The sequence below is a fragment of the Dunckerocampus dactyliophorus genome, chromosome 8 (assembly GCF_027744805.1).
Source record: "Dunckerocampus dactyliophorus isolate RoL2022-P2 chromosome 8, RoL_Ddac_1.1, whole genome shotgun sequence".
Lineage (NCBI taxonomy): Eukaryota > Metazoa > Chordata > Actinopteri > Syngnathiformes > Syngnathidae > Dunckerocampus > Dunckerocampus dactyliophorus.
In genome coordinates, this window is record NC_072826.1 from 28,120,339 (window position 1) to 28,264,517 (window position 144,179).

A 144,179-nucleotide genomic window follows, 5' to 3' on the forward strand; every position below is an offset into this window, starting at 1 on the left:
CTGCTGGAAGTGAAAAGAAAGTGCTGTTGATGTAGATAATCCAGAATATGCAGAAAAGATAGCGGTTTAAGGGTATAATACTGTACAGTATACAGTATGTATAGGAAAATATTGACTTTGGCGTAATGCCAAGTGTGACGATATCAAATACAGTCGCTCACTAGGCAACTTTAGAGTCAACATCTCCTTGTCAGTTAGTTCTCTGGTGAATCAAAACACTGAGATATTTTCTTTGCAGTTTGCAGCTCGAACAAGAAATATGATGGCTGAAATATGATGGCTTCAACGCTGCTCCATGTCAAATGAAGCTAATTTAGTAAAAATGACTTTAGATTTTTTTCCAATAATTCTAACAGAGATTACCATCCTGTACTTTGGTTGGAGTGCTTATGGCGCCCATAAATTTCATTCAAATGTTGTTTTTAACTTCTTATTACGGATGGGCACAGATATTGATGTGGTGTGAAAAAGTGTTTGCCCCCTTCCAGTGGTGGAGCTACGTGGAGACATTTCAGGTATCAACTTATTGCCACCCCTACACGAGTAATGGTCTCACCTTGGTCACCGCGATGAAAAATTTCTGGCTCCGCCCCTGCCTCCTTCCTGATTTCTTATTTTTTTTGCATGCTTGTCACACTTAAATGTTTCAGATCATCAAACAAATTTAAATATTAGTCAATGACAACACAACTGAACACAAAATGTAGTTTTTAAATTAAACTTTTTATTATTAGGGAGAAAAACAATCCAAACCTACATGGCCCTGTGTGAAAAGGTGATTGCCCCCCTGTTAAAACATAACTTAACTTAAATTAATGGAGATCTATCAGTGTGGAAAAGGTTATAAAGTCATTTCTAAAGCTTTGGGACTCCAGCAAACCACAGTGAGAGCCATTATCCACAAGTGGCAAAAACATGGAACAGTGGTGAACCTTCCCAGGAGTGGCCTGCCAACCAAAATTACCCCAAGAGCGCAGCGACGGCTCATCCAAGAAGTCACAAAAGACCCCACAACAACATCCAAAGAACTACAGGCCTCACTTGCCTCAGTTAAGGTCAGTGTTCATGACTCCACCATAAGAAAGACACTGGGAAAGAACAGTCTGCATGGCAGAGTTCCAAGACCAAAACCACTGCTGAACAAAAAGGACATTAAGGCTCGTCTCAATTTTGCCAGAAAACATCTTGATCCCCAAGACCTTTGGGAAAATATTCTGTGGCCTGACCAGACAAATGTTGATTTTGGAAGGTGTGTGTCCCATTACATCTAGCGTAAAAGTAACGCCATAACAGAAAAAGAACATCACACCAACAGTAAAATATGGTGGTGTTAGTGTCATGGTCTGGGGCTGTTTTGCTGCTTTGCGACCGGGAAGACTTGCTGTGATAAATGGAAGCATGAATTCTGCTGTGTTGTCACTTGACAAATAGTTAAATTTGTTTGATGATCTGAAACGTGGAATGTTGTGTGGAATGTTAGAAAAGGCTTGATCAAGTGATATTATTCAAACAGAACAATAATCAGCAGAAGGCGTTTAAGGCACTTCCCACGCTAATTAAGGACACAAAAGGTAAATGGAATTTCCAGAGTTCCTGTACTTAGTCAAGACTATCTGTGCAGCAGAAATTGTGTGCATATTTTGCAAACATCCCATCGATAATGGCTTCCAATGCAAATCATTTTACTGGATGCAATTACAGCTCATATCAGAGCGAAGAAGTTCAATATTCTAAACTGCCGGTTCACGCTCTAACCAGCAAATGAACTGTAAAAGGTTCCCGAGCCTTTTAACTGGTCTCTTAGTCTTAACTGAACTCTTGAAATGAAAAACAGTTTGCATGATATTCTCATTTATTCAGATAATCTCATTTATTGAGATGATCGAAAGTTGTGCTCAGTTTTAGTCCTGTGTGTATAATGTCAACATCAAAATGAAGCCACAAATGTAGTATTAAAGAGTACTGTTACACTTATTTCACGCCATGAGCGCATTTACTACGAAAGGATAGCGACGAAAAAGCCTTGAAGTTGCAAGAATAAAGCTCGTCTATTCCAGTAGGTGAAGAGCACCACTCCTCTCTTGCCATACTTGGCAATGCCTTTCTTGCTCCGTCGCTATTGGCTGGAGCGGAGGCGGCCCGGAGTGACCCGGACATGCTTGCCGAGGCCCGCTGCCTGACTGCAGCCTCTCCTTCCTGTAAGACCGGTTGAGGAAGTGAATTTCGCTGACAGGGCTGGGTTCACTGAGGGAGAGGCGAACAAAACATCTACCACAGGGGGGACTGACAACAAAACAAGAAAAAAAACACAACAAGCGGCGAGAGGAGCGGTTTGACAAACCATTCGAAGTCTATAAGGCGTACAGTCACCTGTGAAATCCATCTCCCCTGCCCCACTGAGATCGCCGCAGACATGGTAAGGGTCGCGCGGTTCGAGCCTGGGCGACTTTTGGTGGGCTAGCTAACGGCTACGGGTGCTAAGCTAAGCTAAGCTAGGCTAGGCTAGGCTAGCACTAGCTGGTAACCTGAGAGGAGCAACTGGAGGTGGTCCAATAGTTGACTGTTCATAAAGTATGCGTTTGTTACCTATAATTTTAACGTATGTTTGATTTTCAACAATTTAACTTAATTAGCGCCGAAGCAAGAAGCCGCTTCCTCCAGCTAGCTAGCCTGCTGTTAGCAAAGCTCGGCGCCTCGGTCGGCGTAAAGTTAGCACAGGATGTTTTGGATTTGACACAAGTTAGTGAGCAGTATGTGCGAGGGGTCCCAATATAACACGCACTTAAATGCAGCCCTCTGGTTGTGTACCGCTCAAGCACACGCAGGTTAAAATAGTCAAACGTGTGGCGTGTTGCTAAATTAAGACGTGACTGCTCCTCCTATTCCCTGCCATGACGAGCTGTCAGTGTCAATTGATCAGCGTCTCTGCCTTTGCACTTGGTGATTGTGACACTGTTTCGGCGCAATGACAAACCACATTTTTGCACGCCACCACGTATTTGTAATTTAATTAACTTGTGTCCATGTAAGCACACATTGGGGATTCAAATATACTATCACAAGGGAGCACCTTCACTGCTTATTGCACTGTTTGGAAATCCCTGCTCATTAATTTTCTATATCACGTGCTCTCTTTAGGGTCACAGGTGAGCTGGAGCCTATCCCAGCTGACTTTTATTGAGAGGCAGGGTACACCCTGGACAGGTCACAAGTCAGTCACAGGGCACCTACAGTATAGACAAACAACCATGTCACGTTTTGTTCCGGTTAAAGCAAACTCTAGTCCGTTTGCTCTGCAAGTACGGTTTGTTTCGACAAGCCAACGAAGCCAAACGAACAAGGCGACTTTAGTGCTCAGCGAGGCGACGCCAACCGCAACAATGCATCAAAACGTCGGACGTGACGTCACCAACTGCGAGCAAAACCAGGTGATGCAAAACCCGACAGAAAGCTGAATGAAAATGAGCAACTAAAATAAGAGTTATATATAAGCCAAATGTAAACATAGGCTTCGACAAAGAGGTGTGTTGTTTGTTAGATTTTGCATTGCTTTCTTTGTACACGTCACATACGCCGCTCAATTGAGGCTCGACTTTATGCGTATGCTTTATTGAGAGCGTTATTTGCTGTGCTGACACCAGTTACAAGTGTGAAAGCTGACTGAACCGCACTAAAGTGACCGTCACATCTTTTTTTTTAGTCTCCAATCAGCTAAACAAGTGTGTTTTTGCGGGGAGCCATTGTACCTGCATGGGGGGGGAGACCGTGCAAACTCCACACAGAGATGTTCCAACGGAGATTCAAGCTCAGATCCCCTGATTGTTCTAACCACTGCGCCACCACGCTGCTGCATGCACTTCCATGTAGCCTAAATTGCGTTATGCCCGATATGGGAAGAGCAGCTGTCCCGTCTCCCCAGTCGCCCGCTCTCCCCGCAGCCTCACCTCATCCATCCTGCTGGCTCAGCTCCCCCTCCAACCCCCCACCCGCCCCCCACGCCTCCCCAACACCAACACCACCAGCACTGACCCCAAAGTTGTTGGTGTGAGCCAGTGTTTACTGGGAGACGGGAGCGCTGCCAAACACAACGTCAAAGGAGCGCAGGTGTCTGCCGGGGCAGCCTGATTCATCGTCTGAGAGTGATTCAAAGACGGGCGAAGAGAAACATTGTAGATATGACATTGCTGTTTTGGTACGGGTCGACTTTGAGGAGTGGTGTTTACAGCCTGTGACATATTTGTCTGAATAAGTATGCTTAGTTTGCGGCACAAGATATTTCATCAACATGGACGCATGAGGTGTGTTTGACGGATTAAGTGCGTCCCTTTTTTTCCCAGGTCACGTGTCTCTATGAACCTTAAAGGAACAGGCACCATCAGATTTGTTAAATTAAATTAATTTGACTATATATAAATTAAATTCACTATATAGAGTATGGGCCCTATGAAATCCATTTTATTTTTTTCCAAAATAATTTTTTTCCCCTTTTAAATTGTGTAAATTCTGTTTTTTTAATCATTTGCACTTATTTTACCAGCGTAGAGTGTGTACGTTGGTGAATGTCTGTTAATTAAAAATGTCTGTTAATTAAATGCAAAAATCCTTACATTTATTGATGCAACAGAGCCAATTTCGCCAATTCACAAACAGATGTTGCTTGGCTAGCTAACTTTTCTAGTGCGATGGTAGCCTCTGCCCACATTGCTGCAAAATCCCCAACAAACTCGTCTTGGTGGTTAAGAAAGGCGCATTCAAATCCAATTGCGTTGTTAATGTAAGATATTTTTATATTAATTTTTTTGTCTATTTTTTGGTCATACAATATGCCACAATTTACTATACAGAGGTCTGCATTTATTTGTTTGACTAGCTGGATTATTTTGGATTCTTTGTATTGATTTATTTTATAAAATGTGACTGTTATCAATAGGGGTGTCCTGATATAGCCGACGCTGCCCTGAATATTGGCTGACACTGATATCAGTATGATATAGGGAATAATTGTCAGCAACAGTCGGTATGAGGAAAAACTGACCCATTTATTTCTTGATTCATCTGATGTATAGTGTTTAGGTGTGTCCCAATCTGATATTGATATCAGATATTGAGTCGATACCAGCAGAAAAACAAATATCGGATTATACTGGCCTGTAGGGGTGTCACAAGATCTTGCGAGATTAAAATGTGACAAGATTTCTCATTCAGAAAAAACTTGTCCTGTGGTCACTAGGCTATGAACTCGATCATTTTGCTGGCCTCAATATATTGCCATGCTCATCTGTCTGTACTTTTCTTAAAAGTAATGTTAAAATCTTGTCTCATGTCGTTCTCGTGTATCTTCTCGTCTCGGCCGTGTGTATTTTTTGTTAGTCGCAAAAGACGTTGCAGCAGAGTGCAAAACTTGTCATGCACAAGTCTCCCGTGGTGGCATAGCGCCAGGGGAAGTTTAGTACGAGTAAACTCCTCGTGCATATGAAGCTGCATCACACGGGAAACTCCCACCGGACGACATGAAGTCATTAGCGAGAACAAAAAAGATGAGCAGCTCCCTGTCGGTGGTGAGTAGAGTCATGTTTAAATGCTTCATTAAGCACCTCCAACTTGGCTATATTATGCCTAGCCATTGTGGATAAAACTACTGTATACCCCACATGCATAAACAAGTAAATGGGTCAGTTTTTCTCATAACTACTATACCTGCTGATTATTGTTCTGTTTGAATAATATCACTTGATCAAGCCTTTTCTAACATTCCACACAACATTCCACGTTTCAGATCATCAAACAAATTTAACTATCTGTCAAGTGACAACACAGCAGAATTCATGCTTCCATTTATCACAGCAAGTCTTCCCGGTCGCGAAGCAGCAAAACAGCCCCAGACCGTCACACTACCGCCACCATATTTTACTGTTGGTATGATGTTCTTTTTCTGAAATGCGTTACTTTTATGCCAGATCTAATGGGATACACACCTTTCAAAAAGTTCAACTTTTGTCTTGTCAGACTGCAGAGTATTTTCCCAAAGGTCTTGGGGATCATCAAGACATTTTTTGGCAAAATTGGTTTTCGTCTTGTTTTTGCCCAGTGTCTTTCTTATGGTGGAGTCATGAACACTGACCTTAACTGAGACAAGTGAGGCCTGCAGTTCTTTCGATGTAGTTGTGGGGTCTTTTGTGACCTCTTGGATGAGTCATCGCTGCGCTCTTGGGGTCATTTTGGTTGGACGGCCACTCCTGGGAAGGTTCACCACTGTTCCATGTTTTGGCCATTTGTGGATAATGGCTCTCACTGTGGTTTGCTGGATTCCCAAAGCTTTAGAAAAGACTTTATAACTTTTATAACTTTTCCAGATGGATAGATTTCAATTAATCTCAGTTAAGTTCTGTTTTAGCGAGGGGGGCGCGCAGTGACGTTTTCACACAGGGCCTTGTACGATTGGATTTTTTTTCTCCCTTAATAACAAAAACTTTAATTTAAAAATTTAAAAATTTAGTGTTCGGTTGTGTTGTCATTGACTAATATTTAAATTTGTTTGGTGATCTGAAACATTGAAGTGTGACAAACATGCAAAAAACAATAAGAACTCACGAAGGGGGCAAACACTTTTTCACACCACGAAGTCAAAAGTATGATTTGTGCTGGTATCAGATTGATATCTTTATCGGATTGGAAGTGAAAAAGTTGTATCGGGACACCCCTAGTGCTAGCAGATGCTGATGTTGTGATCATGTGGTTACTGCACTGAATAAAGGCGCTGCCGCTGGATAGAAGTGCTGGTTCAGAGTCTGAATGGGCTGCTTGTATCGCAGTGCCATTATCGGAGATTTTAAACGCAGGTCGATGTAAACCGATGGCTGATATTGGACCGATATCAATATCACATTGGGACACGCCTAGTTATCAGTTCAGTCGCATGCAAGTTATTTTATGACTCGTGTATGTTTTTGTCAAAATTGCCTCAAAGCTGTCACCCTAAGGGACACACTACATACACACTAGTTGTCAGCGTATCGGTTATTGTATATGGAACGCTTATTGTTGGCTGCTGGCCATCTTGTTTTTTGTTTTGTTTACTCCCGACTACAACACTTGAGAGCAGCTCTTTGGAAGCTCCAAGTGGAATATTTCCAGCAGTCTACAACGTTGCGTAATGTCTCAGTGTAGTCATTGACGTCATTGCAACACAGCACGGTGGCCCCTGGGGTTTGTTCTCTTTAAATATTACAAAAATCGAAAGATTATGTAGCTGAATGACAGAAATATCAAAATGATGACTTTATAATTCTAAAACATTGCAAAGTTGGGATGAGCATTTGATTACTAGTAAAATGAACCATCAACTGTAATTTTTTAAATTTATTAATGGGATAGATCGAAAAGCGCTTTCTGACTGTTCTGAACTCCTGTTTCCATCCTTGTGTGGTTTTAATGATTTGATTAGTAGGAGTGGAGGTCTGCAAGCGAGTGTGTTCCTCCTCGTTTCCGTGAGTTTCATGTTGTGGCTGGTCTCTCCCTGTTTTTCATTGCATGTTTAAGGGAGAAAACCCCTCAGGGGGAGGCTCTGCTCTGTGCTCCCCTCTACTTTCTCACTCTTAAGTCCCAGGAGACCTTTAAAAACCGGTCACACCACTTTGCTACTCCTCTGTCTGGTCACGCAGTTGGGCGTTAAGTTGGGCTGAGCAGTATTTGCCTACTAATACTAAAAAACAGTTAGCAAATATGGCTAACGCAAGGTTAAAGGCGTCACGTGAAGGGTGTATTGGATTGCCGTTGAAATGCGTTCATTTGAACACTTGAAAGGAGGGCGCTGGAAACCTGACTAGACCGTATAAACAGGAAAGATGACCTTTGGTTTATAAGAAGTCAACCACTTTATTCAGCATGTCCCCAAGTAACCAAACGCGTACAAAAACAAACCTCTACAAACAATTTGCAATGTGACCAAAAAAGGAATGAGATTTTGTATTCATTAAAATGGACTTGCCAAGTTTAATCAGTTCAGCTTTGCATCCTCAATTTAAAAACAAAAACCAAAAAAACAGCTAAAACCGCTCATTCCTCCATTATTTTTAAGTAACAACTTGCCATTTCATTTATTTACTTGGAAAATACTCACATGACACACTCACATGAGTGTAATGCAACACAAACACAACTTTGCCTGCAAGACTGTCAACACACAGTCTGATCTAATCCAAAATGATGATGAGGTTTTGCAGTTCCTTGCGCTCAAGGGGGAGGGATGGGCCTAATTGATGAATTTATCAGTAAGAATTGGGTCGATTGTGTGCAGTAGGCACGGGCTGGTCACCGGTTTCAAGGTACACCGCAGTATGAAAAAGTCACGGTTTCAAAACCGCTCAAATTTTGCATCATACTGCTTCTACGATATGAGAGAAAGTGGACGTCCAGCGCAGACACTACACTGGAAATACTTTGTCACGTCCTGTGTTACAAACGGGGCTTCGATGTGTTGAAACCACAGGCGTGTGCTGTGGTGCCATTCGTCGGGCGTAGATAGCAGTGGCGTTATGCATTGAGCAGCTTACTCTCCACTGAAGAACAAGCAACAACCACTTAACAACGTCTCAGTTGCTAACAGCAATCACATGACCCACAAACAGAAGTTTGTGAAAAAGTGTGACCTGCCACTATGAAATAACGTAACATTATGAGTTAAAATAAAAAATAAAATGTTGTGACCTTCTGGGCCCACGTGATTGCATTTATTTGCGTTTTGCTTAAAAAAAAAATTGTTAATAAAATATTTGTGTTTTAGGATTAGCTACAGTAGACTACAACGGAATATTAGGGCCATATTGGAGAAAAAAAAAGGAAAATAAAGAATAAAGTCAATCTAATTTTGACATTTTTATGTATTTTATTTTGTTTTCAGGTTTTCTTATTGTTTTTAAGTTTTAATTGCTCTTCTACTTTTTCTTATTTTTTGTTCTCTTTTAATACTTGTCACATGTTGTCTATTTTATTTAAAAAAAATAGCATTTTTTTTTATTTGTACAGCACTTCGGGGCAGCATGATTTGTTTTCAAATGTGCTTTATAAATAAACCGTGACCTTGTAAATTTACGGGAATAAAGTCGTAAATTTCAGATTTTTTTTTTTTATGTGGCACTAATACTCTGTCGTAGAAGACCAGATTGAGAACTGCATTTTATTTTATTTTTTTTATTTATTTGGAAAGAATTTAGTTATTTTTATATATAATAAGTGTTCCACTTTCATCATGTTATTTTGTATGGTTTAAAAATGACTGTTTTGACTTGATTTTTTTCTCTTTTCAATAAAGATGTTTAAAATGAACACATTTTAGAGTAGTTATCATAGTCACATCATAGTCATCATACTGTCAGAATCTCATACCAGCCTATGCCTGGTGTGCAGTTTGCGTGTCTTGAAGCAGTCCAGGCAAAATGGAGTGCACTACTTGGCTGCAGCCAGTAGAGGCGCTGCTGCTTCAGTCTCAACTACACAGTTTTTTTTTAAATGGCCTGAATTTTGACTGGACAAGTCTGTCACATATGTATATATATATATGTGTGTGTGTGTGTGTATTTCAGAGTGAACAGCAGTTGGACTGTGCCCTGGACCTGATGAGGCGTCTGCCTCCTCAGCAGATCGAGAAGAACCTCAGTGACCTCATTGACCTGGTGAGTTACAGTCCGTTTGTGGTCGTCTCGTCAGATGTCACGCTTGTGCAGTTTGCTGATCTCATTGCTTCCACGACGTTTCGGAACAAGTAATTCCCAACAGTCCCATGGTGGAGTCATTTGCATTGGTGACAGGTCATCACGGGAACTGGGGGCTCCGTATCCGCGAAACTTGGCCTCTATTATTTCCGCGTTAACGGAACTGCGGAATTGGCCAATAAAAATGGGAATTGTGGAAATTGACATAGTGTGAATGAAATGCTGTCAGCACGAGGAGAAGGAAGGTTTGTGTGGGGAAATATTTCCCCAGCGGACCTAAACAAACACTACCACCACATGAATGTGCCTTGCAGAATACCCCTAGTATCGTATCGCAATGGTGGGTGTGTGTGATCCAAGATGGCTGAGTAAACAAGCAATGCTGGGAGTAGTGAATTTCTCTTGGAGATGAATAAAGTATCTATCTAGTCCACACACATTTTTAATAAAACCACAAGATTCAACGTGCCTAAAGGTATAGTACAGTTTGTTACGCGCAATATTTTACGATAACCGAGGCAGTTTACGTTTCTGTTTTTAGGACTCTACATGTTCTAATAGAATGAGCGAAAAGAATGAAAAATTGTGTACCTTATGCAGTGATGAAAGAAAGAAAGAAGGAGCAAAGCAGTGTTCCAAGTTAAAAAAAAACAAAAAACTAAGGATAAATACGGATAAATGAATAATAAGAGTGAATAAAACCAAAATAAAAATGAAAAATACAAATTTAATATATGTTGAATATAAAAAATAAATGAATGTAAAATAAGGCATAACAATAAATGAGATTAAAGATTTTTTTTTTTCCCCACACGCCTTAAAACCTGTGGCTTAAATAATGATGCAGCTAATTGATGGATTAAAGAACTACAGTTCCCATGAGTGCAGATTCAGGAAGTAGCGAAGTGGATGCTAATGTCACGTTTTGAAGTCTTATGCAGTGTTTTTTTTCTCTCTCTTAAGTTTGGTAGGTGAGCTCAATAATCTGAAATTTACAGTAATTAGAAAATAAAATAAATTTAAGAGATTAAAAAAATCGAACCCAATGTCTTCCACCGCTGACAAAGGCTGGTCATCTCGTCCGATGAATTCATAAATTTTTCGGGTTATTTGCTTGGCCTTCTGACTGTCACACACATACGGGCGAGTTTTGTCTCTTGAAATGTTAAAGCTTTTTATCGTGCCACCCCCGCGAGATATTTTTCCTGGCATGTGTTGGCAGGTAAGTTCCACACGGCAGACATGTTTGTTTTGTTTTGGCACACCTGCGCAGTGTGAAGGACAGTGGGACACTACGCTGCACGCCGGGTCTTTGCAGGCTGCAATAGTACGAGCCACAGGTGATCAGCTTTTGTAATCGCCGTTGAAAGGCATTTATCGGCTTACGCCAATCACGCGCTTTCTCAATGAAATTGTCTGATACTGATCGTTGGCCGATCGATCAGAGCATCCCTAATAACTGCGGTAGTAAAGCACTGAATGAAACATTGTATGATGCATTAATACATGCAGGGTTTGGATTAAAGATAGTTTATGGCATTGAATTCCTTAATTTGTTTTCTCTAAATTGACTTAGAAACAAACTTTTATTTATTTACTGTGGCTAAAAGACAAAAAAACCCCCAAATCTACAGTTTTACCATTATTTATTGAAAGTGCTTGGTGCATTTAACCAGAGCACTTCACAAACAAATGTAAATGAAGCACTCGTACTTGTGTGTGGTTCCACCCATGCCCCACCTGCTCACCTTCCACCTCTCTCCCCCTGGGCATCAGCATTTCCTCGCCCATTTCCTGTGTGTACGATAGTTAGTGGTTATTACCGTTGCTGTCAATCACTTGTGTGTGCCAACATAGCTGCCTGGCACCATCCTGGCTCCATCTCTTCATATCACCTGAAATCACCTTGCCTTTCTGTGCACCCTCTCTTTTCACTCCCCTTTTCTAGTCCCACTCAGACTGCTGCCAGGTGTGTGTGTGTGCGCGTGCACAGTGAGGGAATGTGGGATCCTTTTTAAGGAAAACAGGGCCTCTTTTGTGTTTGTGCAACGATGCAGTGAACATAGCGGGCCCATGTCAGTCTGTGAGAAGTCATTTGTACCCCCTTATCCTCAACATATAAAGTTTCCTACTGGTATTTTATTCCTCCTTTGCTTATTAAGGCATGCTGGAATGTCAGCCTTAAATGGAGGCATTCTTTTCTGCGCTCTGTGTAATCTTGTTGCTGTTGCTTGAGTTTGTTTTCATAACCATCAGTTTGTCTTTGTGACAAACAAAAACACTGCTGAGGGTTTCCCTCCCTGTCTCTGCGTCCAGGTTCCCAGTCTGTGTGAGGACCTTCTCTCCTCTGTGGACCAGCCCCTGAAGATTGCCCGGGACAAGGCAGTGGGGAAAGACTATCTGCTCTGTGATTACAATCGGGATGGTGACTCCTACAGGTATGGTGTAGAACTGCGACCCGGGTCATGAGTCAAACAAGACCACCCAGAGTGCAAAAGAACATTAAAATGTTTGACGTCTAAAATCTTGGTTTCTTAGAGATGTAATTTAATTTCTCATCAATCAAAATTGAATCTGGATCGGATCTGAATGTGTACCATGTGACATTGCAGCTTTCCCTGCATACACATAATAAATCTAGTGCATATCACATTTACAGTAAATAATAGGGGTGCACGATAATTACCGTGATGATATGAGGGAATTATGATGTCATACCGATAAAGCCAATAACATTAAAAATAGCTCTGATAACTGATAATTTAGAAAAACACTCCAATGAGGCAAGATTACCCATACTGTGCGGGTCCTTTCTTCTCCTGCCTGTGATGTTAATGGCCTGTCGTAACTAACATTTGAGCTCACTTGTAAACAAACATTCACTTTCCGAGGAGGACATTTTGTGTGCTAAAAAACAGACCACACAAAAAACCTTATCAGCCACTTGAAACGCCAGCGCCGCTGTGTTTCAAAAGTGCAAAAGCATTGCCAGAGACCCCCATGGCAGCACATCGGCTGCTCGGAGCATATGTCTGAATATAGTGCATTTTGCTGGGCCACAGCAGGTGGCTCCCTCCCCTTTAGTCTGGCTCTCCTGATAGTAGTGATGTGGTGGTAGTAATGTCATGACACTTAATGAAGGACAAATCAACAGGTACAAGTGGTCAAATCCAACTTTGTTTGAGTCCTTCATACCTCCAGGTATGCACAAACTAAATCAAAATTTTTAAAAAGCGGATAAAAAAAGTTAAGTTTGTACCATATCAGTCCTGAGAAGCAGAAAGTAATCGGTATCTGTTTGGGGAAATACAACAAGATATAGTGTATCTCTAATATTAAAAAAATATATATACATACAGGGTATATGAAATAACATCCCTATAGTCACCCTTTCTTCTAAACTTAAGCCAAAAACGTACCACTTCCACATGGGATTGGAGGAGAGCTTCATGAGTTCATGCAATGTTAAAGTAATGTAATGTAAACTAATGTTGTGTCATTACTGCCACCTAGTGACCAGATTAATACATATTACTTGTATTTCAATATGTTTTGATGCTACAGTCTACCACAAAACAGCCATCATTTATTAATTAATTTCTGAAAACCCTTGATATTTAATGAGGGAGTGATAATCGAACCAATTTCAATTGTTTTGAATCAATATACCCTATGTTCTTTCAGTCGACTTAATGTACATGTGTGGTACCAAGCAAGTGGCATGTTGAGTTATTGTAAAATAAGGAGTACATTTATACAATGTAAAATATATCTAACATCACTCATCGTTGACATGCACTAGTAGCAGTTTAGAAGAAAAAACATCATGCATGTGTTCCTCTTGGTCACCCTCTGGGTTTGGGTTTATATGGGAATATAATGGCAAATGAACATGAACATTTTGTCACAAGCAACCAAGCTCGTAAAAAAAAGCAACAATTTTTGATTCGCACATTTTGTAAATAGAGCTTTGATCAGCTTCTTCCATTGAACAAACCAGAACAAAAACAAAGAGATTGACTTTGGTGCCACCTGCCAGTTTTAACTGCATCTCAGTTCCCTTCCATAGGCTAATCTGCACTTCTGCAAATTTCCATTTTATTCCATCCATCTATTCATCTTCTATGCTGCTTATCCTCACTAGGTCCGCGGGTATGCTGGAGACTATCCCAGCTGACTTCGAGCGAGAGGCGGGGTACATCATGGACTGGTCGCCAATCAATTGCGGGCACATATAGACAAACATTCACTCTCACATTCATTCCTATGGACATTTTAGAGTCGCAGATTTAACCTTATATGCATGTTTTTGGAATGTGGGATGAAACCGGAGTACCCGGAGAAAATCCACGCACGCACGGGGAGAACATGCAAACTCCACACAGAGATGCCCAATGGAGATTCGGACCCAGATTTTCCCGATCTCCTGACTGTGTGGCCAACATGCCAGCCACGCAGCCTTCCATTTTATTCCTGCCTCTAAATTCCCAATAATTCCCACAGAACATCCAAAAGTAACCAAAATTAACAAAACAAAAGTTGCTAGAGATCGCATAAGAAGTGGCCATTTTTTTTAAAGTACAGAACAGTTGTCGTGTTTTCATGTTTGTAATATTTAACTGCCAAATATGGGAGCTATATAAATATGTTTGTAACAGCGCTTTACACATGTTGCACTTCCTGACACTTCAGATCCCCATGGAGCAATAAGTACGACCCGCCCATTGATGACGGCGCCATGCCTTCAGTTCGCTTGAGGAAACTGGAGATCGAAGCCAATAACGCCTTCGACCAGTACAGAGACCTGTGAGTGCCCCTGAAGCAGTCTCACACACACACAGACACTCACACACACACACACACACACACACACACACACACACACAGGAACACGCCCTCAGTGTGACTCCTGATTTGTTGTTTTTAGGTACTTTGAGGGTGGCGTGTCGTCAGTGTACCTCTGGGATTTGGACCATGGCTTTGCTGGAGTCATTCTAATCAAAAAGGCCGGGGATGGATCTAAAAAGATCAAAGGGTGCTGGGACTCCATCCACGTGGTGGAGGTGCAGGTGGGTCCACTAAAAATGCTTTGCTCTCTTTTGAATTTTCCCCAAAACACCCAGAACAACCCGATTGAAGAGCAATCATACATCTGTCAGAGATGCATCCTTTATCGCATTCATGCCTGCAGGAGAAGTCCAGCGGACGAACTGCTCACTACAAACTCACCTCCACCGTCATGTTGTGGCTGCAGACAACCAAGAGCGACTCTGGCACCATGAACCTGGGGGGCAGCCTCACAAGACAAGTAAGTACAGCGTCAAACTTCAGCCGGTCGATCTGCTTGGTCTGATGCCGCCACGCATCAACTGGCTTTGCTTCTTTCCCCTTCACAGACGGAGAAAGATGAGACAGTTGGAGAGTCCTCGCCCCACATCGCCAACATCGGCCGCCTTGTAGAGGTCAGTCGAGCTTTTCTAGCAAGGCCGACGAGTTGGCTTTTCTTTTAAAACTCCTGCTAAGTGTTGGATGGTCTTGTTGCAGGATATGGAGAACAAGATTCGCTCCACGCTGAATGAAATCTACTTTGGGAAGACCAAGGACATTGTCAACGGACTTAGGTAAGGAGCCATAAGGGCATGTGTGTGCTCTTGTTTGCATTTAAGAGCTTCAATAGCATTTCCTATCGAGTATCCTGCTTATACTTGCATTTATTTATTATCTTTTCACTTATTTATTTTGTGTGTACACAGCATATCTCCTGTCCCATTCTCCTCCACCCTTCCTGTCTTATTTTCTATATAAATTGCTTTTCAACCTTCATCACCTGTCCATGCTGTCACCCCACCTCCTCTTTTTTGTGCTCTAGATCTATTGAGTCTTTGCCTGATAACCAAAAGTACCGGCAGCTCCAGAAGGAGCTGTCGCAGGTCCTCACCCAGCGTCAGATCTTCATTGACTAGGGTCGCAGGTACAGCCTGTGGCATGGGCAGTGTTGCACGCGTGTGGAAAAATGTACAAACAGGAGTAACTTGCGCAGACGGATATTGTTCCTGTTCAAAATCTCACTCAAGTGGAAATCACTGATGGCGCCTGTGAGGAAGCAAATGTCACTAACCATGTCTGATTATTCAAAGCAGACCAGCCTGATGTTTATTAGCAGTTTTTTTGTCTGTGTTTGTGTATGTGTTAAGCACTTTACTAACTTCTTATTTGAGCAAAATGGTTCAAAAGTTGCACAACATGTTGAGCTCCGGAAAACAGAAGGCAAGCTTTTTTTCATTAATGAGTGTTTGTTCGCAGTAAAAAAAAAAAAAATTAAAAAAAAAATCATTTGTAGACTGATTTAGTGCAACTGCGCTGCAAAGACCTGGATCAAATAAAGAAACAGCAGGCTCATATCCAGTGGGTTATGTTGGAAGGGATACTTACGTTCATATAAGTGCATTATATATCTCATTTTTCAATGTAAATAATAATTAGGGGTGCATGAGAAAGTGGAAAGGAAAACGTAGCTTTTACCACATGGTCATTCATGAACAAATATGTTGCACACACTGCAGCAACATGTTACAAGAGCGTAAAGGAGCAAACTGCTCACACCAACGGGTGAGTGGTGTAATGGACCTTGTAACGCGCATGCAGAGGCAGACATGTTTACGAATGCTTAAAGGAAAACTGCACTTTTTGGGGGGGAAAAGGTCATTCCGCCTGAATCATTTTTTTATGAACTTTTGAAAAACTGCGAGGGCGCGATGTTCAAACCACGACGTAGCGAAGGACTGCTGTATTCTTCCACAGATTGCCGTCTTCTTCCCTCGTCTTGTTTTGGCACACACTGACTGTTTGTCCTGTTTGTCTCTGTCGCCCTCACAGGAGTGTTCAAGGTCTGGCCGACATGTCAAAGCAGGAGGCTTTGCAAAAAGAACTGTTCAAGGCGCTCAAACAGAAAAACCAAAGCTAGAGATGCTACTGTCGTGTCCGTTTCTCATCCGCCACTTCCTCTTCTTGTTTCTTTCCGTCTCTCCCCTCTCCCTCCATGCCTCCTCGGTGCGGCCCGCACTCTTGTTTCTTCGTGGGGGGGGAAAAAACAACAACAAAAAGGAGAAGATGCTTAGCTTTTCTCTCTCTTTCTCTGCTGTCAACTTTAGTTGTTTTCATGTATCTCACATGTTCTGAAGCCATTCGCTCACACTCCCTTTCCCCTTCCTCTCCATTTCATGAATTTAACGACGGTTAACAGTCACCTTGCAGCGTGAGGGTCGGTGTCGTACTTATCCTAGCCCCTCCCCCTGCCTCTCTCAGTCGGATGCGAGCGATCTGTATTTCCTGTCCTGCTCTCTCCTCTCTGACGAGGACAGGTGACGTCGCCCCTCCCTCACCTTAGGTTTATTTGTCCCTTTTATTTCTTGCCAACACGCGGGCGGCTTTTTGGCTTGCGCGGGAACACTTGTACTCGTCATCTCTCCGCATGCATGCGAGCCTGCGCGGGAGCCGCTGTCAAGTCCATGGAATTCAAGAATGACCCCGCCTCCTAATCACACTGTGTATAACATAACAGTTTACCCCCCCCCAAGCCTCTGTTTTACCTCCATCTCTTGTCTCTTGCTCACCTTCTACGTCTTTGTTGGGGGTCACAGTTTTGTCTTTGTGTCAGTGGAAACCTTTGACCGTTTCCATTTTGGAGGGGAATCTTTGTATTTTGTTTTTGTTTTTATTTTGTAATGCTTATGATTCATATTGTATTAGAGCCTCCAGCAACAATAAAAATGGGAAAAAGCTATTGTTGTTCTGCTTGTTTTTGGGACTTTGTCCAGTAGCGGTGGGTGTTGTGTGGATTATTGGTTGATTGAGGCAAAATGAGGCGCACTGCAACCAGGAGGTGCTGTTGTCTTTCAGGCTATGTGCGCACCAATACGGATGTTCTTCAAAGCTGTATTTCTCTGTGTGTTTAGCCAGTTGCAGGTTTAGGCCTTTTTGGAAAACTCGGGCCAGGGGAAAGACTGGGGAAAAAAAAAGACTCCGGCCTGAGCATCTGTATAAAACACAACTTTTTGGCTTGTGTCTTATGTGCAATATTATGTAGTGTTATTGAAACATAACAGAACGCGAAGCACTTGTACAACTTGTAATAAAACAAATGTTTCCAGGCATCTCCTTTTAAAAATATACATATTATTGTACATTTTGTATATCACTATATTAATGAACAAGATTCATTATAATGCATGACAGCCAGTGAAAGCGTGTTTTCTGTGGACGCTTTTTTTTTTTAATGGCCACGTGCAGTTTTGTGATTGGCAAAACAAATGGCATTTACGTACAGCTTAATTTGACTTCCTATATGATTGAAACATTCAATGCACATATTTAAGCATGTCTTATGTGTGTTGGGTGATGAAAACATGCTGCGTTAGGCCCTTTTCAAGTTTTTAGAACCACAGCAATCGATTTTAGTGGCATCAAAAACTGTAAATATTTGTTGAATGTGCTCTTAACCAATCATATTTCTCATATAGCCTATGTTTTGACATTTATTCTGCACTTGTTTGGTAAGTAATAATGCTGTTATGTTGTATGGAACCGGTTATGTACGAATGTAAGCTAACTCTTCATTTGCAGATTTGTTGATGCACACTACATCTGGTAAGTAACTCATTCCTTGTGGCGTTTCTGGAGATTTGTGTACTTCCATTCAGTCATGCAACAATCGTTTGCATTTTTATACTTTAAAATAAGAAATGCACACACAGTAAAGCCGTGGAACATGGAGGAGCAGCCTGGCTGTGTAAGTGCAGGGTGTCCGCTAGATGGCAGTGACACACCGATAGAATACAGTTTCGTGTGTTTTCCACCTCGTTTAGATACTACACAAAAAAGAAAATACTTAAAAATTCTAATTATAATTAGAAAGATATTATTTTTCAAAATGTAATTGCATAAAAATAAAACTAAAATCGAAAAAATATTTTATTAAAAATGTTTTAGTACAGCAAATACTAATATATACTTAAAAAAATAAAGTCTTAAGAATATTCAAATTAATGCAACAGAAAAAAAAATATATATATATATATAGAAAAAATACTACAATGAAAATATTTGTACATTTAATAGAAACTAAACAATACTTGAATAAAAGGAAAATTGAAATGAATACAAAAAACTAAAATGTTATAGTAAAAAAAATAAAATAAATAGATACTTAAAAACAATAATACTTTATCGAACAGAAAAAAATACTTTATACAAAGCAATCTAATAGACAAACAAAATACTAATACAGTATCAACAAATGAATAAATATGTATTGTAAATCAATCTAACATAACGCTGAGAAAAATGCTATAAAAACATACTTCAGAGTAAGTAAGTAATAAGTAAATGCTATTATATACTTAATAATAACGAAAATACGTCTAATATAAAAACATTTTAAAAAATAATTGTAATAATTACAAAAAAATTGAATAGAAAATAAACATTAAATTAAAAAAATATATATGTAAAAAAATTTAGCGGAAAAACCCTTCAAAATATACTTCAAAATAAAAAATCGAATCAATCTAATAAAAAGATACTCCATAATTACAAGAAAATGATACGTACATCTCATAGTAAAATGGCAACAATGATTTGATGTAAAATAGTGAAGTGAAATGACCTTGCCATGCTATGTCAAGCGAATCGCTGCGAAGCCAAACTTCGAGGAATGTTTTTTTCTGTTCTATTAATGAGTAAACCCCTGTAGGGGTGTCAGTCACACAAGTTGGTCACTTATTTCTTCTTTTTTGGCAGCGCTGGGCTTCCATCTGAAACAAAAAGAAAAGAAGCCTGCAAAGTTGGTCGTTATTAGTCAAAGTTACATAAGAGAATGAGTGAAAGTGATGACACTTTCCAGTGTTGTCGTTTAATAAATGAAGCTCCGGTGGAAGTCTTCATTTATTTCCACTGGCAGCCTGCGTTTGTGGAGCTCTTCATACACACACACACACTTGCATACACACACGCACGCTCACGCAGGCAGGGTTTATGTTAATGAGCCGCTGTGCGCTCGGAGCCATTTTCACCATTCAAGCAGAGTTCGGCGGACAGAGAGGATGTGTGGTTGTGCTTGTCTACGTGTGTGCATGTGTTAGTGTGTGTTCGCGTGTGTGTGTTTGTGTGACAAAGCTCGCTGCGGATATACCTTCCTTGCAAACACAAAAACTAGCTCAGAGAAGTGCGTCCGCCGGGAGAGAGCATGGCTCCTCTGCAACAAAGAGAAAGTCTCCGGTGGAAAGTTTAAGGAGCTCCTCTCTTCTCTTCAAACTTTGGACGCACATCGAAGAGCCATGCACTTCCTTCAACTGGATTACCTTTTTCTTTTCCTGTGGTGGGAAGTGGCCGCGCCGGTGTCCAGCTACGCGGTTCACCTCAGCGAGGACGCCCGGCCGAGGACGGTGTTGGCCGGCGTGGAGCAGCGCGCGCGGTGCGCTCTGGATCAGGTGCTCGCTCCGAGACCCGCTGAGCGCTTCTTGGACTCGGACCCCGCAGCGGGAACGGTGTTTCTGTCACACTGGATAAAGTGCGGCTCTCTACGCTCCAACCCGTTCACACTGTACACCGTGTCCGACTGTGTGGACTCCGTGGGTTCCGGCTACCGACACCTCATCACCAGCCGCTATGACGTGCACATCCACGGGGGGAACTGCTCCAAAAAGCGCGCACTGAAAGCAGAATGGGACATGGAGGTGCTTAGTTTGTTGAGCCCACGCAGCCATAAGCCGGCACAGTGCCACAGAGCAGGCTCTGCTTTATTTCCAGTAGGGGGGCTGCTACCTGGAAAGCCCACACGCTGCAGAGTCACCCCTGGAGGTCACTTCTACTTCTCAGAGGGGAACTTGTTTGTGTCTGAGACTCTATGCTGGACCCAGGACACCCTCCTGGAGCTGGACTTGCTCTGCGACGTCCTGGTAGGAGATGGCTCTACCAGAGTGAACCCCGTCTTTGTCCACTGGCGTGTTGGACGGGGTCCTTTTACTCAGAAACACATCAGCAAGCTGTTAGAAAAGGCAGCTCTGTCCAACACTGGGATGGTGGGCAGAAGGAGGAGAAGCATAAACAGCAGCCCCCAGTTTCAGCCCCCGATGTACCAGGTGTCTGTTGCGGAAAACAAGCCAGCTGGGACGTCTGTTGTTGCTTTGAAAGCGGTGGACATGGACGAGGGTGAAGCAGGCCGGCTGGAGTATTTCATCGAGGCTCTCTTTGACAGCCGCTCAAACAACCTTTTTGCAGTGGATCCAGCCAGCGGCCTCGTCTCCACGGTGGAGGTTTTGGACCGTGAGACCAAACAGACTCACGTGTTTCGCGTGACGGCGGTGGACCATGGCGCGCCTCGCCGCACGGCTATGGCGACCCTCACTGTCACGGTCAGCGACGCTAACGACCACGACCCCGTTTTCGAGCAGCAAGACTATAAGGAGAGCATTCGGGAGAATCTAGAGATTGGATACGAGGTGTTAACGGTGAGGGCTACGGATGGTGACGCACCAGTTAACGGTAACATCCTTTACCACATCCTGAACAGTAACGGCTCCAGTGACGTGTTTGAGATTGATTCAAGGTCTGGCGTCATTCGCACCAAAGGTCTCGTAGACAGGGAGGCGGTAGAGGCATATATGTTGTTAGTCGAGGCAAACGACCAGGGTCGTGATCCTGGGCCTCGTAGCGCAACAGCTACCGTTTACATTGTGGTGGAGGATGACAACGATAACGCCCCGCAGTTTAGTGAGAAGCGCTACGTGGTCCAAGTACCAGAGGACTTGGCCCCTAATACTGAGATCCTGCAGGTGACTGCCACAGACCAGGACAGGGGGAGCAACGCCATGGTCCACTTCAGCATCATGAGTGGCAACTCCAGGGGACAGTTTTACATCGACGCTCAGACGGGTAAAATGGACCTGGTAAGTCACTTGGATTACGAGGCAAACAAAGAATACACCCTAAGAATCCGAGCTCAGGACGGTGGGCGCCCCCCTCTGTCCAACATCAGCGGCCTGGTGACGGTGCAGGTGCTGGATGTTAATGACAACGCCCCCATTTTTGTCAGCACCCCCTTCCAAGCCACGGTGTTGGAGAACGTGCCACTCGGCTATTCCATCATCCACATCCAAGCCGTGGATGCAGACTCCGGGGACAACTCCAGGCTGGATTATCGTCTCACTGAAACTATGCCGAACTTCCCCTTCAGCATCAACAACAGCACAGGGTGGATTGTGGTGGCTGCCGAGTTGGACAGAGAGAGTGTGGACTTTTACAACTTTGGAGTGGAGGCCCGAGATCACGGCTACCCCGTCATGTCCTCCTCGGCTAGCATTAGCATGACCATCCTCGACGTCAACGACAACAACCCGGAGTTCACCCAGAAGGCGTACTACATGCGACTGAATGAGGATGCCGCCGTGGGGACGAGCGTGGTGACTGTATCCGCCGTAGACCAGGACATAAACAGTGTGGTGACTTATCAGATATCTAGCGGAAACACTCGCAACCGGTTCTCCATCACGAGTCAGAGTGGAGGGGGACTCATCACTCTGGCGCTGCCCCTGGACTACAAACTGGAACGGCAGTACGTCCTGACCGTGACGGCGAGTGACGGGACGCTCTTTGACACAGCGAAGGTGTTTGTAAACGTCACTGACGCCAACACGCACCGGCCCGTGTTCCAGAGCTCACACTACACGGTGAACATTAACGAGGACCGACCTGTCGGCACCACCGTTGTCGTCATAAGCGCCACAGATGAAGACACAGGGGAGAACGCCCGCATCACGTACTTTATGGACGACAGCATCCCTCAGTTCGACATTGATCCGGACACAGGTGCCGTCACCACGCATATGGAGCTGGACTACGAGGACCAGGTGTCCTACACGCTGGCCATCACCGCCCGCGACAACGGGATCCCGCAGAAGTCGGACACCACCTACCTGGAGATACTGGTGAACGACGTCAACGACAACTCGCCGCGCTTCCTCAGGGACCACTACGTGGGCTCTGTGATGGAGGATGTGCCCGTGTTCACCAGCGTGGTCCAGGTGTCCGCCACCGATCGAGACTCTGGCCTCAACGGGAGGGTCTTCTACACCTTCCAAGGCGGGGAGGATGGCGATGGAGACTTTATAATAGAATCCACCTCTGGTATTGTCCGTACGCTGCGTAGGTTAGACAGAGAGAACGTGCCTGTTTACAGCCTGCAGGCTTTTGCTGTGGATAAAGGCGTTCCCGCTTTGAAAACTCCCATCAACATCCAAGTGACCATCCTGGACGTGAACGACAATCCTCCAGTGTTTGAGAAAGATGAGTTTGACATCATGGTGGAAGAAAACAGTCCCATTGGTGTGGTGGTAGCACTTATATTAGCGACAGACCCGGACGAAGGCAGCAATGCACAGATCATGTACCAAATCGTGGAGGGAAACATACCTGAGATGTTCCAGCTGGATATCTTCTCCGGAGAATTGACGTCGCTCATAGACCTGGACTACGAGAGCACTTCTGAGTACGTCATCGTGGTCCAAGCCACCTCTGCCCCTCTGGTCAGCAGGGCCACAGTCCACATCAGACTGGTGGACAAGAACGATAACGTACCCCTTCTCAAGAACTTCCAGATTATCTTCAACAACTACGTGACAGACAAATCCAGCAGCTTCCCGGCGGGAGTGATCGGCCGCATCCCCGCGCACGACCCGGACGTCTCTGACCAGCTGCACTACAAGTTTGAGGTGGGAAACGAGCTGAATCTGGTGCTCCTCAACCAAACGACAGGGGAGATTCAGTTGAGCCAGGCTCTGGATAACAACCGGCCCCTGGAGGCCTCCATGAGGATCTCGGTGTCAGGTAAGACTGTCTATGCAGATAACACCTTAAGTATGGCTTCCTGTGCTTACAGAGTGATTTCCAATGCTGTAGAAATATTCATGAGGGGGATTAACATTCTCTGCAGGACACCGTAGAAATCTCAACAAGCATTCAGATTCAGTGTTGGATTGAAATTGTTTATTTGATGAGTATGTGGGGGGATTCTGTAATTACACGGACCGTCATTAAGGAACTGGCTTTATTTATATGAGCTTGATTTGCAGACGTCCATTGTGGAGATTTAAATAGCTGCCAGACAGAGCTTGTCTGTATCCTGTGGGATTCACACTCCAGCGGGCACACTGATCTTGCACCATAATAGCCCATTACAAGCCCCCCCCCTTCGCCTAAAATACAGCGAAAGACCTAATTGAATTATGGCAGCTTGTTTACACTGGGAGCTGTTGGTGTGTTTGGTTAAAAAAAAAAGCAATTGTGGTCTCACGTTGGCAGACGGTGCTTCCCTTTTAGGTTATCACTGCAGAAGAAATTGATCTACAACATTCCACGTTTAACAGTAGATTCCGATTTTTATCGGCCAATTCCGTGATTGTGTCTGCAATTTCTGTTGGAAATCATAGGCTCGAGTAAATAGAAGTTCCTTATTGGCTGAAGTGCTGCGTTAATAGGTCCAGCTTGTAACCCATTCCACATCTCTACTGAACAATGGCGGCCCATTGCTTTTGTCTTATCCACTTGTCTTTGTCCGTTTACGCATTTCACCGGGAAGGCCAAGTGTTCCCAAACAGGAGACTTTGAGGCTATCCACACGTAAACTTTTTCATGTCAAAACAGCAAAGTATTTGATCATTTCAGCCTTTCATCCACACGGAAACGGCGTTCTGGGTGAGCTGAAGCTGTGTTTTTTGAAAACTGCTTCCAGAGTGGGAAAATCTGAAAATGCCAGCTTGTCGTTCTCGTACAGGCGGCCGATCCGCTGTTTTACAGAAACGTCACGTGACCACAAATGAGCTTTGACGATAAGCCAACATAAAATGTGATTATTTTGACAGACATGACTCACCCCAGTCGACATTCTCCTGATATTTTGTTGTCTTATTCTCTGAAGTGAATCGTAGAAGTAATTCCACTTCGTCGTACGTCTAGATGAGCCTTGGAAAGCGGAAGAAGACACACTTATGCGCATGCATTCTTTCTTTGATGTGTCACGTGGATCTGTCTGCGTGTCTGTTTACAGCGCCACATGGAGGTGTGCCTTGTGTATTACATCCTTTTCACCCAGTGATCCGTTCCCGTCCGGATGCAACTATTTACTTATGGTGTGGACGTGAATTTTTTTGAACGCGGCCAAAAAAAAGCCAGAGAACGTTGCTGTGTGGACCGGGCCTTTAACGACAAAGAGGGTTTTCAAGCGCTATCGTGAGGCTGCTACACTTCCTGTCCCTCACCCAAAGTGTTTTGTGCGGGAACTCGGTACACCTCTGTACCGTGTTGAATGTTCTGTAGCAAAACAATACATGTACAATTACAGTGTTCCCTCGTTTATCGTGGGGTAGAGGTTCCCACAATATTTTTACAATTATTATATATGTTTTAAAGCTGTAAAGCCCCTCACCATACACTTTATACACTTTTCTCAGACAGGCAATAACATTCTCTCACATTTCCTTCTTGTTTAAACACTCCTCAAAAGAGTTCAAACCTTTTTTTTATTTTAATGATGAACCTTAATGATCAAAACAAGAAATTATGAATTCACTCACGCATATTTCACTCCTGTGAGCGCGCCTTTTTGTCCTGGCGCCGTTGCGCTGTACTGTAGCGTTTTTGTATCCTTGCTAAAACATAATCCTGCGGACGAACGGAAGATTCATTTACAAGCTAGCAAGCAAGCGAGCTAGTGATGACACAGGAGACACGGCAGGATGGCATGAAGGAGATTGATTGACAGTGGTCTACAGCCAATCAGGACGCAGGAAACAATGGCCCGTGCAGACAGACGAGAGAGGGAAGAGATAGACACTCAACTTCCCACAATGCAATGTGCCAGGCCAGGCTCGGCCTGTAACGTCGTTCATATGCTGTAATTTAAAAAAAAAAACACCAAAAAAATCTGCGAAACAGCGAATCCGTGAAAGGTGAACCACGATAGAGCGAGGGAACACAGAACAACCCCAACTATGACACGTTCTTTATTCTATAACCTTCTTAAAAATGTGAAGAAACTAACTGCATTCTTCCTACGTCTTTTCAGACATGTTGAATTGTGTCAAGTGTTCCTCGATGTGTGCTGTTGTCTTGTGTGTCCAGTACGGACAAGGTGATGGATGCGTGTCTTTACTACTAGTGATAAATTTTGCATGTCAGCACAAATTGCAGAGTTTTCCTCTTTCGGAAAACGCGAGGGAGCATGAATTACACCCACAGCGAGTGCTGCAGTGGGCGCTGCTGTAAATCTGCCTTCTCTTTGACCTTGGCACATGCTGAGAGAAAACACTCAATTAAGAGATTGGACATGAAGGTTAGATATAAACAGGAACAGCGTGGATTAAAGATGATGAGCACCTTGGGATTTGATTGACAGCAACGTGACGCTCTCCTATTGGCTCACGTCTTGACAGTGTATGGTGAGCACGACTCGTCGATAGCATTGATTGGAGCCTGTTTTGTCTCTCCGGACATACAATAGTCAGTTGTCGATTCACAGGCAGGCACTAGAAGTCATACCGGGCTGCGACAGCTGTGACTCCACCGCCAGCCAATTAGAGTGCCTGTCTCCCCGCGGGTCCCGCACCTGCTGGAGTATATATATGTCAAAAAGGGTGGGGATTAAGTGGTGGAAGCTGATGGTAATGGTTCCGTTTATTTCCAGCATGCTTAACAGAGTTAGAATATAGAACATTATTTGGATGTATAGCGTGCACACAATAGGGTTGGGTATTGTTTTCGTATTATCTGATACCGGTGCCACATTGGTACTTTTGAAACGATGCCGATGCTGAAACGGTAAACCTTTGTGACAGAAGTTGAACAGAATGATAATTTAGAATACTTTAATAACATAAATAAAATGATAACTAAGTAAGGGTGCACCCATTTTTTCACTTCCCACCCGAACAAAACAACAAAACAAAACAGATTACTGTCGGCCACAACGGCGCCAAAAGAATATCAGCAAACGTCACCGTCTCCACACATGCACTGCAGGCGCCCTCCTCTCTCCGCACACACACACACACACACACACACACACACACACACACACACAAGCGCTCAGCCTGACGTGTTCACGGTTTCACAGACATCATTGGACAACACAGAGCTTTTAACATCACACGTTAACTTCCGGGTCGCTACATTATTTTGTGTGGCGTTCAGGGTTTGTGGTGTCTGACTGTTTGTGTGGCACGACAAACACTTGTTGCAGGTGGCTGAGTCTCCATTCATTTAGCATCGAAATGAGGCACCGCTAGCTACTTTTTTCGCGGTTCGGTTGCAACCGTACGTCGGCGCCGGTGCTATTACGATGCCAAGTTTTGGTCTGCATCCCGAGTAAACAAGCAGCAAGGAAAATATGTCAGTGTGCTAGGAAGATGAGCTCCTCCTTTAGATGAAGTTGACCCCAATTTTCAAAGCCTCCGCACACCCGCCCCCCCTTCAGGGACCTCCCAAGCTTCCGCCATTGTCTTCCTCTTCATGCTGCTGTTGAAGAGGCCCCTTATGATAGACGATGTGCGATGGACTCTTTTGTTTGTAGTTGGACTGTGATTAACAGTCTGCTCTCCAGCAGGGAAATGGTTTGAATGAAACTTCACTCGGCTAATAAGCCTCTTAAAGTCAACTTTGCCGTTTTGTCATTTTCACCTTGTGATTAAAGCCCGTGAATGATTTAAAATGGAACATCTCATTTACATACAATTGTGAATGATGGTGATTTTAATTTTTCCATTCAGCAAATGGATATACAGTGGAACCTTGGTTAGCGTCCGCCCCGGTTAGCATGTTTTTCAGTTAACGTCAAAAATGTACACCACATTTTGATCACGAAAAAAAATCTAAGAAAAATCTATCATCATCTCCCTCGCCTATGGCCGAACCGATTACTCCATTAACTGAAACAACAAGCTTTCAGATTAATCGACTAAGAAAATGATCATGATTGTATTTTTGTGTACATTTCTTGTTTTGCTGAAGCTATTTGACAAACATTTAGATTTTTTGTATTATTTAACATTATTTTAACACAACTTTCAAGCGGCAACCTGGTGTTCGTGCACTCATTTGCTCTGTCAGTTCAAATCTTCTATTTCTGAATAAAGAGGCGGAAATTAAAAATGTGTTTTAAAAAAAAAAAAATTCGATTCATCGAATAATCAAAAAAAATAATTGACTGATGAATCGGTTATTAAAATAATCGGTAGTGCAGCCCTAGCTGAGATGCAATTTTTTCCTAAGAAATCTATTTATCTTCTTAGCATGGCTACATGTGCTGCTTTACAAAATATCAAAGTGGCAAAGTTGCATCCTTTCATTTTTCACTATGTGGCCCTGGCTGGAAAAAGTTTGGACACCCCTGGCCTAGAGTGAGTGTTGTAACGTTTGAATGATGTCTTGAACGGCCCCACCCCCTCAAGTAATGTAGCATAAATTAGCCAGAAGAGAGGATTTATTGAGTTTATTTGGACTTGTGATTATGTTTCATATCCAAAAAACAATGATGCGGTGCTCGTTATGTGAACAAGCAGAGGAAAAACGACAAACAAGATGAGTAGAAAGCCGTAATGGGATCACCGTCTTTGTCATCAACACAATTTGTGCTGCTTTAGCGCTGTGAGGCGTCATAAATTAGTGATCAGCGTATAATTAAGTCAGGCTGCGGCGGTGTGTGTGTGTGTGTGTGTGTGTGTGCGTGTGTGTGTGTGTGTTTGTGTGTGAGTTGTCATGTGGAATGGAAGTCAAAGTCTATCAAATAAATCCGCTCATTTCTTCTTTTGTGTTTGACAGCAAGAGAATTCCGGTCACACCGCCACAGGCCGAGAGGCGGGTTGTCATCCGCCGGATTAAATTTGCCGCATCTCTTTTGCCGGGATGTGTTGGATCAGCGTCGGGGTACTCCGGGCTCAGCTGCCGTTCCCGAGCCCGCGTGCGGCTGCATTAATAAGTGTTTGCATTAGACGCCAGAGAATGTCCTCCCCTTGCAGCCTTTATTATCCCTGCTCATTTCCCTATCTTAGCGTTATCATTCTTGGGTCGCACGTAGCGACACATAAATAATTTATACATTAGCTCGAATGTGCAACAAGGACACTTTGTCCTCTGTTTTAATCCTATTCAGAGGACATATTGTTGAAAATGCCACTGCAGATATTTGGCAAAAACGCCTCATCACTTCCAGTAGCGGCAGGGATTGTTTTGCACACTTGAAAGTGGATGCAGACTCAAATGCTTCCTTTTCCAGGCAAGGTTAGGCACACCTTGTACAGGCGGGCCTCAGTTTACGACGTGCTGTGCCTCCTGGTTACGAACGTGCTCCCCTAAATTGATTAAAAAAAAACGCAATTTTGGTCCATAAACTTACATAAATGAGTTAACGTTTTTCACTCCCAGTGGCTGTGCGCCAAAGAAAAGGAAAGCCATCACCGTGGAAGTGAAAGTGAACATCATAGGAGGCGCGCCCACCAATATTGGCAGCTCTTCTCCTCCCAAAAACTAGACCAGTGGTGTCCAAAGTGTGGCCCGAGGGCCATTTGCGGCCCGCAGCTGTGTTTTTATTGGCCCCGTGGCACATAGAATTTCACAGGAAAAGTGAAAAAAAAAAACACAACAGCAAAAACTGACAAATCTGTATGAGGGGACGATATCGGGGAATTATGACGTCATACCGATAAATCCGATAACATTAAAAAGAGCTCTGATAACCAAGAATTAAAAAAAAAGACTCCGATGAGGCGATACTACCCATACTGTGCGGGTGAGCAAATCAAGCGCTCCTTATTTCTCCAGCCTGTCGTCGACTTCCCCTGACTTCCCTAACTTCACTTGTAAACAAACATTCACTTTAAGAGGAAAGCCTTATGCCGCGGCCTTTGAAAATTGCAAAAGGTCTGCCAGAGACCTCCGTGACACCGGCTGCTTGGAGCGTGTGGCCGAATACAGTGCACCTTGCTGGGCCACGACAGGTGGCTCCTTTCGCCCATTACTCTGGTTCTCCTGATACTGTAGTAGGGACGTGGTAGTAGTCATGTCGTGATATTTGATTAGGACGAATCGACAGGTACAGCTGGTCAAATCCTAATTTGTTCCTCCAGATGTGCACAAACTGCAGTTAAATTTAGATTTAGAAAGTAGATCTAAAAAAGTTATCGGTTATCGGTACCATATCGGTCTTCAGAAGCAGAAAGTTACCTGTATCGGTATCTGTTTGCAAAGTAAGTTTTACGAGAATATCATCGTGGAATTGTGAGGAAATTATGAGGGAAGATATTAGTAGCATTAGTAGTCATTTTAGTAGCAGAAAGCTGAAATATTCAAGAAAAGTCAGAATTTTATGAGGGAAAAAAAACAAACAAATAAAGTTGTCATTATTGGAAAAAAAAGGCATAATATTATGGGAATAAAGAAATTATATTAAAAGAAGTAAATTTGCAAAGATTATTTAAAAAGAAAGCCGAAATATGTTTTAAAATAAAATTTAAAAAAAAATCATTGTTTTTTTCTTGTAACATTTTGACTTCATTCACATATGATAACTTTACCCCCAACCTAATCTAAAAAATGACAATTTATTTAGTTGTGTTTATTTCTCATAATATTCCAAACGTTTTTCTTTAATATTTCAACTCTATGCTACTTAAATGACATCATTTTTTCTCATAATATTACAAGTTTCCTCTCTTAAAATTGCTACTTCTTTCTCGTTAGAATATAAATATTTTGACTTTATTCTCATACAATTATAGCTGGGGTTTTTTTTACATTTCTGCTGTTGTATTTTGTTTATTTTATGACTTTATTCCCACAATATTATATCCCATAATAACTTAACTAACTTACATAATAACTTTTCCCCAACCTAATTTTCCAAAAGTTACAACTTTATTTTGTTTTCTCAGTTTTTTATAATATTATGACTTTAAAAAATAACTTTTTTCATTAATATTTCAACTCTATCATACTAAAATGAATTTTTTTTTCTCATAATTGCGCTCATAAAATTGCAACTTTTTTCTTGATAGAATACGACTTTTTTTCTCTTAATATTTTGACTTTATTCTCGTAGAAATTACAGCTGTTTCTTCCATTCCCACTGTTTTTTACAAGTTTATTTTATGACTTTATTCCCAGAATATTTTGACTTTATTCTCAGAATATTAGAACTTTTTTCCCAAACAAATTTTTCAAAAATGACAACTTTAATATGTTTGATGTGTTTTTTATATAATATTCTGATAATATTTTTGATATTATATATATATATTTTATTATAATATTATTATTATAATATTACGACGTAAAAACATAACTTTTTTGTTTAATATTTCAACCGTATGCTACTAAAATGATATTAATTTTTTCTCATAATACCTAGCAAAACTACCATAATACCAAAGTTTGCTCTTAATATTTTTTCTTTTTAAAATACAACTTTTTTTCTCTTAATATTGTGACTTTATTCTCGTAAAAATATAACTGTTTTTATCCATATCTGCTGTGTTTTTATTTTATGACTTAGAATATTTTGACCTTATTCCCATACGATTCTAACTTATTCCCCAACCTTTCAAAATGTTCAAAAAATTGTTTTGTTGTTGTTTTTGTTTTGTTTGTTTCTTATAATATTCCGGCTTAAAAAAACCCATCTTTTTTCTTTACTATTTCTATTTTATGCTACTGAAATGATTTCTTCAGAATATTACAACGTTATTCTTGTAAAATTACGACTTTTTCTCTGTTAGATTACAGCATTTTTCTCTTAATATTTTGACTTTATCATTGTAAAATCACCGCTGATTTTTTCATTTTGCTGTAGTTTTTTAAATTTCTTTATTTCTTTTTTTTTCTTGTGAAATGACTGTATATATTTTTAGAATATTTTTGACACCCCCGACCTCACATGACAACATCCCGAGCAGTCGTCGTCTTAACACAGCCACACATGTATTATTTCTAATATTTCAGCTTTATTCCCTCAGTACTTGCATTTTGTTCCCATTCGACTCCTGTGTATCATCCCCATACTGCATATACAGAATACTCCTTTCCGTACGTACTTAATGCTTTTGCTTGTTGTACAGCCAAGATGCACCTGGCAGGTGTTTTGTTCAGCAAAAAGAGACTTGTGTTACTTTAAATATTCAGATGCTGTTTTCTCCCCACCTTGTCGTAGGAACGAGATGTTGTTATCCTCATGTAAGACAGTGCAGCGTGGCTGGAATTCCAATGGGAACACGCTGTGCACAGCATGAGTGTCATTTCATTACGATCCATCCAAACTTTTGAAGCTGCCTGTGACGGGACTTTCTTTCTCCTGGTGTGACTCCTCGCCGTCATATAATGACGCCATATAATGGAGTCGTGCACTGATTGATTTACTCTATTCTCCAGTGTGAATGTGATCGTTCATTCCCTGCCAGTAGTCACTGTCATGAGCCCGTTTATGTTGATGTTTACTGCAGATATTCACATTATGTAATACAAGGGGTGTCACGCCAGTCTGGGGTGTACCCCGCCGAGGCAAGCTTTTAACAAACATTTTTAGAAAACGAAAAAATATGACCGGATAAAGAAACTTTTTTATTGAACTGCATCACAAAGCAAATGTTTGTTGGAAATGTTTATTGTCCCACAAACTGAGGCTAAACTATGTTATTTTTTTGGCGTAATTTTAGTGCTTTTTTGTTTTCTTTCAGCGTATGAACGCTGTTACAAGAAAAATTGCATTGTGAGAAGTTGAGTGTTGCTGTTCTACATGGATGCTTTAGCACGAGGAGGCGGTGTCTCGCTCTCTCTTCTGTCTGCACCGCCCATGGTGTTCTGCGTCCTGATTGGCTGCAGAGCATTCGTGCCGTCTCCTGTTGTGGCCATCGCTGGCAAACTAGCTAACCGTATGAGCAGCTTGCTAACCGCCAATGAACAATAGAAGAAGACTCTGAACGCTGTATGGTTGCACGTTTTTTCCCCCACCGACAAAACCCACAATGTCGATGAAACGTTCTGCACCCAAGAGGCAGAGGGAACCAGCTATTGCACAAAAAGTTGGCCTTCTGGACATGCTGAAGGAAGGTAGAAGTTGTGACTGTAGGGCAGCATTTTGGAATAAATGAATCTTTGGTTCATGGAGTCGGATGAGGAGGAGGAAAATACGACGGCAGGAGCAATATGTTTTGTCTCACACTTTACAATAAGTTACACAAAAATACAGTTGTTACTGAGGAACTAATGTGAACTAATGAGGAACTAATAACTAAGGCACATAAATTTAGACTAGTTATTGAGGAACTAATGAGTAGAGTAGTTACTGAGGAACCAAGGTACATAAATTTAGAGTCGATACTGAGGAACTAATGAAGAACTAATGAGGAACTAATGACTAAGGCACATAAATTTAGACTAGTTATTGAGGAACTAATGATTAGAGTAGTTACTGAGTAACCAAGGCACATACATTTGGAGTACTTACTGAGGAACTAATGCGGAACTAATGAACTAATGAGGAACTAATGACTAAGGCACATAAATTTAGACTAGTTATTGAGGAACTAATGAGTAGAGTAGTTACTGAGGAACCAAGGCACATAAATTTGGAGTAGTTACTGAGGAACTAATGCTGAACTAATGGACTAATGAGGAACTAATGACTAAGGCACATCAATTTAGAATAGTTATTGAGGAACTAATGAAGAACTAATGAAGAACTAATGAGTAGAGTAGTTACTGAGGAACTAAGGCACATACATTTAGAGTAGTTACTGAGGAACTAATGAGTAGTGGTTGGGGTTAGGTGGGTTCATTCCTCATTAACTACTGTAATTTTTTCTGTTTACCGTTTTTTTCTACTGAATTAAGGGTGTGATACACAATGTGAACTATGAACGCTAAAACATTGACTATTAAAAAATATGTGAACGTCCCTCCTTTTTTACTTTCCGGACGGTGCAGTGGGGACGTTAAGTTGTGTGTCACATATTTGTTGACTGGTGTTTGTTTGGCACCGTGAGTGAGGTCGTTGTTGGGATCGCTGCATGTGAAAAGCTATTTAAATCATCCAAAAGTTGTCTCAGCTTGACTGACTCTGACTACCTGCAAGTCATGTCGCCAGCTTGTATGTTTAAGGTTTAAATACTTTGGAAGCAACTGGCGGGCCGGATTCAAACGCTTGGCGGGCCGCATGTGGCCCCCGGGCCGTAGTTTGCCCATCTCCTGGTCTAGGTGCTGAACCGGTGCACAGAGTGAACTCTCTTCCTTACTGAAGGTGAGAGGTGAGCAAAACAGACACCCAAGCGCACGGCGATATATGGAGGCTGGCAAAATGATCATTTCATTTTCATTTGATTACCGGATTTATTTATTATTGCGAAACGGGTTTTTTCTGAACGAGAAATGTTGTCAGGTTTTAATCACCCCTATATAATATGCGTGTTAAAGTTCCCAAATGATAATATTTTGTGAGAGGTCCCACAATAGTGTGTTGCAAATGTGTGGTCCAAAATGTAGCCCGGATGCCAGAACACTCGGTTTTGTGTGTCTGTAGCTTTAATGCTGATGAGCTGTGTTGGGCCACGCCTGCCTCCAAGAAGCGATGTTGTGCACTTTATCCACTTTTTACATTACACGGATATTTTGCAGAGCTGCAGGCTGCATTTTAAGATGCATAGTGAAGCCTGAAGCCGTATACGGTGGCATTAAGGAGCGATTACATTTACGTCACAATTTAACAGCGACATCGTTTATTTGAAGATGTGTAGCGAAGCCTGTATTTGGACAAAGCTTTCTTCTGTAAAGTGGTGGGCGTGTCCATGGGGGCGTGACCAATTGAGGCCCTTTTCTCTCAAAAGTGGAGCAAACAAGTGACGGAGATGATATACTAAATATACAGTATATTACTTTTCATGTTTGGTGCTATAGACATCACGTTACATTCTTTGAGTCAAAATATTGATATCACGGTATCGATACCGCTGGAGATCAGTACTGAGTGATGACCATTTAATGGCATGTGCAGCACATGATGTATGACAGGGGTGTCCAAACTTTTTCCAGCGAGGGCCACATCGTGAAAAACGAAAGGATGCAACTTTGCCACTTTGATATTTTGTAAAGATACCATGAGAAGTTGAAAAAGTCTATTATTCGTATCAACTTTGCTCTTTGTACCATTTTTGCTGTTGCTGTTTTTTTTTTAGGATTTTCCAGTCTTTCATTTTCTTTTTGTAATATTTTGACTTGAATTTTTTCCATAATATTATACCCTTTTTCCCTAACATGATTTTTCAAAAATTACAACTTTATTTTGTTTGTTTCTTATAATATTACGACCTTTAAAGACAACATCTTTTTTCTTTAATATGTCAACTCTATGCTATTAAAATTACATTATTTTCCCCCATAATGTAACAAATTTGTTCCCAGGAAATTTAGTTTTTTTCTCATTAGAGTACAACTTTTTTTCCTCTTAATATTTAGTTTTCTTTGCTTCTCATAATGTTCCGATTAAAAAGACCTTTTTCTTTAACCTTATTGCAACTTTATGTTACTAAAATGTTATTTTTCCTCTCAATATTTCAATGTTTTTTTTTGTAATATTTTGACTTTATTCTTCTAAAATCACGACTGAGTTTTCCATTTTCTTTTCATAATATTATGACTTTATTCCCATAATATTATAACTTTTTCCCTAACCATATTTTACAAAAAAATTACGACTTTGTTGTTATAATATTATGACTTTTAAAAAACAACACATTTTTCCTTTTAATATTTCAACTCTTTTTTTGTGTTAAAATTTTGAACATTTCCGCTGTTTTTTTTTTAAACTTTCCAACTATTGCAACTTTCTTCTTCTCGTAATTATGATTTATGAATCACAACATTTTCCGTAATCTAATAAAAAAAATGATAGCTTAATTTGTTGTATGTTGGCTTCTCATAATATTATGACTTTTACAAAACAACCAATTTTTCCTTGAATATTTCAAGTCTCTGCTACTAAAATGACATTATTTTCCTCATATTATTAAAAATTTATTCTCATGAATTCTCATTTTTTATTCTAATTTTTCTGTTAATATTTTGAAAATTACAGCTCTTTTAAAAAAAAAATCCAACTATTTAAACTTTCTTCTTCTTGTAATTCTTACTTATGAATTATTACACATTTTCCGCAACCTATTTCTCCAAAAGTTATAACTTTATTTGTTGTTATGTTTGTCTCTCATAATATTCCGATTGAATTATTTTTTTTCTTTAACCTTATTTGAACTTTATGCTACTAAAATGATGTTGTTTTTCCTCGTAATATTTCTACGTTATTCTCGTAAAATATGAACTTTTTTTCGTAAAATTTTGACTTTATTCTTGTAAAATTACCACAGATTTTTTCCATTTTTGCTGCTGGTGATGTTAGTTACTGAGGAACCAAGGTTCATAAGTTTGGAGTCGATACTGAGGAACTAATGCTGAACTAATGAAGAACTAATGAGGAACTAATGACTAAGGCACATAAATTTCGACTAGTTATTGAGGAACTAATGATTAGAGTAGTTACTGAGTAACCAAGGCACATACATTTGGAGTACTTACTGAGGAACTAATGCGGAACTACAGTAATGAACTAGTTAGTTTTTAGTTACTTTTTTTTTTTTTGTTAAATTATATTTTTGCAATGTGCTGCAGGCCAATGAAAACACAGCCGCAAGCCACAAATGGCCCCCGGGCCACACTTTGGACACCCCTGATGTGTGCTCCCCCCCCGTGTATTGATATGACATAATGTCTGAATGATGATATTATGCTTCTGTATAGTCATTTAACTTCTGTGTTGCTATCTGGCTGCATAAAATGACTCTCACCCTTGCAACCTCCACTGTTCCCTCCCATCATTTCCCAGCGTCCCTCCCGCCCTTGTCTCCTCTGCGTCTTTTTTGACTGTTGTCCCCCCGCCCTGCCCCGGACCCTCCATCTCCACCCTCCCTGTCCTGTGAAAGGACGAATGCCTAAGAGAAATGCTTTGTTAAGCGCCTAGTTGTCATGGTGAAGCCAGCAATGCCTGAGAAATTCCTGGTGGGTGGGGATGAGGGTTAGGGTACCCCCCCTGCCCCCCACCCTTTTGTGGAGCCAAGATGCGGGGGGAGGGGAGGCACATAAAGTTCTAAAGAGCAACTGTCCCCATCTCGTTCATTGGCAGTCAAGCATGTCAGGTTTCCTTTCGGACCCGCGCTGCTCCGGGACACGACTTTTTTATTAGGGCGTGCGGCGAGGCGGGCGTCACCTGACTGCCGGGTATAAACCATCTCCAGCGGTAACAGTTTAGACTTCAGAGGCCTCTGTAAAGCACCTCTGACCTTCAAGCTCCTGTGCTGCGGCCTTTTGAAGCACTCGCGGGGTATCCCCTTTCTTGCCCCCGGCTTGTTTCTCACTAGCGGGACATCCGCTCGCTTCTCTGCGCTTGGCTGCCTCACGCGGGTCCTGAGGGAGGTGGCGGTTATGACATCACCTATATAGGCCGTGTGCGTTGTCCCGCATAGGCCTCATCCTCCTAGCAGACAAAGGGAGTGGCCTCCGTGACTGTCTGGGGCGGCACCCTGGCACCCTCCTGTCTTTGTGTCCACTTGTTGCACCACTGCTATTGACTGGACAGTCTAATGGCTGCACTGTGCTGTGTTTTTACAACATTTAAATAGTCCACGTTGTCGCCCTCAGTCTCCTCTTGGACTCCTTAGAGCAGGGGTGTCCAAACTTTTTCCAGCGAGGGCCACGTAGTGAAAAATGAAAGGATGCAACACATTTAGATATGCCAAGACGTTCTATATATTTCCAGAATAAACTGCATCACTTTGCTCTTTTGCCCTTTTTCCCCCCCATTTTTGCAGTGTTTTTTTTTTTTTCCCAAATATTGCAACTTTCTTCTTAATCTTATAAATTGTACAGTAATTGTAATTGTAAATTGAATTCTCATAATGTTATGACTTTATTCCCATAATATTTTCACAGTAGTTCCATAATATTATAACTTTTTCCCCAAGCTAATTTTTCAAAAATGACAACATTATTTAGTTTTGGTTGTTTCTCATAATAGTACGACTTAAAAATATAGCATTTTTTCCCAATAGTTCAACTCTATGCTACTGAAGTGACATTATTTTTCCTCTTTCTTGTTAGAATACACCTTTTTTCTTTTAATAGTTAGACTTTATACTCATATAATTACAGCTGTTTTTCTCTTTTCTGCTGTTTTTTTTTTAATTTTCTGATCATTTTATTCCCATAATATTTTGTCTACATTCTCCTAACATTACAACTTTTTCTGCAACATAATTTTCCAAAAATTGCAACTTTATTTGTTGTAAAAAAAAAAAACGTCTTTAATATTTCAACTGTATGTGACTAAAATGCCTCATAACATTATGACGTTATTCTCCTGAACTTTCTTCTGAACTTTCTTCAACTTTTTTTCTTTTAAAATTTGGATTTAACTCTTTAAATTATTGCAGATTTTTTTTTTTTCCATTTTTGCTTCTTTTTTTCTTCTAAATTACATTTTTAGAATGTGCCTCGGGCCAATAAAAAAACTGCCGCGGGCCGCACTTTGGACACCGCCGCCTCAGATGCAAGGGCCACTTTGATATTTTGTGTATATTTTGCTGAGAAGTTGTTTATATTTCAAGACAAAAAATGCATCTCAGCTTTGTGGAAATAGGTTTAAAAAAGATGCTTATTATTATTATTATTATTATTATTGATTATTTATTTTCCAAATATTTCAACAATATTTTCAAATAATGTTTGTAAACTTTCTTCTCATAATATTATGACTTCATTCCCATAATATTATAACTTTTTCCCCAGCGTCATTTTCCAAAAATGTACTTATATATATAATTTATTATATATTTATTATTAATATTTAATCTCCTAATATAACGACTTAGAAAAAACAGAAATCTTTTTTATAGCGCAGTCAAAAATAGCACCTTAAAGGCGTTAACTCATTTATTTCATGAATTACGTCACATTTTTTAGCGTAATTAACGCACACGAGTCACAGCAAGCCACGGCTCTCTGTCACGACGACAGACGGCGGTGCAGTGAAGCTCCGCACAGACTCACACAGACTCTGACGCTCTTTTCTAACTTTATTCTGACCTGAACGCATCAACAGCAGTGCAATTGCCACACCATAAATGTAACTCCAACTCACAAACAAACACGTCTCGTCCATTCGTCATTGCAACAACACTTCCTCGTTGTCACTAGACAGACAGCGAGATGCATTCATGGACACTCCGAATATCACAGATACATCTTTATTATGTGTGTATGTGTGGTCTGAATAAACAGAAACACAAAGAAGATCAATCAGTGGGTATTCTGATCGCTCACTTTCTAATGCGGAAGTGAAATCTGCTGCATTCAAGTAAGCTCGGAATTCTCAGGAAATTCACTCAAAACATGTGAATTCAACTTAAATGACGTGGTGTCTTTGAACGCAACTCCTCATTGCTCATAACAACACAGTTATTCAAATGTTCTGCTACGAAAGAAACCAGCTGGGTAAATCGATTTTCAGACATGTTTGCCTTGTCTTCACTTGATTAAAATTATCAGTTAATTTGGCGCTGTTACATACAAATGTGTATATTCCCGCCCTGTTATTTACCTTTCTTTCCATAAAATACAGTAAAAAGTGGCATATTTCAGACATGGTGATTAATCACGATTAAGTAATTTGCAAACCGCGATTAATCGGACAAAAAATTGTAATCATTTAACAGTCCTAATTTTTTTATATTTCATCTATATGCAACTAAAATGACGTTTTTTTCCCTCATAATATTAAGGTTTTTTTCTTGTTAGAATATGACTTTTTCCTCTTCATATCCTGGCTTTGTTCTCGTAAAATTACAGCTGTTCTTTTCCATTTCTGCTGTTGTTCTTCTTCTTCCTGTGATTCTTTTTCTCGTAATGTTATCACTTTATTCCCATAATGTTTTCGCCTTATTCCCATAATACTGTAACTTTTCCCCCAAGCTAACTTTCCAAAATTGCAGCTTTGTTTTGTTTTGTTCGGTTCTCATAATATTACAACTGAAAAAAACTCTGTTTTTTTTCCTTTAATATTTCAACTTGAATGATATTATTTTCCCTCATAATATTACAACGTTATTCTCATAAAATTACGACTTCTTCTCTTTTTTATCTTAATATTTTGACTTAATTCTTGTAAAATTACTGCAGATTTTTCTTTTTCTTTCTTTTAGAATGTGCTGCAGGCCCCAGCTGCAGGCCATAAATGGCTCCCTGGCACCCCTGGCATGTAGTCAACGATACGTTTTTAAATAAGTTGAATTTGGATTTTCTCCTCAATTTATCCAGAGCGAAAATGATAGAGCCAAATGGTGACTGCTGCCCTCTTTAGTGCGACATCAGTGCGTAGAAAAAACAAAAATAAACACAACTGTTTTGTGTATTTGGACAGGACAGTGACAAAATGGTACAAACAGGCTGAAATATGAACACACCGTCATGTAATAACTGCTCCCGAAAGGACCGGAATGTCTTTTTTTCCTGGCAAGGCCAAGCCCTGTTGACTTTTCGTGACTGCAGCCGGTAGTTTCTGTTTGGCAGCATCCGAAAATTTGTTTCTGTACCTTGTAATCAATCAGTTAATTAGCATTTGGGCTAGACTAGACTAGATTTACTTCCTCTTGAGTGTTAATTTTGGATCATTCCAAGCTTGTAATTATATGGGAACAGTCTGAGGATGGAAGAAGACCCTCAAAGACATTTGGGATGAACTAGAAGAGAAGAATGGCGTCTTGTAGAGTGGAGCTGCAAAGGAACGTACCGAGTCCACATTTTCTTCAATTCCTCACTTGTGTGTTGTCCCAAAACTTTTGTCCACACGGTGTTATTTCCCCGCAGTCCCCAGCTGAACTCAGGCAGTCACCGTGGCAAGTAAACGCATCCCAACACCCTGAACGTGACAGCGTCTGATTATTTAACGGACGGTTAGCTTCACGCTGCATTGCTCCCATTTAGCGTGGAACCAGATTGAGATTTCACAGTGACCTGGTTCCGTGTGCTCGCAGCTCTGCGGTGTGAGCTGTCAACTTGTTAGACGGCGTGAGGTGTGAGCGCACGCTAGCCGCGGCGATCTCTTGACCTGGACGGAGGGAGGGCCTCGCATTGATGGTGACGGGAGGACGTCACAGTCGTCCAAACAGATGGTCGCTTGGGGTTTCACAGTTTGCCGTCTCCACTTCTGTGTGTGGATGCAGGTTGTACTTTTCACTTGTAGTACATTTGGCAGAGACAATGAAAGAAAACTACACTACAAGTACATGCTGGCTCAGTACAAGTATCACTACTACTTCTATCATGCTGTATCAAAATGCCACAACGAAGGTCTCTGGCAAACCTTTACAGTACAGTCATCCCTTGTGTATCGCGGGTAAATTGGTTCCAGACCTGACAGTGATAAGTGAATTTCTTCAAAGTAGGAGTCCTTTTTAAAAATTTAATATTTTTGTAGTTAGAGCAAAAAAAAACAGTTTACGACCTTCTAAATATGGGTTTTAACATGATTAGAGCCCTCTAGACGTGAAATAACACCCCTATAGTCACCTTTACACTCCATTACCCATTATAGTAGACAAAATTAGAGAAAAAAAGACAGAAATAAGAGTTGTGCTTATGTGTATTGCTGTAAATGTGTTCCGGTGCTAGGGGAGCTGAGTAAAGGGGGCAGACAGGAAGTGACATCAAGGGTGCAGAGTTGAGTTTTATCTTGGCGTGGGTTGCGTAGCCCGTGGGTTGCGTAACAGTAGCCCCTGTTAGAGATTATTACGCCTGTTGTGAGATCATTCAAGCCTGCAGTTAAAAGCCTGTTGTTCTGTCGATCAAGTCTGGTGCTTGTGTGTCTCACTCGTGATCACAGTAACATTACTGACACCTAGTGACCAGTATCGAATACCACATATTAAGGGTGTCACAAGATCTTTCGATGTGTCTGCAATAATAATTAACAAATTAATCGCACAATAAATGAAAATGAACCTAATCATTTTGCCGGCCTCCATATATTTGCACGTGCATGCGCGTCTTGTTTTCCTCGTCTCTCGCCTCCAAACAGTCAGGAAGAGAGTTCACTCATTGCATTGGTTCAGCACCGAGACGCTTCATAGAACAATAGCGTTCCATAGACCAGCGGAGTGAGACCTCTCGTGACTCATACACTTCCTTTGTCTCTGTGGGGGGAGGCGGGGCCGCTAGCATACACACATACACAGTGCAGCAAGGGAGCCTCCCGAGGAGCAACGCAAGATAGTCTACTAGAAAGAAGGGGGAAAAAAGATGATTGCAAAGCCGCACGCCGCAGCCCCCGTATGGGAATAATGATACTGAGCAAAGTGAGCACTCAGCTTTTTCTGAAAAGTACCCAACTTCCGATGGCTACAAGGGAGCGATTTCGGAACTATACGGAAGGTTGAGTAGAGCAAACATACTTTCAAGTTGATGAAGGCTGAACTACAAACTGAACGACAGCTGCTAGCGTCGTAGATAACTCGCTGCACTGGACAGCGAAAGGAGGAAGCCGTTCTCAGGTGGGGATTACATGAAAGAGTCGTTCATACAAATATCACAGCATCTATACAGCATCTAGGGAGCGTTCGGGTTTAAAAAAACGAAAAAAAAACGTCTTTGGTATTGAACGAGTAATAATAAGCCATATTAATTTTAAAAAAGCATATTTAAGCACGTATCTTTTTTTAAAAATACTAATAATAGGTCGTATTGGTGGACTCTATGTTGGTCCGTTGTGCTGAAGAGGGTACTGAGCCTCTAGGCAAAGCTCCCACCTATGGTCATCAGCTTTGGGTAGTGACCGAAAGGACAAGATGGCCGGTACAGGCGGCCGAAATGAGTTTTCTCCGTAGGGTGACTGGGGTCTCCCTTAGAGATAAGGTGAGAAGCATCATCATCCGGGAGAAACTCGGCGTAGAACCGCTGCTCCTCCGCATTGAGAGGAGCCAGACGAGGTGGCTCGGGCATCTGGTCAGGAGGTCCCTGGGGAGGCAGACAGACAGTCCCACTATAATGTGTTTAAGAGCAACGGCAAACAAATGTATGATAAGAGCGAATGGAAACACTGCAGATGGCCATCGGTTTGAACCTCATGCTCGGCCACGTCCCCTGCATTCTAATAGTGTCTCTTCGCTATTGCGCTGCCAGCGGTTTTGTTTGATATGCAAATGTTTCGATTGCGAGAGTCCACATGGCTTTCTGGGGTGGGGGTGCACAGCAAAAAAAAAAATTAAAAAAAATCTGTGGAATCTGTGTTATTTTCCCCGACTCTGCAGGAAAGCGTCACCGGGGGATGGCGAGGACGGCTCAGCAAATGAGTACGAATGGCCAAGAAAGTCAGCTGGGGGGGGAGCAGTGGGGGAGTGGATGGGAATCCTTGACGTGACATTGAGCTGCGACTGTCAGCATTGACTCTGCTTTAGGCTTTATTTGTCTGCAGAGGCAGATAAAAGCCACCAAACAAGGTTGGACACAAATGGATGTTATTTGAACCACATTGCAGCACAAACAAGTGCGTGTGCGTATGTGTGTGTGTGTGTGTGTGTGTGTGTGTGTGTGTGTGTTGATGGCACATCCAGGCTCAGATGGAGACAACAGCAAATGTTCTGTGTAGGAGTTGGAACATGCCGTCTGCTTCCCCTCCTGAGGATAAGAGTGTTTTTGTTTCACCTGAGCTGTCGGCGTGAGCGTGAACTCGGTGGATGTCGGCCAACAGCGAGTAGCAAATGTTGTTGCCGCATCTTTTCAACATTTCCAACCCGCTAAGTGGCGGTTTTAGATGTCAAAGCACGTGCCTCAGCACCAAACCCTCCCGTGTTCCTGTGAATAACCAAAGTGAGTCGTTGGAAAATGAATACAGAGTCGGATTGACTGACTCACAACAACGTGAGCGCTTGTCGACGTGGTTTTCCTCCATTTGTACATATTTTTATTCTGATTCTTGTGTTTTTATATGATTATTTTGTACGCTCATCTGACAGGTACTGCGTTCATTTCATTCTTAAAGTTTTGTACACGCGCAAATCTTTCTTGCGGCGGTTAGCAATCGAAAAAAATCAAATGAAACGGGTGCATTTTGCTAGTGGTTGCGGTAGAACCCAGGTCAATCCTGCCGTGCTTTTTAGCTCGATGCTTGCTTTGCACTGAACAGGAAGTCACTGTGTGCACATTGTAAAGCTGTGGAACGATACTCATGAGCAGGGACCAGTTGAAAAATTTCAAGAAGGTTCTTAACTCATTCAAACCAAAGACGTGTTTGTCCGCTTTTATAAACCCGGACGCCATACATACGTGGCAGCAAGGAGGAAGTGGAAGAGCGTGGAGGAGTGTAGCGTGCAGAAGGTTACGCATTTTGGTTTGGTTTGGTTTGGTTTGGTTTCGTTTATTTGAACATGAAGGTTACAATGGAATACATCTCGTGAATCATTCTTTGACAGTTCCACATGTCCAAAAGGAGTAGGAAGAAGCAAAGCTTATTTAATCCTACCCCCCCATCCATTCTACATCTAGTACAGTACATGTAGTTCACTTCCTGGATTCCATGTCATGTTTTCAGTGATAGTCAGGATAACACATAATAGATAACGGTGAGATAGCCCTCCCCCCCCCCAAAAAAAGAGAGAACATTCATAATAATGATAATAATGATGACAATACTAAATAAATAAATAAATAAATAAGAACAAAGCTTTTTTTTTTTTTTTTTTTAAACACAACAAGGAAAATTATATATTTAAAAAAAATAAATAAATAAATGAAAATAAATAAATAAAAATAAAATTTAAATAAACAAAAAATAAAATAAAATAAAATAAAATAGAAAATAAAAAAAATAAATAAAATAAAATAACAAACCTGACAGAACAATCAGGACTCTTCTGCCTTGTATTTAGCAAACATCAACTGCTTGTATTGTTTTTTGAATTTGCTCATCTCTGTACATTGTTTGAGTTCTTTACTCAATCCGTTCCATAATTTAATTCCACACACGGAAATGCTGTGGGTTTTCAGCGTTGTTCTCGCATATAAATGTTTTAGGTTTAATTTTCCTCTAAGATCATATTTCTCCTCTCTGATTGAGAAATACTTGATTAGATTTTTGGGTAACGAGTTATTATTAACTTTATACATTATTCTAGCGGTTTGAAAGTGTACTAAATCTGCGAATTTTAATATCTGTGATTTTAAAAATAAAGGGTTTGTATGTTCTCTATACTTGGCATTATGAATTATCCTCACCAATCTTTTTTGCAATACAGTGAGTGAGTGAAGATTGCTTTTGTAATTATTTCCCCATACCTCCACACAATACGTTAGATATGGTAATACTAAGGAACAGTACAGAGTGTGGAGTGATTTTTGATCAAGAAGATATTTTGCTTTATTCAATATAGAGATATTTCTCGCCACCTTTTGTTGTATATATTTAATATGAGATTTCCAACTCATTTTTTCATCTATTATAACCCCAAGGAATTTATATTCTTCCACTTTTTCAATATCCGTTCCATTAATTTGTATTTGGTCGTACGTGTCCTTTCTACTATTACCAAATAACATTATTTTAGTTTTACTTAAATTCAGAGATAATCTATTCTTGTCAAACCATGACTTTAATATGACCATTTCATCCTTGACCTTTTTAATGAGTTCTTGTGTGCTTTCACCAGAACAGAAAGCAGTGGTATCATTGGCGAATAAGACCAATTTTAAGTTGTTAGTTACTTTGCAAATGTCGTTAATGTACAAGTTAAACAGTTTTGGTCCCAGTATGGACCCCTGTGGTACTCCACACGTATTGTGTAGACTCCCAGATGTATATTCTCCTAGCTTTACAAATTGTTTCCTGTTTTAGGGACATTTGAACGCATGCACACAGTTCAGTTCCAAATGTGAAAATTGTAAATAGTTCATGGTGTTACGTTTGTAAATAAATTGTTATTTTGATATCAAACAACCCCTTTTTGTGTTGTTTATGTTGGTATAGTTGTTTAGATATTTGAGCTGTCACAACAGCAAAAAAGTGTTTGTGTCAAAGTGAAAGTTATGCTTGAAGTGTATCTTTTCATAAAAAGCTGTTTTTCTCCCTTTTTTTAGTCGGGAACTGATATTTTCCTGAAACTTACCTATGTTCTCCTGTTGATTACTAAAGAACGGAAAAAGGGAGAAACAAACTTATTTTTCTGATGAAAGACGAGAGTCTAATCCTTCTTTTGGTAGGTTCCATGTTTATATAGCCATACAACACAATATTCTGTGTGCCTTGAAAGATCAGTCAAAATCATGACCGGTACTGAAGGGGTTGTCTTTTGAAAAATGTCTGGGATTGAATGAGTTAAGAACGTTCTAAGTAGAGCTTCAAAATGCAAAAAGAAGAAATGGGAGTGAGACAAAACATTTTTTGAGGAAGCAATTTATTACAAACAAGCATTAAAGTGAAGTAGGCTGTTCATCAACTGATCAAACGTTTAAGACCATAGCTAAAAAAAAAAAGTCCTGAACCCCTCCAAAACAGAAATAAAATGTATAAAAAAGGAGTGAGTAATGAGTAGCTGTGCCATTCTTTTTAATCAGATGAAAAATGGTTTTGGACATGCTTGAGGCCAGTGTTTCCAGGAGGCTAGTGGGAATGTTGCTCCAGGTGGGGAACATGGCTTCATGGAGTGCATCCACTGTCTGGAACTTATGTCTATTTTTGTAAACTTCCCTTGTCATCCATCCCCAAATGTTCTCCATTGGATTTAGATGAGGGGAACACGCAGGATGGTCCAAAAGAGTGAGCTTATTCCTCTGGAAGAAGTCCTTTTTGAAGTGCAGCGTTGTCCTGTTGAAAAGCCAGTCATTACCACACAGACGAGGGTCTTCAGTCATGAGAGATGCCTCCTGCAACATCTCCACATAGCCGGCTGCCGTTTGACGCCCCTGCACAACCTGAAGCTCCATCGTCCCATTGAAGGATCATTATGGCGCCCCCTCCATGGCGCCGAGGATGGTCCCATGTCTTGACGGACAGCCAATGGGATCCTCCAGCTGAGGGCCGGTGACATTTTTTTGGGTCTACCGCTTGACTTTTTTGTTCCATGAGCCTCAGGATGTTTGAAGACGTTTCAAATGACTGTCTTGCTGCGTCCAACCTCAGCAGCAAAGGCGCGCTGCCAGAGGCCTTGCTTATGCAGCTCAACAATCCCACCACGTTCAAAGAGAGAAAGCTTTTTTGCTTTTGCCATCAACAGATCATGACAGTGTGAACACCTGACATTAAATCACATTTACTCCACATTTTTGCCAACATTTTGCCTTTTAAAGGCTGTGCTCTTAAACGTTTGATCAAATGATGAACAGCCTATTTCACTTTTATGCTTGTTTGCAATAAATTGCTTACTCTAAACATTTTTTTCTGTCTCACTCCCATTTCTTCTTTTTGCATTTTGAAGCTCTACTTAGAACCTACTTAAGATCCAACAGAGCAAAATGTACATTCTTGCAACATAATGGAGTCGGACTTTCTGGAATGAATTCATGTCGCTAACGAAGGTTCCAATGTATTTTTAATCGTAGGGTCTTTTGACACTTTCATTTCGGGCTTAGTTGTACATATTTTATGGCAGTGATACAAAAAAGGTCTCAACTTTTGCACTTCTTGTCCACCTGCGCTCAATGCGATGAAATGAAATATGATTTAGGCATCTAACCAATGAATCCTGACCAGTATAACAGGATTTAACAAACAACTACACTTGACTGGAAACCTGTGAGTCATTTCATTAGGCTAAAACGCTCCCAAAAGAGTACTACTGATACTAATACTTGTACTTTCTGTGCACAGCAGTTGTATGGTGGGTGGTGGTGGTGGGCTGCCAGCCGTTGCTGTTCGAGTCAGGGGGTCAGGAAGAGGGTTGCAGAGGGGGGCGGGGTACAAGTAGTGTAATGAGATGAAAAAAACTAAAAACCTGCCTCCACCCACGTTTATGGCCCCCCCTCCCCGGCAGCCCTTCATTCACCTTTCAGCACGGTTCATTCACGCAGCAACATTTCTTTTCACAGCACAGATTCAGCTGCTAAAGTTAGGTGTCATTTTGAACTAAACGCGGATAAAAGAATGTGCAGAGCTTTGAAAAACGGTGTCAAAGTGCAGCTTTTTAAACGCAAGCACCTCCACCACAGAGGCAGTTCCAACCGGAAACGGGATATTGAAGAACCGGTGAAAGTTTGCGGATGATCCGGACCACCATCTGGATTCTTCATTAAATTCTTGATCTGCATATTACCTGTGGTTTTATTTTCATAGCCTGTACATATGCCTTCAATTCCTGGCCGTCTGCAGTTACGGTAGGCTTGTTGCATCGCACAGTAGAATAAACACTAGGTTTGATTGGGATCGGGACTTTGCTCTGTCTTCTCCACCTCTCGTGGTTCACCTTGCACTTTTTCCCACCATATTTCTTTCATATTGAAGAACTTTTCTGCAGCTTTGACAATCATTTTTTATTTTTTCAGTCTTATTTTTTGCTTGTTGTTGTGCAATTGATAACATATGCAAGGAAAACTGTGTGTATACATATATATATATATATATACATATATATACATATGTATATGTATATATATGTGTATATATATATATATATGTATATACACATAGGACTTTATGTGTATATATATATATATATATATATATATGTATATATATATATATATATATATATATATTTACGACTTTATTCTCGTAATATTCTGTTTTTTTTTCTTGTAAATATCACAAGGTTTTTTTTGTACATTTACAACTTTATTCTCGTAATATATTCGATGTTTTCTCTCATAAATTTAGGACTTTATTCTTGTAATATTGAGAGTTTTTTTCCCGTCAATTTACAACTTTTTCTTGTAAGTTTTGACGTTTTTCCTCAATATGCGTTTTTTCAAATACATTTACGACTTTATACTCGTTAATTTATGACTTTATTCTTATAATACTACGACTTTATTCTCAAAATATTAAGATTTTTTTTCTCGTAATTTTATGACTTTATTTTCATAATGTTCAGAGTTTTTTCTCGTAAATTTAGGACTATTCTCATAATACGTTTTTCTTGTAAATTTACGACTTTATTCTCATTTATTTTCTCGTACATGTACATCTTTTTTGTGAATTTACGACTTTATTCTCGTAATATTACGAGTTTTTTATTATTTTGGTGTGAATCACAATATGGGAGGAGCTATGGCGCTTGGCGGAGGTCTGCATTCTCCGAGTGCTTCCGTAGTTTACTCTTATTATTTACGTAACCATTTTTCATTTTGATCTTGATTTTTTTTCAGCACTTTTTATTATTCTGTTTAAAATGGTCACTTGGCAAAATAGCATTTTATTCAATTCAAGCCATTTGTCAAGTCTTGTTCACTTGTTAAAATAAGCACATTGGTCTAAAATAGTAAGAAAAAAAACACTTTGTTAGCACCGTTCTGCAAAGAATGCAAATCCCCATTTTCACACACACACACTTTTAAAGAAATAACACTTTTTCTCATTATTGTAATGATTTTTAATAGACTCCTCATTGTCTTATTCTGCTTTCAAGAATCCTTCTATGATCCTTCTGTCCTTCTTCATGGGAGGTCCCAGTTGACATTCATGCACGTCATAATTAATAACAATTAGGGTCGGGCGATAATTTTAATGTACCGGTACAAATTCTTCCAATGATAAGAAAATGACTTATACGGGTAGAAATGGTCATTTAAAACGGAAAAAAGTAGAGTTGATGACTGAGAACTGATGAACTAAACATGTTGAAATGGCGATAAACACCGGCGAAAGTCTCACGGAGCATGACTGGAAGCTGGACGGGTTAGCTTAGGTACGTCGGTAATATGGACGTGGTTTGGTTTTGATAGAGCAGAGGTGGAGCAAGAGACCATAACATGCAAAGTTTGCAAAGCAACGGTGACGGCAAAATGTGGGAACACGACAAATTTGTTCTACCGTCTACAGAGATGAGTACGAAGAGCGTGTCGTGGAGCGTCTACACTTACCCAGTCAAAAATACAAAACCTTTATTTTGATAGACACTAACTGCACTTGCTGTATTGCACAGTTTGTTACCAATAAATCAAAAAACGTGCTTTACAATTCGACACAAGTGTATTTAATTACATGGGTTAAGGTTTGTGGCTTTTTACACAAGACACCGCTGAATTTAATTATCCCAAAAATATCGTGATACATGCTAAGGTCCATATCGGCAAACCCTAATAATAATAATAATAAATAATAATAAATGATTTAAGTTAATACAAATAAAATAATAATAATAAATAAATAAATACATAATAATAAAATAATACTGATAATTAATAATAATAATAAATAATAATACATGATTAAGTTAATACAAATAAAATAATAATAATGATAAATAAATAAATACATAATAATAAAAATAATACTGATAATTAATAATAATATGAAATAATAATAAATGATTCAGTTAATACAAATAAAATAATGATAAATAAATAAATACATAATAATAAAAATAATACTGATAATTAATAATAATATTAAATAATAATAAATGATTCAGTTAATACAAATAAAATAATAATAATAAAATAAATACATAGTGATAAAAAATAATTGTGATAATTAATAATAATAATAAATAAAAAAGGCAAGTCCTGTGAGCTGATGAATGATAGCCACCGAGCCGAGCCGAGCCAGGGCGAGTCGACCCTGCTGCTCTGGTCGGCGGGGCTCATGGGGGGGACTGGGAGGGCGAGGGGGAAGTGTCAGCCGAGTCGTTTCTGACCTCGCGCTTCGCCGTCACTGTCTTGACTGTAATGCACGGCCTCGTTATTATCTAGAGCGGAACAGCAACACAATCATTTTCCAAAGTTCTGAGCTCCAGAAACACGGTTGTGGTGAAAGCGAGCCGCCAAAGCCAAGTGTGGTTTTGTGTGGTTGTGTGTGGTTGCGGGTTTTCAGGTAAAAGCAACAGAAACATCGCGCTGGTCTTGGACAGGTTCCGTCTTGAACCCGCATCTGCACCCATTAGTGACGGTTCACAGCGGAAATGTTCTCTCCTCCACTGTCTGGTTTTTAATTGAACATCCGCTTGCCGGCTGCGTGTGAAGGTGAGGATTAGCGCGGCCGTGCTTCTGCTGCAGGCTGGATCCATAATTGACTTCATTCCCGTGAAATCAGCCATCATGATTTCAAGGCACACTAGCGAGAGCGGAATTCTTTCTTTTATTTTTTTGATAGCGTGCCCCAAGGATTTGCTTATGATAGGCATGTCGGCCATTTTCTGATGATAAAAACATGTTTGAGCAGCCCTCTTTTCAGTTCAGCTTCTCCCTTCATTTTCTTATTGAATATATAATGTCCTATCTTACAACCAAGTGTAGTCACCTACTGCAAAAGCGCCAGTCAAAGATCCTCTACATGACAGGAGCACTTTGCTATTTTATAGGACCCCATGCAAAGTGCCAGTCAAAGATTCTCTCTGTAACAGGAGCACACTGCTGCTTTTAAGAAGCAACTGCACAAACACCAGTCAAAGATCCTAGTCACGACAGGAGTGCTCTGCTCTTTTTAAGGACCTACAGCAAAAATGGCTGTCAAGGAGCCTCTATATCATGTCAGCGCTTTGCTGAAATCAGAGATCCTCTAGATGACAGGAGCGCTGCTGTTTCATCCTTTATAGAACAGGAACCCTGTGCTGTTTTTAAGAACCTACTGCAGAAATGCTAGTCAAAGATTCCATTTATAACAGGAGCACTCTGCTGTTTTTAAGCACCTACTGGTGAAATGCTACAGTGAAAGATTGTGTATATGACAGGAGTGCTATGCTGTTTTTAAGATCTACTGCAAAATCGCCAGTCAAAGACCCTTTATATGGTGCGTTTTGCTGTTTTTAAGCACCTACTGCAGAAACGCTAGTCAAAGATTGTGTATATGACAGGAATGTGCTGCTATTTTTAAGCGCATACTGCAAAAACAGAAGTCAAAGATCCTCTATATAACAGGAGCACTTCGCTGTTTTTTAGCACCTACTGCAGAAACGCTTGTCAATGGTTCTGTATACGACAGGAATGTGCTGCTATTTTTAAGGACCAAATGCAAAAATTCCAAGCAAAGACCCTGTATATGGTGCATTTTGCTGTTTTTAAGCACCTACTGCAGAAATAGTAGTTAAAAATTCTGTATATGACAAGAGCGCTCTGCTATTTTTAAGGACCTCCTGCAAAAAAATAGTCAAAGATCCTCTATATGACTAGAGTTCTCTGCTGTTTTTAGGAATCTTCTGTAAAAACGGTAGTTTCTGGTGGTGGACACCAACGCGCCGCCAGTTGACATACAACCATTGCTCCCAGTAAAAGGGCAGCGTTGAGAGTTTCCCAGCGTAGTGGGCTCCAGCGCCTGCAAGGTTTAGTCTCTGAGCAGCCATAAACGTGTCACGACGGTGCTGTCCATCAAGAGAGCAGACATGGAAGCCACGCAGTCAGTCATAAAATGTGATTAGAGGCTCCAAGGGCAGACTACTGACTTGTCGTCCAATGGAAAAGCCCACAGGGAGCGTCCTGGCTGCTCAGCTTGATTGCGTGTTTGATTGGCGTGTGTGTGCCACAGATGTGCTTTCTAAGCATCAGCGTCATGCTAACATTAGCGGTAGTTCGCTCCTTTGCTGTGATCAAACTCAGACGTCATCGTTGCTGTCACCGTGCCGCGTTCGTACAACACAAGCCTCATTGGCGTCTCACCTGGAGGTTTCCTCAGCGTGTGAGACGGAGCGCATGCTGCTGTCTTCAGTCACGTTCCAAGTCACATCTTCACCATCAGCCGTATGCGCCACGCTCACTTTAGAGAGCTGCGTTCGCACTTGTAGTTTGTTGCAGTGAGCTTCGTGTCTGGTGAGGATGTACATGTACGCCCCCTTCAGGTGCGGCAAAGTACCCTCTGCAGTTTACTCTTCATTCGCATGAAAGACGTTACAGAAGCTGTAGAAAGAACAAATCTTTCCGCACGCGTTATTTTGACGACATGCTGACAAATGCCACCCATCCATTTTCTATACCGCTTCTCCTCATTAGGGTCGCGGGGGCATGCTGGAGCCTATCCCAGCTGACTTCGGGCGACAGACGGGGTACACCCTGGACTGGTATGCTGACAAATGTTACGATGTTTTGTGATTCTGTGTTTTGTGCTACATTTCAAGTTACGCCGTTTCGTGTCGCTGCTTTTTGTGTTACGGCGTTTCACATTGCGACGTTTTGTGTTACAACATTCCGTGTTACGAAGTTTAGTGTTGCAATTTGTTGTGTTGCAACAAGTCGTGAAAAACAATGTTTTTTGGGATAAGTTTTCAGGTTATGACATTTCGTGTTACACCGTTGTGTGTTACGACGTTTTGTGTTGCAGCGTTTTGTGTTATGCCGTTTTGTGTTACGTTTCCTGTTATGTGTCGGTTTGCGACGTTTTGTATAGCGACGTTTCGTGTTGCAACATTTTGTGTTACGGCATTTCAGGTTACAACTGTTGGGGTTACAACATTTCATGATACGTTTCATGTTATGACGTTTTGTGTTGCAACATTTCGTGGTACGACATTTCAGATTACAACCGCTTGGGTTACAACGTTTCGAGTTACATTTAGTGATACGTTTTGTGATACAATGTTTCACGTTACGTTTCATGTTAAGACATTCTGTGTTGCGATGTTTCTTGTTGCAACATTTTGTGTTACAATATTTAGTGTTTTCGGGTTACAACCGCTCAGGTTACAACATTTTGTGGTATGTTTCATGTTAGAATTTTTATGTTATAACGTTCTGTGTTCCAACATTTCAGGTTACAACCACTGAGGTTACAAAATTTTGGGTTTTGGGTTCATGTTACGACGTTTCGTGTCACAACGTTCTGTTTCAACATTTCAGGTTCCAATGTTTCATGATACAACATTTCGTGATGCACCATTTTGTGATGCAACGTTTTGCGTTACGTTTCATGTTATGACATTTTGTGTTGCGTGTTGCAATGTTTCGTGCTACGGATCTTTGCGTTACGTTTCATGTTACAACCTTGCTGCGATTTGTCGCGTTGCATCGTTTTGTGTTGCAAGGTTTGGTGTTACGTCATTTAGTGTCTCAACATTTTGTGGATGTTTTTATTATTTATTATTTTACGAGTGGTGGATTCAATAAATGACATCAGTGGATTTAGTCTGATCCCGTCATGTGACTGCTTTGTTCCATTACCTGCCTGCGTTACACGTCGAGCATTTTGCTAGCCTTCACAACCATGAAAAACTGTCAAGTTGAGCAAATGATGGACATGATATCGGAATGTTTGAGTGGAAAAAGGGAAGCTCTAAAAGAAGGCTGCTGATGTCCGTGTCCTCGGCAATTTGCTTCGCTCTTTCTCCAACCGTGACTTCGCTGACATTTTCTGGGAATCCACAGGGAGATTGGACGGTGACTTTGTGGTCTAATTAGGCCGCTTTTCCCGATTTGTTGTCTCTCTGTCTCTCTCCCTGCCCGTCCCTCGGCAGACAATTATCACAACCATTAAGAGCTGCAGACTGTATAATGTATGGATTAATAAGACACTGTGCAAAGGTTACACTGCAACGTGAAATATCAGCAGCACATGTATTTATTTCATCAGTTCCGGCAGCACTCATGCAGCCCCCACCACCACGCTTGACTGTGGGCAAGGAACAATGGTTTTGGTACTCACTTGTGTTCCCAGCTACATTTTGCTGATATTGGCCGTGTGATGACTGTAACTTTCATAGCCAATAGCGAGCAACTTGACGCACACACTGGGTTCTGTGTGCCGCCGCCGCCCAACCTGGAATCGCAGCGTGTTTCATCTCTTCCCTGGCGCCACTTCCTAGCCGAGAGGCTCCCAGAGGCCCACAAGGGTCCAAAGTGAAAGCGGCGTCACACTCCAGGTCTGGGACCTAAATGTCCTGCTTTTAGGTCCATAATGCCCTTGTCCCCCCCACCCACCCGCTCCCTTTTCCTGAGCGGAGAATCCTTTCCATGGAGAATGACCCATTTGAAGGATGGTCTGGTGCCTTTCAGAAGAGATTCTCCTCGTGCTCACTTTCCCAGCGCTGCATCCATGCCTTGGAGCGCTGCCCTAGCCCACGTCCAAGAATGCCAGTTGGCAGAGGACCTCATTAAGGCCACGTCTGTGCTCGTACTCGGGCGACCCTTTAAGAGCGCCTCTTTGCTGAGAGCTGTTTATCTGGCGACTGTTGCTGCAGAGCCTCGGCTAGAATGGACGTGAATGGACGAGGGGAACGCCGGCGCCGGCGGTTAAGCTGCTCTTGTTGCTTTGCTTCGTGTCCATGACTGATGTTACGTGGGACTCACAACACTGTGGCTCTGCGATAACCACAGTAAGCATCACGGGTTCGGCACCGAACATTTGGTGCAACACAAAGACGCACTGGTTGCACACATACAACACATTGTTTGAGGGTTTGGGAAGTGGAACGGCCTACTCGGTAAACAGATACGGTTGTCCCTCGTTGATCGCGGATAATCGGTGCCTGTCACGGTAATCAATAAGTCAATTAATCGCACGATAAATAAAAATGAAGTCGATAATTTTGCCGGCCTTGATAAATTCACGCGGAATCTCAAAATGCGTTATGGCCCCAACCCAACCCATGTTATTATTAATGACCATGTTCAGGTGAAATGTTGTTGTTATTGTCTTACTGAACAACGACACCTAGTGGCCAATGGAGAATAGTACATTCACAATTAGAATGCTTCTTCTGCCTTGTCTTTGTATTTTAGCTCATTTGGTTAGTTCGTTTAGCCATTTTTATGCTTGAAAATGCATAATTTAGGCCAAAAATAAGTACTATTTGCATTTTTTTAAACTAAGTATAGGCCATATTCAAACACGAAACAGAGATAATTTATTCATTAATAACTTTTTAAAAAACTGTGATAGAGTGAGTGCGCGATGTTCAAACTGCGATGTAGCGAGGGCCGACCGTACAGTTTTTTTGTACTTCCCTGTTTTCGTTTGACTTGTTTTTTGTCAAATGTTTTTGCTAAAATTTTCCCTCGGTTTTTGCACAGTTGTGTTGCACTTAACAAACTAGTCCGTTTGCCTTGCGCTGTTTCGTTTTGTGCATTTTTCATTGCGTACGACTGCTGGATAACCTGCCATGGGGCCAAAAAAAGTTGCCAGCGCCAGCAATTTGCTAAAAAGGTGGAAAACACTAATGAATTCAACCAGGCTGGATGTGTGGGAAGTATGCATTTGTCATTTATCATTATTTTTATTGTTTTCTGCATATAAAACTATTATTATTCTTTATAAAATGTATGTTAGCTTAATTGGTGACTCAAAATTGTCCATAGGTATGAGTGTGAACGGTTGTTTGTCTATGTGTGCCCTGCGATTGGCTGCCGAGCAGGTAACGATGAAATCAGCTGGGATAGGCTCCAGCATAAAGTCTGGAATGGATGAATTGGATTTACATTGTTTCCTATCACAAACATTTGCCTTGGTTTTTGTACGTGTGGGTTTTTGTTGGACCTTCTGGAACAAACTAATGACGAAAACCAAAGTTTTTGGCCTGCGATATAGCGCCAAAGAGAAGCCGCAGCTTGAAAACCCTCTTCCGTTGTTAATCCCGTACGCAAACGGACAAAGACAAGTGGAGAAGACGACAGCAGCGTGCCGCCGTTGTTCAGTAGAGTTGGGGGACGGGGCTCCAAGCTGGAACTATCAATGCTGCACTTGGCAGATTTAACAATCAATTGATTAGACAGGTCGCTAAAATTGCTCGTTTATTCAGTATTGTGTTGTTGTATCAGCTTCTCTCGTGCACACAGGTGTGTGTGTGTGTGTGTGTGTGTGTGTGTGTGTGTGTGTGTTGATAGTACAGTGTGAATTAGACCCGCTTGCTTCTGTACTTCCTTCCACTCGGGTCATGTATTATCACCGTGTCCGAGTCGCTTGACTGACAACAGAGGGATTAGAACCGTGTCAAACATGCTTGTGTCTCGCTTCCTCTATGACCCCCACCCCCACCCCGTTCCTCCTCTTCTTCCTCCGCACTCCCCCCCCCATCCTTGGCACCCTGCGTTTAAACTCGCCCTGTGCCAAACGGTGATCTGGTAACTTTTTGTTGTTTGTTCAGTTCTGCGCACAGGTTCTGCCCTCTGGCCGGCGTCCAGACCACGCAAACAAAGCGTCCCATTGATTATTTTGGAGGTGGGGAGGCGGCGGGTCGGTTTTCACCACACGTTTGAGCTGATTGAGTTGGTTTTGTGCATTTGACGCTATAATTAGACATTTAAGACATCTTTAATTTAAATCTTTCTGCAAACATTATTTTGGTGACAAACAGAAACGGGCACCCTGTGTTTCAATGTGCAAATCCAATCGTTAAAAATGTTAAAAATGATTGGAATCGTACAGAAAATGCATTGATTGTGCAGACCAGTGGGTAAATATGAGTACAGCCGGGCCTCATGGTACAACGTTTTATGTTCCGATGTTTCATGTTTCAAAGTTTTGTGCTGCATTTGAAGTTACGGCGTGTAGTGTTGCGAAGTTTTGTGTTGCAACATTCCGTGTTACAACATTTCGTGTTAAGTTTCATGTTCCGCTGCTTTTTGTTGCGATGTTTCGTGTTCGTGTAGCGGCCTCTTGTGTTGCACTCTTATGTGTTCCGGCGTTTTAGTGCTGCAACGTTTTGTGTTACAACATTTTGGGTTACAACCGTTCGGGTTGCAACGTTTTGTGATTTACCGTTTCACTTTACGATGTTTTGTGTTGCGACGTTTCGTGTTGCAGTGTTTTGTGGTATGGCTTTTTGTGTTACATTTCCTGTTACAAAGTGTTGTGTTGCACTGTTTTGTGTCACGACGGTTTGTGTAGTGGCGTTTTGTGTTACGCTGTTATGTTGTCCGGCGTTTCGTGTTAGGATGCTTGGTGCTGCAGCGTTTTATGTTACAGCAATTTGTGGCCCAATGTTTCGTGATACGTTTCATGTTACCACGTTTCACGTTGCAACGTTTTGTTACAGCATTTTGGGTTACAACCGTTTGGGTTACAACGTTTTGTAATATACAGTTCTGTGTTACAACGTTTTGTGTTACGACGTTTTGTGTTACAACGTTTTGTGTTGCGACGTTTTGTATTGGAACATTTTCTATTGCGACATTTCGTGTTGCAATGATTTGTGTGAAAACATTTTGGGTTGCAACTGTTCAGGTTACAACGTTTTGTGATAGACCGTTTTGTGTTTTGTGGTACGGCTTTTTGTGTTACATTTCCTGTTACAACATGTTGTGTAGCGACGTTTTGTATTGGGACATTTCATGTTGCAACATTTCATAATACAACATTCTGTTACAACGTTTCGTGTAAAGTTTTATGTTTCGCTGTTTTGTGTAGCAGCATCTTGTGTTACACTGTTATGTGTTTTGGCGTTTTGCGTTGCGACGTTTTGTGTTGCAATGTTTCGGGTTGCAACTGTTCAGGCTACAAAGTTTTGTGATACACCGTTTTGTGTTGTAACGTTTCGTGTCGCTGTTTTTAGTGTTTTGTGGTATGGCTTTTTGTGTTACTTTTCCGGTTACGTGTTGTGTTGCAACGTTTTGTGTTGTGATGTTTTGTATTGTGACATTTTGTATTGCGACATTTCGTGTTGCGACATTTTGTGTTACAACATTCCGTGTTACAACATTTTGTGTAAAGTTTTTTGTTTCACTGTTTTGTGTAGCGGCGTTTTGTGTTACAACAATTTGTGGTACCATTTTTCGTCATGCGTTTCATGCTATGACGTTTTGCGTTGCAACGTTTTGTGTAACAACATTTCAGGTCGCAACTGTTCAGGTTACATTTTGTGATACACCGTTTTGTGTTACGATGTTTCGTGTTGCAGCGTTTTGTGGTACGGCTTTTTGTGTTACATTTCCTGTTACAACATGTTGTGTAGCGACGTTTTGTATTGGGACATTTCATGTTGCAACATTTCATAATACAACATTCTGTTACAACGTTTCGTGTAAAGTTTTATGTTTCGCTGTTTTGTGTAGCAGCATCTTGTGTTACACTGTTATGTGTTTTGGCGTTTTGCGTTGCGACGTTTTGTGTTGCAATGTTTCGGGTTGCAACTGTTCAGGCTACAAAGTTTTGTGATACACCGTTTTGTGTTGTAACGTTTCGTGTCGCTGTTTTTAGTGTTTTGTGGTATGGCTTTTTGTGTTACTTTTCCGGTTACGTGTTGTGTTGCAACGTTTTGTGTTGTGATGTTTTGTATTGTGACATTTTGTATTGCGACATTTCGTGTTGCGACATTTTGTGTTACAACATTCCGTGTTACAACATTTTGTGTAAAGTTTTTTGTTTCACTGTTTTGTGTAGCGGCGTTTTGTGTTACAACAATTTGTGGTACCATTTTTCGTCATGCGTTTCATGCTATGACGTTTTGCGTTGCAACGTTTTGTGTAACAACATTTCAGGTCGCAACTGTTCAGGTTACATTTTGTGATACACCGTTTTGTGTTACGATGTTTCGTGTTGCAGCGTTTTGTGGTACGGCTTTTTGTGTTACATTTCCTGTTACAACATGTTGTGTAGCGACGTTTTGTATTGGGACATTTCATGTTGCAACATTTCATAATACAACATTCTGTTACAACGTTTCGTGTAAAGTTTTATGTTTCGCTGTTTTGTGTAGCAGCATCTTGTGTTACACTGTTATGTGTTTTGGCGTTTTGCGTTGCGACATTTTGTGTTGCAATGTTTCGGGTTGCAACTGTTCAGGCTACAAAGTTTTGTGATACACCGTTTTGTGTTGTAACGTTTCGTGTCGCTGTTTTTAGTGTTTTGTGGTATGGCTTTTTGTGTTACTTTTCCGGTTACGTGTTGTGTTGCAACGTTTTGTGTTGTGATGTTTTGTATTGTGACATTTTGTATTGCGACATTTCGTGTTGCGACATTTTGTGTTACAACATTCCGTGTTACAACATTTTGTGTAAAGTTTTTTGTTTCACTGTTTTGTGTAGCGGCGTTTTGTGTTACAACAATTTGTGGTACCATTTTTCGTCATGCGTTTCATGCTATGACGTTTTGCGTTGCAACGTTTTGTGTAACAACATTTCAGGTCGCAACTGTTCAGGTTACATTTTGTGATACACCGTTTTGTGTTACGATGTTTCGTGTTGCAGCGTTTTGTGGTACGGCTTTTTGTGTTACATTTCCTGTTACAACATGTTGTGTAGCGACGTTTTGTATTGGGACATTTCATGTTGCAACATTTCATAATACAACATTCTGTTACAACGTTTCGTGTAAAGTTTTATGTTTCGCTGTTTTGTGTAGCAGCATCTTGTGTTACACTGTTATGTGTTTTGGCGTTTTGCGTTGCGACGTTTTGTGTTGCAATGTTTCGGGTTGCAACTGTTCAGGCTACAAAGTTTTGTGATACACCGTTTTGTGTTGTAACGTTTCGTGTCGCTGTTTTTAGTGTTTTGTGGTATGGCTTTTTGTGTTACTTTTCCGGTTACGTGTTGTGTTGCAACGTTTTGTGTTGTGATGTTTTGTATTGTGACATTTTGTATTGCGACATTTCGTGTTGCGACATTTTGTGTTACAACATTCCGTGTTACAACATTTTGTGTAAAGTTTTTTGTTTCACTGTTTTGTGTAGCGGCGTTTTGTGTTACAACAATTTGTGGTACCATTTTTCGTCATGCGTTTCATGCTATGACGTTTTGCGTTGCAACGTTTTGTGTAACAACATTTCAGGTCGCAACTGTTCAGGTTACATTTTGTGATACACCGTTTTGTGTTACGATGTTTCGTGTTGCAGCGTTTTGTGGTACGGCTTTTTGTGTTACATTTCCTGTTACAACGTATTGTGTAGCGATGTTTTGTATTGAGACTTTTTGTGTAACACCATTCCATGTTACAAAATGTAGTGTTAAGTTTGTGTTGCGATGTTTTGTGTTACAACGTTATGTGTAGCGGCGTATTGTGCCGCACTGTTATGTGTTCCGGCGTTTTGCGTTACGATGTTTGGTGCTGCAACGTTTTGTGCTACAACAATTCGTGGTGGAATGTTTCGTGATACGTTTCATGTTTCAGGTTTCGTGTTGCGCCGTTTTGTCTTACAACATTTTGGGTTACAATCGTTTGGGTTACAACGTGTTCGGGTTACAATCGTTTGGGTTACAACGGGTTCGGGTTACAATCGTTTGGGTTACAACGTGTTCGGGTTACAATCGTTTGGGTTACAACGGGTTCGGGTTACAATCGTTTGGGTTACAACGGGCTCGGGTTACAATCGTTTGGGTTACAACGGGTTCGGGTTACGCCTATTTCACTTTAATGCGTGTTTGCCATAAATTGCTTACTCAAAACTGTTTTTGTCTCACTCCAATTTCTTCTTTTTACATTTTGAAGCTCTGCTTAGAATCTCCTGAAGATCCAACAGCGCAAAATGCACATTCTTGCAATTTTTCAACTGGTCTTAAAATTTTGATCAGGCGTGTATGCCAACTATTTCCAACATTGAAAAAAAATCAATCATTTTTCAACAAGACATAAGAAAGAAATGATCCAGTAATGAGTCGTGATGTTGTGCAGCATTTCAATCAAATCAAATAAAACAAATAAAAATAACATACTGCACATCATTTCACTCTTCCCGTCCAAGACTTTTTAACTGTATGAGCAAAAGGGGTGGCGAGTGGCTGTGGAGTCTTGAAGCAAACAATTGAAGGTATTGAAGGTGAGCGTTTACACGACCTGCTATGGGAACGAGAGCCCGCAATGCAAGTGATTATCTGCACTGAGAAAAAGTTCAACTGTTGAACCACAGACTTGGCGTGTAAGAAATAAAGAACCATTTCTGCTTCCGGGCACCAAGAAAGAAGAAGTTTACAGTGAATGCAGGCGTAGAAATTCCTGATTAGGATCTTGGAAGGTATTGAAAGGAAACATGAGCGTTCATTCTTTCTTTGGCCTGGCCTGGCGTACATCTGTTATCTTTTGTACAACAAATAGCCTTCTGATGAGGAAAGTGTTTCATATAAGCGTCCTCCTATTTAGGCAGCTTGGCAGGTTTGCTTTACTCGAATGGTGCAGCTCCTTTGGTCATGTGTGCTCCAGTGTGAACGCTGCATGAACCAGCAGCAGGAAGGGAAAGCACACGTTTTAGAACAAGAAAGATAAGCGCCTCTCTGTGGGCAATGTGCATTTCAATGACGTTACTGCAAGTACAGTGGTACCTCGGTACCCTGGTTTTTGCAGGATTCTTTTTTCGACGAAAAATATTGCCGTAAATATGTCTTGCGTTCTTTTCTGCATATGTGTTTTGTGTTCATATTGGAATGGATTGGATGTGCATTATTTCTTATGGAAAAAAATGGTTTTCCTTAGGATGCTATAACACAGGCCCGCCAAAGCACGCTTGTTTGTTTTTTTTATTGGCCCGAGGCACATTCTAAGAATAGAATTTTTTTTTTAACTACAAAAAAAAAAAACACAACTACAACAGGAAAAAAATTAAAATCAGCAGTAATTTTATAGGAATAAAATCCAAATTTTAAAGAGAAAAAAAGTTGTAATTTTATGAGGAAATGTTGCAGTACTATAAATTTGAAATAATAAAGACAAAAGGCCTGATTTTTTAAAAAGTTGTAATATTTTGAAAAACAAACAAAACAACAAATAATTTTGTAATTTTGAAGTCAAAATACTATGAGAATAAAGTCATAATATTATGGGAATAAAGTCATAATATTATAGGAATAAAGTCATAATATTATAGGAATAAAGTCATAATTAGTGAAGAAAATTACCAAGAAACTTGAAATAGTCGACCAAAAAAAAACCCAGCAAAAATGAAAAAAACCCAGTCATTTTACCAGAATAAAGTCATAATATTGTGGGAATAAATCCATAATTGTGAGAAAAAAAATACAACAAAGGTGAAATAGTTGACCAAAGTAAACCAAGCAAAAATGGAAAAAATCATTTTACAAGAATAAAATCAAAATATTATGGTAATAAAGTCATGATATTGTGGGAATAAAGTTGGAATTGTGAGAAAAAAAATTACCAATAAAAATGTACATAGTTGGTGAAAAAAAACAGCAAAAGTGAAAAAAACAGCAGTAATTTTACAAGAGTCAAAAGTCACAATATTAAGTGAAAAAAAGTTGTACCTTAACAACAAAAAGTTGAAATTTTATGAGAATCATAATATTATGAGGAAAAATGACATCATTTTAAATAGCATAAAGTTGAAATATTAAATAAAAAATATGTTATTGTTTAAAAGTCATAATTTTATGAGAAACAAACAAAACAAAATAAAGTTGTAATTTTTGGAAAATTTGGTTGGGGAAAAAGTTTAAATATTATGGGAATAAAGTCAAAATATTGAAAGAAGAACATTTATGAAGATTATTTAAGAAGAAAGTTGAAATATTTGGGGGGAAAAACAGCAAAAATGGGGGAAAAAAAGAGCAAAGTTGATACTAATAATATACTTTTTGACCTGTATCACAAGCTGAGATGCATTTTTGTCTTGAAATATATATAACTTCTTAACATATCTACATATGTTGCTTTAGAAAATATCAAAGCGGCCCTGATATCCTATCATTTTTCAGTATGTGGCTCGCAGTAGAAAAGGTTTGGACACCCCTGCTATAAGATAACAAGAAAACAGAACTAAAGTACCCGTGCAGCCCGGTAAGATTTGATCAAGTTCCAACCAGCTAGTGAGGCGCTGCTCATCTCCGGCTGCAGCCAGTCTGTCCTGGGAGGGGCGGTCGAGCGTGAAGAGTGAATACATCAGTAGTTACCCAATGAGGATGTTCCTTCAGCACGAGTACGGATAATGACGAGCTGTACTCGTTTCATGCTCGTACTCTGCAAAAATGCATTATCTGTAATGGATGGTCTAAAATGAGTATCTGGGTGAGCCCTAGTCTTAAGTATGGTCTGAGTGACTAATAACTATGTATAACTAATTGCTTTTTTACAGTAATTTACCCAACACTGATCATGACTGGTCATGACATTTGTGCGCCCCCATTTGTTAAAAAATGCATTGGAAGACATGCTAGCAGACAAGTAGTACAGATATCCTCAAAACGTTATAATCGTTTGACACATGGTCAATGATTTATGGACAATTAGTTGCGAAGTCTCACCCGTGCGCAGACGTTTTGCTTCATGGCAGCCATGTTTTTTAACCAATCTTGCTCGAATTTTGCACACATGTGCTTGTCAGTCCCCTAAAAGTGTGTACCAAATTTGTTGGTGTTTGGACTAAACACCCTAGAGTTATTTGTTTGTATGAATCATTTCAAGTCAATCCGACTTATGGGGTCAAATTTTGGGGGTTTAATAACAGCTCCGCCATGTGGTGTATTTGTCAGAAAAGTAATAGCACAGGCAACACAGAAGGGGTGCGCACGTTGCCAAATTTTCACGGTTTTGTGTGCAGCGGCTCAGGAGTAGAAGGGTGGTGTGTGCGTGAATGCTCACTAAAGCAGGACATTGAACATTGTCGCTGACAAACATGTGTTCCTCTCTGTGTGTGCAGATGGCATCCACTCGGTGTCGGCCCAGTGCCTCCTTCAGGTCACCATCATCACAGATGAGATGTTGTCCAACAGCATCACGCTGAGGCTGGCCAACACCTCCCAGGAGCACTTCCTCTCCCTGCTGCTCACCCAGTTCCTGGACGGCGTGGCCCGCGTCCTCTCGGCGGCGCCCGAAGACGTTGTCATCTTCAACATCCAGGACGACACCGACGTGAGCGCCCGCATCCTCAACGTCAGCCTCTCCGTGGCCGTGCCGGGTGACGCCCCCCAGCGACCGCCGGGCCTGGGTGATCCGGGAGAGGACGGCGCCAGGAGAGGCGCGGAAGGCGGCGGTGCGGAGTTTTTCGGGTCTGAGGAGCTCCAGGAGAGGCTGTACCTGAACCGCAGCCTGCTGGCTCAGATCTCCTCCCAGGAAGTCCTGCCGTTCGACGACAACATCTGCCTGCGCGAGCCCTGTGAGAACTACATGAAGTGCGTGTCCGTGCTCAAGTTTGACAGTTTGGCGCCCTTTGTGGCGTCCGACACCATCCTGTTTCGGCCCATCCACCCCATCGCCGGCCTGCGCTGCCGCTGTCCTGCCGGCTTCACGGGAGACTACTGCGAGACCGAGATCGACCTGTGCTACTCCAAGCCCTGCGGAGCTCATGGCGTGTGTCGCAGCAGAGAGGGAGGCTTCACCTGCGAGTGCATGGAGGACTACACAGGTGAGGATTGCCAACCCAGTAAATCACGGAGTGTCTCACGAAAGTGCAACCCTCACACTTCAGCAACCATTTATCGTACTACAGTGGTACCTCAGTTGTTGCAATGAATTCATTCCAATCGGTCCATCTTCATTCCGCTTATCCGAGGTCGGGTCTCGGGGGCAGCAGCCTAAGCAGGGAAGCCCAGATTTCCCTCTCCCCAGCTACTTTGTCCAGCTCCTCCCGGCGGATCCCAGGCCAGTTGAGAGACATGGTCTCTCCAATGTGTCCTGGGTCTTCCCCGAGGCCTCCTACCGTTCGGACATGCCCGGAACACCTCGCCAGGCAGGCGTCCGGGAGGCACCCTGCCTGACCAGATGCCCGAGCCACCTCACCTGGCTCCTCTCAATGCGGAGGACATTGCTTCTGACCTTATCTGTAAGAAAGAGCCAAGCCACGTTACGGAGAAAACTCATTTCGGCCGCTTGTACCCGCAATCTTGTCCTTCCGGTCACTACCCAAAGCTCATGACCATAGGTTCATTCCAAAAGGTTCCTCGACAACAATTTTTCATATTCAATATTAACAAAAAATACATATTATAGAGAATAATTATAGTTTTACATGCAGAAAACTGTGAAATAATGATAAATGACGAATGAATGAGAGTTATCGTTGGTGTGGAGACCCCCCCCCCCGTACATCCTGCTCAAATTGAATTCAGTGGTGTTTCTCACCTTTAGCAAATTGCTGGCACTGCAGTCACACGCAATAAAAAAAAATGCACGGCTGGTGAGTCAGCAACGTGCAGGGTGCTCTGTTCGGGTACTGGATTTGGCTGAGCGATACAGTACGATACAGAACAGATACAGAACTGATACAGAACGATACAGTACAGGGCAAACGTGTTAATTTGCTACCCGCAATATTGTACAAAAAACAAGGCAAAATTTAGGCAACCATTTTAGAGGAAAACCAATTCATATGAAAATTGGGGCGTACAAAAACCGAGGATTGACTGGGTTTGGCAAAATGTATATACAGCCATCCATTATCGATCCCTCGCGATATCGAGTTTTTCCAGAAATTAATGAATTTTTAAATGATGGCTGTTTCGTGGTAGACTATGCTCTATTATTAGTCAAAACATTTGGAAATACAAATGATATATAGTCTCCTGGCCACTAGGTGGCAGTAATGACACAAAACATTGAGACATTAGCTTACGTTACATTACATTACCTTAACACTGCATGAAGTCATGAAGTCAGCCATGGCATGTCCGACACGATAGAGTGAAAAAAATCTCTCCTCCCATTCTGTGTGGAAGTGGTATGTTTTTGGCTTCTTAAGTTTAGAAGAAATAATTTCAAGGCTAACTGGTTAGCTCGCGTGCTAGCTTGTTAACTTGCTAGCTGGCTAGCGGTTTGCCTCGAGTCCCTGCAACATAAGAATTGCGCAATGTAGTGTAAACAATGAATAATAGGAGTGTGAAAGTGTCTATGGGGCTCTAATAATGTTAAAAACCTTATTTAGAAAGTCATGAACAGGTTTTCTATGCTCAAATTACAAAAATATTCTATTTATTATCAATCATATGCAGTGGAAATTCATTGATCACGGTTGGGTCTGGAACCAACTCACCGCAATGAACGAGGGACGACTGTAGAGTAGTCATTGTGCAGCTTGCATGGCAGTACGGTGGATCACTGCATATTCTCAATTCAACGTTCATGTACTCGCAAATTCAGTTTTTTGGTTTTAAAAAAGTTACTTGTGGGAAAATCTGCCCAATCGTGTCTTTTGCTGTCCAAAATGATGCACTTTTTTTGCGGAAAACACATCTCATTCACCTTTAAAGGAAAGCTGCATTTTTGGAGGGAATTTTGCCCATCAACTACAATCCTGATGTGAGACATGAACACACGTCTTTGTCTTTTCCCGTGCGTTTTAAAGACATAAAAACTGCTGAAAAGAGGCAGTTCATGATGCACGTAATGGGGCACATCTATTCTGCCTACAAAACACAGCAGCATTGGCGGCAGCTGCAACATGTGGCGTTACCTTTCGCTAGTGGCCTGAGGCGCTGTGAGCGAGTGTGTGGTGAAGCTAGTTACAAGTAGTGGTGTGGCGAGGTGTCACTACGCCAGAACAGTAGTTCTTCGGCATGAGCGCCTACAATAACTACAGTATGTAGCTTGGTTAATATGCAGGTCACATTATGTAAATGGAGCGTTGTTGGAGCGTTTTGGACGTTTTTTCACAAGGTTTTATAGGCAGAATTGGTGCGTCCCATTATGTGTTGTTAGCTGCCTCTTTTTAGCTGTTTTTATATCTTTAGAATGCCCAGAAAGACGAAAGACGAGTGTGTTCATGTCTCACATAAGGTTTGTGAATGACGGGCAAATTCCAAAAAAAGGGCAGTTTTCCTTTCAGGTTTATGGCAGAATTATGCTTCTATGCATTTAGCATGTTACCTTCTTTTGCCACGAGTGAACAACGGCAATTAAAGAGAGACAGAGCTGAATCTCAGTCACTTTTATGGCAAATCAGAGGAGAACGTCAACGTTAAGCCAGCAGGAAGGTTTGAAGGGGGAAGAGTGAGCCGGCGTAGCAGCACAATCCAGGCTTTATTAAAGCAGTGGTGTTCAAACTGCGGCCCAAGGGCCATCTGCGGCCCACAGCTTGTTTTATATTAGCTCTCGTTACATAGCAGAAATACAATTTTGCCCCAAAAAATTCAGAAAAGAACAATGTGAAGTCATCACACAGCCGTTATTAAATACCAAAATAATTGTGTCTTGCCTACAGTCGTGGGGGGCTGCATGAGTGCCGCCTCGATGGAGCGGCTGGGGTTCATTGAGGGAACCGACTGCGCATCATGATTTTCTGCACTTCTTCCTCAAAAAAACCTCAAAACAAAACACGTTTAAAATGGAATTGGATCTGAATCCGAGCATTTTCCGTCGGCAGCAAACAAGTCTGCTTGCTTCCTGCAGCTGTGTTGCCCACTTGCGTGCCAGCACGTCTATAAATAAGTTGCGCAGGCTTCACCTGCAAAGGTGTTCACTCCCACACTTGAGCGTCTATCCTGAGCCGCGGCAGAAACGCGCTCCTGTGAGGTCCTGGCTGTTAAATGCGCGGCGTATAAACCGTATGCCGAGACGGCAGCTTCCGTTAGGAGTGCGATAATGTGGGAATAATTTATTACTCTTGGCAGCAGCACTGCTGAACAGCTGCAGGAATATGCAGTCCAACCTTTTCAGGGTTAAAGACGTACATATTAAGAGAAGCCCAAAGAGTTTTAGCAGGAAGAGACGCAATATATGCTAATCAGGACATTATGCACATCAAGGGAGTCCGCCTCTTCCTGTTTACTGGAAGGTTAAGTTGGTCAAAACCTGACTTGTACCCTTTGAAGCACGGTGCTAATTGCTTTATTACATATGAGCTATGTTTATTTACCCCGTTTGAATTTACATAATGATACATATACATCGTCTAAGAACTCCGATGCGAGAGATGCATGAAAGCGTCTGTCTTCACTGTTAAGATAATTGAATCCATTTTCTCCACTGCAATGGATGCCATATGTCAATTAATTGGCAGGCGAGTGTGTTAATGTAATCCATCCAGTCCGACAAATCCAACCACTGTTCACGGCCACGTGTCCCGCGTTTTGGCTAGTTAACCTGCCCCCCAAATGCCACACCAAACTATAGGAAGAGTTAGCAGCTGTGGAATGGGCAGATTACGCCTTTCCCAGCATGCTTTGCTGTAGTCGAAGTGATCATTTTTGACTGGCTTATGCCTCTTTAAGGTGTTATTTTGTGCAGACAAGGTGTAAAAGTTAAAGTGATGCCGTTTTTAGTCATGTACAGTTAAATTATTTTGACTTTTGGTCTGAATCTGGCACCCTTTTTAAGAATGGTTGTGATTTTTGTGCTATATACAATATTGTTTCCACTTTTAAATGAAACTGCCAGAGGAGTAGTTTGCACCGGAGGAATGGTTTAATAACGCAGGTCACTATAAGGACTTTGTTTGATAAGGTCCAACTCAGGGCTAGTTTGCGGGCTGGATGAAATTGCAGCGTGGGCCGGATTTGGCCCCCAGGCCTGAGTTTGACACGTACTACAGTGAATGACTTTAATTTCAATACTGTTGGTAACCAAAACAGCAGCACCCACCTAGCCTACAGTAAGGGTAGCTTAGGTTGCCTTCACACTTGGTGTTCTGACCAAAAATGTTTAAAAGAAAGGTACTTGATGTGCATTTGATTGTGGTTTGCTTAGCAAGCTGGTATTTTTCTCATGAGAGCAAAGGCGGTGCAGTAAAGAACATTTGCATGAAATAAGGACTGGATTAGGCAGTTTTCCTGACATATTACGTGATGTTATTCAATTACAGTATTACAGTCATTGCAGATTGCATATTTACAATCTAAAGGCAAAACCTGGAAATAATTCCAGACTGTGGACACACACTTATTCCTTGTTTATTGCTCCGGACGCAACCATAATATGTCCTGATATATAAATGGAATATTTTTGTAATTTAAGCATAGAGAACCTTCTAAATACGTTTTTTAACATTATCAGAGCCCTCTAGACATGAAATAACACCCCTGTAGTCACATTTACACTCCTAATACCCAATATAGTAGACATAATAAGAGAAAATAAGTCATCTAGGACATAAATAAGATTTGTGCTCATGTGTGTTGCTGTAAATGTGTTCCGGTGCTATGGAAGCTGAGTGGGGGGCGGACAGGAAGTGATGTTGGGAGGCCATGGTTGAGATTTAGCTTGGCGTGGATTATGGTCGTACGGAGCCCTGTGGGGACGTGGGAGAAAATCATTTTGGGTTAAAAAAAAAAAGAGATTTCACAAAAGTATTGCGACTTATTACGACATACAGTACATCACTGCAGGACGTCGTGCTCCAAGTTGTTACACCAGCGACATCATTTCTCAGATTCAGCTGTTAAACCTCAAAGGTGACACTTTGATCGGGAATTAGCTGAGAAGCTATGACATTTAGGAGGCACAAAGTCCAAACTGTGATTGAAATGCTGCTGTGTCAACGTCAGCTAGTAGCGGATGTTTGCGTTGAATCTTCAAATTAGGAGCAGCACATTCTTTGAGTTTCCGACATGCACACAAGCAGTGCACGCAAGTGGAAATGTTATGGCAAATGTTGAACCGAAATCGGAGGAGAACGTCAACGTCAAGCTAGCAGGAGGGTTTACAAGTTACGGTATTACCGTATACCTCTACAATTGTGCAGTAAGGGTTGCGCAAAAGCTGACGATGGAAATTAAGTGATGCATTTGCAACCGATTTTCGCTGTGTGAAGGCAAGCTGTAGTGCAGCTTCACATACTTTAGAAAGTCTTGCGAGATAACTCAAAGTTTTGCGAGAGCTTGCCAAAAGTTGTCTTCCACCATGTCCCCTAGTGGGCTCCGTGTGGCTGCAACAGTAGCCCGTGTTGGGGATTATTGTGCCTGTTGTCAGATAATTCAAACCTGCAATAAAAGCTTGCTGTTCTGGCGATCAAGTCTGGTGCTTGTGTGTCTCACCCAACATTACAGCAACGTTACTGACACCTACAGTAGTGACCAGTGTAGAATACTACATTATTCATCCTCTGAATGCCTTATATGTGTATTTTAGTTCATTTAGCCATTTTTATGCTTGAAAAGGCTTCATTTAGGCAAAAAATACGTACAGTTTATATGCATTTGTTTGGACTAAAGCACAAAACAACATGATGTATTCATTCATATATTTTAGAAAAACCATGGTAGAGCGAAGCCGTGAATTTGAAGCTCAGCCTTGCTGTGTGGAGGACGGTGCAGTTTAATGAGGTGTCACTCACACCCCGATATCATTATGGGCAGAAAAAACAATATAGTCATGATCTGAAATCTCATTTTCATGCCATTGTTGGCCGATAATATTGGTGGGCTCATATTATGGGACTTCCTTGATGAAATAAATGATTACTGCTGCTCTGATTCCTCCTCAAACAGATTTAGTTTCACCTGCTGCAGGTTTCCATCACCTGAAATAGCGTCCGAGTGTGTGTGGGAGGGGCCCTGTCACCAGGTTGAGTGGCACTTACATGTTCGCGTGCACGGCTGTGGGTGCCGGAGCTGAACTGTGGGTGCTTTCAACAGGAGGGAGGAGGGGAAAAGCGTGAAATGTGTGAGTGGGTGAAAGTGGGCGGATTTTTTTTCCCCAGTGAAAGCAGCAGTGTTGCAGGCTATATTCACCCATTAGTGGGGTGTGGAAGCTGTCATCCTGCCACGCTCGCTCATGCGGCTTTATTCCTCGTATTATTTCAGCTTGTGTTGGATTCCATCAAAGCGCTCACCTTGCGTCTTTCGGCGAGATAAGTGCAGCAGTTAAAGTTGGACAAACAATCAGAGGAATAATTCTGCAGTAATGGTGCTTGGATGTGTAAGTGTGTAGGCGTTGCCAGATGGTACCAGGCAGAAAAAAACGGCACAAGAAGAAATTGTCATGTTCACCACTTTTTCAGAAGCACAGAGTGAAATATTTTTGCTGGGCTGAGTCATTCTGTAGCTGCTGAACAACATGGGGAATCCTGCTTTTTATTACTTCTTTGTGGTTCTTTTATATTTACTGTATACATCCATCCTTCCATTTTCTATGCCCCTCATCCTCATTAGGGTCGCGGGTATGCTGGAGCCTATCCCAGCTGACTTCGGGCGAGAGGCGGGGTACACCCTGGACTGGCCACCAGCCAATCGCAAGGCACATATAGACAAACAACCATTCACACTCACATTCATACCTATGGACAATTTAGAGTCTCCAATTAACCTAACATGCACGTTTTTGGAATGTGGGAGGAAACCAGAGTACCGGAAACCGGTGTGAAAAATGTTTTTCCTCCTTCCTGATTTCTTATTTTTTTGCATGTTTGTCACACTTACATGTTTCAGATCATCAAACAAATGTAAATATTAGTCAATGACAACACAACTGAACACAAAATGCAGTTTTTAAATGAAACTTTTTATTATTAAGAGAGAAAAAAAATCCATCCCTACATGGTCCTGTGTGAAAAAGTGATTGCCCCCTAAACCTAATAAGTGGTTGGGCCCCCCTTAGCAGCAACAACTGCAATCAAGCGTTTGTGATAACTTGCAATGAGTCTCTTACAGCGCTGTGGAGGAATTTTGGCCCACTCATCTTTGCAGAATTGTTATCATTCAGCCACATTGGAGGCTTTTCCAGCATGAAGCGCCCTTTTAAGGTCATGCCACAGCATCTCAATAGGATTCAGGTCAGGACTTGGACTAGGCCACTCCAAAGTCTTCATTTTGTTGTTCTTCAGCCATTCAGAGGTGGACTTGCTGGTGTGTTTTGGATCATTGTCCTGCTGCACAACCCAAGTTGCTTTCAGCTTGAGGTCTCCAACAGATGGCCGGACATTCTCCTTCAGCAGAATTTATGGTTCCATTTATTACAGCAAGTCTTCCAGGTCCTGAAGCAGCAAAACAGCCCCAAACCATCACACTACCACCACCGTATTTTACTGTTGCTATGATGTTCTTTTTCTGAAATGTGGCGCTCCTTTTACCCCAGATGTAATTGGACACAACCCTTCCAAAAAGTTCAACTTTTCAACTCTGTCAGACCACAGAGTATTTTCCCAAAGGTCTTGGGGATCATCAAGATGTTTTCTGGCAAAATTGAGACAAGTCTTAATGTTGTTTTTGTTCAGCAGTGGGTTTGGTCTTGGAACTCTGCCATGCAGGCCGTTTTTGCCCAGTGTCTTTCTTATGGTGGAGTCATGAACACTGAACTTAACTGAGGCAAGTGAGGCCTGTAGTTCTTTGGATGTTGTTTTGGGGTCTTTTGTGACATCTTGGATGAGTTGTCGCTGCGCTCTTGGGGTCATTTTGGTTGGCCAACCACTCCTGGGAAGGTTCACCACTGTTCCATGTTTTGGCCATTTGTGGATAATGGCTCTCACTGTGGTTTGCTGAAGTCCCAAAGCTTTAGAAATGGCTTTATAACCTTTTTACTTTTCCACACAGGGCCATGTTGATTTGTATTTTTTTTTCTCCCTTAATAGTAAAAATTTTCATTTAAAAATTGCATTTTGTGTTCAGTTGTGTTGTCATTGACTAATATTTAAATTTGTCTGATGATCTGAAACATGTAAGTGTGACAAACATGCACAAAAAAAAGAAATCAGGAAGGGAGCAAACACTTTTTCACACTACTGTAATTAGACAACAATGTCTGTGTTGACTCGTTTTCAGCGGATAGTAAATCTAAACTGCTATACAAGCTGTACACTGACTACTCTAAAGTATATCCATACCCCTTAAGGGGATATAATAAAATGCTTGCTGAAATGTGAGGGCTATACCAACATGAAGTACCTCATTAATGTGGTTGTAGTTTGCAGTGTTGTCCAACTGCACTAAGCTGTTTCTAATGTTTCAGGAAAATGCAAAATCCTCCACCTAAACAGTTCTAAGCTGCATTGGCTCAAGCTCTATAAGCACACTGACCACATCCTTTCATGATGACAGCCTGTGTTTGAACTGCTGTAATTAAAGTTCAGCTTCTTGTGAGTCCAAAGGGGATGAGCTCCTGCGTTACCTAGCAGCCCGACAGCGCCCTTGTAGGTTGTGGTTTTCCCGGAGGAAATGTCGATTTCTGCAACGCATCGACTGTTTTACTTCCTGCTGCACTGTGAGGCTTTAATTTATGATGCATAAATCCTGACTCTCAATGTTTCATGAGGTTGTTTCCCGTCTTTAATATTCTCGCGTTTGTGAAGCTTTGAGCGAGTAACAAAACGGCATTTGACTGACGTCTTTTTAAATCCATAATTTAATGCATTTGCATTGATCACGCATGCATGCATGCATCAAACAAACATCCACCAGCCCAGCGCAACTTCTGCACAATTTGCCGCCTTGATGATTCACGCCCGGCAGCAAACATCCCCGGCGTATGTTGACTCGTTTGAATTATTGATCAGGAGATGTGTGTGCGCATTTGTCACACCGTTGCCACACTCACCTGGCAACAGCAGCTTAGCGGCCCACGGGGCGGAGACGTCCCACAGGTGGGACGTAAAATCTATTTTAGCAGTATCCTTTCCAGGAATTCCTTCACAATATCACAGTAGATGTGTGCAGCCCCGGCCGATGACGGAGTTTCATGTGGATTCACGTCCACTAACTGGATGCGCAGTCCAGCAGCTCTGAAACAAACATTCAGTGGTTAAAAGTGCCCCCTAAAGCAGGGGCGTCCAACTGTGGGCCACATCGCAGTTATGGTTACCCTCGGAGGGCCATTTGATTTATTTTCATGTTAAATTATATTTTTACAATGTGCCGTGGGCCAATGAAAAAACAGCCACGGGGTCGCAAATGGTCCTCCGGGCCGCACTTTGGACACCCCTGCCATATATAACGCTCCCTTCCTCCATCTGTGTCCTAGGAGAGCGCTGCGATCTGTCGTCCCGCTCGGGCCGCTGTGCTCCAGGCGTCTGCAAGAACGCCGGCGTGTGCGTGAACCTCCTGGTCGGCGGCTTCAAATGCGAGTGTCCAGCCGGTGGCTATGAGAGACCTTACTGCGAGATGACCACACGCAACTTCCCCCCGCACTCCTTCCTCACCTTCAAGGGCCTCCGTCAACGCTTCCACTTCACCGTCTCGCTCACGTAAGCTCGTCCATATCACCTGTATCGTCTGTGTGGCCTATATCACATACATGCACATCATCTAGATGAATTGTTCAGATGGGGTGCATCACTTCCATCAGCTACATTTCCTGTACCACCTGTATATCATCACCTGTATCGCTATCACGTACGTATATCACAAACTACACATCACCTGTATCTCTAGCATGTTGTGCATCATCACCTGTATCACGACATTGACATCACTCGCATCAACCGTATCGTTTTCAGTAAATCAGCTGTAAATTCACCTACATCACGCGTGCCACCTGTATCACCTGCCTGTTTCCGCGGCTCTTTGCAGAGTGATTCATCCACCTCCACACGCCTCTCAGTATCGCTTCTTCTGTAGGGCCGCTTCTATGTCACATTCTAGAACCCGGCCTGAAAATAGCAGCAGAACCCGCGCTAAGCTACAGTAAGGAGTGCAGTAGAGTTGAAGTGCCGCGTGTTGGCTGCATTGCCGCGTCCTCGGAAGAAGAAGATGAGGTTTTCCTGCTTGAAAAGTTGCCAGATGCTGAGCGGAAGAGCCATCTTTCATGTGAAGCCATGTAGTGGCTGATAAAAGCTCAACAGGCGTCATCAAGCGTGTCAGATGGCATCACTGGGAACATGACAACTACGATCTACGAACTATGATCTCCTCACCTGTCAGGCAGTAGTTGACCCCGGCATCGTCTGCAGGTGGATCTAATGTCCCCCTCGTGAGCTCTAGGGACTCGGCCTTCCTTTAGGCCTGGCTCGGATGACCGTCGTTTTTGTTTTTTTTGATGAACAACTGCTCCGACCAGTTTTGAAAGTGCTCTACATTTCAGCGGCGGGTCAGGGAAGCAGCAAAGCAAAAGGTGCCGATACCGAGAGCCCCGAGGCGGTAGCCGTGTCACTTGAACCGCTGCCGATCAGGTTTCGCCTGGGAACACGCTCGTGTTATGATGGACAGATGAGAATGCGCACGCTGTTTACACGCAGACACAGTTTGCCGTGCGTTTTGTTTGGTCAAGGCTGAGTTTTGACTGCATGCATCACAGCGTAGCATAGCATTAGGCGTGCACCATTCCGCAAAACAACGTCAATCAAGATTTTTAATATAACTATATACAGTGTATAAATCTTCTTCCAGATCTCCTGACGGTGTGGCCAACATGCTAACTAGGCCAGAACAGGAAGTAAAAAAAAAACAACAACAAGGAACTCACCCCATGCTAACATGAGATATTATGTCTTATTTATGTCTAATATGTCTTATTTTCTCGTATTATGTCTACTATATTGGGTAATGGGAGTGTAACGGTAAATATAGGGGTGTTACTTCATGTCTGGAGGGCTCTAATTATGTTACATATTATATTTAGGAGGTCATAAACAGGTTTTCTATGCTCTCACTACGAAAATATCTCATTTGGGAATCCTACCTTACCACGGTCGGGTCTGGTACCAATCAAATGCTTGGAGACACCTTCTCATTTAAGAACATGAGCAAGTCTAAGCTTTTGAGTGTTCTGTTTTTTATAATAAAAAATAAAGAAAATGGCAGAAATAACGCAGCTAATGTCATCGTAACATCCGATCCACTTTTTTTTAAGCACATTTTAAAAACAATTTATGTTTCACAAAATGCTACATAGTAGCTAAAATACAAATAAAAACACAAGATCAACCTAAACACAATTCAAATCAAAATTCAAATAAAATAAATAAAAATAAAAACAGAGACCACACGACGCTCATGCTGGGTTAAAAGCCAAAGCATAAAAAATATTAAAAGTAACAAAAACAACAATAATAATAATATTACAAGGTATACCCTATACAGCACAAACGCATGAAGGTCGCGTCTTCTTTCCCCCCCGCTGCACACGTCTTCCTGCGTGTTAGCATAGCGTGACACGGTTCCCCACATACGGGCAGACTGGTTGTTTTTTTTACTGATGGCAGCCTAATGCGACGCACAGCCATGCCAGATGAGTGCGTGGTTACTTTCAGCTGATTACCCCCATAGTTCCCAGGGCCTGGAGGGGGGCAAGGTATAGTGCTGCCTTTTAAATGGACATGTCAAAGACTGGATAGGATGCCGCAGAGGAGGAAGGATCGTTATTTTAGCATTGTGCATTTTCTTTTCTGACTGCAGAGGTCATTTGAGAGCATTTTTAACCTTCCACGGCATCTCCTCCGAGGTGCCGATTTGGGCTTTTCTGAGTAAGCAGTCCATCAGTGGAGCGCCCCGCGGCTCCTCCCCGCTTTAAGAATGCTGCACCCATAGCATCGCGTACTTGTACAGTACATGGATATAGACGGTGCAGCATCACACCCCCTGGGGACTTCAAGAGGGGGCAGGCAGCTGCTCATGTTGTCTGGGAGCTTGCATTGAAACTTGCTAATGCTAATGGATTTATTTGTTTCACACATGCTAAAAGAAAGAGAAAAAAGTCAGTAAATAACAAATAAATCACATTTTAATACAAATGTATTTTTTTTAAAAAGAAAAAAATCTATAAAAAATAATAATATTTAATATGAGTGATAAACAGTAGTAAAGAACTTTAGAATAATAAATAAAAATGTAATAATAAATGAAATGATGTCATAATAAATGGGTACTACTAAAAAATGCATGTCAAATAAATAAATAAATATAAATGAAAATATCATTAAAGTAAATAAATAGAGGATGTGTAGCAATAGATAGATAGCTCATTCAGTGATGAAAGGAAAAACAGAGTGGTGAATAATAAATGAATAATATATGAATAAAAATAAATAAGTAACAAGTGCAAAATAGAATCAAGTAAATACAAATATTTATAATACTAATAATATTTATAAATCTTTATAAAACATGTAATAATAAATATATATATATATATATATATATATATATATATATATATATATATATATATACACACAGTATATATATATATTAAATAAATAAATATATCAAATAAATACGTACCAAATCAATTAAATGAAGGTAAATACAAATATTTTAGATGAATGAATACACAAATTTTAATGTCACCATTTTCTAATTGGGAGAGAAAAAGTAGAGGATGTGTGACAATAGATCGCTAGCTTAGTCAGCGATGAAAAGAAGGGGAGGGAGAAAAAAATTATTCAAATGAATAAATAATTTAAAAAAAAAGATAACTAAATAAATACTTGGAAAATAAAATGAATAAAGAGATGAAAGATAAATGAATCATAAGTTGTGAATGAGTGCAGCTGTACAAAGCGTGTTTGTTACCGTGGTTTGAGTGTTTCAGATGTATGGGTTCCCTTACATAGCGATATGAGACCATGTGAGAATGAGTATGATAAGAAATATCAGCATTATTCATTGCTTCACACATCCCAGATAGACAGCGATGCAGTGAAGCTGCACGCTCGTTTCCTCCCCTTGTGCACTAGTACACCCCCCCACACACACACACACACACTTATTCACCATCACCTCCCACCCACTCTGCAACGTTGACGTCGTCCTAGTTTCTCATCTGTGTGTTGTTTAACGTGCCAATCATTATTCATGGCAGACAGATGTCTTCATCTTCATCCCGTCTTGTCCTGCACATCTCTCTCTCTCTCTCTCTGTTTTAAACTTGTCCTCCAGCTGCCTGCGGGATCTTCATTTGTGCTGTCATCTGTTATCATCTCTGTTAAAGCTGACGGGGCTTTCATCTTGAGCGTCATCATCGCGCTCTAAGCCAGGGTTGTCCACAATACGACCCACAGCTTGGTTTTTCTTTTGATGTATTGTGTACGAGGTATAAGGTGAATTGTGCCTTTAGCAACATAATAATGATCATTTTGGACTGACGTGATATGTTTATTATTGCGGCTGGAGCGTCCATCCTTGTTTCTTCAGTTTATTGATCCATTTTAATGCCCGATACGACTAAAGGTACATTTGTTTGAACAAATAATAATAGTGTAATGATGATAACAAATATGGCTGATGTCTTGATAACAACCAAAATCACTGAAGTTTAGCACTGTACTGACAAAACATGTAACTCTTAAGAGGTATTTTTGTTGTCATTGTTCTATTTGTCCAAACAAAAGGTACGTTTAGTTGCATCAGGCATTCAAATGAACAAGACAGTGAAGAAACAAGGGTGCTGTAATCATTGTTTCCATGATGGACATCCAGTGCAGAGAGCTCTTGCTAATATTTTGGAGCCCACAAGATTGTGCAGGTGGAACCAATGTTGCGCCCAACGGGTGTTTAGTCTTTAGAAACCCGCCGGGAAAAGGTGTTGCAGTACATGAGTGGAACTCGAACTAACTTGGCAAACACACAAGATACCAAATATCTTTTTTTTTTAATTATGTTGTATGTTTTATTTTATTGTATAATTTTTAGGGCTGTCGATTGATTAAAATATTTTTGCCCATAGTTAACGCATAGTTAATTGCACTTAATGGCAGATAGAAGTAAGTTTTTGTCCCCACTAAGTATGGATGTAAATGTTTGTGGTAAACGATAACTACATGAAATTTGATGTAAAGGGGATATCAATGTTGGAAATATGGGCCATTATTTTATTCTAAAAAATTATAAACATTTAAAAATCCCCCAGTTTTTGCATGTTTAACACCACCGGCGTTTTGTCCCACTTTGCTTGATGGTCCTTTAACGCACCTTCTAACTTTGTCCCACACTGCACAGATAGACTACTATACTGTATTTTTACCCTTTTTCTTTCACCTCATATTTGCTCCCAAATGCTAATACCATGTGGGAATTCATAAAAGTAAGATTCGATGACCTTATTGAGAGCTAATGTGCATATTTGTATGGTGCAAATATTATTATACTTTATTAATCTATTTAATATATTAATTGAGTAATATATAAAACTCAACAATTGTTAGCAAATAATTACAAATTAATCAAATGTATCAAAAATTATAAACAAAAATTATTAAATATTTTTTTTTAATTCTAAATAATTGTATTTTTTTATTTGATTAAAATAATTATTTTCAAAAATATGGCCAACATGCTAACCACTAGGCTACCGTGTGGCCCTATATATGTATATATATTATAATAAATAAAATAATTATACTATATTATATTTTAAATATTAGAGTAAAATAATAAATACAATAAATACATATATTATATATACATATTATATATTTAGATATTATATAAATATTATATTTATGTATATATACAAATATATACAAATGCATAGCAAAAAGAAATTAACAAAATGTACCACACAGCAAAAATAATAAATACAAAAATTAAAATACTAAACAGTATTTTTTTAAATAATTGTATCTGTTTAATTTTGTTGTAGAATGTAAATGTAATTTTTTAGGGTATTTTTCCCCCCGTGCAGATTCGCCACGAAAGAGCCCAACGGTTTATTGCTGTACAACGGCCGCTTCAATGAGAAACACGACTTCATCGCCATGGAGATCATCAGTGAGCAGATTCAGGTGACCTTCTCTGCAGGTAAAAAAACACAAACACTCCCAATGCTGTAGTTTATTATTTCTTTGGTCTTTTCAAATCTCTTCTTTTTTTAACCTTCTTGTTTCCACAGGCGAGACCAAGACCACCGTATCACCCTTCGTTGTGGGCGGAGTCAGCGACGGCCAGTGGCACGCGGTGGAGATCCACTACTACAACAAGGTAGGTTTGATTTAGTTGGGGATGGGGAGAGGGGCGAGAGAGGGGGGGCAGGCATTACTTTTGCAGACAGATTGGACTGAAGACGTTGCGACTCATCCATTTTTCTCCATACCAACGACTCAACATCTCAATCAGTAAGGAATGTGCGCTATCTGTTGTCTCCTTGCATTCCCAGTCACTTTGAGGAAGCCACTTTGCATCATAATGACCCCCCCAACACCCCGTCCTCGTGCACATTCTCTATTCAGCGTCTATGATAGCATGACTGTGGCCGCAGCAGTGATGAAAGGGGGCGTTTAAGCGTTGTCTTTTGGACAACTAGCTATTAAAGACTCTGTAGTCAACCTGTTACAAAAGCTAAAAATGGCTACTCTGGAAAGAGGAAGAACATTTTTAGTGCACATCGACACTGCCGTGCATTTTATTAAAATGTAACTCGATTATCATCAAGCATCGCGTTAGAATTCACTTCTGAGGAAGACTCCAGGCGATATCAACACACGTCAATGTAAAATACCATCTACTGTATGACAGTCATTTTACTGCAAGTTAAAAATAGAACACAGAAAAACATGTGCATGCAGCAATAGAAGCATCTAATAATAGCTCTGGGTCCATATAGAATCACACCTGGGTCCACATCCAGACTGCGGTCCACCTATTGACAACCTTGGCTGTGTATGTTACGTCATCCCTTCTTTATCGTGGTTAGTTGGTTCCGGACCCGACCGTGATAAGTGAATTTCCACAAAGTAGGATTCCATACTCAGAAATCAAATCTTTTTGCAGTTAGAGCATAGAAAATCTGTTGATGACCTTCTGAATGCCATCCATCCATCCATTTCCATCCACTTATCCGGGTCCGGGTGGCGGGGGCAGCAGTCTCAGTCGGGAGGTCCAGACTTCCTGGTCTATTCTATTCCGTGTGCCTTGAAAGATCAGTCAAAATGGTCTAAAATGGCCGCTCCTGAAGGGGTTGTCTTTTGAGAAATGGCTGGGATTGAATGAGTGAATATTTGGATCCATCCGTCGCCCGCACCTACTAAGAAACATGGTATCCTTTTTCATTTGGAATCAGATTTTTCCTTGGGTGCTCTTATATTTGTGTCAGTACAGTAATTCATGAAGATGTGTGCACCAAGACTTTTGAAAAACAAAACATCGCTCCACCTCTGCCTCGTCCTGCTGCTGCCAGAGGTAGAAAGTCCTCCCACTGGAGGTATCCCACGGTGACCCGTCCCTATCTGCAGGGGGTGGGGCAGCGTGTCGGGGAGGGGTTTTAGATTGAAATGTGGCTTTCATGCTAAGCGGGGGCTGTGGAGAATGGCAATGACCGCCGCCTTTGTGCGTGGCTCCGCTTCCTTTGGGACCGCGGGGCAGTGAATGATGCGGCCCCGGGGAAGGTGCCCCGCTCTGTGTTGAGGAGAGCAGCAGAAGAAAAGCCGGGAGAAGTATTGACTCGGGCTTTGAACGGCGGCGCTTCAGGGCCCCGCGCTCTTGTTGCTATGGCGTTTCCAGTCAATCTTTGATCGCATATTTCCCTGCGTGTCCACCTTTTGTGTCACGGAACTCATATTCCCATAATGCTCCCGTTGTGGACTTGAGCAAATATGTACATTCCAATCAGCGCTGACAGGACGGGGCTTTGTGTGGCCCGATGTCGTCCTGACAGTCAGTCCTCATTGGCCAGTCAACAGCCGTGACGGATGACAGCAGAGGTCAGCGGAGGAGCGTCCAATCTGGAGCGCTGCCTGTTCCGGACCTTTCAGCAGAAGAACCAAAAGAACATGTGGGATGATTTCACCGTTGGCTGATTCAAACGCCGTGTTTGCCTTGTTCATCATCAACAAATTTGTAACACGGTGGAAAAATAAAAGAAGCCGTCGACTGAACAAGCTCACCACGAACCAAGTGGATCCCTGCAGAAAAAACGCTGTATTAAGCATATTCATTCATTTTTTTCACTTTCAAATCTTAAACATTTTAATCAGTCCCACCCCGAATCAGACGTAAACAGGTTTTTATTCGTTTTTCTTTTTTGGGGCGGCAATTTTTGTCATAATAGTGCCTTTTATTTAAAACAAAAAAAAACACAAAATATAAATTAGGTTGATAAGTTGATAAATTATGAAAATATATGTAAATATTATTGGGAAAAAATAGGTTTACCCAAAAATAAGGAAAAATGAATAAAAATAAATAAAAAATTGGGGAAAAAAGAGCTATATATATATATAGTTTTTAGCAGCATAAGTTCCTAAATTATCAAAAAATATATATTGTTTTAAAAAATCATAAAAAAACAACTCTTGGGACTAAAATAGGTTCCTGTAAAAAAGGGTTATACGTATCCTATACATTTTCTAAAACTTTTAAACTTAAATTTTCTGTCAGCTCCACCCCCTAATCAAAAGTATATCAATTTTATAAAAAAAAATTACATTTTGAATTTATATAGTAATGATTTTTTTGATCATTTATATTAGTATAAAACTACTAATAACTGATTGGATTATGTCGCACCTTCTGAGATGTCCTAAGCACTTTACAGTGAAAAGCCTTTCACGCCACACTGGTGGAGGTACTCTACATCTGTAGACACAGCTGCCCTGGGGGTGGACTGACAGAAACGTGGCTGCCAATTCACGCCAACGGCCTCTCCGACCACCACCAAACATTCATTCACATTCATACACCGGTCTGGGCGGGGGGCACTGCAGGCAAGGTGGGTCGATAAGACAGCAACAAGTTTGGAGATGACAGCTGGCATTACAAAGTAAAGGCGCTGGGTTGAAGTATAGTAGATCTATTTTGCTTTGCTAATTCCTACTAAATCCTGTCTGACCAGTCTGATCTCCTGCTGCGTGAGTGGGGGTCGGGAGGCGGGAGATGTTGGTGGAGGTTGTTGGGGAGGCAGCACCAGCTTGAACCTGTGTTTGGGGTTAATGGGAGCTACACGTGACCTCGGAGAAACTGCCCGGTTTGAAAAGAGGTCGCGACCTTTATTGATGGGATCATCATCCTCCACCCCCGCAGACCTTCCCGCACACCCCCGTCACACCCGCTTTTGTTGCAACCCTCTCAGACAATGAAGACGACCCTTTGTTGACAGAGATGATGTCCTGCCGAGAGCCAACCCTCGCTGCTTCTTCTTCTGTGTGTGTGTGTGTGTGTGTGTGTGTGTGTGTGTGTGTGTGTGTGTGTGTTATCTGGCCATCCGCTGCCGTTAGCTCTGGCTGTTATTGTATGAATTATTGAACGACACAACAGCAGCAGAAATAAGCAGGCTTTTGGAGCAAAAGATCTTTCTGGCTGATCTTTGCCAGTTTCAAAGCTGCAGCGTTTAATCAGGCTCAGCTTTGCAGCAACAATGCGCATTATTTGCCGACTAATCCTTTCCTCCATGCAGCACAACAATGCAATGTTTTATTAGCCACCCCGTATACCTCGCTGCTATTTGTGAACGCAGAGCAGCCAAAAATAATCACGTGTCTTAAAAATAGCCGTGTGGTTTTCCATTAACACTTTTAATGTGTCAATCTGAACGGAGCCGGGGAGATATTTTACACTGTGGCCAAATGAACTGATATCATCTGTTTTCTGCAAGATCACATCTTTGAAATGAACCCAAAAAATATCATTCAACTTAGTTTTTATCTTTATAAAGTACATAGTGTACCCTCATTTATCGTGGGGGATAGGTTCCCAGATAAGTGATATCCGCGAAGAAGCCAACTCCATTTTTGTACAATGATTATACATGTTTTAAGGCTGTAGGACCCCTCCCCATACACTTCATACACTTTTCTCACATTTGTCTCTTGTGTAAACACTCAAAGTTCAAATTTCGTTTGAATTTTAATGATCAACCTACTAAGTTGGACCCAAGAAATTATCCTCGCGCGTATTTCACGCCTCTGACCGTGCGTCTTTCTCCTGGCGCCGTTCCACCGTAGCGCTTTTGTGTCCTTGTTAAAACATGTTGCTCCTGTCGTCGTATTTTCCTCCTCCCCGTCTTCCTCCTTGAACAGAAGATTCATTAATTCCGTAATGGCGCCCTTCCGCATGTACAGAAGTTTAACTTTATGTGTGATGATGGTCGGCTTCCTCTGCCGTTTGGTCGACATTGTGGGTTTTGTCGGGGAGAAAACCTGCAAGCACACAGCGCTCAGAGTCACACGGTTAGCTTCTTCTTCTTTGTTGGCGGCCAGCAAGCAGCTCACTCGGTTAGCTAGTTTGCTCGCAATGACCACAACAGGAGACGGCACAAAAGAGATTGATTGACAATAGTCTACAGCCAATGAGGATGCAGAAGACAATGGGCGGCGCAGACAGAAGAGAGAGTAGAGAGAGAGACACAGCTACGTCGTGGTAAAACACAGAACTACAACACTCAACTTCCCACAATGCAGTTCTTCTTAAAAGGCCAGGCTCGGCCTGTAACAGCATTCATACGCTGTAAAAAATAAAAGCACTAAAATTGCACCAAAAAAAATCTGCAAAAGGCCACAGAAGGTGAACGGCGATGGAGCGAGGGAGCACTGCATACAGTGCATTGATACAGGTGACTCTCCTAAAAAGGGCTACCAGGAAAGGTGCCGTCACGTCGACTACAGTGATTTGAAGCTAGAGCAACATCAAAATATACTGCAAACACATTGAATAAACAGGGGAAACAGTGTCAAATATTTTCTTTGTGTCTGTTGTGCATAAAACACCATCTGACGTCAATTTCAACCTGTTTGCGCGTCGCTGTTTTGTGATATGCGCTCAATACAATTAAATCAAATCAAATCAAATCAAATCAGAGTTTAGTTGTATAGCACCTTACAACACCCCGATGGTGCCCAGTGTGCTTCACAAGAGTAAAAACAGGATATCGCAAATAAGAACAGGGTAAGATCGAATAAGACAGAATAAAAACAACTAAAGCAAAATGAAAATACAGGCACAGAATCCCAACTAAAATACATACTGTATTATCATCATGTGTCATCAGCCAGTCTGAATAAATGAGTTTTTAAAAGAGATTTAAAAACGGACAACTCTGTAGTAGATGGTAGCGCAGGTGGAAGGGAGTTCCAAAGTGTGGGGGCAAACGCAGCATTTCACTGTATTTCATCCTCGGGACTTCTAATGCTGTGTGTTGAGAAGAGCGCAGGGCCCTTGAGTGGTGACGGACAGTTAAAAGTGCAGCCAAGTATGATGGAGCAAGGCCATTAATGGCCTTGAGCGCAAATGAAAGGACTGTAAAATTGGTTCTAGACTGTACCGAGAGCCAGTGGAGAGAACGGAGAGCTGCAGTGATATGGGCGTATTTTGGAGCATTAGTAAGGAGGCGAGCTGCTGCGTTTTGTACCAACTGGAGCCTGCGGAGGAGGGACTGATTTACTCCAGTGTAGAGGGCATTACAGTAATCAAGCCTCGAGCTGATGAAAGCATGAATCGCTTTTTCAAGATCTGTACTTGCTAAAAAGGGCTTCACCTTTGCCAGGAGGTGGAAGAAACTTGCTCTGACCACAGAACTCATTTGCTTATCGAACTTTAGACTGTTGTCAAAAAACACACCAAGGTTTTCAACAGCAGGAGCAAAAAGAGGGGTGGGGGCATTAAAATTGGGTTCACTGTGCGGTGAATCGGGGGTAAAAACAATGTACTCTGTTTTTCCTTCATTTAAATGAGGGAAATTCTGAGACAGCCGTCATTTGACGTCATGAAGGCAGCTATGGAGGGGATCTAGTGCCTCCTTGTCACTGAGCATTACTGGGAGGTAGAGCTGTACGACGTCGGCATACAAATGTAAATGGATATTGTGTCTGGAGATGATTGGACCCAATGGTAGCATGTATAGTGAAAATAAGGTTGGAACCCTGGGGCACGCCAGAAGAGAGGGGAGCGGTTGTAGAGGAGAAGTCATTAATCATTACTGAAAAAGTCCTGTTGGTGGTTGGTGAGATATGGTATGAACCATTTAAGCACAGAGCCGCGTAGGCCAACACAGTGTTCTAGGTGGGATGTATGTATGTACATTGATAAAGCCTTTTTTTTTTAGCATTTGCTTAGTTTCCCCAATGTATGTACAGTATGTACATTGGGGAAACTAAGCAAATGCTCCAAAAAAGGCTTCATCAACATCGCAGGGACAATTCTAGTGGTCCTCAATCAGCAGTACATGTACACCTTAAAGCAACCAATCACTCTTTTGAGGACAGCGACGTAAAGATTTTGGCCAAAGAAAACAGATGGTTTGAAAGAGGAGTAAAGGAAGCTATTTTTGTCAAACAACAGAACCCATCATTGAATCGGAATGGTGGTTTGAGGTTTAATTTGGACCCTGTGTTCAGCAGGTTACTGAGACCGAAACCCACAGCTCTTAGTCTTGCAAATGAGGTGGAGCCAGGGCCGAGCCAGAACAATAGATGCTAACGAGCCGGTATAAGAGTCGTTCATACCCAACTCAGGGAGCGACACTTCCCTTTTATCGGAGGTGCTAATAGCAGGAGAGGATTATACCACTACTCCGCCCAGGCTTAGTGTAAGGAACCAATAGAAGGAGGGTGTTGGCACATCAATTCCGCCCACTCTTACTGTATTTAAGGCCTAAGCTACCAGCACTTATTAGTTTGCTGACGAAGCTCTTTGGATGAGGAGCAAAACGTCCGACACCTTCTTCACAGAAGTACAGATGACGTCTCAAGAAGCCTTTCCCTCGTTGTGAGTCAGACTGTTATATTGAGAAATGATCTCCTGCAGTTTCCGATGGGGTGACAAGCTCGTCGTGAGTTTTTTCGTAGCTCATGATTGGCTCCTGCCAAAGAGTTGTCTGGTCCTCACGGACTTGTGCGCACCACAGTATGCCATCTTATGACATGGACACGTGTGGCTTAGACTCTGGTGCCTCATATGTACATGTCAAAATCTGGGTGTTTGTCTTAATTTTGTGGGTGCGGCTTATACACCGAAATTTACGGTAATTTCTCTTATTTATTATGTGTTGTGTGAAAACTACGACAGGACCAAATATGTGGTGAAAGAAAAAGGGGGAAAATACAGTATCTGTACAGCGTCGGACAAAGTTAGAAGGTGCGTTCAAGGACCATCAAACAAAGTGGGACAAAACACTGCATTAAACATGCAAAAACTGGGATTATTTTTTGAATAAAATAATGGACCGTATTTCCAAAATTGATATCCCTTTACATAAAATTTGATGTAGTTTTTGTTGTAGTTACGTATCAAATCGTTTACAAAAAAGAGATTTACATCCCTACTACTGTGATTAATTATGAGTTAACTACAGACAAAATGCAATTAATCGCAATTAAATATTTTACGCGATTGACAGCCCTAATAAATACAATTATGTTTATTCTATGACTTTTTATGTATTATTTTTTATATTTATATGCTTATTATTATTATTATTATTATTATACTGTATTGTTCAAAAGATTCATTTTAAATACACCCACCTAACACCATTTTGGGGCTATGTAGCTGAAAAAGGTTCACTTTTAAACCTGTCTTGGCTCTCATTCAATTGTACAGGTGTACCTAATATTGTGACCTGCGAGTGCGTATCATCACATGTCCATCAAAGCTTCTGTAGCTCACGTTTAGGAATGAAGCTGCTGTGATTTGTGTTTGTGTGTTTGTGTGTGTGTGTGTCTCCACAGCCCATCTTAAACCAGGCCGGTCTGCCTCAGGGTCCCTCAGACCAGAAGGTCGTGGTGGTGACGGTGGACAACTGCGACCACCCCGTGGCTCTGCGGTTTGGTCATGTGATCGGAAACTATACCTGCTCTGCACAGGGAAGCCAATCTGGAAGCAAAAAGTAAGTCGCTGAATAAACTTTGTTGTTGACTTCCATAATTTAGCACATGGCGTTCTTTGCAGCGTGCTCGTTAAGAGCAAACTTGTTAGGAAGTTCCACATCTCCGAGGTTTTACTCTTCCCCTCCCCCACATGTTTACCATTTTTCTGTTTTTATCTGCAGGCGCTAATAGTAACACAACACACGACTTCTGCCATGAATCTTTCATGCACTTCCCCCTTAATGAGGCTTTTAGTGAAAAAGTGTGCATGTATTAAAGGGATCCTACTCTTTTCAGAGGCTTTTAAAATGCGATTGCATCCCAGTGGGGCTCTATAGTATGTTCCTTTTAATAAAATACTTCACACAGCCTAAATCTGCTTTCTTCTCCTATTGACCGACATACAGCAGTCATCCCTCGGCACTTCGCACTTCAAATTTCGCTGTTTTGTGTCTGAATATGACCTATTACTTGCGAAAAAATACGCAAATTATCCGTATTTTTTGCCCAAATGAAACATTTTCGAGCGTAGAAATGGCTAGATGAACTAAAATGCAAATATAAGGCATTCAGAAGACATTGTGATGATATGTTGTATTCTACACTTGTCACTCGGTGCCAGTAATGTTACACTGATGAGACAGGAGCCACTGCAGTTTCAGTACTGTACAGAAACCAGAAGGACAAAGAACTCTCCCAATGCTAACGTGTGAACGTATATCTGTACTATTCTATATTTCTACTATTATGTCTATTATAATAGGAGCGTAAAGGGGTGTTATTTCATGTCTAGAAGGCTCTAATGATAATTAAAAGGTCCTAAACAGGGTTTCTCTGCTCTAACTACAAAAAAGAAGACAAAAATATTAAATTTATAATCAAGGAATCACTTATCACGGTCGAACCAATTAACAGAGAAAACGGCACTCGAATTGCAGCCCGATCACGCCGACTCTGGCCAGGGGTTTGAGGATCCAACCTCCCCACCGCCTGCCATTACTCGGAGCTGCATAGAGACACACAGTAAGAATTGCGGATATAATTGGATGAATATTGGAAAAACGAAACAGGTGAAGCAGTAACTGTGTTGAAGGTCTTTAGCTCCACAAAATATCCCCAAATCCTCCCATTACTGCCTCAGTCTGGATAGATACACTCGAAAAAAACGCTTTCTGGCTCCCATTTTCAAGAGAAAGAGACCACCTGTACTGAGCAGCGGTCGGTGGTTACCGCTGGACCCCCGACAAGTTGCCATACGTGGACTTCCTAAAGTTGTGACGTGAGAAATTCAGAAGAGCTTGCGGAAATCTCGTGAAGTTCCGGTACCCGACCGTTAAAAATGACAGCTAACTTCATAAACACACCAACCCCATGATATGGCACTTCCACATCATGCAGAACTACATATAAAACATATACAGTACATGTGTTTGAAAAGCAGCAAATGTAGGACAGATGTCCTTTAAATGTCCTTGTGTTCTGTCAGATCATTGGACCTGACCGGCCCGCTGCTGCTGGGGGGTGTCCCCAAGCTCCCGGAGGACTTCCCTGTCCGCAACCACCAGTTTGTGGGCTGCATGAAGAACCTGCGTGTCGACAACCAGCGCGTAGACATGGCCGGCTTCATCGCTAACAACGGCACGCTGCCCGGTACAGGCCTCCAAAGCGCTCAGCGGCTTTGCTTCTGTTTCAAAGCTGCCACTTCATCTACTACCTCCCTTCTTCTTTTCTCTCCGCAGGATGCTCCGCCAAGAGACACTTCTGCAACAGCAACTCGTGTCTGAATGGAGGAACCTGCGTCAACCTGTGGGGCTCCTTCAGCTGCGACTGCCCGCTTGGCTTCGGAGGAAGGAACTGCGAAAGAGGTGAGGCGAGGAGAGCGTAAGAAATGTGTGGGAATGTTTGGAGCAGAGAGCAGGCCCGACACGCATTGTCTGCATTATTTAAGTGACCTCTAATTGAACTTGTACATGGGTGTGAAACATGAATCCATTAGCTGCAAGAAGCATACTGAAACAAAACAACATAAACATGCAAAACCTGGGATTTTGAACTGTATGTTATTTTTTTAATAACATAATGGTCCATGTTTTCAAAATGTTCCTAAAATTCAATGTACTTATTTACATGAACTTTTTTTATCATTGCACCTGAAAGTTTCCCGCAGCCCGGTTCAGGCTCGCCGAAGGTTGGGCACCCCTGTGATGTACGGCATCTGTTATTACGTCGGACAAGTGCAGAGTTACAGTATATATATGTAAAGAGTGGCTAAAGGGCGCTTTAAAAAAAAAAACCAAAAAGGCTTCACTACACATCTTAAAATGCATCATTACTTCTGCTAACTATTTATCGGTCAGCTAGAGAGGTGGGAGAGTGTAGTGTTACAGTGTATATGTACAAAAGTGCACAACAGGGCTACTTGGAGACACACACTCTGTGGGAAACAGGGGTGCACAAACACAGCTCATTAGCATTAAAGCTACAGACACACAAAACGGCATGTTCCCAGCAGGGCTTACTAAAGGTCTGCATATGGGCTAGATTGTGGACAACACACTTCCAATACACTATTGTGGCACCTCTGAGACTTATTTAAAACAGTTAAAAAAGTAGTACATAAAAAGAGACCGCCTCCATGGTATGTAAAGCACTATGTGGTGTTCAAGTGTTGCAGGAAATGCTGCATTTTTGGACATTTTGGCCATTATCATTTAAATTTTATGGCCAATTACTCTCACAGTCAGCATCAGTCAAACAGGTTTCATTTGACGCAAACATGGCTGAGCCAGGACTAATCGCCCTTTGCGTCCCGCGGACACGCACGGTTTAGCTTATGTTTCCCCTCCCGCGTTCTCCAGTGTCTCGTTTTCTTTCACCCGATACACCGCGGCCCTCTTTTTGCTGCTGATTTATGGTTTAGAGCAATGTGAGGAACACAGAAATGTGAGCTCGCGACACACGTTTTGTTGTCGGCTTCCGGCGGAGACCAGGGAGGAAGATGACGGGAGCCGTGTCGTTTGTTTTCCTGGTGATCGGGCAGGAAGGAAAGGTGTGAGGGACTGCAGGGTTGGCACAGTTGCAGAAGTTATACTGTAAATATTTCATGAAAAAACTACATGTCAGCTGTGTGGGATAGGCAAAAAAGCAGATGATTAGTATCAATTTGAAACTTAAAATGAAGGCTTTATTTATTTATCTATTTCCAAATATTTCAACTTTCTTCTTAAATATACTTTGTCAATTTTCTTTTTGTAATATTATGACTTTCTTTTCATAACATTTTGACTTTATTCCCATATTGTAACTTTTTTAAATAACTTTTTCCCAACCTAATTTTCCAAAAATGACAATTTTATTTTGTTTTGTTTGTTTCCCTTTTTTTAATGTTTCATCTCTATGCTACTAAAATACATTATTCTTCCTCATAATATTAAGTGTGTTATCTTAAAATTATGATTATTATTAAAATTATTATTATTATTTTCTTCTACATCTTTTTTCTCTTAATATTTTTATTTTTTATTTTAATATTTCTTCTGTTGTTGTTTTTTTTCCAACTATTTCAACTTCTTTTTGCAAATTTACTTCTTCTTACAACGATTTTACTCCCATCATATTTTCACTATATTCTTGTAAATTATAACCAAATTTTCCAAAAATGGCATTGCTTTTTATTTCTCATAATATTACAACTTCAAAAAGCTAAACAGCTTTATGCCACTAAAATGGCATTATTTTTCCTCATAATATTCCGATGTGATTCTCGTAAAATAACAAGTTTTTCTCGTTAGATTACACCTTTTTTCCCTTCTTATTTGGACTTTATTCTTGTAAAATCACTGCTGTTTTTTTGCATCTCTACAGTTGTTGTTTTTTAATTTTCTAACTATTTCAACTTATTCTTGTACATTTTCTTCTCGTTATTATGACTTTATTGCTATAATATTTTGACTTTATTCTCATAACATTCTAACTTTTTCCTAGAGGTGCACATTATTGGGGGGGTTTTCAAACCGATACCTATAACTTTCTGCTTCTTAAGACCGATATGATACCGATAATCGATAACTTCTTCAATTTTTTAAAATGTTGATTTTAGTGTAGATTGTGCACACGTGGAGCTAAGAAGGACTGGAACAAATTAGGATTTGACCAAGCATACCTGTTGATTTGTCCTAATCAAACATCATGACATCACTACGACCACATCACTACTATCAGGAGAACCAGAGCATAGAGGGGAGGGAGCCACCTGCTGTGGCCCAGCTAAGTGCACTATATTCGGACACATGCTCCGAGCAGCCGGTGTGACGCCACGGAGGTCTCTGGCAAACCTTTTGCACTTTTCAAACGCTGCAGCGCTGGCGTTTCAGGTGGCTGGTAAGGTTTTTTGTGTGCTGGATGTTTTTTTTTTCCCCTCATCGCGGAGCACTTGGTACAACTAGCACGCAAAATGTCTCTGAAACAGTGAATGTTTGTTTACAAGTGAGCTCAGGGGAAGTTGCGACAGACCGTTAACCTCACAGGCACAAGAAAAGAGGAGCCTAATTGGAGCCTTTTTGTAAATAGTCAGTTATCAGAGCTATTTTTAATGTTATTGGAGTTATCTGTATCAAATATCCGATAATTATCAGCCCGATAAGTATTAAAAAATTATGTCTTTAATATTTCACATTGATGCTACTGGAATGATCATTTCCCTCACATTAAGATGTTATTCTCGTAAAAATTATGTATTTTTCTCGTTAGATTTTTCTGTTAATAATTTGCCTTTGTTCTTGTAAAATCACTGCAGATGTTTCCATTTTTGTTTTTTGTTTTAGTTTTCTTGCCGCAGGCCGATAAAAAAAACATCCCCGGACCGCAAATTGCCCCTGGGCCGCACTTTAAACACCCCTGCAATGCTTTCCATTTTGTTTTGCTTTTTTTGGGGCGCACGTCACAGTACGTAGGGTTTGGAGGGGGAGGAGCGAGCCTCAACCCGGGAGCATAACCCAGGCACAAGTCACTGACCCTTTCTGTATTACATATACCAGGGGTCACCAACCCGTCGATCGCGAGCCTCTTGGGGACTTTGCCGGTCCATTGCGAGAATATTAGAAAATAAATGTATTCATACATCAGTGCCCACCCTGTAGTAGTTATCGCACGTTAATATGGTTCAAAAGCTGCCTCTTACCGTCTCTATGTCAACATGATTTATTCCCCCCATCCTGCAGTAATGGCCAACCCGCAACGCTTCCTGGGCGACAGCCTGCTGCAGTGGAACAACCTGGCGACGGCGGCCTCCGTCCCCTGGCATGTGGAGCTCATGTTGCGCACGCGGCAGGCGGGCGCCATGCTGCTGCACATCTCCTCCGGCCTGCAGCACAACCTCACACTGCAGGTGAGGAGGGAAGGGGGACGGGGGTGGAATTGCATCATTTTTCTGCACACACAGGAATGTTGCAATATGCAGAAATATCTGATTATCCCCAAGGGGGAGGGAATTGTACTTTACAGCCAGGAGGCTTTAATTAGGACAGAAACAAAAAAGACGTTAAGAAGACAAATTTGATGTAAATGAAATGCAAAAGACACGACATAAGCACAGATATGACATTGGCATGTTGAATAACATCTTCTGTGCAAGAAATGTAAATATTTCATGGGCAGATTTCATGGTTTCATGACATTTATATCGACTTAATGGCATTTGAATTTATTTGGTTACATTTTGTATTATTTAGTGACAATTTTAATGATTTATTAGTTTTTTTAAAGGACTTTTACTTCATGAACATTTATCCCCTGAATTGACAAGGGAAATTATTTGCTAAGAAACAAAAGTAATTAAATTAAATATAAATATAATAATATGACATTTAAAAAAATATATATATATTGTTTCTATTAGCAAAAAACACCAAACAATTATTTACACCAAATTATTTCCTTTTTTATATATTTAACCTACTTTTGTTGTTGTTGCTGTTGCAATAGGTGGCTAATCATAATAATAATAATAGGTGGCTAATAATAATAATAATATTAATAATAGGTGGCTAATAATAATAATAATAATAATAATAGGTGGCTAACAATTCTAATTGTTTGGCGTTTTTTTCACCAAGAAAAACATACAATTTTACAGATAAAATTTAAAACGAGTAATGCAGTCAATAAAATAATCAAAAGGTATACACATCAAAAATGATCCAGCAAGACAAAAAAGCCACCTGTTGTAAAAATGAAAAAAAAGGAGGTTAAATATATAAAAAACGAAAATAATTTGGTGTTAAAAGAAAGTGATGACTGTCATGAAGTTATTGGTTCAGTAGTATGGCTGCCAGCTTCAAGGCGCCCCCTGCTGGCTGAGTGTTGTCCAGCACATGACTGAATGACGCTATAGTAAATAAAGTGAAATAATCATCTAATTTATACGACCGAATATTACCACCACATTGGGAAAAAATAATAATCCGAGATTTTGAGAATAAAGTTGTAAATTTACAAGAAAAAAAGTTGTAATATTATGAGAATAGTCGTGAATTTATGCCTTTTTCTCGTAAATTTACAACATTTTTGTAAATTTACAATGTTTTCCTCGTAAATTATGACTTTATTCACATAAGTTTACAACATTATTCTCGTAAATGTACGACGTTTTCTCATAAATTTACGACTTTATTCTCATAATATTGAGACTTTTTCTCGTAAATTTACGTCTTTATTTTAGTAATATTACAACTTTTGTCTCTTAAATTTACAATCTTTTTCTCAAAATCTAGGTTAGTAGGTTAAATATATAAAAAAGCAAATTATTTGATGTAAAAAAAAGTGCTGATTGTCATGAAGTTGTTACCGGTTCAGTATTATGGCTGCCAGCTTCCAGGCGCCCCCTGCTGGCTGAGTGTTGTGCAGCACATGACTGAATGACGCTGTAGCGCAGTAAATAAAGTGAAATAATAATCTAAGGGCCACATTGAAAAAAGGTAATCATCTGAGATTTTGAGAATAAAGGCGTAAATGTATTTATTCTTGTCGACTATTTTCATAATATTGCGACTTTCTCCTAAATGGATGCTTTTACTTTTGTAATATTGCAACTTTTTTCTCGTAAACTTACGAGAAAAAAGTCGGAAATTTGTCGTACATTATTCTTGCCAATTTATGGCTTTTTTTCTCGTAAATGTACGACTTTATTCTCGAAATCTCAGATACATTTTTTTTCCAATGTGGCCCTAATACCTTGTCGTAAAAATGTACAATCAATAGAAGTTAAATAAAAACGCATATACGCCAACGATTTTCCAGTAATACAAAAAAGCTCTTCTTTGTTAAAAAAAAATAAAAGTAGGTTAAATATATAAAAAAGCTAATTATTTGATGTAAAAAAAAGTGCTGATTGTCATGAAGTTGCTATTGGTTCATTGGTATGGCTGCCAGCTTCCAGGCGCCCCCTGCTGGCTGAGTGTTGTCCAACACATGACTGAATGATGCTACTTTTTTGCATGTTTAAGCATGTCTGAGTCTTTTCGACTCTGCAAACGCGAATGTTGTTATTCCCCCCTCTGGTAATACCTCACTCTTCTCCCCGCTGCCTCTGTCGTTTTTTGTTTTTTTTGGTCTTTTTGACCGTCCTAGCTGCGCGGGGGGAGTGTGTTGATGGGCCTTCACCGCGGGGAAGATTCCACTCTTTCCCGCGTGGAGGAGGTGCTGGTGAATGACGGTGACTGGCATCATCTGCAACTGGACATCAGCAGTCTGAGCGGGCCAGCGGGCCAGCATAAAGCTGTTCTGTCAGTCGACCACGGCCTCTACCTGGTGAGAAATCATGCGAGTCTTTCTTCATGGCAATCTTCTTGATCTGCAGCGCGCCACTCGCAGGGTCTTGTGTGTGTTTTAGGCCAGCATGCAGGTCGATGCAGAGCTGCAGGAGTCCATGCTGAAGGCTGTCAGCGTTGGAGGTTTAGCGGCGCATGATGGGAAAATCCAGCACGGGTTCCGAGGCTGCATACAAGTATGAATATACTTACATCTGTACCCCACACATACGTTATTCTCTAGTCTCCATTCTTTATTATTATCCTATGGGCAGCGGCATCATATGGGAGGAAAAGTTAGGACAATTGCAATGGCCCCTGACTGACAGGGGCCCCTCAAAATACTGTAGGTAGTAGGAGCACTTTATACGTAGATAAATTATTTTTTGTGTGTGTGAAAATTATTGAAGTAAATGAAATAAAAATAGAGCCAAATAAATAGATCATTTGAATATATAAAAATCTGTTCAAATGTGTAATAACTTATTTTTACTTCATTTAATTGTGAAATATAATATTAAACAGGAAACAATTGATTTATTTAATTATTCATTTCATGACCAATTTATGTATTTCACGGCCATTTTAATCATTTCATTGCATGTATGTTTATTAAATGCCATTTTATTTGCATGATGGATTTGTATTATTTAATGATTTTTTTTATTTAATGCCATTGTCAATTTAATAAAATTATTTATTTTTTAATGAGATTTGAATTTATTTAAAGACATTTTCATTTGTTTTGATGGATTTTCTTTTCATTGACAATTTTAATGATTTAATGGCATTTATATTTATTTAATCATTTCTTTATTTAATGGCATATTTACTTATTTACTTGATGGAATTTTAACCATGTTCATGATTTAATTATTTGTTTAATAGCATGTTTATTTTTTTAAGAGAATTTAGTATTTTATAAAGACAATTATAAGGATTTAACGACATGTACAGTATGGCACTGCTATTTATTTGTGAGTTATGTATTATTTAATGACAATTTGAAGCATTTATTGATTTGTTTAATGGACTTTTTATTTATCTACCTGCGCCTGTAAGTGGGTCTGCAAAATGAACCCGCCACTTTTCCCTATGAGGATTTTATATTTAGAAGTAATTCAGAATAACACGCAAAATCAAAGAAAATGCAAAACAACAAATTGTTTTAATTCTATTTCAAATATGTAATTTGTTTACCTATTAATCACAATTCTAATAAATACAAATCTATCATTTAAATTGTATTACAATGATTTTGTTTTTTGAATATTTAAATTAAATTAAATATTGTCTTTATCTAAAGGACTCTCATTGAAATATTTTTTAAACATCCAATTTTAACCCCAGAAAAAAGTTGTACATTAAAAAAATGTAATATTTATACGTTTTTAATAATGATTTTTTTCTTTCATTATCTTAATATTTTTCATTTATATTAATAATAGGGCTGTCAGTCGATTAAAATTTTTTATCGTGATTAATCGCACATAATCGCAGCTAGAAATACGTTTTTATCTATAATACGTAGGGACGTAAATCTCTTTGTGGTAAACAAATTGATACGCAACTACGATAACTACATCAAATTTGACGTAAAGGGATATCAATGTTGGAAATATTCAATAAATAATATACATTTAGAAATACCTACATTTTTGCATGTTTAATGCGTTTTGTCCCACTCTGTTTGACGCTCCTTGGACGCACCTTCTAACTTTGTCCCACGCTGCACAGATAGACTACTATACTGTATTTTTACCTTTTTCTTTCACCTCATATTTGCTCCCAAATGCTGATACTATGTGGGAATGCCTAAAGGTAAGATTTGCTGACCTTATTGAGTGCTAATGTGCATATTTGTTTGGTACACAACCTCTCTGAAAAACAGAATGGTGGGTCTGTATTCATTTCATGCTTTTAATTTGATGTTGTTCCTGTCTTAGTTGTACACAATACATAATCACTATAATGTACATACGTTTTACTGATGTGTTGAAAATCTTTCCCGGTGACTAGCTAATAATATGCTGCTAACGCCAGCACTGCTAGCTCTCCAGTCACAGGCCCCCAAATAGCTGTCCTCGGCTATGCCTGCCGCTAACGAGCAGCTTGTAACCCAAATTTTAGCTTGCAGTTCAAAGCAAAAAATCAGCTGATAGACGGCTCGCGTCCCAAAAAAATCGTTAATGACAATGAAAACAATTCCGGCAGTGCTTCAGTACCTTCTCGCTTCTCTATGGCAAGTCGACGTACTTCGTGACAGTAGATACAAATAACTTTGGCTATGAAGCTAAATTTACCAATCAAAATAGCCTTTTCTTTGTCCATTTCTGCTCAGTATTTGCTGCCTCTTGTAGCTCCACCGTCACCGCTGCGCTTTCTCAAACTACTAATCACGCGTCAGAAAAAGTAGTGCCGTTAAAGGGAACTTCTGTTCAACTTTGACAGCCTAATTAGTACTTTTTTTTACTGATTGGCAGCGAGTCATCGCATGGTTTTCCATTTGAATTCATGCTGAAGTTACCAAATATGGTTCCATTGTGTGCAGGGTCTTCGTGTCGGGGGTGCTCTCAGTCTGTCTCAGGCCAGGAAGGTGAACGTGGAGGTGGGCTGCAACGTGCCCGACCCGTGTAGCTCCGCCCCGTGTCCTTCCAACAGCTACTGCAGCGACGACTGGGACAGCTACTCCTGCACGTGCCACTCCGGTCAGCTTCACATCCTCAAAGCACTCTGAAATGTCCACGTGTTGTTTATTATTACGGCGTTGACAGGTTACTATGGCACCAACTGCACCGACGCCTGCACGCTCAACCTCTGCGAGCACGAGTCTACGTGCACCAGGAAGAGCGGTTCCTCCCGCGGTTACGCATGTGAATGTCCACACAGCTACTTTGGCCATTACTGCGAGAAAAAGTAAAGAACGGCACGTTCACATCCTCTCATGATGGATACGCTGTTTTTAAAAACAAATGTGCGTCCCTGCAGGACCGACCTGCCCTGTCCTCGAGGTTGGTGGGGTCACAAGACCTGCGGCCCCTGCAACTGTCCCACAGAGCGCGGATTTGACTCGGACTGCAACAAGACCAGTGGAGAGTGTCGCTGTAAGGTGAGTGTGTTGTTATTGCTATGAATAGCAGGTAAATGCATTCAATTCAAATATTATTGGGGAAATTTCAGCAGAACGTTTAGCTGAGAAAATGTGGAAATATTCTCATTTGGACACTTAAACACTTTAGAAATGCAGTTCATCAGAATCACCTGGAAAGGTGTACAAACTGTATTGTATAGAAAATATATATAAGAAGAAGAATGGAATGTTTATTTTATTTTAATTTGTATGAGATTAAGTCAAAATTATACAATAAAAATAATCAGTTTAGAAAAATAAAAAACTTAAAATCATGATTTTTTTATTATTATTTATTAACCTTCTAGCATTGAATCCACTCCAAATATTACAATTGGTGGATTACAAACCCAATTATTTTTAACCTCAGAATTGTCATTTTATTTAATTTTTTATACTGTTATTATTTAAAATAAAATAGTACAACAAAAGTATTAATATAATAAAAACACTTTTTGGTCACTTTAATTTGTGTAATTTATTTACTATAAATGTACTAAAGTGTATCCTATTCAAGCATAATAATTAACATTATTCTAATAACATGCATGCAAAATAATATCATTAATCCCACTAGTTAATCTATATTTTTTATGTGTATTGTATTTTATTATTGTTTATTATGTTTTTTAAATTTTATCCATAATGAAATGTGCACATGTACTGTGTGTGAATGTAAGCTAGCCATAGCTGTTATCAGGACTATTTTTGCATTATGCACTGTAACTTTCAGCAGATATGTGTCCCAATACTTTAGTCCACACAATGTATTTCTAACACGAAAAGGTGTGCACTTTGCAGGACAATCACTACCGTCGTGAAGACAGCGACACGTGTCTGCTGTGCGACTGCTACCCGGTGGGCTCCTTCTCCAGAACGTGTGAGCGTGAGAGCGGCCAGTGTCAGTGTAAGGCAGGCGTGATCGGGCGCCAGTGTGACCGCTGTGACAACCCCTTTGCCGAGGTTTCCGCTAACGGCTGCGAAGGTCAGACCGCGTCACTGCCGGCTTCATCTCCATCCTTCACGGGACGCATCCTGTGCTAAATATTTTTCCGTTTTCATGCGGTTCCTGACAGTCATCTATGACAGCTGCCCCCAGGCCATCGAGGCAGGAATCTGGTGGCCCAGGACTAAGTTTGGTCTCCCTGCAGCAGTCCCTTGCCCCAAGGGGACTGTGGGTAAGGAGGAGCGTGGAATTAGCATAAAATAATGACAATGCATGGACGTTGCCTCAAGGCTTTTTGTGAGCTGCAGTCTATTTCTCAGCTCATGTAATGCAAATACTCCTCCTCCTCCTCCATGCAGGCACTGCCATCCGCCACTGTGACGAGCACAAGGGATGGCTTCCTCCTAATCTCTTCAACTGTACCTCGGTCACCTTCAGCCAGCTGAGAGCTCTGGTGGGTAGTTTCTCTTTGTCTTTGCACTTGATCTCACCCCAAAACAGCCCAAAGATTTCTTATTTGAGCGACACGAGGCGAGTCTTGTTCACCAATCTTCTCAAGGCGTATTCCTTTAAATGACACTCGTTCAGAAACACAGAAACTGTGAAATTAAAAGATAATTGCATGGTTTCCTTGAGCGACTCTGTTTTTTTATTTAGATTTTTTTCAAGTCACTAACAGTTTTAGTAGGAGTGTACAGTGGTGTGAAAAAGTGTTCGCCCCCTTCCTGATTTCTTTTTTTTTTTACGTTTGTCAAACTTAAATGTTTCAGATCATCAAACAAATGTAAATATTAGTCAATGACAACACAACTCCACACAAAATGCAGTTTTTAAATGAAACCTTTTATTTTTAAGAGAGATAAAAATCCAAAGCTACATGGTCCTGTGTGGAAAAGTGTTTGCCTCCTAAAGCTAATAACTGGTTGGGTCCCCTTAGCAGCAACAACTGCAATCAAGCGGTTGTGATAACTTGCAATGAGTCTCTTACAGCGCTGTGGAGGAATTTTGCAGAATTGTTGTCATTCAGCCACATTGGAGGGTTTTCCAGCATGACGTGCCTTTTTAAGGTCATGCCACAGCATCTCAATCGGATTCAGGTCAGGACTTGGACTAGGCCACTCCAAAGTCTTCAGTCATTCAGAGGTGGACTTGCTGGTGTGTTTTGGATCATTGTCCTGCTGCACAACCCAAGTTGCTTTCAGCTTGAGGTCACCAACAGATGGCCGGACATTCTCCTTCAGCAGAATTCATGTTTCCATTTATCACAGCAAGTCTTGCAGGTCCTGAAGCAGCAAAACAGCCCCAGACCATCACACTACCACCACCACATTTTACTGTTGATATGATGTTCTTTTTCTGAAACCGGTGTTACTTTTATGCCAGATGTATCTTTTTCAAACAGGGCCATGTAGGTTTGGATTTTTTTTCTCCCTCAAAAAAAAAGTTTAATTTAAAAACTGCATTTTGTGTTCAGTTGTGTTGTCATTGACTAATATTTACATTTGTTTGATGATCTGAAACATTTAAGTTTGACAAACATGCAAAAAAATGAGAACTCAGGGATACATAGACTTTTTCACACCGCTGTACGTAGCTGTCATACATGTATTTTTTAAATGTGTTACTGAATAAGTTATCTAGTCATTCTATCACCTTTGCTATTACACATTTTTTATTCTTTTCTTGTTAGCAAATGGTGGCATGTTGAGGACAGGAAGTGAACAAACTATCAATAATTGCTAAGACACAAAGAAGGCGTAGGATTAAATCAACTCTGCTTTTTCCTGCTCCTTTTCAGATGTTGAATTGCGCAAGTGTAAACATGTGATGTACTTTTGTACAGGATGTTGGAAATGTAGTTTTCTTGTGCCTTTTCCTCTTACAGTCTGACAGGTTTTCCCAGAATGCATCACTGCTAGACTCGGGACACGTTCAGCAGACAGCAGCCATGTTGGCCAACGCCACCTTGCACACGGAGAAGTACTACGGCAGCGATGTGAAAGTAGCCTACGGCCTCACTCGGAGGATTCTGCAGCACGAGAGCAAGCAGCGGGGATTCAACCTCACGGCCACGCAGGACGTGCACTTCACTGAGGTGGACCCACGCCCGGTTCAGACCGGCTGGATGACGCTTCACCAGCGCGGGTGTCTGAGCTCCTCTGTTCTGTCTTTCAGAACCTGGTCCGTGTGGGCAGCGCCATCCTGTCCCCAGACACGCGTGCACACTGGGAGCTGATCCAGCACACGGAGGGCGGTACGGCCGTCCTGCTGCGCCACTACGAGGAATACGCCAGCACTCTGGCTCAGAACATGAGGAAGACCTACCTCAGCCCCTTCACCATCGTCACGCCACACATTGGTCAGCCTTTTCAAAGAACTTCACCATGTTCTACATGCACATGCACACCACGAGACCATTCCACTCATAACTATATGATTTGAGATTTTTTATCATTTTTTTCATAGTTTAAAAATATAAAAAATATATAGCATTGGCTCAGGAGAGCAGGTCGTCCAGAAACCGGAAGGTTTGAGGTTCCATCCTCGCTCCCTCCACCCAATCACTGTCGTCGTGTCCCTGGGCAGGACACTTCACCCACCATGCTTCTAGTGCTGCCCACACTGGCGTATGAATATGAATGAATGTCGTGTGGTACCCGGAGAGGCCGGAGAGGCCGTAGGCGCAAGTTGGCAGCCACGTTTCCATCAGACTACCCCAGGGCAGCTGTGGGTACAGATATAGTTTACCACCACCAATGTCTGACAGAAGAGTGAATGAATGGGTTCACTTCATTGTGAAGCGCTATAGAAAATCAAATCCATTATTATTATTAATGTTTTAAATTATGATTATGCTGTTGTGATATAATTGGGATTCTTGTCATGCAATTTAGGCAGATTACTAAGAATAATGCATGTTTCATTGTCTTCTATTCATTAATACTAAAAAATGATGACTAAAATAAAAATTAATAATAGCAAGCTTAGAACTACTAATCATTTTAATAATAATAATAATATGTACTCTAAGCAATTTGTTGTTGTTTATTGATAGTTATGTTTGTTTTCATAAGTCAAATCTTTTTTTAACTTATTCTATCACATAGAATATTAATAGTATATATGCTTATGTTTTATGCGCGGCGTAATTTATATATATTATTACTACTATTATAATTAATAATAACATTTTTAATTGGTAATTGATCACTCTTTATTTATTTGCCCTTTATAATTATTTTAACATGATTTATAATAAATGTTGATACTTTGATTTGAATTTTAATTTTTTAACTTATATCTTGCTATTTATAATAATGATACCAATAATAACAAAAGTTATACAAGTGTTTTTAGTAACTAAATATTTATTTTCCCTTGTTTTATAAGCTATTTTAATATGTTTTGAACTATTTTATGCACTGTGTAATTTATATTTGTATTTAATCTATATAGTATCACTACTACTACTACTAGTAATAATAATAATAATGACAACAATATAAGAAATATTAATTGTTAATAGTCATTTATTTGCCTGTGTTGTTTTGTTGGTAACAAAATGTTTTTTTAAATTTTTTTTCATTTGTAATAATATTTTGATATTTTTGTAATATCTTATGCACTGTGTACTGTAGTGTATTATATTTATACAATAACAATAATAATAATAATACAAGTATTTGTTTTTTGTAGTGAAATTATATTGATTTATTTATACCAATACATAATTTAAAAATATATTCTAATATTTTTCTAATATTTTATGCACAATAATAAGAAGACGAAGAAGAGAAAAAATGTTTTCCACTCCCTCCGTCAATAACACAGTAGCTAAGTAAGTAATGTAAAACATCAAATGGTTTATAGAAATTAAACAACATAGATCCATCCATCCATTTTCTATGCCGCTTCGCCTCATGAGGGTCGTGGGGGCATGCTGGAGCCTATCCCAGCTGACTTCAGGCAACAGGCGGGGTACACCCTGGACTGGTCGCCAGCCAATCGCAGAAATTAAACAACAAATGCTAAATAAATGAGTGAAACGACATTTGCAGTAAAGAACGGTGTAAAGTCTAAACACATTGTTATTTGTTTCCCGTGCAGTCGTCTCCGTGGACCGTCTGAAAAAGATGAATTTTGCCGGAGCCAAGCTCCCGCGCTACCAGTCCTTGAGGGGCCCCCGTCCTGCGGACCTGGAGACCACGGTCACCCTGCCTGACTCCGTCTTCCAAGCGCCCGTGGACACCAAGGGGCACAGACACCTGGATGTTTTCCCAGACGCGTCTCTGGGGAACCGCTCCTCCGCAAACAGGAAGCGACGCCATCCCGATGACGGCCAAGAGGACGCCGTCGCCAGCGTGATCATCTTCCACAGTCTGGCTTCTCTGCTGCCTGAGAGCTACGACGCTGACAAGAGAAGTCTCCGGTAAGAAAGACGCAAGGCTTTGGATCCACTTCTAGCGTTGGTCTCTATCCTGGACTGTCTTCTTTTTGTCAGCGTTCCAAAGCGCCCCGTCATCAACACCCCCGTGGTGAGCATCACCGTGCACGATAACGACGAGCTGCTGCGGCACGCTCTGGACAAACCTATCACGGTGCAGTTCCGCCTGGTCGCCACCGAGGAGCGCTCCAAACCCATCTGCGTCTTCTGGAACCACACCATACTGTCAGCGCGCACGCGTAAAAACCGGCGATTGGGTTAAGTCGATCGTCTTATTGTTTTTTTTTTGTTTTTTTCATGTATCAGAGCTGGAAAGGGCGGCTGGTCTGCAAAGGGCTGTGAGGTGGTCTTTAGGAACAACACTCACATCAGCTGTCAGTGCTATCACATGACCAGCTTCGCCGTGCTCATGGACATCTCCAGGAGAGAGGTATGACGCGCTCTTCCCCACCTGCTGATATTTGTGACTGAGGGTGTTGTTCGTGTCAGAATGGCGAGATCTTACCGGTCAAAGTCCTGACCTGGAGCACTGTCGGTGTCACGCTGGGCTTCCTCTTCCTCACCGCCGTCTTCCTGCTGTGCCTGCGAGCCATGCGGAGCAACAAGACCAGCATCATGAACAACGGAGCCATCGCCCTCCTCCTCTCCGAGCTGGTCTTCATCCTGGGAATCAACCAGGCCGACAACCCGGTAATCATCTTGTTTGTGTCGCTTTGAAAGCTCGTCTTTGTCTTCCAACGTCTGCGGTCTCCCGCTGCAGTTCTTGTGCACGGTCATCGCCATCCTGCTGCACTTCTTCTACCTGTGCACCTTCTCGTGGCTCTTCCTGGAGAGCCTGCACGCGTACCGCATGATCAGCGAAGTGCGAGACATCAACTACGGCCCCATGAGGTTCTACTATCTGATAGGATGGGGGGTGCCTGCCTTCGTTACAGGTCCGAAACCGACGACGATCATAGACGACGTCTCCAATAACTCCTCGCTTCTAACTCCTGCTTGGTGTCCGCAGGTCTGGCAGTGGGACTGGATCCCGAAGGCTACGGAAACCCAGACTTCTGCTGGCTGTCCATGTACGACACGCTCATCTGGAGCTTTGCCGGGCCCATCGCCATGGTGGTGTCGGTGAGTAGCGGCGCAGTCTTCTGATTCTTCTCCACTGTCCAGACGGAGAAGCAGTATTGATGCATTTGAGATGTTTGTGTGTGCAGATGAACATCTTCCTCAACATCCTGTCGTCCAAAGCGTCCTGCTCACTGAGACGCCACAGCTTGGACAAGAAGGAGCCTCGTGTGTGAGTTCCAACTCTAATTTAATTCCACTTGGATCCACAAGTGTTTGGAGATGATCGGGGTTTTTATGTTGGACACTCGGCCAATCCTATTTTTATTTTCAAGCCGTTTTCGCTGTGTTTAATGAACATGGGAGCTTAAAATGGCAAAGCTAGCAAAAAAGCCGACACGTTTGTTCCTCGTGACCAAAAATGTCCCATTGAAAACCATTGAAAATGTCATTTTTGTTTCCACATTTATCTTAACATCAACTAACTTGTGTTTTGCGTTGTTATTTTTCAGCATTGTTTTTAAAACAGTGGCGCTACAATATTTACTGTAAACATACCAGCCTTTCAAGGGTTATAATCCTCAAAAGAGAATTCATATTTGATATGAACTTTAGGTTCAAGTCGTTTTAAAAGACTGACTCATAATGTGGAAAAAAGCATCCTGTATAAAATATTTTTGCAGCAGTTTTTGGGAACCTGACATTTTTTTATATCAGTATTACTATTATATACTGTTCATATAAGGGGTGTCCAAAGTGTGGCCCTGGGGCCATTTTTATTGGCCTTTGTCACATTTTAAAAAGATAATATCAGTAGAAAACAACAGCAAAAATGGAAAATTCAGTCTTAATTTTACAAGAATAAAGTCAAAATATTAAGAGAAAAAAGTTTTACGAGAGCAATTTAGGAGCATAAAGTTGAAATGAGGTTAAAGAAAAAGATGTTGTTTTTTTTAATCGGAATATGAGAAACAAACAAAACACCAAATACATTCTTGGCAAATTAGTTTACCGAAAAAGTTCAAATTTGTAAGTCATGATCACAAGAAGAAGAAAGTTGAAATGGTTGGAAAATGTAATTGAAAAAACAACAGCAGAAATTGGAAAAAAAAAAATCTGTAATTTTATGAGAATAAAGTCAAAATAATAACAGAAAAAAGTTGAGAAAAAAGTTGCAATTTTATGAGAATAAATGTTTAATAGTATGACAAAAAAAATGTCATTTTAGTAGCATAAAGATGAAATATTAAAGAAAAATACTTTTTTTAAAAAGTCATACTTTTTTTAAACAAACAAAAAGTTGTACATTTTTGAAAATGTTTTTTTAAAAAGTTCTAATATTATGGCAAGAAAGTCATAATACTACAAAAACAAAATGAAGAAAGTTAAAATATGTGGAAAAGCATTTTTTATTGAAATATATGTAAATTGTTAGCATATCTTCACGTTGCTTTATAAAATATCAAAGTGGCAAAATTGCATCCATTTTTCACTATGTGGCCCTCGCTGGAACACGTTTGGACACCCCTGGTCTTTGTGATTAGATATTATATTACTAATATTATAAAAAAATATTTTACATTTAGTAAATATGATAAAATGATTGATGTTATTATTAATATTATTTATATTACGATTATATAGGCAGAGAGAGATATCATTGGAATATTAATCTATGATCTGTTGATAGCTTTTTTTGGGAATCTGACGTTTTTTGTCCTGAGGACCTTGCGTTTGAAGTGTTTTTTAAAAATGTGACACTGTAGAAAAAAATAGCAACACATGAAAATCAATGTTGCTGCTAGTCAAAAACACAGCTCACATCCTTGATATTATTTTATGGAATTTTTTGTTGTTGTTTGTCAATTTAAATAAATAAATAAATAAAAAATACCAGAGTTATGTAATCACGTAACCCCCGGCATATAATTCCTATTTGAAAGTAACCTTCAAGCTGAAGAACATTAAAAATGTTCCTATATGACGTTTCTATGGTGTTTTTTGGGGGCGAAGCTGACGTTTTTTGTCATTTAGGATGTCAAGAGTGAGGTTCCTTGTTGTTTGTTGTGTATCTGATGGATTGTTAATGAGGTAACTTGACGATAACCACGCAAGTGTACTGTAAAAACGCAGATGCAGACATGAATAATTACATAGATAAATAGCTACATAGATAAATAGTGACGTGGCTGATCTTGTGCAGGTCTGGCCTGAAGACAGCAGGGGGCGTCCTCTTCCTGGTTTCAGTCACATGCTTCCTGGCTTTGCTGTCAGTCAACAGTGACATGATCATCTTCCATTACTTGTTTGCTGGATTCAACTGTGTGCAGGTGAGCCCCGCAGCTACACTGACTGTGTTATCATGATATTATTATTATTATTATTATAATTATTGTTATTATTATTATTATTATGCCGACGTCATTATTCGTGTGTGGTTGGACTTTTTAAACTTGCTTCGTCATCATCCAGGGTCCCTTCATCTTCTTCTTCCGCATCGTCTTCAGTAAGGAGGCCAGGAAGGCCATGAAGTACTGCTGTGGACGCAAGCACCCTGATCACATGATCAAGTCCAAATCCTCTGTGAGTCCCTCTCCGCTCGCTCGCTCGCTCGCTCACATGCTCCCTTGGGTCTCCATGGAAACACACACACACACACACACACACACACACGGAATGAAAACTTGTTTAGCCAGATACTTGATTGATGCTGAAGGAAACAGCTCACATTTTTGCGGAAGATTCCTCAAAGTAACACTTTTCACATATAGACGATCTTTGATTAGCTTTTTTTTTTTTGCATTAGGTCCTCAAAAAGAGCAGAGTGCTTCTGTCATATAGAGGATCTTTGACTAGAGTTTTTGCAGTCAGTATTTAAAATCCAGCAGACTGCTCCCGTAACATAGAGGATCTTTGACGAGCATTTTTAGGGTCGTTATTTAACAACAGCAGAGCGCTCCTTTGATTATATCAGATCTTTGACTGGTGTTTTTGCAGTCGGTCTTTAAAAACAGCAAAACACCCCTACTGAATAGAAGATCTTTGACTAGGACTTGCTCTTGTCATGAAGAGGATCTTTGGGTTGAGTTTCTGCAGTAGTTATATAACATCAACAGACGGCTTCTGTGCCATAGAGGATCTTTGACCAGCATTTTTGCAGCAGGTCTTCAAAACAGCAAAGCACTCCTGTCATATAAAGGATCTTTGACCAGAGTTTTTGCAGTATGTGTGTAAAATCAGCAGTGCCCCTGTAATAGAGGACCTTTGACTAGAGTTTTTGCTCTTGGCCCATAAAGACAGCAAGCGCTCCTGTCATATAAAGGATCTTTGACTGGCATTTTCACAGTACAGCCTTAAAACCAGCAACGCGCTCCTGTTTTAGAGAAGATCTTTGACTGGACTCTGGCCGCAGAGCAGAGAGCTCCTGTCTCATAGAGGATCTTTGACTAGTGTTTTTACATTGCAGCCTTAAAGACAGCAAAGCACTCTGTCATATAAAGGATCTTTGACTAGCGTTTTTGCAGTAGAGCCTTAAAATCAGCAGAGCGGACCTGTTAGAGGATCTTTGACTCGTGTTTTTGCAGTAGGTCTTTAAAGCAGCAAAGCACTCCTGTCATATTGAAGATCTTTGACTAGCATTTTTACAGTAGAGCCTTAATGTCAGCAACGTGCTCCTGTTTTATAGAAGATCTTTGACTAGAGTCTTTGTAACAGGTATTTCAAATCAGCAGATGACTCCTGTGACATAGAGGATCTTTGACTAGTGTGTTTGCAGTCATTTATAAACAGCAAAGTGCTCCTGTGATATAGAAGATCTTTGACTGGTGTTTTTGCAGTAGGTCTTTCAAGACAGCAGTGCAGAGCACCGCTGTCTAGTAGAGGATCTTTGACTAGTGTTTTTGCAGTAGGCATTAAAGAACAGCAGAGCTCCTGTCACATGCAGGATCTTTGACCAGACTTTTGCAGGAGGTGCTTAAGGACAGCAGAGCACCTCTGTCACATAGAGGATCTTTGACTTGTGTTTTTGGAGTAGGTCCGTAAAAACCAGCAGAGTGCTCCTGTCACCTAGAGGATCTTTGACTAGCTTTCTGACTTTATTGAAACTGGAGACGTTATTTCCATGGTGAAGAATAAAGTGTTTTTTGGAAGTGACGTTTGAGCATTTGTGACGGTCGTACAAGTGTAAGAAGAAGTCAACCTCCGTGTAGTAAAACCGCAATCAAGTCAAGGTGTTGACCCGTACAAGTTTAGCAGGCATATTTCTCCTAGCTTTGAGCGCTAAAAGGCGTCCTCGTGTGTGCCAGCAGAGCTACAAATGCAACAGCAACTACACGGACGGCAAGTTGTACCACCTTCCCTTCGGCGAGTCCAGCGTGTCTCTGAACGGCACCATGCACAGCGCCAAGAGTCAGCACAGCTACGTGCCCTTCATGCTGAGGTCAGGAAGCCATGAAGAGGCGTCTCTCCGCCCGCGTCAGCAGCACCGTTAAAAGCTTTCCCGTCTTCTTTTTAGGGACGACGGCCTGAGCACCAGCCAGGCGCACATCGCCCTCAACGACCACACGTCGCTTTTCCATGAAAACAACCAGCAGGTGGACGACGGTACGTCGGCGCCTCCGGGCCTCGGGCTTCTTCACTCGTCATCCTTTCACTGCATCGCTGTCGTCTGCGCACAGATCACGACAGCGACTCGGACAGCGACCTGTCCCTGGAGGACGACCAGAGCGGCTCCTACGCCTCCACGCACTCCTCTGACAGCGAGGACGAGGAGGGTCCCCTCCCTCCGCACGAATGCTGGGAAAACCTGGCGTCCAATGGCGCCAAGAGGCCGCAGGCATACGGTACGTCACTACGTTGGGTGCGCTCGCAGTACCGCAGCTGCAACAAAAACAAAGATAAGAATGTAAGTATGATGGAGTATGTTTAGCATTGGCTAAAAATCCTTGAACATTTTTTAAAAGGGCTGGAAAGTGACATTTTACTGAATATACTTGTTGTTTTGTAAATGTTCTTTTTTTAAGCAGAAGCCACAAAACTCTCTGCGCCAAATTGTGTAGATCACGGGTGTCCAAAGTGTGGCCCGGGAGCCATTTGCGGCCCGCAGCCGTGATTTTATCGGCCCGCAGCACAGTCTAAAAATGTAATTTAACGAGGAAACTTAAAAAGAAAAAACAACAGCAGCAAAAATCCATCAAAAGTCCAAATATTAAGAAAAGAGTTGCAATCTAGCAAGGAAAAAAAGCCATAATTTCACAAGAATAATAGAATGAGGAAAATGTCATTTTAGTAGCATGAAGTTGAAATATGAAAGAAAAAAGTTTTTTTTTTACTTTAAAAAAACAATGAATAAAGTTGTCATTTTTGGAAACTTATGTTGAAGGAAAATGTATAACATGGAAATAAAATCCAAATATTAGGAGAGGAAAATATATAAAATATTGGGAAAATTATACAAAATAAATCAACAGCAGAAATGTCAAAATATTAAGAGAAAAAAATCGTTTTCTAATTAGACAAAAGTTGTAAAATGAGGAAAAATATCATTTTAGTAACAATGTTGAAGTAAAAAAAAAATACATTGTTGTTTTAAAAGATATAAAGTTATAATTACGAGGAGAAAATTTACAAGAGGAAAGCTGAAATGAAATAGTTGGAAAAACAAACAAAAACAGCCGAGATGGAAAAAAAACAGCTGTAATTTTACGGGAGTTAAGTTAAAATATAAAAAAAAAAGAACAAAAGTAGCAATTTTACAAGAATAAACTTGTATTATTATGGAAAAAACATTTTTAGTAGCATTTCACCCATCTTCCAAAGTGAAATGCAGTTTTTTTAAGCCACATATGCTGAAGATTCTGAGCACAGCTCCATGTGTTGCTTGACGTTGCTCTTCCAAAACATGCAAGTTACACGAGATCACGTCTCCTCCGAGCATCTTCCTGCTGGAAGATGTTGAGTAAACTGACGTGGAAGACTGCGCCCCCCGCTGGATTCATAGCCGCCGCTCACTTTTTCCCCTGCAGAGAGCGCCATCACACCACTTTTTATTTAAAAAGAGATTATTTTCATTTAAAATTCCAAACCACAAATAGTGTCATGTTTAACACCGTTTTTATTCATATTGTCTCCATTATTTATTCTTTTTATGATGAATTAAACTCAGCCATAACCTTGAAAAGGAAGAGCAGTAAAAAGGAAATACTTTTGGATGTATTTTATGAATGATTACCCCATAAGATGTCCTGTTGTGATGGTAATGTGGTGTTCAGAGGGTCGAATGTGCTGGCCTGCACATCCCACAGAGCCGACCGACGCAGACAGACCGAAGGTGACTCTTGAGCAGGGCCTCCCCAGCACGCCTTCGGATGAGCGGATGCAGGATGCCGTCACGGTGCTGCTGCCCAACCTCAACGCCCACCCTCACAAAGGTGGGGAACGCTCCCAGCCGCCGCCGCGTGCCGCAGCTGCTCTCGAGCGTCACCTTTAACCTCCACGTCACGTTGCTCCCGGCAGGGATCCTAAAGAGAAAGCAGCTCTCTCCCATCATCGAGAGGAACGGCTTCAACCGCACCCACGACGAACTGTGTGACGGCGCCCGGGGCCCGGCGTCCCCTCAGGGCTCGTCCTGTAGCGAGCGGCGGGTTAAAGGCGGCCTGAACGGCGTGGCCATGAGCATCAAGGCGGGGACGGTGGACGGCGACTCGTCGGGATCGGAGTGAGTATTCAGCGTCCTGTCCAGGTGTCCGCTCTTGTCTTAATGGTGTGTCTCTGTCCTCACTGGTTACTGTCTTCCCTCTCATTGGACGCATTGTAGCGCACTAGCTGGACAAAAGTATTGAGACGCACCGCCACATTTAATCCCCTCAGTTCTGTTTTTATGTGTTTATTTAAGTTTTTTTTTTAATTTTTATTATTATTTTGTTTTGTTTCTTCATTTCTTTCTTCATTTCCAAAATTAATGGATTAAAAAAAAAAAGTGTTTTACTTTTAAAAATAAAATAAAAATTGATCTATATATTTTAAATGTTATTACATTTTTCAAAAATAGTATTATGTAGTAATACTATATATATATATATATATATATATATATATATATATATAATTTATTTATTTATTTAAAACTTGTTTTATTATGAATTTTTATTTATGAATATAAAAATATATTTTTTATTCTGTTTTATTTTTCAAAAATAAAATTAGAAAATGTAAAAAATTAAATAACATTATTATTTTATTTACTTCTGTTTTTAGATATATTTAAAGATATATAATAGCTATACATATAACTATATAAAATATACATATATATACATATATATACATATATATATATACTAATGATGCACTATTGGTGTAAAAAGATGATTGATGAATTGTTTGTGCTCATAAAACTAATCTGCCTTTTTCTGTCTCCTCTGCTTTTACAAAATATCACATGAAGGTTTTTATTCTTTAATTTCATCCCATGAAGCGCTCATCATCTGGAGTCTTCTCGTGTGTGTGTGCGTGTGTGTGTGTGTGTGCGTGTGTGGTTCATCGTTCCTTGTTTGGTTTTTCTTTGTGTTGCTGCTCGTCCATCACCATCTTGTGTTTTTTTTTCCCAGCAGCCACTGCAACACCTCCATGTGAGCCCCCTTCCTCGCCCCGGGAGTTTCCCTGTGAAAGACTTTTTTATAAAAATAAAAAATAAAAAAAAGTAATGTGCGCGTGTGTGTGCGTGTGTGTGTGCGTGTGCCAAACGTCAGCAGTCTCCCTTTACAGACATTGTTTTGTTTACATACTTGAATTTTGTTTTGTTTTTTAAATGCACTTTTTGTTTCATTTGCTGCCCTAATTTCATTATTTGTTTCCTTATTTTAGTGTATTTGTGTTCCAGTGTTTATATTTTGTGGAACAATAAAGTTGTCATTCAGGGAAGGTTGAGCTAAAACTACTTTGTAACGTGTCTGGACTGCGCTCAGTGTGTGCGTGTGTGTGTGTGTGTGTGTGTGTGCGTGTCAGAGCCAACAATCAAGTGAAGGTTATTATGTGTGACACAAAAAAATGTACATTTCTATGGACTTTCAGCTCTCTATCGCTCTTTTTTGTTGTTTTTGTATTGACGTGAGAGGAGAGGACGCGTTTCCGTCCAAGAATTAACAGCCGTGTTTTTATAGGTTAGCCGTGGCGCGTTTGTACAATAATACAGTACACGATGAATACTTGCTGTGTAATCTATTTCTACTGTACAGTGTGGCCTGTAAAAATGGAAGTAAATATGTAAACTTGTTTGTAGGGACGGATCACTCGCTTTGTTTCATGAATTTTCATGTCTTTTCATTGCAACGCCAACAGAAAAGCTGAAAAGAATTTACATCTGTGCCACGTGTCTTCTTTTCAACCTTCTGCACATTCTCCAGTCTTCTGCCCCCCCACCGCTGCACACAAAGCGGTGACATTTTGTCCCAACACGCACCCCGACTGTGTTGTCTGTGCTATTAGTTTTCTGACAAGTACGCCACGTGGTGGCGCCGTTATTAACTCCCAAAGTGTGAAAAAAAGCATAACAGCCACTGTCGTTTTAGGGTGTTCACACGCACACATTTGACCTTAAAGCACAAAAACTTCATACATACAAAATGTTTCATTTAAAAACTGCATTTTGTGTTGAGTTGACTGTTGTCATTGACTGATATTTACTTTTGTTTGATGATCTGAAACACTGAAGTGTGACAAACATGCAACCAAAAAGAAATCAGGAAGGGGGCCAACACTGCATGTTAGTGTTTTTATACCTTTAAGGGGTCCGTTTTTTAAAACTACTTGAGCCTGAAATGTAACGTTTTAGTGGTTTTAGCAGTTTAAAGATGAAAAATCCCCAAAATACACGTCAGGGAGTATTTACTATTCTTATTACTCATTTATTCATCATGCTTTATTTTGTTTTGTAGTGTCAAATTTAAAAAAAAAAAAACACTTGATGTCCTCAGGCCAAAAAATGTCCACTTCTCAAAAACTGCAGTAAAAATATATATGTTCATATTTTTTCCACTTTTAACAGGTTCTGTTTTTTTTTTTTTTTAACTTCTTCAGCCTGAAATGTAACGCTTTGCGGGTTTTAGCCCTTTTAAGGTTAGTATGTTTACTCTGCTGTTTTTTATTGGGGAAAAAAAATCCACAAAATACATTTCAAGGAGGATTTACTATTAGTATTACTTATTTTCCATGCATTATTATTTTTCTCTAATGTCAGATTAAAAACAAAAAATTCACATGACGTCCTCAGGCCTTAAAATCTCTACTTCCTAAAAACTGCTGTAAAAATATCTCATTTGAATATTTTTTTTTACTTGAAAAAAGTTTAATCTTAAAACGTAGTGTCATGTAAAATGCAATGTTTTGGGGGTTTTAGCTCCTTAAAGGCTAAGATGTTTACGCCACTGTTTTTGTTCATAAAAAAATACATAAAGTACATTTCAAGATGAATTTTTTATTATAATTTATATTTTATGCATTTTTTGGTGTCAGATTAAAAGCAAAACAAAAAAAAACAGCTCAGGCCCAAAAAATTCCACTTCCTGAAAACTGTCCTAAAAAATATAAAATTTGAAATGTTTTTGAAAGAGTTTTTTTTTTTAATAGTCCAGCCTGAAATGTAATGTTTTTGGGGGTTTTAGGTCTTCAAAGATGTTTACTCTGCTGTTTATTTTTCTATTTTAAAAGTATTTAAGTATTTGCGATACTTATTTATGTTTTATGCATTCTTAAAAAAAAAAAATTAAACCTGACGCCCCCAGGCCAAAAATGTCCGCTTCTCAAAAACTGCAGGAAAAAAAGTTTTTTTTGCAAGGGAGGGGGGTTACGTTAAACGGGCCAGTCTTTTAAAACTACTTTAGCCTGAAATGTCATGTTTGGGGGTTTTAGACCTTTTTAAGTATGTTTACTCCAATGTTTATTGTTTTTATTCAAACAAAATACATAAAATACATTTCAAGGAATATTTACCAGTCCTTATTTTTTATGCATTATTTTTCCGTAATGTCAAATTTAAAAAACACCTCAGATGACGTCCTCAGGCCAAAAAATGTGTGCTTCCTAAAAACTGCCTTAAAAATATAGATTTTTTTTTTTTTTACTTAAAAAAAAAAAAGTCTTTTAAAACAACTTTAGCCTGAAATGTAATGTTTTGGGGGTTTTAGCTCTTTAAAAATGAGTATGTTTACTCCACTGTTTATTATTTGTTATTTTTCATGCGTTGTTATTTTTTTCCAAGGTCAGATACAAAAAAGTCAGTCTTTTAAAACGACTTCAACCTGAAGTATTCATCGTATTTTTAACCCTTTAGAGAACGATAATGTTCCATACCTCTGCTGTTAAATTAAAAACACACATACCTCCAAAAATGGCACATGTTCAGTTTTAGTAGCCAGGCATTCTTGCAGAAAACAGCGACAACTGTGAAATTTTGCTGCATGCTTTGAATAGGAAAAAGTAACGCCATCTGGTGGCCAAATATAAAAATGAGCAACTGAAAAGCAGTGATTGAACTCGTACGGGTCCCGTATATGTGTACATCTACTTATATAAGTATGCACAGTATATCTCCATGCAAGTCGGCACAGAGGTCACCTCCAGCTGACACCCTGAGGAGCATGTCGGGTCAGGACGTGAAAGCGCGACACAGCGATTTACCACATGACGTGATGCGATTATGCTCCTCATCATCTTTTATGAGCGTCCATTCGCTTTCTTTCCTCTGCTTTCACAGGCGGCCTTTTGTGCTCATCAAAGCATATCTACAAATTAACATGGCGGGCGTTCCACTGCACACGCTCGTGACCTTGGCAACCAGACACAAGACGTCTTACGTCGTTTCATTGACAGGGAATATTGGTTTTAAACTTCATCTTATAGGAAAAAAAGTACTTTCCTGATGGCAAAGAGGTATCATTTGTTCATTACGAATATTTTAGTGACCTCATTTGCATGAAAGAAGACCAAACTGAACGATTAGCAAACATTCCAGCTACAAGGGCGCTGATGCGTGCCTCTTTGGGAATTTCCATCATCAATTTTCATTCAGTGTTTAAGAGGAAAAAAAAGATAATATTGAAAATAAATCAGATTGTCTCATTTTTATTGGGCCGTGCGGTTCCCAATCCAAGTGCTGAATTCATTTCAGTCGCTTGTTTTTCACTGAGCGTTCCGCGCAAGTTCATTTCCAACGTCAAAACGAAAACCAATAAATATATTGAGTTTTATCCATAAGACTTGGCACTTTTTTTTAAAGGAAAAAACATCTTTAAAGCCATTTTGGTGCTTTGGTGCCTCGTCGAGTGTTCTGACAAATATCTCATAATATCTAATTATACTACATAATTAGTCATAATTACATTTCTCAATTCATTTAATTGATTCGCTTTTCACGAAGCTTCATGTGCAAGTTGATTTCAAACGTAAAAATGTGTTAAATTGCTTATTGGATAAATATATTGATATATATCAATAACACGTGATTTATTTGAACTTTTTATTTTTAATCACAAAAAACAACTTTAAAGCCATTTTGGGTCTCTGGTGCTTCGCCGAAGGACATCCATCCATCCATCCATCCATCCATCCATCCATCCATCCATCTTCTACCACTTATCCGAGGCCCGCTCGCGAGGACCGCAGCCTAACCTGAGAAGCCCAGACTTCCTTGTCCCCGGCTACTTCGTCCAGCTCTTCCCGGCGGATCCCGAGGTGTTCCTAGGCCAGTTGGGAGACATAGCCTCTCCGACGTGTCCTGGGTCTTCCCTGAGGCCCCCTACCGGTCGGACGTGCCCTGAACACCTCCCCAGGGAGGCGTCCAGGAGGCATCCAGACCAGATGCCCGAGATACCTCATCTGGATGCTCTCAATGCGAAGGAGCAGCGGTTCTACTCTGAGTTTCTTCCAGCTGACATATCTCGAAGGGAGAGCCTACTCATTTCGGCCGCTTGTACCCGCTTTCGGTCACTACCCAAAGCTCATGACCGTGGTGAGGGTAGGAACGTAGATCGACTGGTAAATTGAGAGCTTTGCCTTTCGGCTCAGCTCTCTCTTCACCACAACGGGCCGATGCGGAGTCCGCATCACCGCAGACGCCGCACCAATCCGCCTGTCCATCTTGCGTTCCATCCGTCCCTCACTCGTGAACAAGACCCTGAGGTACTTAAACTCCTCCACTTGGAGCAGGATCTCATCCCCGACCCGGAAGTGGCACTCCACTCTTTTCCGAGCAAGAACCGTAGACTTGGACTTGGAGGTGCTGATTCTCATCCCGGCCGCGGACCAAACTGACACCGGTCATACAGGGAAGAAACAGCTCAAATGAGGTGGTCCGGTACCCCATATTCCCAGAGTACTCCCCGCAGAATTACATGAGGAACACGGTCGAATGCCTTCTCCAAATCCACAAAACAAATGTAGACTGGTTGGGCAAACCCCCATGCACCCTCAAGGACCCGAGAGACCGAGAGCGTAGAGCTGGCCCACAGTTCCACAGAAAACCACACTGCTCCTCCCGAATCCAAGATTCAACTATCCGGCGGATCCTCCCCTCCAGAACCCTGGAATAGACTTACCAGGGAGGTTGAGAAGTGTGATCCCAAGATACAGTAGTTGGAACACACCCTCCGGTCCCCCTTCTTAAAAAGGGGGACCACCGCCCCCGATGTCCATGTGATGCTGCAGTCTCGTGTCAACCAAGACACCCACAGCATCCATGGCCTTCAGGAACGCCGGGTGGCTCTCATCCACCCTCGGGGCCTTTTGACAACTTCACCCCCAGATATGGGGGAGCCCACCGTGGAGTCCCCAGGCACTGCTTCCTCGTTGGAAGGCGTGTCGGTGGGATTGAGGTCTTCAAAGTATTCTTTACACTGGTCCTCAACATCTCAAGTCAAGGTCAGCAGCACACCATCCCCACCATCCATGGTGTTGATTGTGCACTCCTTCGCCCCCCTGAGACGGCGGCCCGTGGTTCAGAATCTCTTTCAAGACGTCTGGAAGTCGTTCTTCTCCATACTCCTCCCATGTTTGCCTCAGCGACCGCCAGAGGCGCAGACCTGCCGGTACCTGTCAGCTGCCTCCGGAGTCCCATGGGCCAAAAAGGCCCGACAGGACTCCTTCAGCGTGACAGCATCCCTCACCACTGGTGTCCGCCAACGGGTTCTGGGATCACCGCCACGACTGGCACTGACTGTTGCTGCCAACGTGAGCGTTTAAGTCCCCCAGCAGGACAAGGGAATCCCCCGAAGGAACACTCCAAAAAGGGCGGGTACTCTGAACTGCTGCTTGGCGCAGAAGCGCAAACAACAGTCGTTGTTCCTTTTTTTTTTTTTTTAATAAATAGTGTTGGACAAACAAGTACTGAATAATAATATATAATTATACGATACAATAGTTTTTAAATAATGACATTTATTAATTAACATAATAAGCTTTATGTGAAAGTTGATTTCAATCTTGAAAACGAATATTTCTTACCATTACTTATCATTTCTTATCATTACTTACCATTTCTTATCATTACTTACCATTTCTTACCATTACTTATCATTACTTACCATTTCTTATCATTACTTACCATTTCTTATCATTACTTATCATTACTTACCATTTGTTATCATTACTTATCATTTCTTACCATTTTTTATCATTACTTACCATTTCTTACCATTTCTTATCATCACTTACCATTTCTTATCATTACTTATCATTACTTACCATTTCTTATCATTACTTACCATTTCTTACCATTACTTATCATTACTTACCATTTCTTATCATTACTTACCATTTCTTACCATTACTTATCATTACTTACCATTTCTTATCATTACTTACCATTTGTTATCATTACTTATCATTTCTTACCATTTTTTATCATTACTTACCATTTCTTACCATTACTTACCATTTCTTATCATCACTTACCATTTCTTATCATTACTTATCATTACTTACCATTTCTTATCATTACTTATCATTTCTTATCATTACTTATAATTTCTTACCATTACTTACCATTTCTTATTACTTACCATTTCTTACCATTACTTATCATTACTTACCATTTGTTATCATTACTTATCATTTCTTACCATTTCTTATCATTACTTACCATTTCTTACCATTACTTACCATTACTTACCATTTCTTATCATCACTTACCATTTCTTATCATTTCTTATCATTACTTACCATTTCTTATCATTACTTATCATTTCTTATCATTACTTACCATTTCTTACCATTACTTATCATTACTTACCATTTCTTATCATTACTTACCATTTCTTACCATTACTTACCATTTGTTATCATTACTTACCATTTCTTATCATTACTTACCATTTGTTATCATTACTTATCATTTCTTACCATTTTTTATCATTACTTACCATTTCTTACCATTACTTACCATTTCTTATCATCACTTACCATTTCTTATCATTACTTATCATTACTTACCATTTCTTATCATTACTTACCATTTCTTACCATTACTTATCATTACTTACCATTACTTATCATTTCTTATCATTCAATAACTATACTGACATACATCAATAAGACTCATGATTTTTTTGCTTTTTAAATTTTTTTTTAAATTAACAAAAATATTTAAAGCCATTTTGGGACTCACTGAAGAACATCTTTTTTTTTAAGTGTTCTGACCAATTAATAATAATATATAATTACACATAATTAAATGGTATTATAATTGGCTATATGAATTATAACATATTATAATTAGATAATAGATTATAATTAGTTAGTAGTGCACCATTTTTTTGGTGTAAAAATGTAAGTGCCTGCAACAATTTGACCTAAAAATATGAAATACAGCCAATATTTATTTTATTATTATTTCACTTATTTGTTTTTTTTTTTAAGTCAGCAAGTCCAAAAAACACATTTTTGCCAAGGAATTTGACCTTTGATCCCGAGGTGGGGTTCACACGGACTTCACTCATGCAGCCCCCACCCCAAGCCGCACATACAGTATCTTATCTAAAAAAACACATCCATGTACAAGACGTACTGCGCACGCGGGCTCAAGAAAAAACCCCTAGAGTTTGTGTAGGGGGGGGGGGGGAGGTGGGGGGGGATATGGATAACCGAGAAAAAGAAGAAAAAGAAAGCGGAGTGGAGTGTTGAGTCTTGAGATTTGTTGTAACAGATCCTTTTATTTAAAAAAAAAGATGCTTGTATAGATGCAGACATTAAATACAATCTAAAATGTAGATATTTTTTGTTGACAATACTGCAAATGGACTACATTAAAAAGTTGCATCTAGTAACACGTTTCTTTGAAGGACAGACAGGCAATTAGCACGTCAGCTACAGGAGTGGATACAAATAACACACAAACAATAAAACCCCCCCACCTCCTTATAAATTACATCAACTTGTGAGGCAGGAGGCTCCCCCGTTTCATAAATACCACAAAAATACTTCCCACGACCGTCACGTGTGCGTTGGTTTTGAGTTCTTTTCAGTTCGAGTCCTCCAGGCTGCTGTTTTTCCGCTCCGAGCCGCAGTTGCAGAGGCGGACCATGATGCTTTGCAGGCTCGGCTCCACGATGCCCAGCAGGGGCCGCAGGGAGGGGTCGCCGTTCCAGCAGGCCTCCATCAGCTGCCAGCACTCCTCGTCGAAAGAGGACAAGCGCTCGGGTCGGGCACCTGGGGGACGCGTGGGCGGCGATCTGAGTCATCATGGCATTTTTAAAAACAATATGTCTTCTCAAGGGATAATGCGATACAGAACAGGGGTGTCCAAACCTTTCCCAGCGAGGGCCACGTAGTGAAAAATGAAAGGATGCAACTTTGCCGCTTGGATGTTTTGTAAAGCAACGCATGCTAACAAGTTACAGTATTTACACGACATTATTAGCATCAATGTCGCTCTTCTTTTCCCCATTTTTGCTTTTTAAAAAAAACAACAAAAAAAACATTTCCCAATATTTCAACATCTTGTAATATTTTGACTTTATTCCCATAATATCATAACATTTCCCCAACCTCATTTTCTAAGTATTATTTTGCTTTTGCTTCTCATAATATTACAACGTAAAAAGTATTTTTTCTTGAATATTTCAAATCTATGCGACTAACATGACATCATTTATCCTCCTAATATTCCAGGTTTTTCTTGTTAGAGTACGACTTCTTAATACTTTTACTTTGTTTTCGTAAAATTAGCTTTTTCTTCATTTCCGCTGTTGCTTTTTGCCCTCTTAATTTTCCAGCTATTCCAACTTTCTTCTTGACAATTTTCTTCTCTTAATTATGACTTTATTCCCATAATATTTGGACTTTGTCCTCAAAGTATGACAATAAAATATGATCTTTTTCCCCAACCTAATATTCCAAAAATTACAATCTTACAATATTATGATTAAAAAAAAAAAAATCTTGAATATTTCAACTCTGTGCTGCCAAAATGATATCATTTTTCCTCATAATATTACAAGATTTTTCTTAGAAAATTGTGACTTTTTTCTTGTAAATTTTTTACTTGATTCTCATAATTCTGACTTTATTCCCATAATATTTGGACTTTATTCTCAAAATATGATAACTTTTTCCCCAACGTAATGTTCCAAAAATTACAACTTTATTTTGTTTTCTTTGTTTCTTGAATATTTCAACTCTGTGCTACTAAAATGAAATTATTTTTCCTCCTAATATTAGACGTTTTTTCTTAGAAAATTGCGACTTTTTTTCTTGTTAGAGTACAACATTTTTTTCGTAATATTTTTTACTTATTCTCGTAAAATTACAGCTTTTTTGCCCCCCATTTCTGCTGTTGTATTTTTCCTTAATTTTCCAACTATTTTAACTTTCTTCTCATAAATGTTCTTCTCATAATTATGAGTTTATTCCAATAATATTTGGACTTTATTCTCAAAATATACCTTAATATTCCAAAAATGTTGTTGGTTTCTTATATTAGGATTTTTTCTTGAATATTTCAACTCTTTGCTAGTAAAATAAATACAATTTTGACTTGATTCTCGTAAAATTACAGCTCCCCCCCCCCATTTCTGCTATTTTCGCCTAATTTTCCAACCATTTTTAACTTTCTTCTTATACATTTTCCTCTCATAATTATGACTTTATTGCCATAATATTTGGACTTTATTCTCATAATATTACAACTTCCTCCCCAACCGAATTTTCCAATAACGACAACTTAATTTTGTTTTGTTTGTTTCTCATAATACTACGACTTTAAAATAACTATTTTTCAACTCTGTGCTACTAAAATGACATTATTTTTCCTCGCAATATTGCCATTTTTTTCTTGTAAATTTGCAACTTTTTTTCTTGTTAGAATATGACTTTTTTTCTCTTAATATTTTGACTTTATTCTCCTAAAATGGCAGCTTTTCCCCCCATTTCTGCTGTTAGTTAGTTGTTTTTATTTATCTATTTAATATGTGGACATTCTATTCTTTTTCCCCAATCAAATTTTCCAAAACTTTCTTTTGTTTTGTGTTTTTCATAATATTAAAACTTTTTTTAAGTATTTTTTTCTTGAATATTTCAACTTTATGCTACCTAAAATGACGTCACTTTTCCTCGTAATATTGCAACGTTATTCCCATAAAATGCTGACTTTTTCTTCTTAGATTACAGCTTTATTCTCTTAGTATTCTATTTTTCAAATGTGTCCAAAAACGCAGTGTGTGTCCAAAATGCAGTGTGTCCACCCCTGCGATAGAAACTTGGATGTAGTTTAGAGTAGTCAGTGTACAGGTTGTGTAGCCATGCAGAATTCCTATCCAATGAAAGGGAGTCACCATACAGCGTGACGGTGTTGCCCTGAGTGAACCGCAGCTCCCCAGTGCCGCTAGCATTCGTGCAGCCCTGGAACATGAGGTGACCACCACCAGTGTCCGTGTGTTGACTCATTTAGGGATAAGAGTACATCTACAGTATATTGCTGTCCAAGCTGTACACTGACTGCTCTAAAGTGGTGCAGGTTTGCTTCCTCTAAAGAGCCGCGTTTACCTTTTTTCACATGGTTCCACAGCTGGTCCTTGCTGGAGCATTTCTCAAAGGCCTCGGGGAGTTTCACGGAACCAGTGCAGAGGTACCAGAAGAGGATCCCGAAGGCGTAAACGTCGACGGAGTTGTCGTACTTCCCTGCGGAGGTGCAGAGCGCCGTTAACAAGACTTCCGCGCTTCGTGACGCGTTCGCCGACAGCGGCCGTACCCGTGAACAGCTCGGGTGCCATGTGGATGGGGGTGCCCACGATGCTGCCGGACATCATGGCCTCTGGTTTACAGAAGCCCAGGTCGGTGATCTTTGCGCGGTTGTGCTTGTCCAGCTGCAAGGAAGAAAGTGCACGTGCGCGTGTTAGCGACCACACAGCCACGAACAACCGGATCCGTTTTGTTTCCTGCGCCGTGTCTTTCTTTGCACTTACCAGAACATTCTTGAGCTTAATGTCTCTGTGCAAGAGGCCCTGACTGTGCAGGAAGCGGATCCCCTCCACCACATCCAGAGCGATCTGCAGCCTCTCCCGCAGCGACAAGCCAGCCTGGTGTGCAAACAACGTCCAACTTTTAGCAAAGCGCTCAGGGTGGCATCAATGCTCTCCGCTGCACGGGTCACCTTGAGGCCGGTGTAGAGGTCTCTGTGCAGCCGCTCCATGATGAGCAGCACGGCGATGCTGGAGCCCACCCCGTAGGTGTGGTCGATGACGGAGCCGTGCAGGTCCACCAGACGCTCGTGCTTGGGCAGGGTCCTGTGCACAAAGTGTCAGCGCTTGTCAGGGGCCCGGCATTCCTCGCCTCGGCGACACTTTGAGCGACCTCGTGCTAAAAGACGCTCGGGCACAAGACACTCGAGCGGCAAGGGCTGCTTTTCAAAGACCTACGCTCAACTGGTGAACGACTGCTTCATGCTTCTGTGTAGTCACTATTTTATTCTCGTAAAAGGATAGCTTTTTTTCCCCTATTTTAGCTGTTTTTCTTCCCCTTAATTTTCCAACTATTTCAACTTTGTTCAGATATATGCTCTTCTTGTAATTATGACCTTATTGCCGTAACATTTGGACTTGATTCTTATAATATTTGAACTTTTTCCCCAACCGAATTTTCCAATAATGACAACTTTATTTAGTTTTGTTTGTTTGTCATAACATTACGACTTTACAAGAAGTATTTTTTCTTAAATATTTCAACTCTGTGCTACTAAAATGACATTATTTTTCCTCCTAATATTGCCATTTTTTTCTTGTTAGAATATGACTTCTTTCTCTTAATATTTTGAATTTATTCTCCTAAAACTCTCAGTCAAGTTTTTTTTTTTTAATGACCCGTGATGCTTTCGAAGTTCTGCTTGGGGGTTGAGTGTGTGCGGTGCAATTAACCCCCTTCATGGTTCGTTATCAATGCCAATTACATGCAAACGCACTCTGAAAGAGTCCTATGCACACAGAAAATAATGCACAGTAGATCCATGCCGCCTGGCGGGTTGACATTGGCTCCCGTGGATTTCTTTTCCCTGCTTTAAATTTCCTTTTTTAATGTTTTTTTTTTTAAACGTCATTGAATACCAAAGATGTATTTATATGTTTTTGTAATCCCAAACACCTGACCCCAACAACGTTTACTTTTGTTTTTGCTAGAGAAGCAAAAACAGGTGATGACGCAACTCTCCACTAATGCATGCCGCTTTCAGAGCAATGTTAAGCCATAAAAACGGCAGAAGTGCATTCGATCGTGAGCGCTCGGCAGGGATCATGTGACTGGAAGCACCACAGCACAGGAAGGAGGAAGCGAGAGAGCGTGGAGGAGCGTAGCGTTCACAAGGTTACGCATTGTGGGGAAGTTTTAACGCGTGCACACGCACACAAATGTGCGCACATGCGTGAGCATACACATAATTCAGCTCCAAAATTGCAAATAGTTGATGGTGTTATATTTGTAAGTAAATTGCTATTTTGATGTGAATCACCCCCTTTTTACGTTGTGGTATAGTTGTTTAGATACTTGAGCTGTCACAAAAGCAAATAAAAATATGTCACTAAAAAGCTCCCTTTTTTTTAGTTGGGAACTGATATTTTCCTGAAACGTACCCATGTTCCACTGCTGATTACTAAAGAATGGAAAAAGGTAAAAACAAACTTCTTTTTCCTGATGAAAGATGAGAATTCTTTTGGTAGGTTCCATGTCTATATAGTCATACAACACAATATTCTGTGTGCCTTGAAAAATCAGTCAAAATGGTCTAAAATGGCTACTACTGAAGCGTGAAGAATGGCTGGGATTGAATGAGGTAATAACTAATTATAATTGATAAGTAATATTATTAATATCATCATTATGTTAAATCATAGTGAAATTATTTACTAATAACATGCATATTACAGGGTATCAAAAATGGGCCTTTTTGGGGCTTTTTTTTGGGTATGTCTGTTTTTCATTCGCTGGTGCTCTTGGAAGGTAACCCTGGTAAGTAGCCTGGCTCTACTGTGCAAACAAAATCAAGTTAATTTTTTTTATTTTATTACAATAAAAATAAAATTAAATCACATTACATTTGTTGTTTATTTACTTTTTATTTGTTATATTTTATTAATGAATTCAATAGTGAATTGTAATATTTCATAATATTATCATCATATTTAAGCACAGTGAGATATATACAAATATATATGAGGATTATATGAGGATTATAGGGTATCAAAAATTGGCCTTTTATGGGTATGTCTGTTATCGCCATTTATTAATCGTGTGTCTTCACGTTAAAGACAAAAAAATAATTTTAATTAAATCTTTTTATATTTTATTGAAGCGATAATAAAAGCCTAGACCTCCCTGTCCCCGGCGACTACGTCCAGCTCCTCGAGGCGGACCCCGAGGCGTTCCCAGGCCAGTTTACAGACATAGTCTCTCCAACGTGTCCTGGGTCTTCCCCAAGGTCTCCTACCGGTTGGACATGCCCGAGCCACCTCATCCGGTGCCTCTCAATGCAGGAGCAGCGGTTCTACTCCGAGTTTCTCAGTGCTTCTCACCTTATCTCTAAGGGAGAGCTCAGCCACCCTACGGAGAAAACTCATTTCGGCCGCTTATACCTGCGATCTTGTCTTTTCGGTCACTACCCAGAGCTCATGACCGTAGGTGAGGGTAGGAATGTAGATCGACCGGTAAATTCAGAGCTTTGACTTTCGGCTCAGCTCTCTCTTCACCACAACAGACCGATGTAGAGTCTGCATCACTGCAGATGCTGCACCAATCCGCCTGTCAATCTCGTGTTCCATCTTACCCTAACTTGTGAACAAGACCCCGAGGTACTTAAACTCCTCCATTTGGAGCAGGATCTCATCCCCGGCCCAGAGACGGCACGCCACCCTTTTCCGGGCAAGAACTATGGACTCGGACTTGGAAGTGCTGATTCTGATCACGGCCGCATCACACTCTGCTGCAAACCGATCCAGTGAGAGCTGAAGGTCACGGCCCGATGACGCCAGCAGGACCACATCATCCGCAAAAAGCAGAGACCCAACCCTGCAGTCTCTTGTCTCTTATATACAGTAGTTTATACATTTGTATATATTATTTTTTAATGAATTCATTCACTTGAATTGTAAAATGTAATAATATTATCATCATATTAAACCATAGTGAAATTATTTATTAATTATATGCATATTATAGACTATCAAAAATAGGCCTTTTTGGTCAGTTTTTGGCCATTTGCTAGGGAACATCCCCCCTTTGAGTAGCGTGGCTCCACTGCAAAGACAACCAAAATTTAAAAGTTCAATTAACATTTTTTTAAATTTTATTCAAATTCAAATCAAATTTAAGAATTTACTTTAATTTTTGTCATTGTGTATTATTTTTATGAATTGATTAAATTGTCAATTGTAATATTTTATATTATCATTATATTCCATCACAGTGAAATTATTTACAATTATGCATCCATCCATTTTCTATACCGCTTGTCTGCATGCTGGAGCCTATCCCAGCTGACTTTGGGCGACAGGTGGGGTACACCCTGGACTGGTCGCCAGCCAATCGCAGTACAATTATGCATGTTATAGGATATTCATATTTTGAGGGCTTTTTCCATTATTTGTGGATTTTGGCCATACACGGGGGGGTCCTGGACCACAACCCACTTAAATAATAGAATCAACTGTACTAGAAGATGACCAACTACAGCCTTCATCTGCACAATGTTTGATTTGATATTTTTAAAATGTATTTTTTGGGAGGTACACTTAAGCAACATGAGAGGGGGAGGGGCGTGCCCGCTCAGCATGCGTTGGTGCGTGGACTTGCACAGCCTCGGACGTCACCGACTCACCTCGTGTAGTGAAACTCCAAAGCGAGGTCATTCCAGTGTTTATCATCAGGAGGCACCACAGACTTCAGGGCACATGGGTAGTGGCCCCCCCAGCTGTCACACAAGTACACAACTCCATACTGGCCCCGCCCCAACTCCCGGCCCATCTTGGGTTTGCCTGTTGGACAACAAACAACAATCGGTGCCTCAGATGTGTTTTCCTGGTGTTTGCGAGTCAGAGCCTCTGTACGACCATGTGGCGACTCACCATGCAGCAGCACGTCTCGGAGGGAGCGGCTCTCCAAGGAGAGGCGGGCGAGTCGAGGCGCGTGGTCCTTCCTCACGCGCAGCCACAGGTCCTCGGTGCGCTCCAGCCGCCCCGTGTGGCCCTCCTCCAGCTGCACACAGCCAGCCTCATGGTTAGCATACAAGGACCTTTATTCATTCATCAAGTTCTTCCCGGGGAAAAGACGCCGCCACGTTCGTTGGCCCCGGTCGGTTCTAAATGATCGTAATCGCCATAGAAACGGTCGTCAAGGGCGACCGGCCTCCGTTTCTCAGCGAGCAGCTTTGACCTCGCTGACGTCGCAGTCGTTTGTCAAACTAATAAATGTAAATTTCCTCCTGGCCAACGCAAACTAAGCCTGTGATGGATGTTTTCCCCCAGCAGACCCACCATAAATCCACGTCTGTCCGAGTTTTTTCCCTCCTACAGGTTCCCACCAGTCTTGTGGCGGAACCTCAAAGTCGGCATGAGAGCGTCCGTAGAGCCAAGTTCACACGGCGATGCACAGCAGTGTTCCGACGATGCAACCCTGAGAACCCTTTTTCATGGAGTCAGTCCGTGCAAGAGCATGCATCATCATCAGCATCGGGACACTCCAAAAGTCTTCATGACCACGAGTAGTCTGCCAGGTCGCCCCGGCGCCTGCCCTCAACCGCCACCCAGTATGCAATGCACCGGACCTTTATGCTTGCCCCTGCAGCAACACGTGATTGCAGTTGTTGCTGCTAAGGGTGGCCCAACCAGTTATTAGGTTCAGGTTTTTTCTGGACTCACACTAAGACATTGGGCGAGGAGCTTGGTCATCCAGGAGGAGCTCAGAGTAGAGCCGCTGCTCCTTCACATTGAGGAGGCGTCCATTTGTTATGGGCATGCCCAGCCAGGAGGAGGCCCCGGGGCAGACCTGGGACACGCTGGAGGGATTATGTCTCAAAAATGGATGGATGGATAGCACCTGCCTCGTATCGGAATGACGTTCTGGCGCCCTTACAGCAAAAGACTTGTTTGTTGTAAAACAGATGAGCTGGTACGAAATGGGATGCGGCACTTTGCACGGCCATCTATCTCATGTACAGCACAGCACGCCGCTGTGATTTCCGACACCTCCATGATACCACAGCTCGGCTGCTTTCTATTATTCACTTGCTGCTCTCACTGACACGACCACATCAGGTCACCCTCCACAAGTTGACTTGGCCGATGGTTCGATGTGTTGCCATCATGACGTTGCTAACGAGCCACGCGGTCGCTCATGAGACGATGACGCCACGCGCAAATTGATTTATCAGGCCAAATCAAAGAGGCAGATGCAGCTATTTCAATATTTGAGGGCCTAATCAATTCAGGCAAGCGGGAGGAAGTGGGGGGGGGGGGGGGGGGGGGGGGGGGGGCGGCTGATTGACAAACCACGAGTGGTGCGGAACAGCTGCTGACTGACATACAGTGATGTGGCGGAGCTGCCGATCAGCAGACAATGGACGTTACGCTTACACAGTGAACAAGATGTTCTCAATAACTCGTGCGTACTTGGGAGCAAAACGACCATCCAATAATCCTTCACATGCTCATCAAAAGGGTCAGAGGCAACGCTGCCTTCCAAGGAAGTCTGGAGGGTTTAGTGCAGGGGTGTCCTACAGCCCTAAGGTGCAAACACCCCCAGGCCGCACTTTGGACACCCCTGCTTTATTATTCACCGACTGACTGAAGACGGCAGAATCACGAGGCGTTGTGATGGTAATTATTTAGGGTTTTTTGCAGTAAATGAAAAGGCTGTCATGACTTGTTAGGCTGACTCTTGTGATTCGGTACTCTGGTCCAGACATAAAAAAATTAAATTAAATTGACTTAATTGGGCGGTTTTCGTGACATAATACAGAAAGCACCACAAATATTTCAAAGCAAAATGTGGTCTGGTGGGTTGAATTCTGACATTTACAACATTTATTGAAATACACTTTTAAAGACTGCCATTAGCACACAGAGAGAGAGAGAGAGAGAGAGATATAAGCCATCACAACCAACACATTTTCTTTTCCATTAATGTCATTTTCTTACTAAACAAAAAAATAAATTACTTTCTTACGAAATTACAACTTTTAAAAAATCTGAAAATTATAAACTTTTTTTTCAATTTATTTTTTCTTGGTGTAATTATATTTTTTTCTCATAAAATTACGACTTTTTTGTTGTAATATTACAACTTTCTTCGTGAAATTAAAAACATTTTTTAATCAGACATCTGTCGCATCTGTCATCAAACTTAAAAGGGAAGTTCCCTATTTTCTAGTTTTCAACTGTAACAGACAGCATCTAACTTCTTTTTACACTTGTAGGACCGCTGAGAATGTCAACGAGAGCAACGCATGAGGTCAACTCGCCTTCAGCTGCTTTTCTATTGCACTTCCCTTCATGACGTTTGTCTGCCACGCAGTAGTGTGGTGACTTTCATTATTTTGTTGAATTATACAGAGGTTAACTTCTTTTTACACTTACAATGCCATTTATTAAAAAAAAGTAAAAACATTTTTTAATCAGATTTTGTTTTTTTTTACAACTTTTTTCTTATTTATTATTTGTCATGTTTTGTAATCTGTGCACGCTGTTGACTGTCATTTTAACATTGGTCCGTGCAGCGTTCACATTTGAGCTCAAGTGAACTGAACTGAACCAGCGGAAATGGTAGAATTAAATAAGCTCTGCTTCTTCCTACTCCTTTTCGGACATGAGGCATTATGTAAACCATTGTAACTTGCTTGAAATAAAGTAAACCATTAATGTTACCTTAATGAATTATTATTTAGGTGTCTGTTGTGGATGAAGTCGTTACATTTGCGGAAAAGTGAGTAAAAAATAAAACTAACCTGGCGCAAGGATGCCGCGAAGGCCTCATGGGAGCTGTTCAGACGTGTTCTGAACTGGGAGCAGATGCTTCGGGCCAGTTTGGCGGCGCTGAGACTTTCGATGGCGTCCTGAGCCACTTTGCGCTTCCACTCAGGCGTGATGGCGGGGGGGGTGACGAACGTTATCCTGTGGATGATCTGGGGGAGACGCATCATTAGCTGAGAGTGCCTGCCAACTCTCAGCGCAGACGGTTTACCTGTTTGATCTGCTCCCAGACGAGTCGCGTGACAGAGGATCCCGAATGGAAGGTGACTTCCACGTGATAGGCGGCGTTTAGTAGCTGCAAGAAGCAAACGTACAGGGATATACAGTATTTTAGGACTTTGCAGAGTGAGGACGAGCTGGACTGCTGAAAAATGTGCGCCCACCTGCTTCAGGTGATTGGAGGTGATGTTGTGGGCCGACGAGTCTATGTGGGACTTCTCCAGACTGCTGAGACATCGCTCCAGCGTGCCGACAAAACTCTCTCTTAAGTAGTCCACGGAGCTGATGAGCTTGTTGGCCACGGCCTGATTCAAACGCACCACGATCAGCTCCTGGATCTGGTGGATGCACGACTTGATCTCCTTCGACGTCACCGGGTCGCCATTGGTCGTTACGATGACGTCTGCGGTCAAAGGAGCTTGAAGTTAGCATTCTCATGGCTAATTTCAACAGCAGGCGCTTGCATTTACTTACGCATTGCTAGCGTCACTGCGGTACGTCTAAATTGCAATTTCTCTAAAAGGTGAACAATTCACACAAGTCACACAAAAAGTTTGAATCACTGCTAGCATAATAGACTTTAGCTCAGTGAGCATCAGCCTGGACACAAACATTTTTCAAGAAATTACATTTGATTCAATTGGAATATTAACAAATTACTTCTTTAATTTGATTTCTGCAAAATTCCATTGGCTGTCCGTCAAGACACAGGACCATCCTCGGCCCAAATGAAGGTTGTTACTGGTGCTGAGTGCAGTCCAATAACCATCAGACGCCATCTGCCACAAAGGCTTTTAAGAAGAAAAAAGCTCCTCATAGGCCTCGTCTGCTTCAACACCACAAAATTTCCTGTTTGGAATTTGCAGAAGAGCACCAAACATGGGACACTGAAAGGTGGAAGAAAGTTTTATTCTCCCTTGACGGTCCTGATGGCTTCCAACGTCACCAGCTTGACAAGGAGATCCCACCCTGAGATGTTTTCCACACGGCACAGTGGAGGAGGCGCCATCATGATCCTTCAATGGAACAATGGAGCTTCAGATTGTGCAAGGGCGTCAAACGGCAGATGGCAATGTGGAGATGTTGCAAACAGGCTCATGACTGAAGGCCCTCGTCTGTGTGGTAATGACTGGCTTTTTCAACAGGACAACGCTGCACCTCACAAAGGACTTCTTCCAGAGGAATAACATCACTCTTTTGGACCATCCTGCTTGTTCCCCTAAGCTAAATCCAATGGGGAGCATTTGCGGATGGATGGCAAGGGAAGTTTACAAAAATGGACATGCCCAAACCCATTTTTCATCTGATTAATAACAATAGCGCAGCTACTCATTACTCACTCCTTTTTTCAACATTTTATTTATTTTTCTTAAAGGGGGGAGGATTCAGCTATGGTCTTAAACGTTTGATCAGCTGATGAACAGCCTATTTCACTTTCACGCTTGTTTGCAATAAATTGTTTACTCAAAAATGTTTTTGGATCAATCCCATTTCTTCTTGTTGCATTTTGAAGCTCTACTTAGAGCCTCCTTAAGATCCAACAGTGTATAGACAGGAAACGTGAGATGATGACTACAGAACCAGAATGGACGTTACTGCGACGTGGGAGACTGGCCCTGGCTGCTCAGTACATTGTGTGTCAATCAACAATAAGTCAAACTGCAGTAAATCGAGCGAGGAGACTTCTGCACAAGCAGTAATCCGCCACTGCGTGTTCGCATCTGTCATCAAACTTAAAAGGGAAGTTTCCTACTTTTTAGTTTTCAAATTTAACAGACAGCATCTAACTTCTTTTTACACTTGTAGGACCGCTGAGAATGTCAACGAGTGCAACGCATGAGGTCAACTCGCCTTCAGCTGCTTTTGTATTGCACTTCCCTTTATGACGTTTGTCTGCCACACAGTAGTGTGGTGACTCATTATTTTGTTGAATTATACAGAGGTTAACTTCTTTTTACACTTACAATGTCATTTAAAAAACACTAATCACTAAAGTCACTAATGATTCCACAGTCTGCAGATTATTTCCATTTCCATTTGCCTGATTTACTGTATGCCTGGTTTACTAATGTCTGGTACAACTAAAGGCACATTGGTTTGGCCAAATATAATAACAAAAATAGCTCTTATTTAAGAGATGATATCTAGCAACTTTCATGGTTTTCTTGATAATAACCAAAATCAAAAGTTCTTACACGAATAGCTAAAAAAAAAATGCCTAAAAATGTAACTCTTATGAGCTATTTTGGTTGTCATCGTTATCTGTGTCCAAACAAAATGTGCCTTTAGTTGTATCAGGCATTAAAATGAACAATGAAACAGAGGAAACAAGGGTGGTCTAATCATTTTTCCCACGACTGTATATATAAAAATAATACCTCTAAAAATAAGGCTTTGACATTTAAGAAGAAAATGTGTCAATATTTGTCAACAGAGAGTAGAGAGGAGTGTTTGCGTTGGGAGGCACCATCAGTGTAGCAGCTTGGCAGCAGCGATGGCGAGACACCCCTTGATGTGACTGTTCAAGGTTGATTGTTTTGAGTTGACTGGCACTCTTTTATAGCAATAAATAAATAAATAAACAAACAAACAATTAGGGGTATGATGGTACGTGTATTCATAGTCTTTCCACATGTACACAGGTGCACTGACAGGAAGCGTAACTGTCTCTGTAAACCAGGGGTAGGGGGTCACCAGGGGTCACAATAATCAATAAATCAATGAATCGCATAATAAATAAAAACAAAGTGGATCATTCTGCCAGCCTCGATATATTGACATATGCATGCGTGTTTGTTTTCCTCATCTCTCGCTACCAAACAGGCTGGATGACAAGAGAGTTCACTCTGTGCATCCGTCTCAACACCGGGGCGTGTTGGTTCTATCGCGGAATGAACGGAGCGAGTGAACCCTCGTGTCAGTCATTCAGCCTCTGCGTCTCTGTGATGAGAGGCGGGGCTGTAAGCGAGCGCCCACACAGCAGCAGCACTTGCGTGCACTCACTAGCTGTGTGTGTCGTGTGCTACACGATGGAATGCTTTCTTTGTGCCCGTTGTGTACAAAACACCATCTGATGCCAATTTCAGCCTGTTTGCGCATCAGCTTTTTGTGACGGTTTGTGACAAAGACAATGAAATAAGTAATACAAAACGGTGGAAATTACGTTTCAGCTGCCGAGATTCCCGAAGTATAACACCTCATTGTGCACTAAATGCATTTGGCTGCATCCAACTCATGTACTTTGACCAAACGCCGACAAAACGTTACACCCCGTTAAACGTACACAGTGTATTCCACACTATGCTGCTATAAGTGAGCAATGAGCCGCCATCTGCATTGGCCCACAATGTCAACTTATTATTTCGTTTTTTTGCCAATATCCAACAAAAATGAAACTGATTGAAAATGGGAAATACTGTGATGTTTTTAATGTGATTTTTATTTAAGTGCAGTTTTTGCTAAAAAGAAACCATTTTATGTTCATGGGGCGTTTTCTGTCTTTTTTGTTTCATTTATGATGTTGTTTGTCTGTTTAATTTATGTTATTGTTATTGTTTAGCAGCAATAATTTGTGGGACAATTATCGTCCAGCTAAATTTGTTACTTGTTACTGTGTATGGCTGCGTATGGCTCTAAAAAACATAATTAAAAAAAACCAAACAATGCGTAATGTATGCATAAACTTGAAACCTAGTCTTAACACTTTTCATCATGCCATAAATAAATAAATACCTGACAGGTAGGCCTGTCACGATAACACATTTTGCTGAAAGATAATTGTCCTAGAAATTATTGTCGATAATCGATATTATTGACATTTTATGAGACAATTAAAAAAATTAATTACATGGCATAATAATGAGTGTAGATGGTATAAAAAGCAATCATTTTTTATTTCTCAAGAGTATTTAACATTGTAATTTGAATATCAAGAGGTTGTAAATAAATTAAACAACGTAATAAATTCAACAAACATAAAAAGACAAAAACAAATCAATGAAAATAAAATGGGACTCTTTCTCTGTGAAGAAAAAGACGCTCCCATAAAAGCCACACACACGCAGTTATGTAGTGTATTGTTAAACTAATGGAGAGGGTCATATTTGAGTTGGACCACACATCTGTGGTGGCGGAGTAAAATGTAATGATTCTGATGTCCTTCAACACGTCTTGGCTTTCACTCAATTGAATTACTGTTTGTGACATTTACATGTACTGTATTTATGTATGTTCTCCCAGGCAGTTCGTACTGTCTGTCAAACATTTCCTGAAATGCTGCATTTCTTTTGCATTGTAGCAAGCGACACCGACTGACTGTCGGGACAAAGGCTCCTTTCCACCTCTATTTTAGGTGTGCATACAAGTTGGTCGTATCCCTTTCTTCCTTGTCACTACTTTCGAACAAATGCGACATATCGGTTCGTCAGTGTTCACGCGCTCACCTTGTTCATTCTGTTTAAAACCGAAACATTCCCACACTGTGGCTGTGGCATTTGTCTTAGAAACTATCGCTTTTGTGCCGTCATTCACGTTAGCGTACGCTTGCTCACGAGGCTAATTTGCTGCCAGCCAAGGTGGGCCCGCCTCCGCGTGCTGGGACAAAGCTCATAGGTCATAAATGGGTGAAAGGAGGGTTCACTCTCTCCACGCACAGATAGCTGCAGAGTGTCATTCAGCCTGAAAGACGAGGAAAGCAACCACGCATCCACGCACATGTCAATTTATCGAGGCCGGTAAAAATGATCAACTTTGTTATTTTGTTAATCGTTCAATTAGTCGATTTATCGATTATCGGGGCAGGCCTAATGACAGGCATTGCCATGGCAAATCGTGGGACAATGCGGAAGTAAAATGTGTGCAAGTGTAAACACCGCTTTAGGTGTTCATTTAAGGCCCTGTCCACACGGGACAGGGCGGTTTTGGCACGCACACTGTGCCGGATTACTAGATAGTTGGGTACGGATCACTGAGTGAAAGCGATGTAATACACAAGGCACACCTACGTGTGGTGCTGTGAACAGACAGGCTGACGGAACCACGTGACACACTAAACCATTGAAGAAGAAAGAAAGCACGCGCATAAGTCCGCTTTCCAAGGCTTGTCTAGACTTACGACAAAGTGGAATTACATGTGCGTCATTTTGGGAGTATAAGACAAGACAATACCAGGAGAATATGGACTGCCGTGAGTCATGACACTTGAAATATTCAGATATTGTTGGCTTGTCGTCAAAGCTCACTTCTGGTCACGTGACGGCGACGGGTCGCTAGCGTCATCGTTTTTTGAAAAAAAAAAAAAAAAAACACCAGCGGATTGCTCGTCTGTACGGAAACGACGAGCCGGTGTTTTCAGATTTACCCACTCTGGAAGCAGTTTTCAAAAAATACCGTTTCAATTCACCCAGAATGCCGTTTCTGTGCGGCTGAGAGGCTGAAACGATAAAATACTTTGCATTTTGACCTGAAAACGTTTCCATGTGGATCATTTACGTATCCACTAAAAATGGATTTACAATGCGTAATAGGAACATAACGCGTACGTAAACTGGGGGCCCCCTGTATTAGTAGAAATAGATATATCCATATGTTTGTTTCCAATAAGCTGCACGCTACAAACATACTAACCCATGAACTCCAAGTTGGCAGCGTCCTCCAGCAGCTGCTCTTTCATGCAGCTGAGCGTCTCCACAATCATTTCCTTCATCTCCTCCTGTTTGCGGTTGGCGATGGCCATGAGGGAAGTAAACAACTCCCCCTCTTTCTCACGGGTGTACTCCAGCCTGCGGGGGGTTATCTGCAGGTCCCTCTGCATGTCGAAGGCCTGCAGGGGGTCAAGGGGGTGTGAGAAAGGACAAAAGTCGCGTCTGTGTTTTGCTTGACGCACAAGGAGGCCGCGCTGCTGAAGAAGAGCAATAAATGGTCACATGATGAGAAGGCAGAAAAATACTCCAACCTGGTTGATGAAAAGATCGAGGCAGCGGCAGTGGAGTCCGTTGAGCAGGTTGGCGGCCTCCACTTGCTGGTTTTGAAGCACCTGGCGCGTAAAGGGCACCAGCAGCCTGTGGAGTTTTTCGAAAGCCTCGCCCAGCATGCTCTGCGGCTTGGCACCTGGGGTGGGCATCTGCGTGGGAGCCCCGCAGGAGCAGTTTCCCGTGGGGCTGCTGAGGAAGCCGAGGGACAACAGCTGCTTGTGGAGAGGGCTCTTCTCGCGCTCTTTTTCCTTCTCCACGCGCCGGCCGGGCTCCGGCGAGGTTGTGGGCATGGTGTCGGGGATGCGGACGAAGCAGATGGGATAGGAGAGCATCTCTTTCACCTTCCAGAGCTCGGCCACTTGCTCCGCGTTTAGGGAGTCCTCCTTGATGGCGTACAGTACGATTGGGATGACATTGCGGGTGAAGTCTTCTAGGGCCTCCTCTATGGGCTGGACGCTCGCACACGGCACCACCATCACCTTTGCTTCCTAACGATGAACCACACACATTTTTATTTCATGTCAATATGCAAGTCACAGCACAGTGAAATACTGAATTGTGTCATTGTTATCCGCACAACTTTCACTGAGAAACTAAGACAAATCTTGAAACTAAAGTGGGAAAAAATCAGTTAAGTCGTTTTATGTAATCCTGCTCGCAGACAAACAAAGCACAAAGAGAACTTGACCTCATTGGCTGAAGTTAGTACTGTGCATACAAACACAGATTCCAGATCAATTCAGCTCTGCAGGATCAAAAGTCGGTGCATTGACTTGACAAGCTGAATGAAAGCCCTTTTTAGGGTAAGTGCAAACATTTCCTGACCTGATTGCCAAGGAAGACACACAAAGTGAAGATAGTTGTAATTATAAGATGCTCTGCAACAACATTTGCATACAACAAAAGGGTAAAAGACAGTAACTTTCCTTCAGTTGTTGCAGTGTGACACACCCACATTAGACACTGGTACAATATGTTGTAGCTCATTGCTTTTATATGACTCACCGCCTTTAACAAGCTGTTTGCCGTTGGCAGCAATTTGAGGGTCAGCCCGGTACTAAGACGCAGCCAGACAACAAGATTATCTCTGCCAGCAGTCAGCGGAGACAAAAACACTAAGCTTGCAGGACCGTGAGCGCACAAAAAAAAATAAACATTGCCAACTGTAATGTAAAAGGACATATTATTATGTAAAATGTATTATGCCTCGGTGACTTTTTAATCACGTGTGTCTCCAGAGCTCGTTTATGAGCACTAAACAAGAGAAATATCGATCTCCCTCACTTCTTACTAGGGATGTCCCGATACGATCTTCAGGATCGGGATCGGCTGCCGATCCGCTGCATTTTGAACATCGAACATCAGGCCGATCCGGTTGCCGTATCATGTTCGTAACTTTGTGCCGCACTCCAACATGGTAGGTGCGGTAATGCGCCTCAAACTTGCTTGCCACTCGACACCCGCCACCCGCAAGAAGAAAACGAAACACCAACATGCAGACATGTCCGCGGTGTACCGTGGTGAAGTTAGTTTCACGTTGGATATTCAGCTTTGTCGCTACAGCGGTAGTTCCCCCTCGCTGTGCCCGGACTGCTGCGTCATGGTGTGGGTAACTTGCACGGGAACTGCAGCTCTAACCGCTGGTTGTTAGGGACCGTAAATAAAATGTCATATATTCTAAACTACACCATAAATTGATCTATACCCATGTCAAATGATTAGTCCTACCCTAAAAGTATTTTGCACGGCCATTTTTTCCAATTTTTTTCTTTTAATGGATGGACTTTTGTTGGATTAGGGACCTGACTCACAGAGGTTTGTTAGCAAATATTGTTGGTCATTCTGTGTAATAAAAAAGTAAATTCAGCATTATTTGTATTGTATTTGTACTTTATTCATCCCACAAAGGGGAAATTCACTTGTTACAGCAGCAAGCAAGATACGCAAGTAAAGAATACAGTTTGCATTACTTTGTTTGCATTATTTTTAATGCTTTGAAGAGCTAGTTTCATAACCGTATTCAATTCCACAAATTCATTTTTGGTAAAAAAATGTTATTAAAATATTTTTTTTTAAAAAAGCATCGGTACTGGATCAGATCAGATTGGCAAGATGATAAAAAACTGCATCGGCTCAGAAGCCAAAAAATGTGGATCGGGACGTCCCTACTGGTTAAATGATGTCATAAAAAAAGACCTTCTCATGGACATGACGCTGTGTAACGCGCTAGGGCTTAGATGACCCGGAACGTAAAAGGGACTTGCGTGATGCTGTGTTACAATCGCCTGTGTATGGGCCCATCACTTCAAAAAAGACAGCTTTGTAAAAACAATAATCATAATAATAATAATAAGGCTTCGCTACACATCTGAAAACAGGGGTGTCCAAACTTTCTCCACCGAGGGCCACATACTGAAAAATGAAAGGATGAAACTGCATCTCAGCTTTGTTCTTCTCCCCCCATTTTTCATGTTTGTAAATGTATTTTCCAAATATTTCAACTTCTTTTTAAATATTCTTTGTAAACTTCAACTTCCTTCTTGTAAATTTTCTTCTCACAATTATGAACTTATTCCCATAATATTTTGACTATTCTCGTAACATTATAACTTTTGCGGCAACCTCATTTTCCAAAAAAATGACAACTTTATTTGATGTTGTTTGTTTCTCATATTATGACTTTTTAAAAAGTCCCTTTTCTTTAATATTTAAAATCTATGCTACTAAAATTATGTTATTTTTCCTTACAATATTACATTATTCTCGTTTCACCTTTTTCTCGTTAGCTTAGAACTATTTTTCTGAATTTTTTTTTTGTTTAATCTTGTAAAATTACAGCTGATTTCCCAAAGTTTGCTCTTGTTTCTGGTTAAATTACATTTTTAGAATGTGCTGTATAAAAACAACCAGCCGCAGGCCACAAATGGGCTGGGAATCTAAGTCTATGAAAGTCAACATCAGTCCACACTTTTCATTTCAACTACGCTAACTTGACTCCTGCTTCACAGCATCAAATAATGAATGCTAACCATGTGTTTTGCGTTTTCCTGACACAAAGATGATGTCGCTACATCTCAGCAAACATCACAAGAGCTCAGCTCTGAGCATGCAAAAAAATTGTGCGTGTTTTGCTTTATCTTTGTCTTTTGGCAGCACTGATTCCAAGCGCCTCACGTCTCACTCATCGGCGCTTACGAGTGATGCTGGGAACACCGAGTGTAGGATTGCAAGGTTTATAGCGTGTCTTTCTGTGTAAATATCCCATGACACAACGTGGACACCTGCAGCTTACAGACAAGTGCGGCCTATAAACAGTGAAAAAGTGTTTGCACTGTCCTGATTTCTTAATTTTTTTGCATGTTTGTGACACTTACATGTTTCAGATCATCAAACAAATGTAAATATTAGTCAATGACAACACAACTGAACACAAAATGCAGTTTTTAAATGAAACTTTTTACTATTAAGGGAGAAACAAATCCCTATATCTACTATATTGGGTAAAACAAATGTAAAGTTGATTATATGGGTGTTATTTCACGTCTAGACGGCGCTAATATTGTTTAAAAAAACATATTTAGAAGATCAGAACAGCTTTTGTATGCCATAACTACGAAGAAATTCAGTTGATTAACATTAAATCCTACTTAAATTATCGCGGCAGCGTCTGGAACCAATTAACCACGATAAACGAGGGATTGCTGCATTTCTTACGGGAAAAGATTCATTCAGCAACATGTACCTCGACTTTCCTAACGCTTGAGTCAATCAGACAAACAAAAACAAGGCGGGAAGAAGTGCTTGGGAGCAAAACAGCCACACAAAGGAGACAGTCAGTCCCGTCCCCTAGAAATCCGGGCAGAGCCGCCTCTCCGGAACAAAGATAGCCTGCAAACATTGCGATCAATACGGCGTTTGAATCCCTTTAATGCAGTCACATTTGGACAAAAGAGCCTGCAAAAAAAGGTCTGTTTGTGATTGCCCCCACCCCAAGTCTTAAAAAAGATTCTGCTGCCATTTTTTTTTTTTTTTACGATGTGACACACTTTTAATTTCTTCTTCTTTTCTTCTTTGCACTCCCATTTTTTTTTATACATGACCATTAAACTTCTCATCAAAAAATGGCAAGCTTTTACGTTTTGCACTGTTGGATCATAAGGAGGCTCTAAGTACAGCTTCAAAATGTAAAAAGAAGAAATGCATTTTGAAGCTCTGCTCACAGTGCAAGTATGATGCCCAATTCCGATTTTTTGTTCAAATCCGATTTTAAACGCAGCTGTTCATATTATCAAAAAGTGCAACTGGAAGTGACATGCATGCGCAAGGACAAGACGTCACACGCCTTTCCGCGTGTTTACGGAAGTAACGATTACGGCAGTGTGCGCGCAATTTCAAGGATTTTGTGCAACGGGAGTCAGTATTTTCTTAACCAAATGATCCTGCACAGCAGATGAAGAAGAAAGAGGGCAAGAATTACAGCCATGGCAGTTTGTGGAGAACTTGCTGCGAAAGTTTGTTCCGAGGAGCGTATGTGTGGCAGGAACCGTAAGCCGCTTCCTTGACACTTTTTAAAAATCATTTTCGAATGACAAGAAGAGCTTTTGCCTACATTGGTGAGCACCTTTATCAGAGTCCCGGTAAGCATGGCATTACACGTTTCCATGCGACCTGACCGTTCCTATTGCAGTCACAGCGCATACATGTCGGATTTACATCTACATACCAATGAGGCCTGCTGTTCACACTGACATGAAAAAAAAATCTGATACAGGTCACTTGAAGCAAAAAAAAAAAAAAATCCGGATTGACCTGCAGTGTGAATGGCCTTAGAAGCGCCTGAAAATCCAACAGTGCAAAATGTAAATTCTTGCAATTTTTCACCTGGTCCTAAAATTTTGATCAGGAGTGTACATTTAAGGTTTGGACCCTGGCTTCCTGTGCGCTAAAACAGACCAGGGGATGAGGAAGACTTAATTAGCAAGTGTCTCCTCAGCGATTCATGTGGCAGGAGTGTGTGAATACCGCAGCCGGCAGAGAGATTCTGTGCCTCCCGAACAATCAAGCCAAACGCGCTAATCTCTCATTCATTGAGCACAAAGCTCAGGCTGGTTTAGTCCCTAAGAAGGAACATGTGCACAGTAACCGCCGCATGAAACCCTTCCACACCTTCTTCAAAGCAAAACGTCCGCCCACTTGTCACCTTCCATGGTAAGTCTTTTCCACTGACGTGACCTTGAAGCACACTACCCAACACTAACCCAGAAACCCAAACCAACACACGCTGCACAGCTCCAAAACACCAAAACCATGGCAACCTCATCATAGCAGAGGAGTTTGGGATTTTTTTTCCCCCCCGCTATGACCTAGTCATGTGAATGGCACCAGACTAGCAGCATTACGTAAGGGGGTTGGGCGGGTGGGCTGCCCCCGAGGAAAAGCCAGGCCTGGTGTCTTGTTGGAGTTGGAGATGAGGGGTTCGGAGCTCATTTTCCACACGTCACATGTGACTGAGTGACTGACCCAAACAAAAAAAAAATGGATTGACTTGCCGCAAGATGTTTGGATTAGCCGCATTCGGTGGGCGTGGTTGTTAAACCAGGTGACAGAATCTGACGTTTTCCCACATAACTTTGCTAGTTTGTTCATTTCATCTAAAATAGGAAGCAAAAAAGTGTATTCCTCAAACAAAAGTGGGTCACGTTGTGGACACCGATAATAATCGGCTCTGTTCAGTAATCCATTTGGCAGCTGAGACAAAAATGACCCTCAAGCTAAACCGAGGCTGCAAAATAATCAATGACAAAATGGAACCATGTTTTCTTCGCATATTTTCCACTCTCAAGTACAGCGGAACCTCCTAAGTCAAGTGCTTCTACATTTAGACTTCAACCAAAAATGCCTCTAAAGTCGCACAAAAGCCTGTGAGGTGGACTCACGAGCATGCATGAAATCACGTGAGATGTCAAAGGATTGACCCCGTTTGTTTTTTTCTGGGACTTTTTTCCGTTCGAGTGTTTTTGTTTTTAATGTCACCAGCGATAGCAAAGGGGACACGTGTGATGACGACCATAGAAGCGTAAATGGAACTTATTGCGACATAGGAACGTGGTACTACTGTCCTGGCTGCTCAGTACAATAGTAAAAATCAGCAGCAATTTTACAAGAATAAAGTCAAAATATCAAAAGAAAAACGTTATTTAATTTTTAAGAATCTCATTTTTAATGTGATTCGTAATGTTACAGCAATAAGGTCATATTATAAGGAAAAATCATTATAATTATTGTAAACAATAAAAACTTGTAATTTTACTTTTTTAAGTCATAATATTATGAGAAACAAATAAAACAAAGTTGTAATTTTGAGAAGAAAATTTACAAGAATAAAGTTGGAATAGTTGGAAAATAAAAAAACAACAGTAGAAATGGAAACAAAGCAATTTTACGAGAATAAAGTCAAAATATTACGAGAAAAAAAGTCACAATTTTCTGAGAATAAACTTGTTATATTATGAGGAAAAATAATGTCATATTAGTACCATAGAGTTTCGAAATACAAAAAAAAAAGAAAAAAAAATATATATATATGTATACACACACACACACACACACACACACACACACACATACATACGTACACACACACGCGCGCACACAATATATTCCAAATAGAAAATGTATTATTTTATCAATTAATTTAAGATTTTTCCAAAGTCACAATATTAGAAACAAACAAAACAAA

The 144,179-nt window shown here is 41.0% G+C and overlaps 3 protein-coding genes across 9 annotated transcripts in view; 2 read left to right on the forward strand and 1 right to left on the reverse strand.

The window, feature by feature from the left end:
• Positions 1-2,156: 2,156 nt before the first annotated feature.
• Positions 2,157-17,491, forward strand: capzb (capping actin protein of muscle Z-line subunit beta). Of its 2 annotated transcripts, none has more exons than XM_054785383.1 (9): positions 2,157-2,416; positions 9,582-9,671; positions 12,027-12,148; positions 14,403-14,516; positions 14,638-14,779; positions 14,902-15,018; positions 15,107-15,172; positions 15,255-15,331; positions 15,580-16,573. In XM_054785383.1, exons 1-9 carry the CDS (start codon positions 2,414-2,416, stop codon positions 15,671-15,673), a joined length of 825 nt encoding a protein of 274 aa, XP_054641358.1. In that variant the 5' UTR covers positions 2,157-2,413; the 3' UTR covers positions 15,674-16,573. The 2 variants fall into 2 exon arrangements, with proteins under 2 accessions (XP_054641358.1, XP_054641356.1); XM_054785381.1 differs by lacking the exon at positions 15,580-16,573 and adding an exon at positions 16,587-17,491 and having other exon boundaries at positions 2,164-2,416.
• Positions 17,492-19,798: 2,307 nt separating this feature from the next.
• celsr2 (cadherin, EGF LAG seven-pass G-type receptor 2) lies at positions 19,799-114,347 on the forward strand. 6 transcript variants are annotated; one of them, XM_054784413.1, is made up of 34 exons: positions 19,799-23,591; positions 64,484-65,188; positions 74,665-74,887; positions 80,263-80,378; positions 80,470-80,558; positions 88,235-88,392; positions 89,859-90,022; positions 90,112-90,237; positions 93,592-93,758; positions 95,999-96,178; positions 96,261-96,374; positions 98,729-98,885; positions 98,952-99,093; positions 99,166-99,286; positions 100,109-100,292; positions 100,384-100,485; positions 100,613-100,707; positions 102,139-102,348; positions 102,429-102,612; positions 104,361-104,682; positions 104,755-104,922; positions 105,004-105,127; positions 105,187-105,387; positions 105,458-105,632; positions 105,707-105,819; positions 105,906-105,988; positions 107,960-108,086; positions 108,229-108,339; positions 110,064-110,194; positions 110,270-110,358; positions 110,433-110,597; positions 112,026-112,184; positions 112,270-112,471; positions 113,201-114,347. In XM_054784413.1, exons 1-34 carry the CDS (start codon positions 20,045-20,047, stop codon positions 113,226-113,228), a joined length of 8,982 nt encoding a protein of 2,993 aa, XP_054640388.1. In that variant the 5' UTR covers positions 19,799-20,044; the 3' UTR covers positions 113,229-114,347. The 6 variants fall into 6 exon arrangements, 5 of the variants coding, with proteins under 5 accessions (XP_054640388.1, XP_054640389.1, XP_054640390.1 ...); XM_054784414.1 differs by having other exon boundaries at positions 113,364-114,347; XM_054784415.1 differs by having other exon boundaries at positions 113,367-114,347.
• A 6,307-nt stretch (positions 114,348-120,654) lies between these two features.
• Positions 120,655-144,179, reverse strand: part of dstyk (dual serine/threonine and tyrosine protein kinase) — a 31,144-nt gene continuing 7,619 nt past the window's right edge. Inside the window, exons 3-14 of the mRNA XM_054783481.1 lie at positions 137,422-137,928; positions 137,094-137,289; positions 131,633-131,871; positions 131,461-131,544; positions 131,225-131,401; positions 128,349-128,478; positions 128,102-128,258; positions 124,394-124,526; positions 124,206-124,319; positions 123,992-124,106; positions 123,787-123,921; positions 120,655-121,452 (exon numbers count right to left, since the gene is read on the reverse strand). Of these exons, the coding sequence (XP_054639456.1) occupies positions 121,265-121,452; positions 123,787-123,921; positions 123,992-124,106; positions 124,206-124,319; positions 124,394-124,526; positions 128,102-128,258; positions 128,349-128,478; positions 131,225-131,401; positions 131,461-131,544; positions 131,633-131,871; positions 137,094-137,289; positions 137,422-137,928 (2,175 nt within the window). The 3' untranslated portion in view covers positions 120,655-121,264. The remainder of the gene's footprint in view (positions 121,453-123,786; positions 123,922-123,991; positions 124,107-124,205; positions 124,320-124,393; positions 124,527-128,101; positions 128,259-128,348; positions 128,479-131,224; positions 131,402-131,460; positions 131,545-131,632; positions 131,872-137,093; positions 137,290-137,421; positions 137,929-144,179) is intronic.

Coding starts and splice junctions, on each gene's coding strand:
- capzb (XM_054785383.1), top strand. Junction 9,672..12,026: donor TCAGTGACCTCATTGACCTG/GTGAGTTACAGT, acceptor CTCTGCGTCCAG/GTTCCCAGTCTGTGTGAGGA. Junction 12,149..14,402: donor CGGGATGGTGACTCCTACAG/GTATGGTGTAGA, acceptor CTGACACTTCAG/ATCCCCATGGAGCAATAAGT.
- celsr2 (XM_054784413.1), top strand. CDS start 20,045: ATGCACTTCCTTCAACTGGATTACCTTTTTCTTTTCCTGTGGTGGGAA. Junction 104,923..105,003: donor TTCTGGAACCACACCATACT/GTCAGCGCGCAC, acceptor TTCATGTATCAG/AGCTGGAAAGGGCGGCTGGT. Junction 110,195..110,269: donor TACGTGCCCTTCATGCTGAG/GTCAGGAAGCCA, acceptor TCTTCTTTTTAG/GGACGACGGCCTGAGCACCA.